Source organism: Mytilus galloprovincialis, chromosome 4 (assembly GCF_965363235.1).
Source record: "Mytilus galloprovincialis chromosome 4, xbMytGall1.hap1.1, whole genome shotgun sequence".
Taxonomy (NCBI): Eukaryota; Metazoa; Mollusca; class Bivalvia; order Mytilida; family Mytilidae; genus Mytilus; species Mytilus galloprovincialis.
This window is the reverse complement of record NC_134841.1, coordinates 58075216-58219394: the sequence shown is the minus strand read 5'-3', so window position 1 is coordinate 58219394 and position 144179 is coordinate 58075216. Positions and strand designations below refer to the sequence as shown.

Sequence of the window (144179 nt, the reverse complement as noted above, 5' to 3'; positions counted from 1 at the left end):
GGTTGCCATCCATTTCTAAATACTATAACTTGTATGTTCCACTTAGGACAGTATTTCAATAATTTATCTAAAAGTTCTTGCAATAATTCTGGTGATTTTCCAAACAACTCAGTGTCATCCGCAAAAAGAATAAGATATATAAGAATATTATTCACAGTAACGGTATCATCCCGCATATCAATATGAATGTCCTCAATCAAGTCAATGATGAAGAATAAAAACAAAAGAGGCGACAAGGGTTACCCTTGTTTGGGAGAAATCCTTTTGCGCCAAAAATGCGTCCTTTTGCGCCACAACTTTTTTCTTCCAATGCTACGTTTGCGCCACCTGCTTTAAAATTACATGGTATCATTTGCGCCAAAAATAAAACATACGATTGCGCCAATTAGAAGAAAAAAAACTTCCCACCACCTTTATTCTGACTTAGAACTGGTAGTTTACACCTCAAATGTTTCCTTTTCTGAAACATATCTTCTTCTTACTGTTGCTGATTGGGTATACTTCCCAAATTATTGCATGTATGTAGTTAGTAGCTTGTAACTGCACTTTATTGTCCAAAAAACAAAAAAATAGAAGGATGAAATGCATAAAACAGTTCAATGTAATTCTTGTGGAATGCTTCTGCTCCATTACTGATACGTCTTGCGGTAGATACATGTAGTTTCAGCCTATACGCATGGTGTCATCAACATATGTGACTAAAACATAATCATCAAATGCTTCTATGTTCGTCTCTTTTGGCATATCTTGTATTTAATATTCAGCAAAGCAATAAGTGTTCTTCTCCCTCTGTATATGGACTGTCTAATGCATTTTAAGTCATTTCTCTCCAGATGCTCATCTACATGGTGAAATATCTCCGAACATATGATACTTTTTAAGCCAAAAGTAAGAATAAATATATATTTATGATAGATATGTGCATGATGTGTACAGGTAAATTGGTGAAAATGAACTCCGAATATTGGCGCAATTGATACATTTGGAAAACAAAATTTGGCGCAAATGATACCATTGAAAAACAGTAATTGACGCAAAGGGACTGCTGCCATAACTGCCCCTTTCTTTACCACCATTAAATTTTCGAACGATTTGAATAAAATACCACCTGATCTAACACACATTTTAACAGAAGAATAGACAGATTTCACAATAGTAACAAATTTGGAGCTAATTCCACTTTTAAGGAGTTCATACATAAGTATTCTTCGGTCCAGCTTGTCAAACGCGTTACGGAAATCTACGAATGAACAGCACATATTTTGCTTTTGTTGAAGAGTATTAGTAATAATTCCATGTAACACAAATATTGCATCTATAGTAGATCGTCTGGGTCTGAAGCCAAATTGATTGTTGATGAGTTTTTCTTCTTCCTCTGACCACGACAATAAACGATTGGTTAAAATAGAAGTGTATAGTTTGGATAAAACACTAACTAAAACAATTGGTCTATATATAGTAAAGAAGATGTGGTATGATTGCCAATGAGACAACTATCCACAAAAGACCAAAATGACACAGACATTAACAACTATAGGTCACCGTACGGCCTTCAACAATGAGCAAAGCCCATACTGCATAGTCAGCTGTAATAGGCCCCGATAAGACAATGTAAAACAATTCAAACGAGAAAACTAACGGCCTTATTTATGTAAAAAAATGAACGAAAAACAAATATGTAACACATAAACAAACGACAACCACTGAATTACAGGCTCCTGATTTGGGACAGGCACATACATAAATAATGTGGCGGGGTTAAACATGTTTGCGGGATCCCAACCCTCCCCCTAACCTGGGACAGTGTTATAACAGTACAACATAAGAACGAACTATAAAAATCAGTTGAAAAGGCTTAACTCATCAGATGGACAAAAATACAAGTAGACGTGGCCGGGTACTTATACATCCCGACACAAAAAGACGCAATGAACAGATCTGAGAGTACTCGCAGTTATCTGACAGCTAGTTCAAAGCCACTAACAACTAATAAAAAAATCACATGCATCTAAGACTAAACTATCAATCCGTACACATCCAACATACAATGGATTTAGTGTAAAGACGTCATAAACAGCCAGAGAAAAACATGACCTTGTGCAATGCCAAGTTACAGATATCGACAGATTGTAGATCCATGAATATGTATATGTATATAACATGCTAGTAATATTTAGTTAGCTTTTAATTTACTGATAACAAAATCAATATGTATACCAGAGACATATAATACATTGTATTATATGTCTCTGTTTATGCCAATAAAACAATATTCAATGATCTTATTACAGTGTTAAATAGGTAACCTTTTAGAATAAGTTTATTTAAAGGAGCGACAAGTTTACATGGATCATTTATAAATTTCCGGGGAAGGTTAACAACATTTCCGTAAAAATGAGGATGTGCTATCCCGTTTGAAATAAGTTTTCTACAGGTACAACCAAACTTCAAAACCAAATCTTTATATCTATGGAAAAATTTAGTAAAGGTTTTAAGTAATTTATGGTAACGATATCCCTGGTTTAATAATTTACCAGTAATACATAGGTTGCGTTCGTTAAAATCAAAAACGTCACAACAGACACGGGCATAGCGAACAAGTTGTGAAATATAAACACCGTAAGATGGTGCCAAAGGAACATCACCATCTAAAAATGGAAAATCTGGTCACTAAGTAAATGAAATAGAGAGGGTCTATATAATATATCAATGACCGCCGTGGATTAATTAGTTTACTGAGAATTGATAGTAAAAAACAAACCCACTTCATTTATAGTAATTTATGTTCATAATATACTAAACGTATGTTCATATTGAAATAAATAGAAAACAAAAAATTGGAAATTTTGGGAAAAAACGAGAAGGGGTTGAAAAACAATTGCCCTGTCCCCAAGTACTTATACTTTTTATTACCTTACCTGAAATTCTCCAGTCATTAATCTTTTTACAAAAATTCATCCTACATCACTTTACATTCTTTCAACCACGCTATTGAAGCACGGGATTTCGCGGGTGTGTTCTAGCATCTATCCTCCTTACTTAAAGTATTTCAGTTTGGGTTATTTTGGAAGGAAAACGAAAATATAGGCGGCCATATATTGTTTCCTTCATCGGACTGACTTTTTGAGAAATATAAAAGACTTCCACTGCCCTTTAGACCTGTTTTGAAATCAAACATAATTTGCATAAGTATTTGAGACAGAACAATTATTTTTTGCGTTTTTCTGTATACTATGATCAAAAATATACTATAGATAAAGTGTATTTGCTATCTATATATATTATCAATTCCAATAGTTTTCTATCAACGGCGTTCACTGAAATATTTCTGTATACTACATACATATATACTATGAATAAATTGTATAAATTTGCTATAATTTACTATAATTTCCAATAGTTTACTGGGGTGACTTTTAATATATCAGTGACCGTTTTATATAATAATTATAGTATATGTATGTTCACAGTATACAGAAAAACAGAAAGAATAAAAATCGGTATTTGGAAAAAAGGGGGAGGGAAAATAAATGTGCCCAGTCCCAAAGTACCTTTGACTTTTGATACATCTCCTGGAATTCTCCAGTTGTATTTTTTTTACAGTTTACATACACTCTATTTCCCCGCGATTTCGCGGGTGTGTTCTAGTTTATATAAATTAAGTTAGGTAGCAATTAACAGTTAGGAAAAAATACTAAAATTTGCCCTTATGAATTTTACCATGCTTTCTTGCAATATCAAGCTTACTGTTTGTGTCATATATCGGCATATGTATGTATCAGAATCTTCCATAGATTTTATATCCAGTATATAAAATGGTAAAATATAATTTCTTTTTGGTGTATCCATGGCAACAATCTGCATTTATTTGTTATAAAATTTGGCTAAAAGTAGAATTTCAATCGCTTGAAGTAATACCTTTTCTGAAACTGTGTACATATATCATTCAGGAAATCCAATGAAAATCATATGTCTTTCATCTAATTTTTTTGTAAAATTGCGTCAAAAACTTCGTGTAGAAAAAGAGTGTTGGTAAACAGTACATTAACTTCTGGATCGATGGCCGGTCTAGCTATGAAAATACGGATTGTCAAACAGAAAACAGCCCATAAAACATGTAATAGTAATAAATCATCTTGATGCACTTATAAACCATCTTTGACGGCTAAATTAGCACTCATCTGTCTAAAAAAGAATTTTATTACACAATGACTTTCCTATTTAAAAAATCCAAAGGGCCAAAATGCGAAACTAAACTCCTAACTGTGTATTGCTACCTTATGCCTTTTTCCATCTTGAAAACAACTTAATTGAGAACGGAAATGGGGAATGTGTCAAAGAGACAACCATCCAATAAAGAGCAGAAAACAGCCCAAGGTCACAAATGAGTCTTCAACACAAGGAGAAAATCCCGCACCCGGAGTCGGGCTGTAGCTGGCCCTAAATTTGCAATTTTCAGACCTGTGTTTCACAACACAAAGTTAAAGATCGGGTACACAAACATAAATGAGCACGAAGACTGACTTTGTCACTTACGGGCACCTACGATGTGAAAACAAAAATTATATATTTGATAAAATTATAAATTACAAATTGAGAACAAATTAGTTGTGCATCTTGCAGTACCTGAAAAATACCCACCAAGAAAATCGTTGCATACATTTCAGTGTGAAAAATCATGCTAATTAAAAGAAAGTAAAAGACGCATTTTCCCTGGGTTTGGAGTTCGGTGCAAACAAAGGGTGGTGTGGTGAAGGGTATTGATATGGAGAATACACACAGTGAATTTTCAGTTCAAAAGAATGCATGAAACTGTTAGCAAATTGATGAGTTGGACGATCAGACAAATCAACACAACACATTTCAATTACAAACGTTTAAGCATGTAGACAGACTTGTGAACTTGTTGACAGACTGATGGACATGTAGACAGTCACACAGCTTGGTAAACAAATAGATCGACTGATAGCCGTGTCGACAGACTGTTGGACATGAAGACACAGCTTGTTAGACATAGACCGACTGATAGCCATGTAGACACAGCTTGGTAGACATATATACCGACTGATAGTCATGCCGACGGACTGTTAGACATGTAGACACAGCTTGGTAGACATATAAACCGAATGATAGTCATGTCGACGGACTGTTAGACATATATACACAGCTTGGTAGACATAGACCGACTGATAGCCGTGTCGACAGACTGTTGGACATGAAGACACAGCTTTTTAGATATATATAGACCGACTGATAGCCATGTCGACAGACTGTTGGACATGTATACACAGCTTGGTAGACATATAGACCGACTGATAGCTATGTCGATAGACCGTTGGACATGTAGACATAGCTTGGTAGACATATATAAACCGATTGATAGCCATGTCGACAGACTGTTAGACATGACGACACAGCTTGGTAGACATATAGACCGACTGATAGCCATGTCAACGGACTGTTGGACATGTATACACAGCTTGGTAGACATATAGAGTCAACACAAAGTTAAAGATCGGGTGCACAAACATAAATGAGCACGAAGACTGACTTTGTCACTTACGGGCACCTACGATGTGAAAATAAAAATTATATATTTCATAAAATTATAAATTACAAATTGAGAACAAATTAGTTGTGCATCTTGTAGTACCCGAAAAATACCCACCAAGAAAAGCGTTGCATACATTTCAGTGTGAAAAATCATGCTAATTAAAAGAAAGTAAAAGAGGATTTTCCCTGGGTTTGGAGTTCGGTGCAAACAAAGGGTGGTGTGGTGAAGGGTATTGGTATGGAGAATACACACAGTGAATTTTCAGTTCAAAAGAATGCATGAAGCTGTTAGCAAATTGATGAGTTGGACGATCAGTCAATCAATGTACAACAAAATGCAATTACAAACGTTTAAGCATTTAGACAGACTTGTGAACATGTTGACAGACTGATGGACATGTAGACAGTCACACAGCTTGGTAAACAAATAGATCGACTGATAGCCGTGTCGACAGACTGTTGGACCTGAAGACACAGCTTGTTAGACATATAGACCGACTGATAGCCATGTCGACAGACTGTTGGACATGTAGACACAGCTTGGTAGACATATAAACCGACTGATAGTAATGTCGACGGACTGTTGGACATGTAGACACAGCTCGGTAGACATATAGATCAACTGACAGTCGATTCGACAGACTGTTGGACATGAAGACACAGCTTGTTAGATATATAGACCGATATAGCCATGTCGACAGACTGTTGGGCATGAAGACAGACTAGTGGACACATAGACAGACCGATGGATCATGCAAATGTAGACGGACTAGTGAACAAAGACAGACTTGCGGAAACATATCCAGACTGTTGAGAATGTAGTCAGACTATTATAAAGGACTGGTGAAAATAAAGACAAACTTGTAGACACATAGACAGAATGATGAACATGTATAGACAAAAATGTGTTAATGTAAATTGACAAACAAATTATAGGGATGTCAAAATATCTGAATTTTAATACTCGGATACTCTGTCATGATACTCGAGTACTCGGATGAATCTTAAACGTCTATTGAAAAGTTGAGACTTTAGGTGGAATGCAGTGTTTTTGTTATTACCTTTTAAGACAAATTTATTACAAACCGCATGATAGCTTAATTGCTCTTATGTTTTTTTGTGTCAATTAAACAATGAATTATTATCGACCGCTGTTTCTACAAATAACCTATCATAATATCAGTTATTGTTTGTTTACGTGTTCATGAACCCAAAGACATATATTACAATAATATGAATGAACAAAATTCCAATAAAATTAAAATTATTTGCATACAAAGTCCGACAAAGAAGACTACATTTTTATCATCTGTTACTGAGGAGTCGGTATTTTTTATATAACGACTTGTCCATTAATTTGTAAACAAAAGTATTGAACTTCAAATTATTTGTGTTTTTCGTGTCGCTCAGTCTTACTTTTTTCTGTGTTTTTTTTTTACACAGAGTAATTAAATTATACATCTCATACCAATCACGTTTATATAGAAGTCTTGATTAACGAACAACGGTAAGTTTTACACTCGTGATGAGTTAATTATTAATCCATGAAAGTGTTGATCCGTGTATAACCACCGTTTAAATGTCTCTAATCAGTTGCGTAGGGTTCACCGTTTCTTATTAAGAAATATGATCTGGTCAACAGTTTCAGACGAAAGACTGTTTGACTTTCTAGTTTTTGTTTCAAGTAGTGCACATGAAAACATTCACTCGGAAAAGAACGTTGATGGTACTTCTATAACAAATAGTAACCTAAGGAAAACATATTTATGTTGTTAAGTATGTACTTAGGTGAGGTTTTGGAATAAATGTCAAATGTTCGGACTCCTCGGTGTTTTTCATACGATACAATGTAAAATATTTTGCCCCATAACACCTATTTATCTTTTAACATAAGACTTAATAATTCATAAAATGTCATTTAACGAAATTTAAGCAGATTCTTGATTTTCTTTCTTTTGATTTGAGACCCAAATAATACCAATGCAAAATTTAGGTAAAAGTCCGAGTCAGCCTTTTCCCGCCATATTTTATAAATCAAATATCTCCAAAAGAAGCTCCATGACCTATCAATATTTTTAGCTTAGTTTGATCCTTTTCCAATACTCTTCCAGCTTAAAGTATCAATTTTGAATTCTTGATTTATTTAATTTTATCTTAGATCACCTAAGTACACCCTTAATTGTGTTTTTAGGTATAACGAAGGGGATATTTCATCTGAACTAAAGTGAGTGGAAATGTGAAGAGAAATATTCCTCGGCGGAAAGATTGGCAATGGGGGGGGGGGGGGTATATAACACGGGTAGTTCAGTGGTTGTCGTTGGTTTGTGCCTGTCATGTTTGTTTTGCGGAATTGTTTTGTTATAAATAAGTCCGTTTGTTTGCAAGTATGAATTATTTACATTTTACATGTAGTTGCCTTTCATAGCCGATTGTACAGAAGGCTTTGAATATTTCCAAAAACTATATAGAATTATGTATGATAAAACGTAGATTTTGGTATCATTTCAAAATAGAAAGTAAGTTTCCTGGATGCAATTTTTCTAGAATGAAGGAATAGCCCATTAAGACTCTTTCCTATATTTCTTGTTCAAATTAAGAACTATATAGCCAGTGAATAGTTTTAAAACTTTAAAAAAAATGTTTTATTAAATTATGAACTTAGTCCCACTTTAAAGCTGAAATCAAATTCTCCTGCTGCATGTACGTACTTTTTGTCACTGGCATATCTGTTCGTGTTTCGGCCTTAGCCAATAGTTCAAGGATTATTTTATTTAAGAATTGAATGCTTCTTTCTGTAAATTTATAGGGTTGACCGAAATACATCTTGTATGAAGTGCGATCAACGCTTATACATGTACAACCCTAAGAAATTACTTAAAAAGCATTCAAAACTATACTTAAACCTATTGATCTGAACATTTACTAAATGATACTGAAGGGACGTCCATGTGAATATTTGTTAGCGAGAAGTCTCTGCTAGGTACATAATTAATATATCACCCGAGACAGAGATGATATAAGAAAATTATTGTTCATGTGTGACACGTTTCCAGTCAACTTGTTTTAAAATTACCCGATGCCAGTGTGATAAAATCCACTAATATACCAGGCATAACATATGAATATATAAACTGTAATAATATTAAAAAATGATTGTTTTTCAATCAACTCAAACTTGATCATTAAAAACTGTTTTTTTTTTTCAAATGATCGCATTATACATTTCATTTCTATAAGTACTAATAAAAAAGGGTGGAGACTTTAGTGATGACAATGCAATTCATTTGCAGGTATGTTTTCTGTTAAGGCCTTTGAGTATGTCTAATGTCACCTTTTCTTTTTTTTTCCAGCAGGGCGCGACGCAGATTGAGGATTCCCATGTATGTTTTCTGTTAAGACCTTTGTGTATGTCTAATTGCGCCTTTTCTTTTTTTTCTAGCAGGGCGCGACGCAGATTGAGGATTCCCAGGTATGTTTTCTGTTAAGACCTTTGTGTATTTCTAATTGCGCCTTTTCTTTTTTTCTAGCAGGGCGCAACGCAGATTCAGGATTCCCAGGTATGTTTTCTGTTAAGACCTTTGTGTATGTCTAATGGTTTCTTTTTTTTTCCTTTAGGTCGTGTGGCCTCTTTTTTTTTTGCAGGGCGCGACGCAGATTGAGGATTCCCAGGTATGTTTTCTGTTAAGACCTTTGTGTATGTCTAATTGCGCCTTTTCATTTTTTCTAGCAGGGCGCGACGCAGATTGAGGATTCCCAGGTATGTTTTCTGTTAAGACCTTTGTGTATGTCTAATTGCGCCTTTTCTTTTTTTCTAGCAGGGCGCGACGCAGATTGAGGATTCTCAGGTATGTTTTCTGTTAAGACCTTTGTGTATGTCTAATTGCGCCTTTTCTTTTTTTCTAGCAGGGCGCGATGCAGATTGAGGATTCCCAGGTATGTTTTCTGTTAAGACCTTTGTGTATGTCTAATTGCACCTTTTCATTTTTTCTAGCAGGGCGCGACGCAGATTGAGGATTCCCAGGTATGTTTTCTGTTAAGACCTTTGTGTATGTCTAAAGGTTTCTTTTTTTTTCCTTTAGGTCGTGTGGGGTTTTTTTTTTTTTTGCAGGGCGCGACGCAGATTGAGGATTCCCAGGTATGTTTTCTGTTAAGACCTTTGTGTATGTCTAATTGCGCCTTTTCTTTTTTTCTAGCAGGGCGCGACGCAGATTGAGGATTCCCAGGTATGTTTTCTGTTAAGACCTTTGTGTATGTCTAATGGTTTCTTTTTTTTTCCTTTAGGTCGTGTGGCCTTTTTTTTTTTTGCAGGGCGCGACGCAGATTGAGGATTCCCAGGTATGTTTTCTGTTAAGACCTTTGTGTATGTCTAATTGCGCTTTTTCATTTTTTCTAGCAGGGCGCGACGCAGATTGAGGATTCCCAGGTATGTTTTCTGTTAAGACCTTTGTGTATGTCTAAATGCGCCTTTTCTTTTTTTCTAGCAGGGCGCGACGCAGATTGAGGATTCCCAGGTATGTTTTCTGTTAAGACCTTTGTGTATGTCTAATTGCGCCTTTTCTTTTTTTCTAGCAGGGCGCGACACAGATTGAGGATTCCCAGGTATGTTTTCTGTTAAGACCTTTGTGTATGTCTAATTGCGCCTTTTCATTTTTTCTAGCAGGGCGCGACGCAGATTGAGGATTCCCAGGTATGTTTTCTGTTAAGACCTTTGTGTATGTCTAATTGCGCCTTTTCTTTTTTTCTAGCAGGGCGCGACGCAGATTGAGGATTCCCAGGTATGTTTTCTGTTAAGACCTTTGTGTATGTCTAATTGCGCCTTTTCATTTTTTCTAGCAGGGCGCGACGCAGATTGAGGATTCCCAGGTATGTTTTCTGTTAAGACCTTTGTGTATGTCTAATTGCGCCTTTTCTTTTTTTCTAGCAGGGCACGACGCAGATTGAGGATTCCCAGGTATGTTTTCTGTTAAGACCTTTGTGTATGTCTAATTGCGCCTTTTCATTTTTTCTAGCAGGGCGCGACGCAGATTCAGGATTCCCAGGTATGTTTTCTGTTAAGACCTTTGTGTATGTCTAATTGCGCTTTTTCTTTTTTTCTAGCAGGGCGCGACGCAGATTGAGGATTCCCAGGTATGTTTTCTGTTAAGACCTTTGTGTATGTCTAATGGTTTCTTTTTTTTTCCTTTAGGTCGTGTGGCCTTTTTTTTTTTGCAGGGCGCGATGCAGATTGAGGATTCCCAGGTATGTTTTCTGTTAAGACCTTTGTGTATGTCTAATTGCGCCTTTTCTTTTTTTCTAGCAGGGCGCGACGCAGATTGAGGATTCCCAGGTATGTTTTCTGTTAAGACCTTTGTGTATGTCTAATTGCGCCTTTTCTTTTTTTCTAGCAGGGCGCGACGCAGATTGAGGATTCCCAGGTATGTTTTCTGTTAAGACCTTTGTGTATGTCTAAATGCGCCTTTTCTTTTTTTCTAGCAGGGCGCGACGCAGATTGAGGATTCCCAGGTATGTTTTCTGTTAAGACCTTTGTGTATGTCTAATTGCGCCTTTTCTTTTTTTCTAGCAGGGCGCGACACAGATTGAGGATTCCCAGGTATGTTTTCTGTTAAGACCTTTGTGTATGTCTAATTGCGCCTTTTCATTTTTTCTAGCAGGGCGCGACGCAGATTGAGGATTCCCAGGTATGTTTTCTGTTAAGACCTTTGTGTATGTCTAATTGCGCCTTTTCTTTTTTTCTAGCAGGGCGCGACGCAGATTGAGGATTCCCAGGTATGTTTTCTGTTAAGACCTTTGTGTATATCTAATTGCGCCTTTTCATTTTTTCTAGCAGGGCGCGACGCAGATTGAGGATTCCCAGGTATGTTTTCTGTTAAGACCTTTGTGTATGTCTAATTGCGCCTTTTCTTTTTATCTAGCAGGGCGCGACGCAGATTGAGGATTCCCAGGTATGTTTTCTGTTAAGACCTTTGTGTATGTCTAATTGCGCCTTTTCATTTTTTCTAGCAGGGCGCGACGCAGATTCAGGATTCCCAGGTATGTTTTCTGTTAAGACCTTTGTGTATGTCTAATTGCGCTTTTTCTTTTTTTCTAGCAGGGCGCGACGCAGATTGAGGATTCCCAGGTATGTTTTCTGTTAAGACCTTTGTGTATGTGTAATGGTTTCTTTTTTTTTCCTTTAGGTCGTGTGGCATTTTTTTTTTTTGCAGGGCGCGATGCAGATTGAGGATTCCCAGGTATGTTTTCTGTTAAGACCTTTGTGTATGTCTAATTGCGCCTTTTCTTTTTTTCTAGCAGGGCGCGACGCAGATTGAGGATTCCCAGGTATGTTTTCTGTTAAGACCTTTGTGTATGTCTAATGGTTTCTTTTTTTTTCCTTTAGGTCGTGTAGCCTTTTTTTTTTTTGCAGGGCGTGATGCAGATTGAGGATTCCCAGGTATGTTTTCTGTTAAGACCTTTGTGTATGTCTAATTGCGCCTTTTTCTTTTTTTCTAGCAGGGCGCGATGCAGATTGAGGATTCCCAGGTATGTTTTCTGTTAAGACCTTTGTGTATGTCTAATTGCGCCTTTTCTTTTTTTCTAGCAGGGCGCGGCGCAGATTGAGGATTCCCAGGTATGTTTTCTGTTAAGACCTTTGTGTATGACTAATTGCGCATTTTCTTTTTTTCTAGCAGGGCGCGACGCAGATTGAGGATTCCCAGGTATGTTTTCTGTTAAGACCTTTGTGTATGTCTAATTGCACCTTTTCATTTTTTCTAGCAGGGCGCGACGCAGATTCAGGATTCCCAGGTATGTTTTCTGTTAAGACCTTTGTGTATGTCTAATGGTTTCTTTTTTTTTTCCTTTAGGTCGTGTGGCCTTTTTTTTTTTGCAGGGCGCAACGCAGATTGAGGATTCCCAGGTATGTTTTCTGTTAAGACCTTTGTGTATGTCTAATTGCGCCTTTTCTTTTTTTCTAGCAGGGCGCAACGCAGATTGAGGATTCCCAGGTATGTTTTCTGTTAAGACCTTTGTGTATGTCTAATGGTTTCTTTTTTTTTCCTTTAGGTCGTGTGGCCTTTTTTTTTTTGCAGGGCGCGACGCAGATTGAGGATTCCCAGGTATGTTTTCTGTTAAAATCTTTGTGTATGTCTAATTGCGCCTTTTCTTTTTTTCTAGCAGGGCTCGACGCAGATTGAGGATTCCCAGGTATGTTTTCTTTTAAGACCTTTGTGTATGTCTAATTGCGCTTTTTTTTTTTTCTAGCAGGGCGCGACGCAGATTGAGGATTCCCAGGTATGTTTTCTGTTAAGACCTTTGTGTATGTCTAATTGTGCCTTTTCTTTTTTTCTAGCAGGGCGCGACGCAGATTGAGGATTCCCAGGTATGTTTTCTGTTAAGACCTTTGTGTATGTCTAATTGCGCCTTTTCTTTTTTTCTAGCAGGGCGCGACGCAGATTGAGGATTCCCAGGTATGTTTTCTGTTAAGACCTTTGTGTATGTCTAATGGTTTCTTTTTTTTTCCTTTAGGTCGTGTGGCCTTTTTTTTTTTTGCAGGGCGCGATGCAGATTGAGGATTCCCAGGTATGATTTCTGTTAAGACCTTTGTGTATGTCTAATTGCGCCTTTTCTTTTTTTCTAGCAGGGCGCGACGCAGATTGAGGATTCCCAGGTATGTTTTCTGTTAAGACCTTTGTGTATGTCTAATGGTTTCTTTTTTTTTCCTTTAGGTCGTGTAGCCTTTTTTTTTTTTGCAGGGCGTGATGCAGATTGAGGATTCCCAGGTATGTTTTCTGTTAAGACCTTTGTGTATGTCTAATTGCGCCTTTTTCTTTTTTTCTAGCAGGGCGCGATGCAGATTGAGGATTCCCAGGTATGTTTTCTGTTAAGACCTTTGTGTATGTCTAATTGCGCCTTTTCTTTTTTTCTAGCAGGGCGCAGCGCAGATTGAGGATTCCCAGGTATGTTTTCTGTTAAGACCTTTGTGTATGACTAATTGCGCATTTTCTTTTTTTCTAGCAGGGCGCGACGCAGATTGAGGATTCCCAGGTATGTTTTCTGTTAAGACCTTTGTGTATGTCTAATTGCACCTTTTCATTTTTTCTAGCAGGGCGCGACGCAGATTGAGGATTCCCAGGTATGTTTTCTGTTAAGACCTTTGTGTATGTCTAATGGTTTCTTTTTTTTTTCCTTTAGGTCGTGTGGCCTTTTTTTTTTTGCAGGGCGCAACGCAGATTGAGGATTCCCAGGTATGTTTTCTGTTAAGACCTTTGTGTATGTCTAATTGCGCCTTTTCTTTTTTTCTAGCAGGGCGCAACGCAGATTGAGGATTCCCAGGTATGTTTTCTGTTAAGACCTTTGTGTATGTCTAATGGTTTCTTTTTTTTTCCTTTAGGTCGTGTGGCCTTTTTTTTTTGCAGGGCGCGACGCAGATTGAGGATTCCCAGGTATGTTTTCTGTTAAAATCTTTGTGTATGTCTAATTGCGCCTTTTCTTTTTTTCTAGCAGGGCTCGACGCAGATTGAGGATTCCCAGGTATGTTTTCTTTTAAGACCTTTGTGTATGTCTAATTGCGCTTTTTTTTTTTTTCTAGCAGGGCGCGACGCAGATTGAGGATTCCCAGGTATGTTTTCTGTTAAGACCTTTGTGTATGTCTAATTGCGCCTTTTGTTTTTTTCTAGCAGGGCGCGATGCAGATTGAGGATTCCCAGGTATGTTTTCTGTTAAGACCTTTGTGTATGTCTAATTGCGCCTTTTCTTTTTTTCTAGCAGGGCGCGACGCAGATTGAGGATTCCCAGGTATGTTTTCTGTTAAGACCTTTGTGTATGTCTAATTGCGCCTTTTCTTTTTTTCTAGCAGGGCGCGACGCAGATTGAGGATTCCCAGGTATGTTTTCTGTTAAGACCTTTGTGTATGTCTAATGGTTTCTTTTTTTTTCCTTTAGGTCGTGTGGCCTTTTTTTTTTTTGCAGGGCGCGATGCAGATTGAGGATTCCCAGGTATGTTTTCTGTTAAGACCTTTGTGTATGTCTAATTGCGCCTTTTCTTTTTTTCTAGCAGGGCGCGACGCAGATTGAGGATTCCCAGGTATGTTTTCTGTTAAGACCTTTGTGTATGTCTAATTGCGCTTTTTCATTTTTTCTAGCAGGGCGCAACGCAGATTGAGGATTCCCAGGTATGTTTTCTGTTAAGACCTTTGTGTATGTCTAATTGCGCTTTTTCATTTTTTCTAGTAGGGCGCGACGCAGATTGAGGATTCCCAGGTATTTTTTCTGTTAAGACCTTTGTGTATGTCTAATTGCGCCTTTTCTTTTTTTCTAGCAGGGCGCGACGCAGATTGAGGATTCCCAGGTATGTTTTCTGTTAAGACCTTTGTGTATGTCTAATTGCGCCTTTTCTTTTTTTCTAGCAGGGCACGACGCAGATTGAGGATTCCCAGGTATGTTTTCTGTTAAGACCTTTGTGTATGTCTAATTGCGCCTTTTCTTTTTTTCTAGCAGGGCGCGACGCAGATTGAGGATTCCCAGGTATGTTTTCTGTTAAGACCTTTGTGTATGTCTAATTGCGCCTTTTCATTTTTTCTAGCAGGGCGCGACGCAGATTGAGGATTCCCAGGTATGTTTTCTGTTAAGACCTTTGTGTATGTCTAATGGTTTCTTTTTTTTTTTTCCTTTCGGTCGTGTGGCCTTTTTTTTTTTGCAGGGCGCGACGCAGATTGAGGATTCCCAGGTATGTTTTCTGTGAAGACCTTTGTGTATGTCTAATTGCGCCTTTTCTTTTTTTCTAGCAGGGCGCGACGCAGATTGAGGATTCCCAGGTATGTTTTCTGTTAAGACCTTTGTGTATGTCTAATTGCGCCTTTTCATTTTTTCTAGCAGGGCGCGATGCAGATTAAGGATTCCCAGGTATGTTTTCTGTTAAGACCTTTGTGTATGTCTAATTGCGCCTTTTCATTTTTTCTAGCAGGGCGCGACGCAGATTGAGGATTCCCAGGTATGTTTTCTTTTAAGACCTTTGTGTATGTCTAATTGCGCTTTTTCTTTTTTTCTAGCAGGGCGCGACGCAGATTGAGGATTCCCAGGTATGTTTTCTGTTAAGACCTTTGTGTATGTCTAATTGCGCCTTTTCATTTTTTCTAGCAGGGCGCGACGCAGATTGAGGATTCCCAGGTATGTTTTCTGTTAAGACCTTTGTGTATGTCTAATTGCGCCTTTTCTTTTTTTCTAGCAGGGCACGACGCAGATTGAGGATTCCCAGGTATGTTTTCTGTTAAGACCTTTGTGTATGTCTAATTGCGCCTTTTCATTTTTTCTAGCAGGGCGCGACGCAGATTGAGGATTCCCAGGTATGTTTTCTGTTAAGACCTTTGTGTATGTCTAATTGCGCCTTTTCTTTTTTTCTAGCAGGGCACGACGCAGATTGAGGATTCCCAGGTATGTTTTCTGTTAAGACCTTTGTGTATGTCTAATTGCGCCTTTTCTTTTTTTCTAGCAGGGCGCGACGCAGATTGAGGATTCCCAGGTATGTTTTCTGTTAAGACCTTTGAGTATGTCTAATTGCGCCTTTTCATTTTTTCTAGCAGGGCGCGACGCAGCTTAAGGATTCCCAGGTATGTTTTCTGTTAAGACCTTTGTGTATGTCTAATTGCGCCTTTTCATTTTTTCTAGCAGGGCGCGAGCAGATTGAGGATTCCCAGGTATGTTTTCTGTTAAGACCTTTGTGTATGTCTAATGGTTTCTTTTTTTTTTTCCTTTCGGTCGTGTGGCCTTTTTTTTTTTGCAGGGCGCGACGCAGATTGAGGATTCCCAGGTATGTTTTCTGTGAAGACCTTTGTGTATGTCTAATTGCGCCTTTTCTTTTTTTCTAGCAGGGCGCGACGCAGATTGAGGATTCCCAGGTATGTTTTCTGTTAAGACCTTTGTGTATGTCTAATTGCGCCTTTTCATTTTTTCTAGCAGGGCGCGATGCAGATTAAGGATTCCCAGGTATGTTTTCTGTTAAGACCTTTGTGTATGTCTAATTGCGCCTTTTCATTTTTTCTAGCAGGGCGCGACGCAGATTGAGGATTCCCAGGTATGTTTTCTTTTAAGACCTTTGTGTATGTCTAATTGCGCTTTTTCTTTTTTTCTAGCAGGGCGCGACGCAGATTGAGGATTCCCAGGTATGTTTTCTGTTAAGACCTTTGTGTATGTCTAATTGCGCCTTTTCATTTTTTCTAGCAGGGCGCGACGCAGATTGAGGATTCCCAGGTATGTTTTCTGTTAAGACCTTTGTGTATGTCTAATTGCGCCTTTTCTTTTTTTCTAGCAGGGCACGACGCAGATTGAGGATTCCCAGGTATGTTTTCTGTTAAGACCTTTGTGTATGTCTAATTGCGCCTTTTCATTTTTTCTAGCAGGGCGCGACGCAGATTGAGGATTCCCAGGTATGTTTTCTGTTAAGACCTTTGTGTATGTCTAATTGCGCCTTTTCTTTTTTTCTAGCAGGGCACGACGCAGATTGAGGATTCCCAGGTATGTTTTCTGTTAAGACCTTTGTGTATGTCTAATTGCGCCTTTTCTTTTTTTCTAGCAGGGCGCGACGCAGATTGAGGATTCCCAGGTATGTTTTCTGTTAAGACCTTTGAGTATGTCTAATTGCGCCTTTTCATTTTTTCTAGCAGGGCGCGACGCAGCTTAAGGATTCCCAGGTATGTTTTCTGTTAAGACCTTTGTGTATGTCTAATTGCGCCTTTTCATTTTTTCTAGCAGGGCGCGACGCAGATTGAGGATTCCCAGGTATGTTTTCTGTTAACACCTTTGTGTATGTCTAATGGTTTCTTTTTTTTTCCTTTAGGTCGTGTGGCCTTTTTTTTTTTGCAGGGTGCGACGCAGATTGAGGATTCCCAGGTATGTTTTCTGTTAAGACCTTTGTGTATGTCTAATTGCGCCTTTTCTTTTTTTCTAGCAGGGCGCGACGCAGATTGAGGATTCCCAGGTATGTTTTCTGTTAAGACCTTTGTGTATGTCTAATTGCGCCTTTTCTTTTTTTCTAGCAGGGCACGACGCAGATTGAGGATTCCCAGGTATGTTTTCTGTTAAGACCTTTGTGTATGTCTAATTGCGCCTTTTCTTTTTTTCTAGCAGGGCGCGACGCAGATTGAGGATTCCCAGGTATGTTTTCTGTTAAGACCTTTGTGTATGTCTAAATGTGCCTTTTCTTTTTTTCTAGCAGGGCGCGACGCAGATTGAGGATTCCCAGGTATGTTTTCTGTTAAGACCTTTGTGTATGTCTAATTGCGCCTTTTCTTTTTTTCTAGCAGGGCGCGACGCAGATTAAGGATTCCCAGGTATGTTTTCTGTTAAGACCTTTGTGTATGTCTAATTGCGCCTTTTCATTTTTTCTAGCAGGGCGCGACGCAGATTGAGGATTCCCAGGTATGTTTTCTGTTAAGACCTTTGTGTATGTCTAATTGCGCCTTTTCTTTTTTTCTAGCAGGGCGCGACGCAGATTGAGGATTCCCAGGTATGTTTTCTGTTAAGACCTTTGTGTATGTCTAATTGCGCCTTTTCTTTTTTTCTAGCAGGGCGCGACGCAGATTGAGGATTCCCAGGTATGTTTTCTGTTAAGACCTTTGTGTATGTCTAATTGCGCCTTTTTCTTTTTTTCTAGCAGGGCGCGACGCAGATTGAGGATTCCCAGGTATGTTTTCTGTTAAGACCTTTGTGTATGTCTAATGGTTTCTTTTTTTTTCCTTTAGGTCGTGTGGCCTTTTTTTTTTTTGCAGGGCGTGATGCAGATTGAGGATTCCCAGGTATGTTTTCTGTTAAGACCTTTGTGTATGTCTAATTGCGCCTTTTTCTTTTTTTCTAGCAGGGCGCGACGCAGATTTAGGATTCCCAGGTATGTTTTCTGTTAAGACCTTTGTGTATGTCTAATTGCGCCTTTTCTTTTTTTCTAGCAGGGCGTGGCGCAGATTGAGGATTCCCAGGTATGTTTTCTGTTAAGACCTTTGTGTATGACTAATTGCGCATTTTCTTTTTTTCTAGCAGGGCGCGACGCAGATTGAGGATTCCCAGGTATGTTTTCTGTTAAGACCTTTGTGTATGTCTAATTGCACCTTTTCATTTTTTCTAGCAGGGCGCGACGCAGATTGAGGATTCCCAGGTATGTTTTCTGTTAAGACCTTTGTGTATGTCTAATGGTTTCTTTTTTTTTCCTTTAGGTCGTGTGGCCTTTTTTTTTTTGCAGGGCGCAACGCAGATTGAGGATTCCCAGGTATGTTTTCTGTTAAGACCTTTGTGTATGTCTAATTGCGCCTTTTCTTTTTTTCTAGCAGGGCGCAACGCAGATTGAGGATTCCCAGGTATGTTTTCTGTTAAGACCTTTGTGTATGTCTAATTGCGCCTTTTCATTTTTTCTAGCAGGGCGCGACGCAGATTGAGGATTCCCAGGTATGTTTTCTGTTAAGACCTTTGTGTATGTCTAATTGCGCCTTTTCATTTTTTCTAGCAGGGCGCGACGCAGATTGAGGATTCCCAGGTATGTTTTCTTTTAAGACCTTTGTGTATGTCTAATTGCGCCTTTTGTTTTTTTCTAGCAGGGCGCGATGCAGATTGAGGATTCCCAGGTATGTTTTCTGTTAAGACCTTTGTGTATGTCTAATTGCGCCTTTTCTTTTTTTCTAGCAGGGCGCGACGCAGATTGAGGATTCCCAGGTATGTTTTCTGTTAAGACCTTTGTGTATGTCTAATTGCGCCTTTTCTTTTTTTCTAGCAGGGCGCGACGCAGATTGAGGATTCCCAGGTATGTTTTCTGTTAAGACCTTTGTGTATGTCTAATGGTTTCTTTTTTTTTCCTTTAGGTCGTGTGGCCTTTTTTTTTTTGCAGGGCGCGATGCAGATTGAGGATTCCCAGGTATGTTTTCTGTTAAGACCTTTGTGTATGTCTAATTGCGCCTTTTCTTTTTTTCTAGCAGGGCGCGACGCAGATTGAGGATTCCCAGGTATGTTTTCTGTTAAGACCTTTGTGTATGTCTAATTGCGCCTTTTCATTTTTTCTAGCAGGGCGCGACGCAGATTGAGGATTCCCAGGTATGTTTTCTGTTAAGACCTTTGTGTATGTCTAATGGTTTCTTTTTTTTTTTTCCTTTAGGTCGTGTGGCCTTTTTTTTTTTGCAGGGCGCGACGCAGATTGAGGATTCCCAGGTATGTTTTCTGTGAAGACCTTTGTGTATGTCTAATTGCGCCTTTTCTTTTTTTCTAGCAGGGCGCGATGCAGATTGAGGATTCCCAGGTATGTTTTCTGTTAAGACCTTTGTGTATGTCTAATTGCGCCTTTTCATTTTTTCTAGCAGGGCGCGATGCAGATTAAGGATTCCCAGGTATGTTTTCTGTTAAGACCTTTGTGTATGTCTAATTGCGCCTTTTCATTTTTTCTAGCAGGGCGCGACGCAGATTGAGGATTCCCAGGTATGTTTTCTTTTAAGACCTTTGTGTATGTCTAATTGCGCTTTTTCTTTTTTTCTAGCAGGGCGCGACGCAGATTGAGGATTCCCAGGTATGTTTTCTGTTAAGACCTTTGTGTATGTCTAATTGCGCCTTTTCATTTTTTCTAGCAGGGCGCGACGCAGATTGAGGATTCCCAGGTATGTTTTCTGTTAAGACCTTTGTGTATGTCTAATTGCGCCTTTTCTTTTTTTCTAGCAGGGCACGACGCAGATTGAGGATTCCCAGGTATGTTTTCTGTTAAGACCTTTGTGTATGTGTAATTGCGCCTTTTCTTTTTTTCTAGCAGGGCGCGACGCAGATTGAGGATTCCCAGGTATGTTTTCTGTTAAGACCTTTGAGTATGTCTAATTGCGCCTTTTCATTTTTTCTAGCAGGGCGCGACGCAGATTAAGGATTCCCAGGTATGTTTTCTGTTAAGACCTTTGTGTATGTCTAATTGCGCCTTTTCATTTTTTCTAGCAGGGCGCGACGCAGATTGAGGATTCCCAGGTATGTTTTCTGTTAACACCTTTGTGTATGTCTAATGGTTTCTTTTTTTTTCCTTTAGGTCGTGTGGCCTTTTTTTTTTTGCAGGGCGCGACGCAGATTGAGGATTCCCAGGTATGTTTTCTGTTAAGACCTTTGTGTATGTCTAATTGCGCCTTTTCTTTTTTTCTAGGAGGGCGCGGCGCAGATTGAGGATTCCCAGGTATGTTTTCTGTTAAGACCTTTGTGTATGACTAATTGCGCATTTGCTTTTTTTCTAGCAGGGCGCGACGCAGATTGCGGATTCCCAGGTATGTTTTCTGTTAAGACCTTTGTGTATGTCTAATTGCACCTTTTCATTTATTCTAGCAGGGCGCGACGCAGATTGCGGATTCCCAGGTATGTTTTCTGTTAAGACCTTTGTGTATGTCTAATGGTTTCTTTTTTTTTCCTTTAGGTCGTGTGGCCTTTTTTTTTTTGCAGGGCGCAACGCAGATTGAGGATTCCCAGGTATGTTTTCTGTTAAGACCTTTGTGTATGTCTAATTGCGCCTTTTCATTTTTTCTAGCAGGGCGCGACGCAGATTGAGGATTCCCAGGTATGTTTTCTGTTAAGACCTTTGTGTATGTCTAATGGTTTCTTTTTTTTTCCTTTAGGTCGTGTGGCCTTTTTTTTTTGCAGGGCGCGACGCAGATTGAGGATTCCCAGGTATGTTTTCTGTTAAGACCTTTGTGTATGTCTAATTGCGCCTTTTCTTTTTTCTAGCAGGGCGCGACGCAGATTGAGGATTCCCAGGTATGTTTTCTGTTAAGACCTTTGTGTATGTCTAATTGCGCCTTTTCTTTTTTTCTAGGAGGGCGCGGCGCAGATTGAGGATTCCCAGGTATGTTTTCTGTTAAGACCTTTGTGTATGACTAATTGCGCCTTTTCTTTTTTTCTAGCAGGGCGCGACGCAGATTGCGGATTCCCAGGTATGTTTTCTGTTAAGACCTTTGTGTATGTCTAATTGCACCTTTTCATTTTTTCTAGCAGGGCGCGACGCAGATTGAGGATTCCCAGGTATGTTTTCTGTTAAGACCTTTGTGTATGTCTAATGGTTTCTTTTTTTTTCCTTTAGGTCGTGTGGCCTTTTTTTTTTTGCAGGGCGCAACGCAGATTGAGGATTCCCAGGTATGTTTTCTGTTAAGACCTTTGTGTATGTCTAATTGCGCCTTTTCTTTTTTTCTAGCAGGCCGCGACGCAGATTGAGGATTCCCAGGTATGTTTTCTGTTAAGACCTTTGTGTATGTCTAATGGTTTCTTTTTTTTTCCTTTAGGTCGTGTGGCCTTTTTTTTTTTGCAGGGCGCGACGCAGATTGAGGATTCCCAGGTATGTTTTCTGTTAAGACATTTGTGTAGGTCTAATTGCGCTTTTTCATTTTTTCTACCAGGGCGCGACACAGATTGAGGATTCCCAGGTATGTTTTCTGTTAAGACCTTTGTGTATGTCTAATTGCGCTTTTTCATTTTTTCTAGCAGGGCACGACGCAGATTGAGGATTCCCAGGTATGTTTTCTGTTAAGACCTTTGTGTATGTCTAATTGCGCCTTTTCTTTTTTTCTAGCAGGGCGCGACGCAGATTGAGGATTCCAAGGTATGTTTTCTGTTAAGACCTTTGTGTATGTCTAATTGCTCCTTTTCATTTTTTCTAGCAAGGCGCGACGCAGATTGAGGATTCCCAGGTATGTTTTCTGTTAAGACCTTTGTGTATGTCTAATTGCACCTTTTCATTTTTTCTAGCAGGGCGCGACGCAGATTGAGGATTCCCAGGTATGTTTTCTGTTAAGACCTTTGTGTATGTCTAATGGTTTCTTTTTTTTTCCTTTAGGTCGTGTGGCCTTTTTTTTTTTGCAGGGCGCGATGCAGATTGAGGATTCCCAGGTATGTTTTCTGTTAAGACCTTTGTGTATGTCTAATTGCGCCTTTTCTTTTTTTCTAGCAGGGCGCGACGCAGATTGAGGATTCCCAGGTATGTTTTCTTTTAAGACCTTTGTGTATGTCTAATTGAGCTTTTTCTTTTTTTCTAGCAGGGCGCGACGCAGATTGAGGATTCCCAGGTATGTTTTCTGTTAAGACCTTTGTGTATGTCTAATTGCACCTTTTCTTTTTTTCTAGCAGGGCGCGACGCAGATTGAGGATTCTTAGGTATGTTTTCTGTTAAGACCTTTGTGTATGTCTAATTGCGCCTTTTCATTTTTTCTAGCAGGGCGCGACGCAGATTGAGGATTCCCAGGTATGTTTTCTGTTAAGACCTTTGTGTATGTCTAATTGCGCCTTTTCTGTTTTTCTAGCAGGGCGCGACGCAGATTGAGGATTCCCAGGTATGTTTTCTGTTAAGACCTTTGTGTATGTCTAATTGCGCCTTTTCATTTTTTCTAGCAGGGCGCGACGCAGATTGAGGATTCCCAGGTATGTTTTCTGTTAAGACCTTTGTGTATGTCTAATTGCGCCTTTTCTTTTTTTCTAGCAGGGCGCGACGCAGATTGAGGATTCCCAGGTATGTTTTCTGTTAAGACCTTTGTGTATGTCTAATTGCGCCTTTTCTTTTTTTCTAGCAGGGCGCGACGCAGATTGAGGATTCCCAGGTATGTTTTCTGTTAAGACCTTTGTGTATGTCTAATTGCGCCTTTTCATTTTTTCTAGCAGGGCGCGACGCAGATTGAGGATTCCCAGGTATGTTTTCTGTTAAGACCTTTGTGTATGTCTAATGGTTTCTTTTTTTTTCCTTTAGGTCGTGTGGCCTTTTTTTTTTTTGCAGGGCGTGACGCAGATTGAGGATTCCCAGGTATGTTTTCTGTTAAGACCTTTGTGTATGTCTAATTGCGCCTTTTCTTTTTTTCTAGCAGGGCGCGACGCAGATTGAGGATTCCCAGGTATGTTTTCTGTTAAGACCTTTGTGTATGTCTAATTGCGCCTTTTCTTTTTTCTAGCAGGGCGCGACGCAGATTGAGGATTCCCAGGTATGTTTTCTGTTAAGACCTTTGTGTATGTCTAATTGCGCCTTTTTTTTTTTCTAGCAGGGCGCGACGCAGATTGAGGATTCCCAGGTATGTTTTCTGTTAAGACTTATGTGTATGTCTAATTGCGCCTTTTCATTTTTTCTAGCAGGGCGCGACGCAGATTAAGGATTCCCAGGTATGTTTTCTGTTAAGACCTTTGTGTATGTCTAATTGCGCCTTTTCTTTTTTTCTAGCAGGGCGCGACGCAGATTGAGGATTCTCAGGTATGTTTTCTTTTAAGACCTTTGTGTATGTCTAATTGCGCCTTTTCATTTTTTCTAGCAGGGCGCGACGCAGATTGAGGATTCCCAGGTATGTTTTCTGTTAAGACCTTTGTGTATGTCTAATTGCACCTTTTCATTTTTTCTAGCAGGGCGCGACGCAGATTGAGGATTCCCAGGTATGTTTTCTGTTAAGACCTTTGTGTATGTCTAATGGTTTCTTTTTTTTTCCTTTAGGTCGTGTGGCCTTTTTTTTTTACAGGGCGCGACGCAGATTGAGGATTCCCAGGTATGTTTTCTGTTAAGACCTTTGTGTATGTCTAATTGCGCCTTTTCTTTTTTTCTAGCAGGGCGCGACGCAGATTGAGGATTCCCAGGTATGTTTTCTGTTAAGACCTTTGTGTATGTCTAATTGCGCCTTTTCTTTTTTTCTAGGAGGGCGCGGCGCAGATTGAGGATTCCCAGGTATGTTTTCTGTTAAGACCTTTGTGTATGACTAATTGCGCATTTGCTTTTTTTCTAGCAGGGCGCGACGCAGATTGCGGATTCCCAGGTATGTTTTCTGTTAAGACCTTTGTGTATGTCTAATTGCACCTTTTCATTTATTCTAGCAGGGCGCGACGCAGATTGAGGATTCCCAGGTATGTTTTCTGTTAAGACCTTTGTGTATGTCTAATGGTTTCTTTTTTTTTCCTTTAGGTCGTGTGGCCTTTTTTTTTTTGCAGGGCGCAACGCAGATTGAGGATTCCCAGGTATGTTTTCTGTTAAGACCTTTGTGTATGTCTAATTGCGCCTTTTCATTTTTTCTAGCAGGGCGCGACGCAGATTGAGGATTCCCAGGTATGTTTTCTGTTAAGACCTTTGTGTATGTCTAATGGTTTCTTTTTTTTTCCTTTAGGTCGTGTGGCCTTTTTTTTTTTGCAGGGCGCAACGCAGATTGAGGATTCCCAGGTATGTTTTCTGTTAAGACCTTTGTGTATGTCTAATTGCGCCTTTTCATTTTTTCTAGCAGGGCGCGACGCAGATTGAGGATTCCCAGGTATGTTTTCTGTTAAGACCTTTGTGTATGTCTAATGGTTTCTTTTTTTTTCCTTTAGGTCGTGTGGCCTTTTTTTTTTTGCAGGGCGCAACGCAGATTGAGGATTCCCAGGTATGTTTTCTGTTAAGACCTTTGTGTATGTCTAATTGCGCCTTTTCTTTTTTTCTAGCAGGGCGCGACGCAGATTGAGGATTCCCAGGTATGTTTTCTGTTAAGACCTTTGTGTATGTCTAATTGCGCCTTTTCTTTTTTTCTAGGAGGGCGCGGCGCAGATTGAGGATTCCCAGGTATGTTTTCTGTTAAGACCTTTGTGTATGACTAATTGCGCATTTTCTTTTTTTCTAGCAGGGCGCGACGCAGATTGCGGATTCCCAGGTATGTTTTCTGTTAAGACCTTTGTGTATGTCTAATTGCACCTTTTCATTTTTTCTAGCAGGGCGCGACACAGATTGAGGATTCCCAGGTATGTTTTCTGTTAAGACCTTTGTGTATGTCTAATGGTTTCTTTTTTTTTCCTTTAGGTCGTGTGGCCTTTTTTTTTTTGCAGGGCGCAACGCAGATTGAGGATTCCCAGGTATGTTTTCTGTTAAGACCTTTGTGTATGTCTAATTGCGCCTTTTCTTTTTTTCTAGCAGGGCGCGACGCAGATTGAGGATTCCCAGGTATGTTTTCTGTTAAGACCTTTGTGTATGTCTAATGGTTTCTTTTTTTTTCCTTTAGGTCGTGTGGCCTTTTTTTTTTTTGCAGGGCGCGACGCAGATTGAGGATTCCCAGGTATGTTTTCTGTTAAGACCTTTGTGTATGTCTAATTGCGCTTTTTCATTTTTTCTAGCAGGGCGCGACGCAGATTGAGGATTCCCAGGTATGTTTTCTGTTAAGACCTTTGTGTAGGTCTAATTGCGCTTTTTCATTTTTTCTACCAGGGCGCGACACAGATTGAGGATTCCCAGGTATGTTTTCTGTTAAGACCTTTGTTTATGTCTAATTGCGCTTTTTCATTTTTTCTAGCAGGGCACGACGCAGATTGAGGATTCCCAGGTATGTTTTCTGTTAAGACCTTTGTGTATGTCTAATTGCGCCTTTTCTTTTTTTCTAGGAGGGCGCGGCGCAGATTGAGGATTCCCAGGTATGTTTTCTGTTAAGACCTTTGTGTATGACTAATTGCGCATTTGCTTTTTTTCTAGCAGGGCGCGACGCAGATTGCGGATTCCCAGGTATGTTTTCTGTTAAGACCTTTGTGTATGTCTAATTGCACCTTTTCATTTATTCTAGCAGGGCGCGACGCAGATTGAGGATTCCCAGGTATGTTTTCTGTTAAGACCTTTGTGTATGTCTAATGGTTTCTTTTTTTTTCCTTTAGGTCGTGTGGCCTTTTTTTTTTTGCAGGGCGCAACGCAGATTGAGGATTCCCAGGTATGTTTTCTGTTAAGACCTTTGTGTATGTCTAATTGCGCCTTTTCATTTTTTCTAGCAGGGCGCGACGCAGATTGAGGATTCCCAGGTATGTTTTCTGTTAAGACCTTTGTGTATGTCTAATGGTTTCTTTTTTTTTCCTTTAGGTCGTGTGGCCTTTTTTTTTTTGCAGGGCGCAACGCAGATTGAGGATTCCCAGGTATGTTTTCTGTTAAGACCTTTGTGTATGTCTAATTGCGCCTTTTCATTTTTTCTAGCAGGGCGCGACGCAGATTGAGGATTCCCAGGTATGTTTTCTGTTAAGACCTTTGTGTATGTCTAATGGTTTCTTTTTTTTTCCTTTAGGTCGTGTGGCCTTTTTTTTTTTGCAGGGCGCGACGCAGATTGAGGATTCCCAGGTATGTTTTCTGTTAAGACCTTTGTGTATGTCTAATTGCGCCTTTTCTTTTTTTCTAGCAGGGCGCGACGCAGATTGAGGATTCCCAGGTATGTTTTCTGTTAAGACCTTTGTGTATGTCTTATTGCGCCTTTTCTTTTTTTCTAGGAGGGCGCGGCGCAGATTGAGGATTCCCAGGTATGTTTTCTGTTAAGACCTTTGTGTATGACTAATTGCGCATTTTCTTTTTTTCTAGCAGGGCGCGACGCAGATTGCGGATTCCCAGGTATGTTTTCTGTTAAGACCTTTGTGTATGTCTAATTGCACCTTTTCATTTTTTCTAGCAGGGCGCGACACAGATTGAGGATTCCCAGGTATGTTTTCTGTTAAGACCTTTGTGTATGTCTAATGGTTTCTTTTTTTTTCCTTTAGGTCGTGTGGCCTTTTTTTTTTTGCAGGGCGCAACGCAGATTGAGGATTCCCAGGTATGTTTTCTGTTAAGACCTTTGTGTATGTCTAATTGCGCCTTTTCTTTTTTTCTAGCAGGGCGCGACGCAGATTGAGGATTCCCAGGTATGTTTTCTGTTAAGACCTTTGTGTATGTCTAATGGTTTCTTTTTTTTTCCTTTAGGTCGTGTGGCCTTTTTTTTTTTTGCAGGGCGCGACGCAGATTGAGGATTCCCAGGTATGTTTTCTGTTAAGACCTTTGTGTATGTCTAATTGCGCTTTTTCATTTTTTCTAGCAGGGCGCGACGCAGATTGAGGATTCCCAGGTATGTTTTCTGTTAAGACCTTTGTGTAGGTCTAATTGCGCTTTTTCATTTTTTCTACCAGGGCGCGACACAGATTGAGGATTCCCAGGTATGTTTTCTGTTAAGACCTTTGTTTATGTCTAATTGCGCTTTTTCATTTTTTCTAGCAGGGCACGACGCAGATTGAGGATTCCCAGGTATGTTTTCTGTTAAGACCTTTGTGTATGTCTAATTGCGCCTTTTCTTTTTTTCTAGCAGGGCGCGACGCAGATTGAGGATTCCAAGGTATGTTTTCTGTTAAGACCTTTGTGTATGTCTAATTGCGCCTTTTCATTTTTTCTAGCAGGGCGCGACGCAGATTGAGGATTCCCAGGTATGTTTTCTGTTAAGACCTTTGTGTATGTCTAATTGCACCTTTTCATTTTTTCTAGCAGGGCGCGACGCAGATTGAGGATTCCCAGGTATGTTTTCTGTTAAGACCTTTGTGTATGTCTAATGGTTTCTTTTTTTTTCCTTTAGGTCGTGTGGCCTTTTTTTTTTTGCAGGGCGCGACGCAGATTGAGGATTCCCAGGTATGTTTTCTGTTAAGACCTTTGTGTATGTCTAATTGCGCCTTTTCTTTTTTTCTAGCAGGGCGCGAGCAGATTGAGGATTCCCAGGTATGTTTTCTGTTAAGACCTTTGTGTATGTCTAATGGTTTCTTTTTTTTTCCTTTAGGTCGTGTGGCCTTTTTTTTTTTGCAGGGCGCGACACAGATTGAGGATTCCCAGGTATGTTTTCTGTTAAGACCTTTGTGTATGTCTAATTGCGCCTTTTCTTTTTTTCTAGCAGGGCGCGAGCAGATTGAGGATTCCCAGGTATGTTTTCTTTTAAGACCTTTGTGTATGTCTAATTGAGATTTTTCTTTTTTTCTAGCAGGGCGCGACGCAGATTGAGGATTCCCAGGTATGTTTTCTGTTAAGACCTTTGTGTATGTCTAATTGCGCCTTTTCTTTTTTTCTAGCAGGGCGCGACGCAGATTGAGGATTCCCAGGTATGTTTTCTGTTAAGACCTTTGTGTATGTCTAATTGCGCCTTTTCATTTTTTCTAGCAGGGCGCGACGCAGATTGAGGATTCCCAGGTATGTTTTCTGTTAAGACCTTTGTGTATGTCTAATTGCGCCTTTTCTGTTTTTCTAGCAGGGCGCGACGCAGATTGAGGATTCCCAGATATGTTTTCTGTTAAGACCTTTGTGTAGGTCTAATTGCGCTTTTTCATTTTTTCTACCAGGGCGCGACACAGATTGAGGATTCCCAGGTATGTTTTCTGTTAAGACCTTTGTTTATGTCTAATTGCGCTTTTTCATTTTTTCTAGCAGGGCACGACGCAGATTGAGGATTCCCAGGTATGTTTTCTGTTAAGACCTTTGTGTATGTCTAATTGCGCCTTTTCTTTTTTTCTAGCAGGGCGCGACGCAGATTGAGGATTCCAAGGTATGTTTTCTGTTAAGACCTTTGTGTATGTCTAATTGCGCCTTTTCATTTTTTCTAGCAGGGCGCGACGCAGATTGAGGATTCCCAGGTATGTTTTCTGTTAAGACCTTTGTGTATGTCTAATTGCACCTTTTCATTTTTTCTAGCAGGGCGCGACGCAGATTGAGGATTCCCAGGTATGTTTTCTGTTAAGACCTTTGTGTATGTCTAATGGTTTCTTTTTTTTTCCTTTAGGTCGTGTGGCCTTTTTTTTTTTGCAGGGCGCGACGCAGATTGAGGATTCCCAGGTATGTTTTCTGTTAAGACCTTTGTGTATGTCTAATTGCGCCTTTTCTTTTTTTCTAGCAGGGCGCGAGCAGATTGAGGATTCCCAGGTATGTTTTCTGTTAAGACCTTTGTGTATGTCTAATGGTTTCTTTTTTTTTCCTTTAGGTCGTGTGGCCTTTTTTTTTTTGCAGGGCGCGACACAGATTGAGGATTCCCAGGTATGTTTTCTGTTAAGACCTTTGTGTATGTCTAATTGCGCCTTTTCTTTTTTTCTAGCAGGGCGCGAGCAGATTGAGGATTCCCAGGTATGTTTTCTTTTAAGACCTTTGTGTATGTCTAATTGAGATTTTTCTTTTTTTCTAGCAGGGCGCGACGCAGATTGAGGATTCCCAGGTATGTTTTCTGTTAAGACCTTTGTGTATGTCTAATTGCGCCTTTTCTTTTTTTCTAGCAGGGCGCGACGCAGATTGAGGATTCCCAGGTATGTTTTCTGTTAAGACCTTTGTGTATGTCTAATTGCGCCTTTTCATTTTTTCTAGCAGGGCGTGACGCAGATTGAGGATTCCCAGGTATGTTTTCTGTTAAGACCTTTGTGTATGTCTAATTGCGCCTTTTCTGTTTTTCTAGCAGGGCGCGACGCAGATTGAGGATTCCCAGGTATGTTTTCTGTTAAGACCTTTGTGTATGTCTAATTGCGCCTTTTCATTTTTTCTAGCAGGGCGCGACGCAGATTGAGGATTCCCAGGTATGTTTTCTGTTAAGACCTTTATGTATGTCTAATTGCGCCTTTTCTTTTTTTCAAGCAGGGCGCGACGCAGATTGAGGATTCCCAGGTATGTTTTCTGTTAAGACCTTTGTGTATGTCTAATTGCGCCTTTTCTTTTTTCTAGCAGGGCGCGACGCAGATTGAGGATTCCCAGGTATGTTTTCTGTTAAGACCTTTGTGTATGTCTAATTGCGCCTTTTTTTTTTTCTAGCAGGGCGCGACGCAGATTGAGGATTCCCAGGTATGTTTTCTGTTAAGACTTATGTGTATGTCTAATTGCGCCTTTTCATTTTTTCTAGCAGGGCGCGACGCAGATTAAGGATTCCCAGGTATGTTTTCTGTTAAGACCTTTGTGTATGTCTAATTGCGCCTTTTCTTTTTTTCTAGCAGGGCGCGACGCAGATTGCGGATTCTCAGGTATGTTTTCTTTTAAGACCTTTGTGTATGTCTAATTGCGCCTTTTCATTTTTTCTAGCAGGGCGCGACGCAGATTGAGGATTCCCAGGTATGTTTTCTGTTAAGACCTTTGTGTATGTCTAATTGCACCTTTTCATTTTTTCTAGCAGGGCGCGACGCAGATTGAAGATTCCCAGGTATGTTTTCTGTTAAGACCTTTGTGTATGTCTAATGGTTTCTTTTTTTTTCCTTTAGGTCGTGTGGCCTTTTTTTTTTACAGGGCGCGACGCAGATTGAGGATTCCCAGGTATGTTTTCTGTTAAGACCTTTGTGTATGTCTAATTGCGCCTTTTCTTTTTTTCTAGCAGGGCGCGACGCAGATTGAGGATTCCCAGGTATGTTTTCTGTTAAGACCTTTGTGTATGTGTAATTGCGCCTTTTCTTTTTTTCTAGCAGGGCGCGACGCAGATTGAGGATTCCCAGGTATGTTTTCTGTTAAGACCTTTGAGTATGTCTAATTGCGCCTTTTCATTTTTTCTAGCAGGGCGCGACGCAGATTAAGGATTCCCAGGTATGTTTTCTGTTAAGACCTTTGTGTATGTCTAATTGCGCCTTTTCATTTTTTCTAGCAGGGCGCGACGCAGATTGAGGATTCCCAGGTATGTTTTCTGTTAACACCTTTGTGTATGTCTAATGGTTTCTTTTTTTTTCCTTTAGGTCGTGTGGCCTTTTTTTTTTGCAGGGCGCGACGCAGATTGAGGATTCCCAGGTATGTTTTCTGTTAAGACCTTTGTGTATGTCTAATTGCGCCTTTTCTTTTTTTCTAGGAGGGCGCGGCGCAGATTGAGGATTCCCAGGTATGTTTTCTGTTAAGACCTTTGTGTATGACTAATTGCGCATTTGCTTTTTTTCTAGCAGGGCGCGACGCAGATTGCGGATTCCCAGGTATGTTTTCTGTTAAGACCTTTGTGTATGTCTAATTGCACCTTTTCATTTATTCTAGCAGGGCGCGACGCAGATTGCGGATTCCCAGGTATGTTTTCTGTTAAGACCTTTGTGTATGTCTAATGGTTTCTTTTTTTTTCCTTTAGGTCGTGTGGCCTTTTTTTTTTTGCAGGGCGCAACGCAGATTGAGGATTCCCAGGTATGTTTTCTGTTAAGACCTTTGTGTATGTCTAATTGCGCCTTTTCATTTTTTCTAGCAGGGCGCGACGCAGATTGAGGATTCCCAGGTATGTTTTCTGTTAAGACCTTTGTGTATGTCTAATGGTTTCTTTTTTTTTCCTTTAGGTCGTGTGGCCTTTTTTTTTTGCAGGGCGCGACGCAGATTGAGGATTCCCAGGTATGTTTTCTGTTAAGACCTTTGTGTATGTCTAATTGCGCCTTTTCTTTTTTCTAGCAGGGCGCGACGCAGATTGAGGATTCCCAGGTATGTTTTCTGTTAAGACCTTTGTGTATGTCTAATTGCGCCTTTTCTTTTTTTCTAGGAGGGCGCGGCGCAGATTGAGGATTCCCAGGTATGTTTTCTGTTAAGACCTTTGTGTATGACTAATTGCGCCTTTTCTTTTTTTCTAGCAGGGCGCGACGCAGATTGCGGATTCCCAGGTATGTTTTCTGTTAAGACCTTTGTGTATGTCTAATTGCACCTTTTCATTTTTTCTAGCAGGGCGCGACGCAGATTGAGGATTCCCAGGTATGTTTTCTGTTAAGACCTTTGTGTATGTCTAATGGTTTCTTTTTTTTTCCTTTAGGTCGTGTGGCCTTTTTTTTTTTGCAGGGCGCAACGCAGATTGAGGATTCCCAGGTATGTTTTCTGTTAAGACCTTTGTGTATGTCTAATTGCGCCTTTTCTTTTTTTCTAGCAGGGCGCGACGCAGATTGAGGATTCCCAGGTATGTTTTCTGTTAAGACTTTTGTGTATGTCTAATGGTTTCTTTTTTTTTCCTTTAGGTCGTGTGGCCTTTTTTTTTTTGCAGGGCGCGACGCAGATTGAGGATTCCCAGGTATGTTTTCTGTTAAGACATTTGTGTAGGTCTAATTGCGCTTTTTCATTTTTTCTACCAGGGCGCGACACAGATTGAGGATTCCCAGGTATGTTTTCTGTTAAGACCTTTGTGTATGTCTAATTGCGCTTTTTCATTTTTTCTAGCAGGGCACGACGCAGATTGAGGATTCCCAGGTATGTTTTCTGTTAAGACCTTTGTGTATGTCTAATTGCGCCTTTTCTTTTTTTCTAGCAGGGCGCGACGCAGATTGAGGATTCCAAGGTATGTTTTCTGTTAAGACCTTTGTGTATGTCTAATTGCTCCTTTTCATTTTTTCTAGCAAGGCGCGACGCAGATTGAGGATTCCCAGGTATGTTTTCTGTTAAGACCTTTGTGTATGTCTAATTGCACCTTTTCATTTTTTCTAGCAGGGCGCGACGCAGATTGAGGATTCCCAGGTATGTTTTCTGTTAAGACCTTTGTGTATGTCTAATGGTTTCTTTTTTTTTCCTTTAGGTCGTGTGGCCTTTTTTTTTTTGCAGGGCGCGATGCAGATTGAGGATTCCCAGGTATGTTTTCTGTTAAGACCTTTGTGTATGTCTAATTGCGCCTTTTCTTTTTTTCTAGCAGGGCGCGACGCAGATTGAGGATTCCCAGGTATGTTTTCTTTTAAGACCTTTGTGTATGTCTAATTGAGCTTTTTCTTTTTTTCTAGCAGGGCGCGACGCAGATTGAGGATTCCCAGGTATGTTTTCTGTTAAGACCTTTGTGTATGTCTAATTGCACCTTTTCTTTTTTTCTAGCAGGGCGCGACGCAGATTGAGGATTCTTAGGTATGTTTTCTGTTAAGACCTTTGTGTATGTCTAATTGCGCCTTTTCATTTTTTCTAGCAGGGCGCGACGCAGATTGAGGATTCCCAGGTATGTTTTCTGTTAAGACCTTTGTGTATGTCTAATTGCGCCTTTTCTGTTTTTCTAGCAGGGCGCGACGCAGATTGAGGATTCCCAGGTATGTTTTCTGTTAAGACCTTTGTGTATGTCTAATTGCGCCTTTTCATTTTTTCTAGCAGGGCGCGACGCAGATTGAGGATTCCCAGGTATGTTTTCTGTTAAGACCTTTGTGTATGTCTAATTGCGCCTTTTCTTTTTTTCTAGCAGGGCGCGACGCAGATTGAGGATTCCCAGGTATGTTTTCTGTTAAGACCTTTGTGTATGTCTAATTGCGCCTTTTCTTTTTTTCTAGCAGGGCGCGACGCAGATTGAGGATTCCCAGGTATGTTTTCTGTTAAGACCTTTGTGTATGTCTAATTGCGCCTTTTCATTTTTTCTAGCAGGGCGCGACGCAGATTGAGGATTCCCAGGTATGTTTTCTGTTAAGACCTTTGTGTATGTCTAATGGTTTCTTTTTTTTTCCTTTAGGTCGTGTGGCCTTTTTTTTTTTTGCAGGGCGTGACGCAGATTGAGGATTCCCAGGTATGTTTTCTGTTAAGACCTTTGTGTATGTCTAATTGCGCCTTTTCTTTTTTTCTAGCAGGGCGCGACGCAGATTGAGGATTCCCAGGTATGTTTTCTGTTAAGACCTTTGTGTATGTCTAATTGCGCCTTTTCTTTTTTCTAGCAGGGCGCGACGCAGATTGAGGATTCCCAGGTATGTTTTCTGTTAAGACCTTTGTGTATGTCTAATTGCGCCTTTTTTTTTTCTAGCAGGGCGCGACGCAGATTGAGGATTCCCAGGTATGTTTTCTGTTAAGACTTATGTGTATGTCTAATTGCGCCTTTTCATTTTTTCTAGCAGGGCGCGACGCAGATTAAGGATTCCCAGGTATGTTTTCTGTTAAGACCTTTGTGTATGTCTAATTGCGCCTTTTCTTTTTTTCTAGCAGGGCGCGACGCAGATTGAGGATTCTCAGGTATGTTTTCTTTTAAGACCTTTGTGTATGTCTAATTGCGCCTTTTCATTTTTTCTAGCAGGGCGCGACGCAGATTGAGGATTCCCAGGTATGTTTTCTGTTAAGACCTTTGTGTATGTCTAATTGCACCTTTTCATTTTTTCTAGCAGGGCGCGACGCAGATTGAGGATTCCCAGGTATGTTTTCTGTTAAGACCTTTGTGTATGTCTAATGGTTTCTTTTTTTTTCCTTTAGGTCGTGTGGCCTTTTTTTTTTACAGGGCGCGACGCAGATTGAGGATTCCCAGGTATGTTTTCTGTTAAGACCTTTGTGTATGTCTAATTGCGCCTTTTCTTTTTTTCTAGCAGGGCGCGACGCAGATTGAGGATTCCCAGGTATGTTTTCTGTTAAGACCTTTGTGTATGTCTAATTGCGCCTTTTCTTTTTTTCTAGGAGGGCGCGGCGCAGATTGAGGATTCCCAGGTATGTTTTCTGTTAAGACCTTTGTGTATGACTAATTGCGCATTTGCTTTTTTTCTAGCAGGGCGCGACGCAGATTGCGGATTCCCAGGTATGTTTTCTGTTAAGACCTTTGTGTATGTCTAATTGCACCTTTTCATTTATTCTAGCAGGGCGCGACGCAGATTGAGGATTCCCAGGTATGTTTTCTGTTAAGACCTTTGTGTATGTCTAATGGTTTCTTTTTTTTTCCTTTAGGTCGTGTGGCCTTTTTTTTTTTGCAGGGCGCAACGCAGATTGAGGATTCCCAGGTATGTTTTCTGTTAAGACCTTTGTGTATGTCTAATTGCGCCTTTTCATTTTTTCTAGCAGGGCGCGACGCAGATTGAGGATTCCCAGGTATGTTTTCTGTTAAGACCTTTGTGTATGTCTAATGGTTTCTTTTTTTTTCCTTTAGGTCGTGTGGCCTTTTTTTTTTTGCAGGGCGCAACGCAGATTGAGGATTCCCAGGTATGTTTTCTGTTAAGACCTTTGTGTATGTCTAATTGCGCCTTTTCATTTTTTCTAGCAGGGCGCGACGCAGATTGAGGATTCCCAGGTATGTTTTCTGTTAAGACCTTTGTGTATGTCTAATGGTTTCTTTTTTTTTCCTTTAGGTCGTGTGGCCTTTTTTTTTTTGCAGGGCGCGACGCAGATTGAGGATTCCCAGGTATGTTTTCTGTTAAGACCTTTGTGTATGTCTAATTGCGCCTTTTCTTTTTTTCTAGGAGGGCGCGGCGCAGATTGAGGATTCCCAGGTATGTTTTCTGTTAAGACCTTTGTGTATGACTAATTGCGCATTTTCTTTTTTTCTAGCAGGGCGCGACGCAGATTGCGGATTCCCAGGTATGTTTTCTGTTAAGACCTTTGTGTATGTCTAATTGCACCTTTTCATTTTTTCTAGCAGGGCGCGACACAGATTGAGGATTCCCAGGTATGTTTTCTGTTAAGACCTTTGTGTATGTCTAATGGTTTCTTTTTTTTTCCTTTAGGTCGTGTGGCCTTTTTTTTTTTGCAGGGCGCAACGCAGATTGAGGATTCCCAGGTATGTTTTCTGTTAAGACCTTTGTGTATGTCTAATTGCGCCTTTTCTTTTTTTCTAGCAGGGCGCGACGCAGATTGAGGATTCCCAGGTATGTTTTCTGTTAAGACCTTTGTGTATGTCTAATGGTTTCTTTTTTTTTCCTTTAGGTCGTGTGGCCTTTTTTTTTTTTGCAGGGCGCGACGCAGATTGAGGATTCCCAGGTATGTTTTCTGTTAAGACCTTTGTGTATGTCTAATTGCGCTTTTTCATTTTTTCTAGCAGGGCGCGACGCAGATTGAGGATTCCCAGGTATGTTTTCTGTTAAGACCTTTGTGTAGGTCTAATTGCGCTTTTTCATTTTTTCTACCAGGGCGCGACACAGATTGAGGATTCCCAGGTATGTTTTCTGTTAAGACCTTTGTTTATGTCTAATTGCGCTTTTTCATTTTTTCTAGCAGGGCACGACGCAGATTGAGGATTCCCAGGTATGTTTTCTGTTAAGACCTTTGTGTATGTCTAATTGCGCCTTTTCTTTTTTTCTAGCAGGGCGCGACGCAGATTGAGGATTCCAAGGTATGTTTTCTGTTAAGACCTTTGTGTATGTCTAATTGCGCCTTTTCATTTTTTCTAGCAGGGCGCGACGCAGATTGAGGATTCCCAGGTATGTTTTCTGTTAAGACCTTTGTGTATGTCTAATTGCACCTTTTCATTTTTTCTAGCAGGGCGCGACGCAGATTGAGGATTCCCAGGTATGTTTTCTGTTAAGACCTTTGTGTATGTCTAATGGTTTCTTTTTTTTTCCTTTAGGTCGTGTGGCCTTTTTTTTTTTGCAGGGCGCGACGCAGATTGAGGATTCCCAGGTATGTTTTCTGTTAAGACCTTTGTGTATGTCTAATTGCGCCTTTTCTTTTTTTCTAGCAGGGCGCGAGCAGATTGAGGATTCCCAGGTATGTTTTCTGTTAAGACCTTTGTGTATGTCTAATGGTTTCTTTTTTTTTCCTTTAGGTCGTGTGGCCTTTTTTTTTTTGCAGGGCGCGACGCAGATTGAGGATTCCCAGGTATGTTTTCTGTTAAGACCTTTGTGTATGTCTAATTGCGCCTTTTCTTTTTTTCTAGCAGGGCGCGAGCAGATTGAGGATTCCCAGGTATGTTTTCTTTTAAGACCTTTGTGTATGTCTAATTGAGATTTTTCTTTTTTTCTAGCAGGGCGCGACGCAGATTGAGGATTCCCAGGTATGTTTTCTGTTAAGACCTTTGTGTATGTCTAATTGCGCCTTTTCTTTTTTTCTAGCAGGGCGCGACGCAGATTGAGGATTCCCAGGTATGTTTTCTGTTAAGACCTTTGTGTATGTCTAATTGCGCCTTTTCTTTTTTTCTAGGAGGGCGCGGCGCAGATTGAGGATTCCCAGGTATGTTTTCTGTTAAGACCTTTGTGTATGACTAATTGCGCATTTGCTTTTTTTCTAGCAGGGCGCGACGCAGATTGCGGATTCCCAGGTATGTTTTCTGTTAAGACCTTTGTGTATGTCTAATTGCACCTTTTCATTTTTTCTAGCAGGGCGCGACACAGATTGAGGATTCCCAGGTATGTTTTCTGTTAAGACCTTTGTGTATGTCTAATGGTTTCTTTTTTTTTCCTTTAGGTCGTGTGGCCTTTTTTTTTTTGCAGGGCGCAATGCAGATTGAGGATTCCCAGGTATGTTTTCTGTTAAGACCTTTGTGTATGTCTAATTGCGCCTTTTCTTTTTTTCTAGCAGGGCGCGACGCAGATTGAGGATTCCCAGGTATGTTTTCTGTTAAGACCTTTGTGTATGTCTAATGGTTTCTTTTTTTTTCCTTTAGGTCGTGTGGCCTTTTTTTTTTTTGCAGGGCGCGACGCAGATTGAGGATTCCCAGGTATGTTTTCTGTTAAGACCTTTGTGTATGTCTAATTGCGCCTTTTCTTTTTTTCTAGCAGGGCGCGACGCAGATTGAGGATTCCCAGGTATGTTTTCTGTTAAGACCTTTGTGTATGTCTAATTGCGCCTTTTCTTTTTTCTAGCAGGGCGCGACGCAGATTGAGGATTCCCAGGTATGTTTTCTGTTAAGACCTTTGTGTATGTCTAATTGCGCCTTTTTTTTTTTCTAGCAGGGCGCGACGCAGATTGAGGATTCCCAGGTATGTTTTCTGTTAAGACTTATGTGTATGTCTAATTGCGCCTTTTCATTTTTTCTAGCAGGGCGCGACGCAGATTAAGGATTCCCAGGTATGTTTTCTGTTAAGACCTTTGTGTATGTCTAATTGCGCCTTTTCTTTTTTTCTAGCAGGGCGCGACGCAGATTGAGGATTCTCAGGTATGTTTTCTTTTAAGACCTTTGTGTATGTCTAATTGCGCCTTTTCATTTTTTCTAGCAGGGCGCGACGCAGATTGAGGATTCCCAGGTATGTTTTCTGTTAAGACCTTTGTGTATGTCTAATTGCACCTTTTCATTTTTTCTAGCAGGGCGCGACGCAGATTGAGGATTCCCAGGTATGTTTTCTGTTAAGACCTTTGTGTATGTCTAATGGTTTCTTTTTTTTTCCTTTAGGTCGTGTGGCCTTTTTTTTTTACAGGGCGCGACGCAGATTGAGGATTCCCAGGTATGTTTTCTGTTAAGACCTTTGTGTATGTCTAATTGCGCCTTTTCTTTTTTTCTAGCAGGGCGCGACGCAGATTGAGGATTCCCAGGTATGTTTTCTGTTAAGACCTTTGTGTATGTCTAATTGCGCCTTTTCTTTTTTTCTAGGAGGGCGCGGCGCAGATTGAGGATTCCCAGGTATGTTTTCTGTTAAGACCTTTGTGTATGACTAATTGCGCATTTGCTTTTTTTCTAGCAGGGCGCGACGCAGATTGCGGATTCCCAGGTATGTTTTCTGTTAAGACCTTTGTGTATGTCTAATTGCACCTTTTCATTTATTCTAGCAGGGCGCGACGCAGATTGAGGATTCCCAGGTATGTTTTCTGTTAAGACCTTTGTGTATGTCTAATGGTTTCTTTTTTTTTCCTTTAGGTCGTGTGGCCTTTTTTTTTTTGCAGGGCGCAACGCAGATTGAGGATTCCCAGGTATGTTTTCTGTTAAGACCTTTGTGTATGTCTAATTGCGCCTTTTCATTTTTTCTAGCAGGGCGCGACGCAGATTGAGGATTCCCAGGTATGTTTTCTGTTAAGACCTTTGTGTATGTCTAATGGTTTCTTTTTTTTTCCTTTAGGTCGTGTGGCCTTTTTTTTTTTGCAGGGCGCAACGCAGATTGAGGATTCCCAGGTATGTTTTCTGTTAAGACCTTTGTGTATGTCTAATTGCGCCTTTTCATTTTTTCTAGCAGGGCGCGACGCAGATTGAGGATTCCCAGGTATGTTTTCTGTTAAGACCTTTGTGTATGTCTAATGGTTTCTTTTTTTTTCCTTTAGGTCGTGTGGCCTTTTTTTTTTTGCAGGGCGCGACGCAGATTGAGGATTCCCAGGTATGTTTTCTGTTAAGACCTTTGTGTATGTCTAATTGCGCCTTATCTTTTTTTCTAGCAGGGCGCGACGCAGATTGAGGATTCCCAGGTATGTTTTCTGTTAAGACCTTTGTGTATGTCTAATTGCGCCTTTTCTTTTTTTCTAGGAGGGCGCGGCGCAGATTGAGGATTCCCAGGTATGTTTTCTGTTAAGACCTTTGTGTATGACTAATTGCGCATTTTCTTTTTTTCTAGCAGGGCGCGACGCAGATTGCGGATTCCCAGGTATGTTTTCTGTTAAGACCTTTGTGTATGTCTAATTGCACCTTTTCATTTTTTCTAGCAGGGCGCGACACAGATTGAGGATTCCCAGGTATGTTTTCTGTTAAGACCTTTGTGTATGTCTAATGGTTTCTTTTTTTTTCCTTTAGGTCGTGTGGCCTTTTTTTTTTTGCAGGGCGCAACGCAGATTGAGGATTCCCAGGTATGTTTTCTGTTAAGACCTTTGTGTATGTCTAATTGCGCCTTTTCTTTTTTTCTAGCAGGGCGCGACGCAGATTGAGGATTCCCAGGTATGTTTTCTGTTAAGACCTTTGTGTATGTCTAATGGTTTCTTTTTTTTTCCTTTAGGTCGTGTGGCCTTTTTTTTTTTTGCAGGGCGCGACGCAGATTGAGGATTCCCAGGTATGTTTTCTGTTAAGACCTTTGTGTATGTCTAATTGCGCTTTTTCATTTTTTCTAGCAGGGCGCGACGCAGATTGAGGATTCCCAGGTATGTTTTCTGTTAAGACCTTTGTGTAGGTCTAATTGCGCTTTTTCATTTTTTCTACCAGGGCGCGACACAGATTGAGGATTCCCAGGTATGTTTTCTGTTAAGACCTTTGTTTATGTCTAATTGCGCTTTTTCATTTTTTCTAGCAGGGCACGACGCAGATTGAGGATTCCCAGGTATGTTTTCTGTTAAGACCTTTGTGTATGTCTAATTGCGCCTTTTCTTTTTTTCTAGCAGGGCGCGACGCAGATTGAGGATTCCAAGGTATGTTTTCTGTTAAGACCTTTGTGTATGTCTAATTGCGCCTTTTCATTTTTTCTAGCAGGGCGCGACGCAGATTGAGGATTCCCAGGTATGTTTTCTGTTAAGACCTTTGTGTATGTCTAATTGCACCTTTTCATTTTTTCTAGCAGGGCGCGACGCAGATTGAGGATTCCCAGGTATGTTTTCTGTTAAGACCTTTGTGTATGTCTAATGGTTTCTTTTTTTTTCCTTTAGGTCGTGTGGCCTTTTTTTTTTTGCAGGGCGCGACGCAGATTGAGGATTCCCAGGTATGTTTTCTGTTAAGACCTTTGTGTATGTCTAATTGCGCCTTTTCTTTTTTTCTAGCAGGGCGCGAGCAGATTGAGGATTCCCAGGTATGTTTTCTGTTAAGACCTTTGTGTATGTCTAATGGTTTCTTTTTTTTTCCTTTAGGTCGTGTGGCCTTTTTTTTTTTGCAGGGCGCGACGCAGATTGAGGATTCCCAGGTATGTTTTCTGTTAAGACCTTTGTGTATGTCTAATTGCGCCTTTTCTTTTTTTCTAGCAGGGCGCGAGCAGGATGAGGATTCCCAGGTATGTTTTCTTTTAAGACCTTTGTGTATGTCTAATTGAGATTTTTCTTTTTTTCTAGCAGGGCGCGACGCAGATTGAGGATTCCCAGGTATGTTTTCTGTTAAGACCTTTGTGTATGTCTAATTGCGCCTTTTCTTTTTTTCTAGCAGGGCGCGACGCAGATTGAGGATTCCCAGGTATGTTTTCTGTTAAGACCTTTGTGTATGTCTAATTGCGCCTTTTCTTTTTTTCTAGGAGGGCGCGGCGCAGATTGAGGATTCCCAGGTATGTTTTCTGTTAAGACCTTTGTGTATGACTAATTGCGCATTTGCTTTTTTTCTAGCAGGGCGCGACGCAGATTGCGGATTCCCAGGTATGTTTTCTGTTAAGACCTTTGTGTATGTCTAATTGCACCTTTTCATTTATTCTAGCAGGGCGCGACGCAGATTGAGGATTCCCAGGTATGTTTTCTGTTAAGACCTTTGTGTATGTCTAATGGTTTCTTTTTTTTTCCTTTAGGTCGTGTGGCCTTTTTTTTTTTGCAGGGCGCAACGCAGATTGAGGATTCCCAGGTATGTTTTCTGTTAAGACCTTTGTGTATGTCTAATTGCGCCTTTTCATTTTTTCTAGCAGGGCGCGACGCAGATTGAGGATTCCCAGGTATGTTTTCTGTTAAGACCTTTGTGTATGTCTAATGGTTTCTTTTTTTTTCCTTTAGGTCGTGTGGCCTTTTTTTTTTTGCAGGGCGCAACGCAGATTGAGGATTCCCAGGTATGTTTTCTGTTAAGACCTTTGTGTATGTCTAATTGCGCCTTTTCATTTTTTCTAGCAGGGCGCGACGCAGATTGAGGATTCCCAGGTATGTTTTCTGTTAAGACCTTTGTGTATGTCTAATGGTTTCTTTTTTTTTCCTTTAGGTCGTGTGGCCTTTTTTTTTTTGCAGGGCGCGACGCAGATTGAGGATTCCCAGGTATGTTTTCTGTTAAGACCTTTGTGTATGTCTAATTGCGCCTTTTCTTTTTTTCTAGCAGGGCGCGACGCAGATTGAGGATTCCCAGGTATGTTTTCTGTTAAGACCTTTGTGTATGTCTTATTGCGCCTTTTCTTTTTTTCTAGGAGGGCGCGGCGCAGATTGAGGATTCCCAGGTATGTTTTCTGTTAAGACCTTTGTGTATGACTAATTGCGCATTTTCTTTTTTTCTAGCAGGGCGCGACGCAGATTGCGGATTCCCAGGTATGTTTTCTGTTAAGACCTTTGTGTATGTCTAATTGCACCTTTTCATTTTTTCTAGCAGGGCGCGACACAGATTGAGGATTCCCAGGTATGTTTTCTGTTAAGACCTTTGTGTATGTCTAATGGTTTCTTTTTTTTTCCTTTAGGTCGTGTGGCCTTTTTTTTTTTGCAGGGCGCAATGCAGATTGAGGATTCCCAGGTATGTTTTCTGTTAAGACCTTTGTGTATGTCTAATTGCGCCTTTTCTTTTTTTCTAGCAGGGCGCGACGCAGATTGAGGATTCCCAGGTATGTTTTCTGTTAAGACCTTTGTGTATGTCTAATTGCACCTTTTCATTTTTTCTAGCAGGGCGCGACACAGATTGAGGATTCCCAGGTATGTTTTCTGTTAAGACCTTTGTGTATGTCTAATGGTTTCTTTTTTTTTCCTTTAGGTCGTGTGGCCTTTTTTTTTTTGCAGGGCGCAATGCAGATTGAGGATTCCCAGGTATGTTTTCTGTTAAGACCTTTGTGTATGTCTAATTGCGCCTTTTCTTTTTTTCTAGCAGGGCGCGACGCAGATTGAGGATTCCCAGGTATGTTTTCTGTTAAGACCTTTGTGTATGTCTAATGGTTTCTTTTTTTTTCCTTTAGGTCGTGTGGCCTTTTTTTTTTTTGCAGGGCGCGACGCAGATTGAGGATTCCCAGGTATGTTTTCTGTTAAGACCTTTGTGTATGTCTAATTGCGCTTTTTCATTTTTTCTAGCAGGGCGCGACGCAGATTGAGGATTCCCAGGTATGTTTTCTGTTAAGACCTTTGTGTAGGTCTAATTGCGCTTTTTCATTTTTTCTACCAGGGCGCGACACAGATTGAGGATTCCCAGGTATGTTTTCTGTTAAGACCTTTGTTTATGTCTAATTGCGCTTTTTCATTTTTTCTAGCAGGGCACGACGCAGATTGAGGATTCCCAGGTATGTTTTCTGTTAAGACCTTTGTGTATGTCTAATTGCGCCTTTTCTTTTTTTCTAGCAGGGCGCGACGCAGATTGAGGATTCCAAGGTATGTTTTCTGTTAAGACCTTTGTGTATGTCTAATTGCGCCTTTTCATTTTTTCTAGCAGGGCGCGACGCAGATTGAGGATTCCCAGGTATGTTTTCTGTTAAGACCTTTGTGTATGTCTAATTGCACCTTTTCATTTTTTCTAGCAGGGCGCGACGCAGATTGAGGATTCCCAGGTATGTTTTCTGTTAAGACCTTTGTGTATGTCTAATGGTTTCTTTTTTTTTCCTTTAGGTCGTGTGGCCTTTTTTTTTTTGCAGGGCGCGACGCAGATTGAGGATTCCCAGGTATGTTTTCTGTTAAGACCTTTGTGTATGTCTAATTGCGCCTTTTCTTTTTTTCTAGCAGGGCGCGAGCAGATTGAGGATTCCCAGGTATGTTTTCTGTTAAGACCTTTGTGTATGTCTAATTGCACCTTTTCATTTTTTCTAGCAGGGCGCGACGCAGATTGAGGATTCCCAGGTATGTTTTCTGTTAAGACCTTTGTGTATGTCTAATGGTTTCTTTTTTTTTCCTTTAGGTCGTGTGGCCTTTTTTTTTTTGCAGGGCGCGACGCAGATTGAGGATTCCCAGGTATGTTTTCTGTTAAGACCTTTGTGTATGTCTAATTGCGCCTTTTCTTTTTTTCTAGCAGGGCGCGAGCAGATTGAGGATTCCCAGGTATGTTTTCTTTTAAGACCTTTGTGTATGTCTAATTGAGATTTTTCTTTTTTTCTAGCAGGGCGCGACGCAGATTGAGGATTCCCAGGTATGTTTTCTGTTAAGACCTTTGTGTATGTCTAATTGCGCCTTTTCTTTTTTTCTAGCAGGGCGCGACGCAGATTGAGGATTCCCAGGTATGTTTTCTGTTAAGACCTTTGTGTATGTCTAATTGCGCCTTTTCTTTTTTTCTAGGAGGGCGCGGCGCAGATTGAGGATTCCCAGGTATGTTTTCTGTTAAGACCTTTGTGTATGACTAATTGCGCATTTGCTTTTTTTCTAGCAGGGCGCGACGCAGATTGCGGATTCCCAGGTATGTTTTCTGTTAAGACCTTTGTGTATGTCTAATTGCACCTTTTCATTTATTCTAGCAGGGCGCGACGCAGATTGAGGATTCCCAGGTATGTTTTCTGTTAAGACCTTTGTGTATGTCTAATGGTTTCTTTTTTTTTCCTTTAGGTCGTGTGGCCTTTTTTTTTTTGCAGGGCGCAACGCAGATTGAGGATTCCCAGGTATGTTTTCTGTTAAGACCTTTGTGTATGTCTAATTGCGCCTTTTCATTTTTTCTAGCAGGGCGCGACGCAGATTGAGGATTCCCAGGTATGTTTTCTGTTAAGACCTTTGTGTATGTCTAATGGTTTCTTTTTTTTTCCTTTAGGTCGTGTGGCCTTTTTTTTTTTGCAGGGCGCAACGCAGATTGAGGATTCCCAGGTATGTTTTCTGTTAAGACCTTTGTGTATGTCTAATTGCGCCTTTTCATTTTTTCTAGCAGGGCGCGACGCAGATTGAGGATTCCCAGGTATGTTTTCTGTTAAGACCTTTGTGTATGTCTAATGGTTTCTTTTTTTTTCCTTTAGGTCGTGTGGCCTTTTTTTTTTTGCAGGGCGCGACGCAGATTGAGGATTCCCAGGTATGTTTTCTGTTAAGACCTTTGTGTATGTCTAATTGCGCCTTTTCTTTTTTTCTAGCAGGGCGCGACGCAGATTGAGGATTCCCAGGTATGTTTTCTGTTAAGACCTTTGTGTATGTCTTATTGCGCCTTTTCTTTTTTTCTAGGAGGGCGCGGCGCAGATTGAGGATTCCCAGGTATGTTTTCTGTTAAGACCTTTGTGTATGACTAATTGCGCATTTTCTTTTTTTCTAGCAGGGCGCGACGCAGATTGCGGATTCCCAGGTATGTTTTCTGTTAAGACCTTTGTGTATGTCTAATTGCACCTTTTCATTTTTTCTAGCAGGGCGCGACACAGATTGAGGATTCCCAGGTATGTTTTCTGTTAAGACCTTTGTGTATGTCTAATGGTTTCTTTTTTTTTCCTTTAGGTCGTGTGGCCTTTTTTTTTTTTGCAGGGCGCAATGCAGATTGAGGATTCCCAGGTATGTTTTCTGTTAAGACCTTTGTGTATGTCTAATTGCGCCTTTTCTTTTTTTCTAGCAGGGCGCGACGCAGATTGAGGATTCCCAGGTATGTTTTCTGTTAAGACCTTTGTGTATGTCTAATGGTTTCTTTTTTTTTCCTTTAGGTCGTGTGGCCTTTTTTTTTTTTGCAGGGCGCGACGCAGATTGAGGATTCCCAGGTATGTTTTCTGTTAAGACCTTTGTGTATGTCTAATTGCGCTTTTTCATTTTTTCTAGCAGGGCGCGACGCAGATTGAGGATTCCCAGGTATGTTTTCTGTTAAGACCTTTGTGTAGGTCTAATTGCGCTTTTTCATTTTTTCTACCAGGGCGCGACACAGATTGAGGATTCCCAGGTATGTTTTCTGTTAAGACCTTTGTTTATGTCTAATTGCGCTTTTTCATTTTTTCTAGCAGGGCACGACGCAGATTGAGGATTCCCAGGTATGTTTTCTGTTAAGACCTTTGTGTATGTCTAATTGCGCCTTTTCTTTTTTTCTAGCAGGGCGCGACGCAGATTGAGGATTCCAAGGTATGTTTTCTGTTAAGACCTTTGTGTATGTCTAATTGCGCCTTTTCATTTTTTCTAGCAGGGCGCGACGCAGATTGAGGATTCCCAGGTATGTTTTCTGTTAAGACCTTTGTGTATGTCTAATTGCACCTTTTCATTTTTTCTAGCAGGGCGCGACGCAGATTGAGGATTCCCAGGTATGTTTTCTGTTAAGACCTTTGTGTATGTCTAATGGTTTCTTTTTTTTTCCTTTAGGTCGTGTGGCCTTTTTTTTTTTGCAGGGCGCGACGCAGATTGAGGATTCCCAGGTATGTTTTCTGTTAAGACCTTTGTGTATGTCTAATTGCGCCTTTTCTTTTTTTCTAGCAGGGCGCGAGCAGATTGAGGATTCCCAGGTATGTTTTCTGTTAAGACCTTTGTGTATGTCTAATGGTTTCTTTTTTTTTCCTTTAGGTCGTGTGGCCTTTTTTTTTTTGCAGGGCGCGACACAGATTGAGGATTCCCAGGTATGTTTTCTGTTAAGACCTTTGTGTATGTCTAATTGCGCCTTTTCTTTTTTTCTAGCAGGGCGCGAGCAGATTGAGGATTCCCAGGTATGTTTTCTTTTAAGACCTTTGTGTATGTCTAATTGAGATTTTTCTTTTTTTCTAGCAGGGCGCGACGCAGATTGAGGATTCCCAGGTATGTTTTCTGTTAAGACCTTTGTGTATGTCTAATTGCGCCTTTTCTTTTTTTCTAGCAGGGCGCGACGCAGATTGAGGATTCCCAGGTATGTTTTCTGTTAAGACCTTTGTGTATGTCTAATTGCGCCTTTTCATTTTTTCTAGCAGGGCGCGACGCAGATTGAGGATTCCCAGGTATGTTTTCTGTTAAGACCTTTGTGTATGTCTAATTGCGCCTTTTCTGTTTTTCTAGCAGGGCGCGACGCAGATTGAGGATTCCCAGGTATGTTTTCTGTTAAGACCTTTGTGTAGGTCTAATTGCGCTTTTTCATTTTTTCTACCAGGGCGCGACACAGATTGAGGATTCCCAGGTATGTTTTCTGTTAAGACCTTTGTTTATGTCTAATTGCGCTTTTTCATTTTTTCTAGCAGGGCACGACGCAGATTGAGGATTCCCAGGTATGTTTTCTGTTAAGACCTTTGTGTATGTCTAATTGCGCCTTTTCTTTTTTTCTAGCAGGGCGCGACGCAGATTGAGGATTCCAAGGTATGTTTTCTGTTAAGACCTTTGTGTATGTCTAATTGCGCCTTTTCATTTTTTCTAGCAGGGCGCGACGCAGATTGAGGATTCCCAGGTATGTTTTCTGTTAAGACCTTTGTGTATGTCTAATTGCACCTTTTCATTTTTTCTAGCAGGGCGCGACGCAGATTGAGGATTCCCAGGTATGTTTTCTGTTAAGACCTTTGTGTATGTCTAATGGTTTCTTTTTTTTTCCTTTAGGTCGTGTGGCCTTTTTTTTTTTGCAGGGCGCGACGCAGATTGAGGATTCCCAGGTATGTTTTCTGTTAAGACCTTTGTGTATGTCTAATTGCGCTTTTTCTTTTTTTCTAGCAGGGCGCGAGCAGATTGAGGATTCCCAGGTATGTTTTCTGTTAAGACCTTTGTGTATGTCTAATGGTTTCTTTTTTTTTCCTTTAGGTCGTGTGGCCTTTTTTTTTTTGCAGGGCGCGACACAGATTGAGGATTCCCAGGTATGTTTTCTGTTAAGACCTTTGTGTATGTCTAATTGCGCCTTTTCTTTTTTTCTAGCAGGGCGCGAGCAGATTGAGGATTCCCAGGTATGTTTTCTTTTAAGACCTTTGTGTATGTCTAATTGAGATTTTTCTTTTTTTCTAGCAGGGCGCGACGCAGATTGAGGATTCCCAGGTATGTTTTCTGTTAAGACCTTTGTGTATGTCTAATTGCGCCTTTTCTTTTTTTCTAGCAGGGCGCGACGCAGATTGAGGATTCCCAGGTATGTTTTCTGTTAAGACCTTTGTGTATGTCTAATTGCGCCTTTTCATTTTTTCTAGCAGGGCGCGACGCAGATTGAGGATTCCCAGGTATGTTTTCTGTTAAGACCTTTGTGTATGTCTAATTGCGCCTTTTCTGTTTTTCTAGCAGGGCGCGACGCAGATTGAGGATTCCCAGGTATGTTTTCTGTTAAGACCTTTGTGTATGTCTAATTGCGCCTTTTCATTTTTTCTAGCAGGGCGCGACGCAGATTGAGGATTCCCAGGTATGTTTTCTGTTAAGACCTTTATGTATGTCTAATTGCGCCTTTTCTTTTTTTCAAGCAGGGCGCGACGCAGATTGAGGATTCCCAGGTATGTTTTCTGTTAAGACCTTTGTGTATGTCTAATTGCGCCTTTTCTTTTTTCTAGCAGGGCGCGACGCAGATTGAGGATTCCCAGGTATGTTTTCTGTTAAGACCTTTGTGTATGTCTAATTGCGCCTTTTTTTTTTTCTAGCAGGGCGCGACGCAGATTGAGGATTCCCAGGTATGTTTTCTGTTAAGACTTATGTGTATGTCTAATTGCGCCTTTTCATTTTTTCTAGCAGGGCGCGACGCAGATTAAGGATTCCCAGGTATGTTTTCTGTTAAGACCTTTGTGTATGTCTAATTGCGCCTTTTCTTTTTTTCTAGCAGGGCGCGACGCAGATTGAGGATTCTCAGGTATGTTTTCTTTTAAGACCTTTGTGTATGTCTAATTGCGCCTTTTCATTTTTTCTAGCAGGGCGCGACGCAGATTGAGGATTCCCAGGTATGTTTTCTGTTAAGACCTTTGTGTATGTCTAATTGCACCTTTTCATTTTTTCTAGCAGGGCGCGACGCAGATTGAAGATTCCCAGGTATGTTTTCTGTTAAGACCTTTGTGTATGTCTAATGGTTTCTTTTTTTTTCCTTTAGGTCGTGTGGCCTTTTTTTTTTACAGGGCGCGACGCAGATTGAGGATTCCCAGGTATGTTTTCTGTTAAGACCTTTGTGTATGTCTAATTGTGCCTTTTCTTTTTTTCTAGCAGGGCGCGACGCAGATTGAGGATTCCCAGGTATGTTTTCTGTTAAGACCTTTGTGTATGTCTAATTGCGCCTTTTCTTTTTTTCTAGGAGGGCGCGGCGCAGATTGAGGATTCCCAGGTATGTTTTCTGTTAAGACCTTTGTGTATGACTAATTGCGCATTTGCTTTTTTTCTAGCAGGGCGCGACGCAGATTGCGGATTCCCAGGTATGTTTTCTGTTAAGACCTTTGTGTATGTCTAATTGCACCTTTTCATTTATTCTAGCAGGGCGCGACGCAGATTGAGGATTCCCAGGTATGTTTTCTGTTAAGACCTTTGTGTATGTCTAATGGTTTCTTTTTTTTTCCTTTAGGTCGTGTGGCCTTTTTTTATTTGCAGGGCGCAACGCAGATTGAGGATTCCCAGGTATGTTTTCTGTTAAGACCTTTGAGTATGTCTAATTGCGAATTTTCATTTTTTCTAGCAGGGCGCGACGCAGATTGAGGATTCCCAGGTATGTTTTCTGTTAAGACCTTTGTGTATGTCTAATGGTTTCTTTTTTTTTCCTTTAGGTCGTGTGGCCTTTTTTTTTTTGCAGGGCGCGACGCAGATTGAGGATTCCCAGGTATGTTTTCTGTTAAGACCTTTGTGTATGTCTAATTGCGCCTTTTCTTTTTTTCTAGCAGGGCGCGACGCAGATTGAGGATTCCTAGGTATGTTTTCTGTTAAGACCTTTGTGTATGTCTAATTGCGCCTTTTCTTTTTTTCTAGGAGGGCGCGGCGCAGATTGAGGATTCCCAGGTATGTTTTCTGTTAAGACCTTTGTGTATGACTAATTGCGCATTTTCTTTTTTTCTAGCAGGGCGCGACGCAGATTGCGGATTCCCAGGTATGTTTTCTGTTAAGACCTTTGTGTATGTCTAATTGCACCTTTTCATTTTTTCTAGCAGGGCGCGACACAGATTGAGGATTCCCAGGTATGTTTTCTGTTAAGACCTTTGTGTATGTCTAATGGTTTCTTTTTTTTTCCTTTAGGTCGTGTGGCCTTTTTTTTTTTTGCAGGGCGCAACGCAGATTGAGGATTCCCAGGTATGTTTTCTGTTAAGACCTTTGTGTATGTCTAATTGCGCCTTTTCTTTTTTTCTAGCAGGGCGCGACGCAGATTGAGGATTCCCAGGTATGTTTTCTGTTAAGACCTTTGTGTATGTCTAATGGTTTCTTTTTTTTTCCTTTAGGTCGTGTGGCCTTTTTTTTTTTTGCAGGGCGCGACGCAGATTGAGGATTCCCAGGTATGTTTTCTGTTAAGACCTTTGTGTATGTCTAATTGCGCTTTTTCATTTTTTCTAGCAGGGCGCGACGCAGATTGAGGATTCCCAGGTATGTTTTCTGTTAAGACCTTTGTGTAGGTCTAATTGCGCTTTTTCATTTTTTCTACCAGGGCGCGACACAGATTGAGGATTCCCAGGTATGTTTTCTGTTAAGACCTTTGTTTATGTCTAATTGCGCTTTTTCATTTTTTCTAGCAGGGCACGACGCAGATTGAGGATTCCCAGGTATGTTTTCTGTTAAGACCTTTGTGTATGTCTAATTGCGCCTTTTCTTTTTTTCTAGCAGGGCGCGACGCAGATTGAGGATTCCAAGGTATGTTTTCTGTTAAGACCTTTGTGTATGTCTAATTGCGCCTTTTCATTTTTTCTAGCAGGGCGCGACGCAGATTGAGGATTCCCAGGTATGTTTTCTGTTAAGACCTTTGTGTATGTCTAATTGCACCTTTTCATTTTTTCTAGCAGGGCGCGACGCAGATTGAGGATTCCCAGGTATGTTTTCTGTTAAGACCTTTGTGTATGTCTAATGGTTTCTTTTTTTTTCCTTTAGGTCGTGTGGCCTTTTTTTTTTTGCAGGGCACGACGCAGATTGAGGATTCTAAGGTATGTTTTCTGTTAAGACCTTTGTGTATGTCTAATTGCGCCTTTTCTTTTTTTCTAGCAGGGCGCGAGCAGATTGAGGATTCCCAGGTATGTTTCCTGTTAAGACCTTTGTGTATGTCTAATGGTTTCTTTTTTTTTCCTTTAGGTCGTGTGGCCTTTTTTTTTTTGCAGGGCACGACGCAGATTGAGGATTCTAAGGTATGTTTTCTGTTAAGACCTTTGTGTATGTCTAATTGCGCCTTTTCTTTTTTTCTAGCAGGGCGCGAGCAGATTGAGGATTCCCAGGTATGTTTCCTGTTAAGACCTTTGTGTATGTCTAATGGTTTCTTTTTTTTTCCTTTAGGTCGTGTGGCCTTTTTTTTTTTGCAGGGCGCGACGCAGATTGAGGATTCCCAGGTATGTTTTCTGTTAAGACCTTTGTGTATGTCTAATTGCGCCTTTTCTTTTTTTCTAGCAGGGCGCGAGCAGATTGAGGATTCCCAGGTATGTTTTCTTTTAAGACCTTTGTGTATGTCTAATTGAGCTTTTTCTTTTTTTCTAGCAGGGCGCGACGCAGATTGAGGATTCCCAGGTATGTTTTCTGTTAAGACCTTTGTGTATGTCTAATTGCGCCTTTTCTTTTTTTCTAGCAGGGCGCGACGCAGATTGAGGATTCCCAGGTATGTTTTCTGTTAAGACCTTTGTGTATGTCTAATTGCGCCTTTTCATTTTTTCTAGCAGGGCGCGACGCAGATTGAGGATTCCCAGGTATGTTTTCTGTTAAGACCTTTGTGTATGTCTAATTGCGCATTTTCTTTTTTTCTAGCAGGGCGCGACGCAGATTGAGGATTCCCAGGTATGTTTTCTGTTAAGACCTTTGTGTATGTCTAATTGCGCCTTTTCATTTTTTCTAGCAGGGCGCGACGCAGATTGAGGATTCACAGGTATGTTTTCTGTTAAGACCTTTGTGTATGTCTAATGGTTTCTTTTTTTTTCCTTTAGGTCGTGTGGCCTTTTTTTTTTTGCAGGGGGCGACGCAGATTGAGGATTCCCAGGTATGTTTTCTGTTAAGACCTTTGTGTATGTCTAATTGCGCCTTTTCTTTTTTTCTAGCAGGGCGCGACGCAGATTGAGGATTCCCAGGTATGTTTTCTTTTAAGACCTTTGTGTATGTCTAATTGCGCTTTTTCTTTTTTTCTAGCAGGGCGCGACGCAGATTGAGGATTCCCAGGTATGTTTTCTGTTAAGACCTTTGTGTATGTCTAATTGCGCCTTTTCTTTTTTTCTAGCAGGGCGCGACGCAGATTGAGGATTCCCAGGTATGTTTTCTGTTAAGACCTTTGTGTATGTCTAATTTTGCTTTTTCATTTTTTCTAGCAGGGCGCGACACAGATTGAGGATTCCCAGGTATGTTTTCTGTTAAGACCTTTGTGTATGTCTAATTGCGCTTTTACATTTTTTTCTAGCAGGGCGCGACGCAGATTGAGGATTCCCAGGTATGTTTTCTGTTAAGACCTTTGTGTATGTCTAATTGCGCCTTTTCATTTTTTCTAGCAGGGCGCGATGCAGATTGAGGATTCCCAGGTATGTTTTCTGTTAAGACCTTTGTGTATGTCTAATTGCGCCTTTTCATTTTTTCTAGCAGGGCGCGACGCAGATTCAGGATTCCCAGGTATGTTTTCTGTTAAGACCTTTGTGTATGTCTAATTGCGCCTTTTCTTTTTTTCTAGGAGGGCGCGGCGCAGATTGAGGATTCCCAGGTATGTTTTCTGTTAAGACCTTTGTGTATGACTAATTGCGCATTTGCTTTTTTTCTAGCAGGGCGCGACGCAGATTGCGGATTCCCAGGTATGTTTTCTGTTAAGACCTTTGTGTATGTCTAATGGTTTCTTTTTTTTTCCTTTAGGTCGTGTGGCCTTTTTTTTTTTGCAGGGCGCGACGCAGATTGAGGATTCCCAGGTATGTTTTCTGTTAAGACCTTTGTGTATGTCTAATTGCGCCTTTTCTTTTTTTCTAGCAGGGCGCGACGCAGATTGAGGATTCCCAGGTATGTTTTCTGTTAAGACCTTTGTGTATGTCTAATTGCGCCTTTTCTTTTTTTCTAGGAGGGCGCGGCGCAGATTGAGGATTCCCAGGTATGTTTTCTGTTAAGACCTTTGTGTATGACTAATTGCGCATTTGCTTTTTTTCTAGCAGGGCGCAACGCAGATTGCGGATTCCCAGGTATGTTTTCTGTTAAGACCTTTGTGTATGTCTAATTGCACCTTTTCATTTTTTCTAGCAGGGCGCGACGCAGATTGAGGATTCCCAGGTATGTTTTCTGTTAAGACCTTTGTGTATGTCTAATGGTTTCTTTTTTTTTCCTTTAGGTCGTGTGGCCTTTTTTTTTTGCAGGGCGCGACGCAGATTGAGGATTCCCAGGTATGTTTTCTGTTAAGACCTTTGTGTATGTCTAATTGCGCCTTTTTTTTTTTCTAGCAGGGCGCGACGCAGATTGAGGATTCCCAGGTATGTTTTCTGTTAAGACTTTTGTGTATGTCTAATTGCGCCTTTTCTTTTTTTCTAGCAGGGCGCGACGCAGATTGAGGATTCCCAGGTATGTTTTCTGTTAAGACCTTTGTGTATGTCTAATTGCACCTTTTCTTTTTTTCTAGCAGGGCCCGACGCAGATTGAGGATTCCGAGGTATGTTTTCTGTTAAGACCTTTGTGCATGTCTTATGGTTTCTTTTTTTTTCCTTTAGGTTGTGTGGCCTCTTTTTTTTTTTGCAGGGCGCAACGCAGATTGAGGATTCCCAGGTATGTTTTCTGTTAAGACCTTTGTGTATGTCTAATTTCGCCTTTTCTTTTTTTCTAGCAGGGCGCGACGCAGATTGAGGATTCCCAGGTATGTTTTCTGTTAAGACCTTTGTGTATGTCTAATTTCGCCTTTTCTTATTTTCTAGCAGGGCGCGACGCAGATTGAGGATTTTCAGGTATGTTTTTTGTTAAGACCTTTGTGTATGTCTAATTTCGCCTTTTCTTTTTTTCTAGCAGGGCGCGACGCAGATTGAGGATTCCCAGGTATGTTTTCTGTTAAGACCTTTGTGTATGTCTAATTTCGCCTTTTCTTTTTTTCTAGCAGGGCGCGACGCAGATTGAGGATTCCCAGGTATGTTTTCTGTTAAGACCTTTGTGTATGTCTAATTTCGCCTTTTGTTTTTTTCTAGCAGGGCGCGACGCAGATTGAGGATTCCCAGGTATGTTTTCTGTTAAGACCTTTGTGTATGTTTAATTTCGCCTTTTCTTTTTTTCTAGCAGGGCGCGATGCAGATTGAGGATTTTCAGGTATGTTTTCTGTTAAAAAATTTATGCTGTCACCTGCTTGAAAAAAAATTTTGCACTGCTGAATTTGAGAATAGTGAAAATAACAACAGTTGAGACAGTGAAACAGCAGATTATAAACATCTGTCCAGTCTACAGATTAAGCTAAAATTTATATTTATACCTTATTACTTTTTGTATTTTCCTGTAAGTGTTTGATCCAGAAATATTTAAAAGCATTCCAAATATCCCGCATGTACATGTATGCTACTAGATTAAGACGTACTTAAAACTGCAACTATTATAAACATGATATGCAGGCGCGGATACAGAGGGGGGGTTCCAGGGTTGGAACCCCCCCTTTTTTTTGGCCGATCAATGCATTTGAATGGGAGCATATAGCTGGAACCCCCCCCCCCTTACTCTGGGTTGGGAACCCCCCTTTTTAAAATGGCTGGATCCGCCCCTGATATGGTCATTTTATAACAGGGGTAGATATGGTATCATATTAAAGCAGTCTTTTAAAGTAGCCCTGATTGTGTATTTTCCTTTGTATCATTCTGTATCATTTTTTATACCTCTTTTTTCAATGGAATATCAATTATCATAGTTGGAAACAGTGGATGTTTATAATTTGGAGCTACTCACTCTTACATATGGCAATGGTGGCCACTTCAATTGCAGTATTAAAATTCAAGGACTGTGGTACCTGTATGACGGACTCAGAGAATATCATTATGTAGAAAGTGGGCTAAAAAAACAACAGAGACAACAGCCAATGCCAGGATATAGACAGAGCCATGCAGTTTACATTTTACATCAATTAAAAAATTAAAATGAATTAATTTGTAAATTTTATGGTTTTGAGAAAAATAAATGTATTTCTGTTCCACATTATAGGAAAAAAAAATTTGCTTTCCTTCTCATAGAAAAAAAAAAATTATCGGCGGAAGCTAGGTTCCGAAAAAAAAATTTATGACCATAATAAAAATCCCAGCCCCCCCCCCCCCCCCCCCCCCGATAAGAAAATGGTTGTTGCCTTAAATGAAAGATAAGACTTCAATATTTGTAATTCGTTGTGTCCATGTGTCCAGACACATGCATGTCAACTTTTTGCACCGGAACCTTGCCCTAATCGAAAATAAAGGTGGAATTTCCCCTTCTCGGAAGCTCTCTGGCTTTATCAATACCGGTGTCCTAAAATTTTGAAAATGAGCAGCTAGAGTTTTCTGAATTTTTGGTATGTTTTGGGATAAAAGTCAAACTTTATGCACACCAAACCTTATCGGAAAAGAGCAGGTGGATTTTTTTTTAATTGTCATTATGTTTTGATAGACAATTAAGGGAAAATAACTGTGTTCTTCGGCCTTTATAGGACAAATTTATGGACGTTTTGGTCCCCTAATTTTCACAGGCACATGTTTCTGTCAATGTGGGGTTTACTATCCATACCAATACACAAAAAAAAACACATTTTTGATGCCTAATTTACCATATTTTGGGGTTGTTAAGTTTATATGATGAAACTTTTGCGGAAAATCTCAAATCAGGGGCTCATAATTTTTCTGTTTTGGGCAAATTCCTCCTCATTCTGATAAGAAATATTTCATTTAAAGGACTTATTCCAAAATATTGAGCAAAATTACAAGAAAAAACTACCCCTAAGTAATATTAGATTAAATGTTTACTTTATTTAATTGGTGTAAACACCAATTTCACATATCTTTTTGAAGGATTTGGATGGGTGGTCCTTAAAAGGACCTTTGGTTGCATGAGTTGCTGGGTTACTGTCTCATCTATGGTGCTGGTAATAGTTTTCTCTTGCAGTTAGTACTATGGCTAAGAAAGGCAGGTACTGGGTCCAACTGTCCTTTTCTGTAAACATCTTGCTCTTTACTTTTTAGCTTGGCCTCTCTATGTTCCACTATTTTTTCCCCACTCTGTGTAACAATGTGTAAGACATCTATGTTTAACTTCAGGTTTTTTTTCATAGTCTTGCTTGTAGGTAAACTGTTTGTCCATGCTTTGCTGAGTTTCTGTCATGTTGTTTCTGTGAATTCCAGATGCCAATCTGGCCTCCATGCCTCTTGAGAAGATTACATACATTCTTAGGTAAATTCACACTCAAAGACCTGTGTTGTTGGTGGTGTTGTAAAGCTTCATACTACTAATTGCATCTTCGCTAAGCTTCATTCTCAAGATCTCTTGTAGTAACAACTTTTCTTTTTCGTCCATTTGTATGATAGTAATGTTATGACAGCCAAGGATGCAATTCTGAAAACTGTAGGTTGAGTTTTGAACTTTTCATTGATTTTTCTCAAATAATCTGGGTAGGAATTTATGTGATTTGAAATGAATTTAGAAAAGTAACCTTAATTACACAATGATGTGTTCTTCTTTTGGAATTTTATTATTGATTTAATTTCATCAATGTTTTTACTTTAACAAACACTTTAGTTTTTCCAAAAACTTGCACTAATAAAAAAGTTATGAGCATTTAAATATAGAAGGTATTTTGAGGGAAATGAAAATTCCATTCCAGAAAAATGATAAAATTTTGGTGTGAAGGTTGTGCTAATTGTCTGCATTGGTCAAAGGGATTTTTTTTTTAAAGTTTTACAAAACTGGAACGAAAACCTGTTGCGACTAATATTTATAACCTTTCCATCATTATTTAAAGCAAATTTGTAATATAATAAATACATGTACATAAAAATTGTAAACACATATATCATGTTATGGGGGTATTTGCGAAAAAATATTAATTATAACTTGATGGACTGTTAAATTTTCCGAGCCCCTAGACAAGGGTATTTGGTCTCGAGGTATTTTTAAGGTGTCATTAATAACTGTTAACAAAACTTGGAACTTTTGAAAAACTAAGGCTTTTCTTCCTCAGGAATAGATTACCTTAGCTGTATTTGGCAAAACTTGAAGGAATTTTTGGTTCTCAATGCTCTTAAACTTTGTCCTCTATTTGGCCTTATAAACATTGTTTGATTCGAGCGTAACTGATGAATCTTTTTTAGACGAAACATGCTCTTGTATAAATATAATATTTTGAACCTGGTATCTATGATGAGTTTATTATATTTTAAATACCATTTAGCAATACATCAAATTGCTGGCCAATCCAACAGAAATCTGATTGCCATACTTTTAATAGGGATCATACTTTAGTTGAAGTAGTTTCTCATGAGTCCATAAGAGTCCAAAATAATTTGAATGCTTTCATTATAACAGGGATTCCCTTTAAGACTTCCAACAGTTTTCAAGAATTGCAAACAATTAGAATTATTAAACCAAGTAGTTTTAAATTTAAGTTTAAATTTTGTTTAGTTTTGACTGTTATCCTTTTAAGGAACCTGGGGATTTCAAGAGTTAGTTGATGATGATCTTACACTAAATAACTTAAAATGTGGTGATTAAGTTGAAAGCATCTATCCCATTGAACTAGAGATAAAGGATACAACAGATACAATTACGTCTGCCTCATATCTTGACTTACATCTAGAAATTGACAAAGAGGGTTGGTTGAAAACAAAACTTTACGACAAAAGCATGAAAAGAGATGATTTCAGCTTCCCAATTGTGAACTTTCCATTTCTATGTAGCAACATTCCAGCAGTGCCTGCATACAGAGTACATCTTCCAATTGATGCCATATTCCCTGGCTTGTATTTCCTATCATGATTGCCTTGATAGAGGGCTGGTGCTCACAAGGAAGCTATCAAATAAGAGTTCCAAATAATGAAGTTGAGATCATCCCTTCATAAATTTTCTGGATGCCATCACAATTTGGTTCACCTTTTTTTATGGAATAACCGTTTTACAGATGATATCGGAAATGTTCCTTATGTCATTACTACAATCCCCTTCCCTTTTTACATATGTGACCTATCGAATTAAACTATTACCAGGTTTAAATGAACAACACGACCTTCTGCTTATCCTTTCAGAGCACCGTTATTACTGCTGGTTTTTGACTGTCCCACTGGTATCTTTCGCCCCTCTTTTGAGACTTCTGAAGGATCACGTTAAGAATATTTTAAAGACGAAACGCACGTCTGGCGTACTAAATTATAATCCTAGTACCTTTGATAACTATTTAAAGAATCATGGTTAAATGCTTTCCAATTTTACCCTTATGCTAGCCGAAAAGGACCATTTGACGTCTAACGGCAAAAGGCATTACTACCCTCATTACTAGACTGAACTTGTCGACCTGGAACTTAATTCATAACACTCAAGTAATATTAATCATTTCAAAATGAAAGGGTCCAGAATTGAGTATTTTTTAATCAACGGCATTGTCCTATGTTAGTTATAAATAAAGCTGAATTCTTTGATTCACAGTTTTTACGAAATATTTTAAAAGCTAAGAAAACTGTATCTTATAATCAGCATGACTTTATCAGATGACAATACCAAAAAAATACTAAAAGTTCAGGCTAAAATAAGGCTATACATAGTTATATACTGAAATTCAGTCACAAACCCATGATATCGCAGGGGTGTTCTAGTACATCTTAATAAAAGTGTAAGGGGTGGTAGAAATTGTGGGGTACTACACTTTTTGTTAAATTTTGAAAGTTTAAAATCATATATGGTATTTTTGTCTGAATTAAATAAATTATTTGTATTTTACTACTCCAGTTGCCATGGTTGGATAAAAAAGATATTGGGAGATAGTTTGGGATATTCTGGTGACTGAAAAACAGTAATTGGCGCAAAAGGACTGCTGCCCTGGTTTTGTACCAACAAAGACTGGTAGTTTAAAAGATATGTTCACATGTCAACTTAAAGCAAAGTAAAGAAATGTTATATACTGTACATCATTATTGTAATGCTCAGTTAATTATTCTTTTGCATTAAATATTGTTTCAATTATTTTTCTCAAATAGTTTTTCCATATCGCAGCAGGCAGAGCATTATTCCATGGAAGATGGTTAAAGAAATCTTCAACCAAGTCAGAAATTCTGCAGCTTTACCAAGAAAATAAGAAAGGCAAGTTTATTTAAGCCTAACAATTTCTATACATTTTCTAGTAATATTTGATAAAAATTAAAAAACTTCTTATTCTTCTTCCAAATACAGGAGCAGTGGTGGATCCAGAACTTTTCCTAAGGGGGGCCAGCTGACTGACCTAAGGGGTGGGGGGCCGCTCCAGTCGTGCTTCAATGATTCCCTATATAATCAACCAAATTTTTCCCACGAAAGGGGGGGCCCGGGCCCCCCAGGGCCCCACTGGATCCGCCTATGGGGAGAAGACTCCTAGTTAGGAGTGTAAAACTTACCGGGAAACAAGAAACAAAACTTTATTTTCTACATGCAAAACACTGAATTATTTTACCTGTTAAATATTTAAAGATATGTGTACCAGGTATATCAACAAGATTTACTATTAAAATTATAAAAAGTAAGCCTACAGATTGAAATATTACTTCCAAGGGGAGACAATTTCAACCAAGATTTGTTTATTCAATAAGAGATAACTCAGTAAATTATTGAGATTTTTGTGCAGTTGAAATCAAGTCATTATTCTTTTACTTCTTTTTTGTATTACATCTTTATAGGAATTTTACAAACTTAAGTGTTGATATAATACTAATCTGATTTATGTAGTAAGAAATCAAAACAATATTTAGTAAATGTTATCTTGACAAGTGAAATGGATTTGTAAAATATTTAATGTATCCATTTTATTTTATTTTTAGGTTCTTTCAGTGAGATGTATTCATGGTGTTGGCAATAAACTTGGTTGTCTTATACAGCTTATACAAAGGTATGTACCAGTCTGTTATTTTGTTAAAAAAAATATATCAATTTTTTTATAAAATTTCTTTATTGCTCTAGGAATATAAGAGTTGGTCAGAAGTCTACTCTCATTTATCAGTACCATTATATGAGTAAATTAAAGGATATTTGTTAATTGCATAAGTAATTGCTGTGTTGCTGGATAGCTGTCTAATCCATATATTCTCAACATGTATTACCTTTATATACTATAAACCAATTTTTGATGATGAAGCATTTTATATTTTAGGTTAGCATCACAGCTTGTCCATAAGGATAGAGGCTGGCAATAGCCACTGGAGCTGACCTTTATGGTGAGAATCAGGAGACAGATTTATGAACTAATTATCTAATAGCATGTCAATGTTGATTTTTACCACTATAATGATAAAATTAAGAGATGCAGTGTGATTGCCAATGCAATGAGTCAATTGACACATATGACAAAGATTTTAGCAACTCATATCACTTTACCACCTTCAACAATGAGAAAAAACCTATACTGTATTGTTAACTATAAAAGTCCACAACATGAAAAAATGATAAATCAATTATAAAGAAAAAACATTATATTTAATGTCAGACATCAAATAACTTGTTGTTCATCCTATTTTGCTAATAAAGACTGGTGTTTTAACAGTTAATAATGCCACCAAACCATTTAAAAAAAAAGTAAAAGAAAAGTTATGTGTATATATATTATTCCAGATAATTATTCTCTTGCATTAAATAGTGTTTCAATTGTATAGTTTTGACTGAGACATGTTTAAGAATCTATATTTCTTTTTCAGGTAACTTCTACTGTGGCTGCATAAACGGTTTGTGTTGGATAACTATAACAAAAATACAATGTAATTCAGACAATTTTTGTGTATGCACAACAACAACAGACTTCATGGAGAAAATGGTAACTGTGACCTAAAGCCACAGCAGAACCAATAGCCAAATGGATTCCACCGGTAGAAGCTAGCACTAAACAGGAAATAACTCCAAAATTTAGAATTGTAGCAGCACCATCTAAATACCCAGCCTAAACTCTGGTTAACACATAAAAGACACCAGAAAAATCAACCATAGATGTACTGACAGAGAATACTTACACCTCAGCAGTCCTGAAGATTAAGATGACGATGTAATATGTGTTGAAACGGCAGGATCACAGAAATACAGTACAAACCACTACTGCTATTAGTGGAAGAAGAACATACATACCAGACTACCAGTAGTTATAAAAAAATACCAGTAATAATTGAAGGATAATTGAATGACACAAGTAACAGTATGAGGAATATATAACATCTTCACCAGTGGAAAACAGTGGACAATAATATTTTAATTTCTAAATTGTATTATTTTGAAAACTTTGCAACTTTATTAACATATTCTTTTAACTCAATACATTCAACACATAAGTAACGCATACTAAGAGAGACAATAGATAGAACATTATGATGTAAAAAACTTTAACCAGATTAGTGACATACAAAGAGTTGAATAAAACTGAAGTTGATTACTATATTAAGGTGGTACCTAACACTACAGGGAGATAACTCTGTAAAATCAGCTAAACATTTAAATTATGTTGTGTTTGTTAAGGGAATATTAAGCTGCTCGATTATCAAAATAAGTGCTTGTCAAACTGCAGTTTGATATTTTTATCTGTGCTATATATATCCCACCAATAAATTCCACACACTATGACAATGACTATGAATTTCTACAGTCTCAATTTAGTTAATTTTCTAATTTTGGAAAAACTGAACTTATTGGAGATTTTAATTCAAGGATTGCAAAATCTGCAGACTTTTTGAAAACGATTCTCTAGATTTAAATGATTTAAGTATGAATAATTTACTCCCAGAAGTTTATCATGTAGATCAAGTTATTCCTAGAAATAATGAGGACCCAGTTCTAAATATTTAGGGTACAAATTTACTGGATATATGTAAGCTGCAAGACTTACAATATTAAATACAGATATCTAATCATACAAGTGGAACAAGAAATCTTATGATTTACTTTTATAGAGTCGTAGAAACTAATGAGATAAGGAATAATATTATTGATTTTGAATTTAAACCATTTTCTCTCTGCCAAGAAGGAATAACTGAAGCTTGTATATCTTATCTAAAATTACAGAAAAATCTTGTAAATTAAAGAAATTAATGAAAAATTTAAAAAATAAAACATATAAGAGTGATGGTTCAGTGAAAGAACATTAAAGTATTATAAATAGGGTAGGGCAAGATTTAAGATGAAACCCATTTAATCTTAACCACAAACAAAAATATTTTCAGTTTCTTTTAGTCATTTAGAAAATTGATAAAAAAAAGAAAAAATATGAGTAAAAACTGTATACAAAAAATCTCTTTGATAAATTATCAAATGTTTCAGAAAATAATCCTCATGAATTATGGAAAATTTTAAACTCCTTCAATCCAAGAAAATATAAAGTTGAGGAGAGTGGAGAACCTTTATTAAATTACCATGATACCATGATCCATTTTCAGAACCAGGGCATGTGCATTGACGGTGATATAAACTTTAAAAATAAGATACAGGAAGAATTTAAATTTATAGAAAGAGACATGTCTGTAACTTTAGAAACTGATAAACCAATCACATGCGCTGAAATTAAAGAAATCTTTATCAAAACTTAAGTAAGGCAAAGCCAATGGTCCTGATAAAATAGTATATGAAGTCATTAAATACAGTAGTCCAGTTACATTAAAATGTTATGTTAAACTTTTTAATCTTATTTTAAAAACTGGTCATTATCCCAAACACTGGAATTCATCTTTTATTATATTAATATTAAAATCTGGAGATAAATGCCATCCTGGCAACTACAGAGGTATTTCTTTAATCAACTGTCTGTATAAAATATTTAGTAGTGTTCTGAATAATAGACTAAAAATATTTATGATAAATAAATTTTCTGCCTCTCAGTTTAATTTCAGGGAAAACCATAGGATATCCGACAGTTTGTTTATATTGAAAATAATGATCAATGAATATCTGCATAAAAATAATAAAAATATATATGCATGTTTTGTGGACTTAAAAGGAGCATTTGACTCTGTTTGGAGAGATTGTCTTGTGTTCAAATTGGCTAAATAAGGGGTTGGCAAAAATTTATACCAAGTAATAAAAACCCATTTTTCAGGCACAGAATCTTCACTTAAATTTGATAATGCCTCAACTCCATTTTTTAATACGACTGCACATTTTTTTTTCGTAGGATAATACAATCATGTCGTCTGCGTCGTCGTCCAAAGACGCATATAGTGTCAGGACAATAACTTTAGTTTTAGTGAATGGATCTCTATAAATTTTTACAAGAAGGTTCAATACCACTAAAGGAGGGGTTGGGATTGATTTTGGGGGTTATGGTCCCAATAGTTTAGGAATTAGGGGCCAAAAATAAGCATTTTTGTAGTTTTTAAACAATAACTTATGTTTAAGTGTATGAATCTCTCTAAAATTATACCACAAGTGTTCATACCGTGAAGGGATGATTAGTATTGACTTTGGGGGGTTATGGGTTGAAATGTTTTGGAATTAGGGGCCAAAAAAAGGGGAAAAACTAGGTTTTATCTGGTCAATGGACATTTAAGACAATTTAAAAGCAGTGAAAGAGAGGTAATTCAAAAACATTTATCATACAATGTTTGGTAGGATTGGATTCACCTCCCTTACACTTCTTGTAAATTATATATAAAAAAATATCAGGATTTGGACTAATTGCAAAAAAGGGGTAGTAGTTTTCACTTCAATTTTTTTTAAATTTTATTGTTTGAAGAAGTAACCTTTAATTGCACAATATTACACAATATATTTATAAGATCTTGACATTTGTTTTGTGTCAGAAACACATATTATGTCAAAAATTTTATCAGAATCAAAATTCAGAGCTGTATCAAGCTTCAATGTTGTTTCCATACTTACCCCCACCTCTGCGGTCGTATAAAGCTGCATGCACCTTGCGGAGCACCTGGTTTAAAAACAGAGAGAACGCCAAGGCGACACAATCAGTCCTACGTTGTTTAACATTGTTTAACATTTTCATTAATGATATAAATAATATATTTTTAAATGAAGAATGCAGACCACTGAAACTAGTAGATTCAGATTTAAATAGTCTTCTCTTTGCAGATGACATAATTTTACTCTTAGAAACTAAAGATGGACTTCAAAATAGTATGAATAAATTATCCCAATACTGTGATAAATGGCACTTAACAGTAAACATAAAGAAGACAAAATACATGTTATTTCAGAAACAAAAACTGTAAATTAGAAAAACCAATTATTAAATATAAAACTCAAATGATTGACAATGTTTAAGAATATAAATTTCTTGGGTCTGTTCTTAGAAGAAATGGTAACCTTAACTACCGTATACTTTAATGATCTAGCCAAGAAAGCTAGGAAGATTATATTTTCTTTATATTCCTGATTTTCAGCTATTGGTAATGTGCCAATCAAAGTAGCATTTAGCTTTTTGATTCATTAGTCAGACCCGTATTAAAGTATGTATGATGGACTCATACCTACCATTCATAACAGCAAAAACTCGTGCAAACTATAGTAACAAAATTGTTGATCCATTTTCTTTTATAGACAGATCACCTTTTGAAAAGGTTCATTTATCATTCTGTAAATATATATTGGGTGTTAGAAAATGCTCAACAAATTTGGCAACTCATCTTGAAGTTGGAAGGTTACCAATAGAAAATTTTATTTAAGTCCAGTCTCTACTTTATTTGGCTAGGCTACACACTAAAGATACTAATCCTCTTTTTAAAGAATCATTTGAAATTTGTAAGATGTTAGATTCTTAAAATGTGTACTCCTGGTATACATATGCCAAAGATATTATCCATAAAGAGATAGAGGATCCCAAAAAGTTGTTTTCATGTAAAACTATAAAGGAAGTCAAATCTCTAAAAAAAAAAAGTTATCAAAGGAGGAATTTCAAATAAATATAAAAGCCTCTATAAAACTAATATTGAAAATGTATGTGAACTTAATAAACTTTTTCTCTACAAAGATCTCAAAACAGATACTGAGACAGAATTTTACTTGTTACATTCAAACTTTGAATTTCGTAAACTTATTACGATCCTAGTCTGTAACTTGAATTAGGTAGACATAAAAAAGTACCACGAAATCTTAGATAATGTAATTTTTGCCCTATTAAAGATAATTGATGATAAATTTCACTTCTTCTTTCATTGCGTAATAAATAAAAATTTAAGAAATAATTACTTCACTGAAAATGCTTCTCAAAATCCCAACTTTATGAGTTGCACTAATAAAAAAAGCTACAATATATACTTAATCCATCAAATTTTCAACATGTACAAAGTTTAGGTTCCTTTTTAAAACAGTCAATGGAACTGAGGTCAGGGGACTCTTAATATACCAGGGTTAAAAGTTTGTGTTATATCATTATGTTGTAATTGGTATTTTGACTTGTCACTATATTTTATACTTGCAACAATTGATATATATATACTAGTATATATACATATGCATGAGTGTATGTTAGTTTTTTTTGTTTTAGTTTGTCACAAACATGTTTCATTTGTTTATATGACAATAAAGATTGTTTATTATATTGTTTGATTTGTTTAAGTCTAAATATTTTAGGGGTAGAAGATAGTAACTAGATATAAGAAGATGTGGTACGAGTGCCAATGAGACAACTCTCCATCCAAGTCACAATTTGTAAAAGTAAACCATTATTATAGCTCAAAGTACAGCCTTCAACATAGAGCCTTGGCTGCTGAAATACCATTCAAACAGGAAAACCAACTGTCTAATTTATATAAAAAACGAGAAATGAGAAACACTTATGAACGACATCAACAAACAATGAACATCAGGTTCCTGACTATGGACAGGTGCAAACAAATGCAGCAATGCTATAATAGGCGCTTAAAAATACTGGTCAAGTCAGATTTTTTTACAGTAATTGTTCAAGAGTTGTGTCTTGCCTTTGAAAATGGTATTTCATATATTTCTGGGCGATAGTTTTAGTCCCACTTGCGGTTTTTGTGATTTTACTTTTGACCCAATCCTTTGAAATTGTATACACTAATGTGGATCATCGAATGCAGTTTAAGGTCTATTTTTTATGGTTTTTGTAGACTTCTGTCGCAGAAAGCTCGACATAGGGGTTGTGATCTGGGTAGCGTTAGTTAAATTATTAATAGCTTTATATTTTAGAAGGTAGACCTAGATGCTTCATACTTTGTATATAGATGTCTTATGTTCCCTCTTTTACATGTCCATTGTCCTTGACCTCTTTTTCATGGTTCAGTGACTACTTTAAAAAAAAGTTGAGTTTTTGTAATGTTAGTTTGTCTTTTATTATGAGATATAGAATAACAATATTTGGTATGTGTGTACCTCATCATGGTCATCATGTCTGTCAAACTTTTTTCACTTGACCCTGACCTAAGTTCATGGGTCAGTGAAATAGGTTTAGTTTTGGTGGTCAAGTCCATATCTCAGATACTATAACCAATAGGTCTAGTATATTTGGTGTATGAATGGATTGTAAGGTGTACATGTCCAACTGGCAGGTGTCATCTGAACTTGACTTCATTTTCTTGGTTCAGTGGTTATAGTTAAATTTTTGTGTTTTGGTCTGTTTTTCTTATACTTTATGCATTTATTATAGTGACTAAGTTCTATCATATTTGGTGCATGGAATGATTGCAAGGTGTATATGTTTTTTTACATAAATAAGGCCGTTAGTTTTCTCGTTTGAATTGTTTTACATTATCTTATCGGGGCCTATTATAGCTGACTATGCGGTATGGGCTTTGCTCATTGTTGAAGGCCGTACGGTGACCTATAATTGTTAATGTCTGTGTCATTTTTGGTCTTTTGTGGATAGTTGTCTCATTGGCAATCATACCACATCTTCTTTTTTTATAGCATCCGTGTTCATCCTCAACCTTTATACATGTTATGTATTATCATCAAATACAACTTACATTTCAATATTAAGAATGAACACAAATGTGGCCACTATCATTTAAGACAGAACATGACTCAATGATGCTAGTACACAAGAAATGTGCATTGAATTGTCAAAAATAGCCCATATTTATGTAGCAGAAGCATTCTACTTTCCAATAAATAACTAACGAGTTTCATTTTAATAATGTTGTAAAACTGCTATAATTTTGGACCTACTCCTTTAAGTTTTTGAGTTTTTTCTTATACTACTACTGTATATGCAATAGGTCAACTATATTTGGTCACTTTGGTGTATGGAAATATTTTATGATGTACATGTCAGTATCATAGGTTTTATTTGACCTTGACCTCATTTTCCTGGCTCATTGCTCAGTGTTAGGTTTTTGTGGTTTGGTCTGTTTTTCTTAGACTTTAAGCAATAGGTCTGATATATTTGTTGCAGAGAAGGAATGTAAGCTGTACATGTCTGCCTGGCATGGTTCATCTGACCTTGACCTCATTTTCTGACGTCAGACACTCAATAAATGTGTTCGTAGATAGATGTTTTTGTGTTCTGTTAAATTGTTCCTTTTAAAATTGTTAAACGATGATGACTGATGTACCCATATTTTGACTATTATATTTATTGTGTCTGTTTATTTAACGCATCAATGTAAAAATATCGGAAATTGATGAGACTGTCATTAAAGTGAGAGGGTTAGCGCTATAGAACCAGGTTTAATCCACCATTTTCTACATTTGAAAATGCCTGTACCAAGTCAGGAATATGACAGTTTTTGTCCATTCGTTTTTGATGCGTTTTGTTATTTTATTTTGCCATGTGATTATGGACTTTCCCAATTGATCTTCCTCTAAGTTCAGTATTTTTGTGATTTTACTTTTTTTTCATGGTTCATTGGTCAATTTTCTTGGTTAAGCTTGTTTTTTAGAAACTATAGGTTGCAATTCTGTAAATATAGACAATGCAAATTGCCATAGGAACTTGGACCTTTGCAGCTAAAACTGTAACACTTTTACTAGGAAGTTTCTTGAAAAATAACATCCCAGAAAGGAAAGTGTATATGCACTTCTACAGACATGTGACAGAGTTGTCAAGCCACAACAGTTTGGGTCTCATAACTGGGGATTTTTTATCAATTTTTTTTGGCGTACCCAATGTTTTTTGTGTGTTGAAACTGCATATCTTCCTTTTTTTGTAAAAAGAACTGATTCCATACCTTCAGACACCTGCATAGCCATTTTTACTTCATAATAATAGAAGATAAGGGGTTTTCAAATTTTTATTCATCATATATATTTTAAGATATGTAATAACAAGTTACAATAACAGAACAATATAAAATTTCAAACAATAGTCCCTATGTTGAATGTTTCTTATAATGTTTATACTAAAGCACTAAATCAATAAGTTATTTTACACAACAGTTAAAGCACACTTGTTTAAATGTCACAAGAGAACATGATTTTAAATAAACATATAAAGCACAGTTTTTACAAGAGCAAGAGCACTAATCATTGTTAAACATTAGTTCAACCACAATTTAAGAAAGTGACTGTTTGTATAAGGCACAAGGTGACTTTGCGGCTTTGACTAGTTCTAGTAGTACTATTTTATCAAAGGTCAAAATATAGCGGTGTGTGGCATATTTTCAACATTAATACGTCCTGAACATCTAAAATTTTAAACTGACACTAAAATTCTATCTTTACCTTCATTTTTGGACCTTATTCGGTGAAATATTTTGATGAACAATATGAAAAGAAATTAAATTCCAAAAATTAATATATACTTAACTTAAAAGATCTTAATCTTTTAGTGGTTTTTTTTTTTTCGTTTTCAAAAGAGAACTTACTTCAGCTGGTCGAAATGGGCGACCAAAGTTTGAAATTTTGCCATTCACAGTTTCCATAGATCTGTTTTATTGAATTTTAAAATTTTTGTCTTTTCATTTCTTAATCTTGATTATTAGTATTCAAGAACCAAAAAAAAATCTTGAATCTTTGCAGAATATAAATTTGAAACAGGAAAAACAAAGGTCATATACACAATAATGTATCGTGTGTTTTCTTAAAATATTGTCGAGAGCTTTGATTACGAATACACTCATGATAAAATCTGAAGAGTTCCTAGTAAGGTCATTTGACCTTTGCCCATTGGTGTTTGTTGGCAATTGATATATCTTAAAAAACAGAATTTAAACAATTTTTCAAGATACTTTAGATGTCATAGTTTCCAAAGGTAACGTATAATCACATATATTTAATTCTTCCAGTAATTTACAAATACAAATCGTCATTAGTAAATAAAATAGAAACTAAGACGCCAGAATAAAACTTTCTATGACTATAAATAATATGCAGTAAATAATTGGAAGAAATATGACTTTAGAAACATTTGGAACATGACTTTGGAAACATTTGTCCACTTAAATATTTAACTCTGATGGAGGTTCATGGTTTTCTGAATTGTGGAGAGTTGTCATGGTAGCAATGTAGTAAAAATGATCATCACAATTTTCAAAAATAGGTCCATCACTCTCGGTGAATAAATACTGAAAGACATTGGTGTATCACTGTCACAGGATAATTGAAAGACTGGTTTATTAAAGCTTCTGTTTGCTTGTCTTGGTAGCTGCACAGGTGACACTAAAGTTTTGCCATGTACCCGATTTTGAGTTTTTGGATATGTATCACTTGGTGTTGCATTACTATCAGTCGATGAGTTATCTCCCTTTCTGTTATTTTGTTCATTTTCCATGATGCTCAATTGAGGATAATTTGTTGCATCAAAGCTTGTATCCAGGTCCGGTCTATTATCTACAAATATATAGACGTAAAGTACATATTGTATGCCTTAACAAGAAAATCTTCTAGTTTGCTATTGACTAAAATTCACATAGTAAAAGAAAATTTTTAAGACTGAAAGACTATAGCACATGATATAAACTATTATTTTGGAAAAGGGAATTCTAGCAATCATATCTGCTTAAGAAAAGTTTACAATAACGAAAATATAATGTCTATAGATTATTCACTAAATATTTTTAAAAAAAAAGGTTGTTTACATCAAGGTTTTCATGTTTCCTGAAATTAATATCTTATAATTACAGTAAATACAAACTTTTATGACTATATGGAATGTCATAAAATAAGCTGATTCTTATCTCAACTTAAAGCAAGAGCTTGATATATTGTAGAGATATCTGTCTATTCTTGAAACAATAGCTTTCATAGAAGCATACGCATTTTTCCCTGTTTTTACATTTAAAAGTAGATCATTTTAACTTATCACAGTTTATACATTTAAGACCTTGGTGGTCATTTATACATGTATATGCCTTGGTGGCAATAGACCTAGGTGGTCATTTATATATGCCTTGGTGGCAATAAATCTAGGTGGTCATTTTTATATGCCTTGGTGGCAAAAGACCTAGGTGGTCATTTTTATGATTTTTTACATTTGCCTTGATGGCAACAATGAATTAAAAATACTAGCCTTGGGGGCGTCAAGACCTTGGTGGTCATTTATATTCGCCTTGGAGGCTTCTTGATAGAACTAGATGGTAATGTTTGACCTTGGTGGCAAAATGTTTTGGGATTTAGACCTTTGGTAGTTATTTACAATATCAACCCAGGTGGTCAGATATTTGTTATGCTGTGCGCCGGTTAAACGCAGGGCAAAGTGCTATCGCTATATAAAATATATCTGGCCATTTTGGAAAACTGTAGTTGAAAAGAGAATAATAAATTGTTTATAGGGTAAATAGTTTCTTTTGTTACTTTTGAGTGTTGTGGACTTTTCATTTATTATTACATCGTACATACTGATAGAAATGCTCTTTAAAGACTTTGTTAGAAAAGAATAGAATTATTGAGAAAGTGGAATAATTTAGTGTGACATGTCACTTGATATTCATGTTTTTTTATCGGAGTGATGTGTATTGAATTATAAGGTGTCTTCGTCGAGGTCCCCGTTCAGCGGTCTGTTTGATTGTACATATAATTGAATAGAATGTTTTTGTTTTCAGATGGTGTTACCTACAGCTTTGACAGGCTGATGAATGAAGGAAAAGTAATATGACATTGCACGATGATTCATGTCAATGAGTTCGAATAACCTTTTAAAGAGAAAAGGATTTTTTCTAATCAGAATATGGTGAGAACAAATTGCAATTGAAGTAATGTTTTGATTTCTGAAAATAGGAAAATAATGAATGGGGAAAATATTGATACTACACTAAATTATGTATGTCTGTGTTGAGAAAGTCACTAAAAAAAAAAAATCTGTGATGGAAGCAGCTTTATGTTCAAAGTAATGCTAATAATTTTTCCGTTATTTCATGATGTTTTCTGTTGGATGTGTATTTAATTTTATTGATGTGTTGAAATATGTCACAAAAATCTTTTTGTCAAGGGAGATTAAATAATGCATGGTTGCAATATTTTTGTTTTGTTTTGTTTTATCTAATGAATATAATGTTGAATGATTTTGTATTTGTATACTTAAATTTTATGTATGGTTAAATTTTTTAACTTAAATTTCTTTGTCTACAGTTCGAGGGACACTGATTCCCTAGTGGTTTTCCACATGGATTGTAGGCAAAGGGATTTTTCCTTTTCAAAGTGTGACTAATGTTGTCTTTAATACAAATAAACAATTTGTTATTTGCTAATATATTTTCAGCAGACATGTGAAGAATCGAGTGGAAATACAATTGTTAATGTTCCTGATTATGAAGTAAAGAGTGTGTTTGTTTCAACAACAGTAAAGAAAGAGACAAGCCAGCATAGTTTACACTTGGAGGTTAAGTCCCTTTGTTTACAAGCTTTCCACATGCTGAAGATGTTATTAAAATAATGACAATGTTCATTTTGATATGAGTTTATTGCCTTAACTCAACTTTTAAAAGTCTGTATGTGGTCAAATTCATGAGAATTAATTGAATTATGAACATTTATAAAGAACTGTGTACATGTATCTTTAAATGTTTAGAAGTGTTTTAAAGTAATTTAAAAGGAATAATATTTAATAAAAGTGTTGAATTTGTTTTGAGTATTGGGAATACTATTCCTTAAGGGAAAGCCTTGCTAGTGGTGTATTTTGAGATTGGCCTGTGAATATGCTGTATGGACTATAGAGTTTTCTATGCCCATAACTTAACATGAACTGGATGCAAGATTATATCAATCACTGAGGATATGTGTATAACCTCATTGGTTGATATCTTTGGCTGAAGTACATGTGATACATCCTCATTCTTTCAATATCCAAGTGGTGGTTGGTTTAAGGGCTATGTTTGGTCAGGCAATACATATTGCCTGTTATTGCCTGTTTGTGTTGATGAGGTTCTTGATAAGTCCCCCCCTCTCCCACCCATAAGTACCAAAATGTGGATTTGTTTTTATATTCATATTTTAATATTGGTATTACATGTATGCATTTTGGGTTGATGAGCACGAGACAACATTAGAAAAACATAAGCATTACCATGGGATCATGTTGACAAAACAAACCTTCGCTTTATCGATTTTCAAGGGAAAGGTCAATTAGGGCAAGTGCTGTATTGGTATGTTTGTGTTTGCTTTTTCATTACAATGGTAAAAATAAGATTATATATCTTGGAAGACAATAATGTTGATTATAATGCTTCATTTTATGAGCTCCAGAGTAGTTTTATAACTGAAAAACAACTGTGCACTATATCCAGTGAGCTCTTCTGCATTGTATTGTGCATAGTAGTCCACATTTTGGTTTCTGAAACGTTAAGATATTATTTTGTATTCGGTTATTTCCTCTAGAGTTTTCCATGCCCATAACTTAAGATGAACTGGATGCAAGATTATATCAATCACTGAGGATATGTGTAATTCCACATACAATTTACATGTATTTTCTTCTAAGTATATAATACTGTATATTTTTTTTTTCCTCGCTTTACTCCTGGCATCTAAAGAAACGCCAAAATTTGATTCCACATATATTTCCTTGCATATCCCATCATTTATGGTTGTTTAAAAGACTTTTAATTATTGTGTCTTTTGTGTTGTTTGAGAGATCACAAGAGTATATATACTTCATAAAAACATCTGATTTTATAATGTCAACACAGCAATCATTGACTGGTTAAAAATGTTTTTAATGGCGTTCCATTGATTATTGTCATCACCCTAACGTTTTGCATGTAATGTAAAAAAAAAAAGGACATTTACACAGATATTAGTATACCTTGTGTCTGTAATGGTCAAAACCATCAACTTTTATTATACTCCAATGTGAAAATTTGAATTTCCTTGAAAGTGTTTTTTCATTTGTGGTACTCATTTATTTGATATTGATTAACTGTTAGTTCAAGTCATATGAAATGAGTGACTGGTGAAAAATAATGTTTATCCAATTCTTGAACCAATGCATGTAAATGTCGTGTACAAGTTGCGATTTTGTACAGGTTATAACATGTACAAAAATATTGTACTTGTTATAACTTGTATAATGCAAAAATACAAGTTATAACATGTACAAAAGTACCTCATACATGTTATAACCTGTACAAAATATTGCTTAAAAATGGTTTTAACTTGTACAAAATTAAAAATAAATCTCAATGAGGTAAAATATACATTTAAATTCACCAATGCATAAAGAACAACAATAAATAGGCCAGAACGTGTCTTTTTCTGTAGAGGACAATGATCAAAGTTTCAGAAATATATGTTTCATGACTTATGTTGGCAAATGTGTTTTCATGTAATTGTATGTTATATGCAGTCCATCATGGCTTAAATAAGTGTGAAACTATTTACTAAAAGCTTGCATTTCCTCAATGACAATTACATTACATACGAGTAACTAAATTCTTTTAAAAAATTTAAGAACGATGCCTAATAATTTTGGGTAATACTCCACCCTCTCCTTTTATAGCATGCAAAGACTAAAACAATGTCTTATATGCTTACTCTGTCCCCTGGACATTAACTGTAACAAAAAAGGACAAAACACACTAACATGAAGGAATAATAAAAAAAAGTTATGAACATGTTATTGAGGTCAATATCATCTTATTTTTCGATTTTGTACAAGTTAAAATCATTTTTAAGCAATATTTTGTACAGGTTATAACATGTATGAGGTACTTTTGTACATGTTATAACTTGTATTTTTGCATTATACAAGTTATAACATGTACAATATTTTTGTACATGTTATAACCTGTACAAAATTGCAACTTGTACACGACATATATATCATAAATTTAGTATTCTGTGCATGATTTTATCATTTTTTAAGGATGCATAAAGTATAAATGTCAAAAAACAATTCTCACGATCTGTTATGATTTGAAAATATGGCATCTACCGTAATTAGTTGTCGTGTTTTGAGGCTGTAGTGTACAGATTGTCACCTTTTAGTAAACTATCAACAAAGTAGCATGGATATTGAGTGCAGATTTTTCAGTGTACACCACATTTTTGAAGTTATTTCTTCATAGAGTGGGGTGCTCATTTTCGCCATATCTTTCCATGTTTTCTGCAGTTTATGTTCAGGTCTATATGATTTTGAAGTATACTGATATTTCTATATGAAGATAACTTCAAATGCAAAACATTCCTAAGCTTAAAAACATGTTTGTTTGAAAATAATCACCTGTAAAGTTAGATTAAAGGGTGTTTGAAATTTCCTGATGTTTTGTCGATGGGGGACACATATTCGCCGTTTTTACACATCTATTTAAAACCAAATAACTGCAGCTTTATATAATATTTATCAAATAAATTTCATTATAGATGAACAGCAGATATTTCAAAGATATAAAAAACAGCAATTTAGGCCAATCAGTATAAAAATTACTACGAAAAACTTCTTTGAAAATCGTGCTTTTCATTCAGGAAATTGACCGAAAATCGTTGTCTGTTTTTCTGTCCTTTGCAGTAAGTGCCACAATTTTGTTTAATTTTAGAAAATAATCATATTTGTTATAAAATTATAATTTATCGGCATATTTCTTCCATTTCAGTCATTCTTTCAAGTGTTTACACCTCAAAATCATAAAACGGTGAAATTGTGTCCCGGCGAATATGTGCCCCCCACTCTAGACAGAAAAAATATGATAGATATTCCTTAAATTAAAACCTATGCATCATTTTTTTCTATTTGAAGTTTCATTTGATTAAAAGTAAGTTTATTTTTGCGCCTGCCCCAAGTAAGGAGCCTCTGGCCTTTGTTAGTCTTGTATTATTTTTAATTTTAGTTTCTTGTGTACAATTTGGAGTTTAGTATGGCATTCATTATCACTGAACTAGTATATATATTTGTTTAGGGGCCAGCTGAAGGAAGCCTCTGGGTGCAGGAATTTCCCTCAACATTGAAGACCTGTTGGTGACCTTCTGCTGTTGTCTTTTGATGGTCGGGTTGTTGTCTCTTTGACACATTCCCCATTTCCATTGTCAATTTTATTATGGTGATTACAACTTTAACAATTCAATACAGTTATTTTTTCTCATGTATTTTCCCATTCAGTGAAATTCGTCTACATAAGACTCATCAGTGACGCTCATATCAAAATATTTATAAAGCCAAACAAGTACAAAGAAAATCTGAGATCACTGTTTGACTTACCTAATTGTGAACTCAGCGATTTAATTAAGTTATGGTTCTCCATTATCCACTTGACAAACTCTGATCCACTGAAACATTTTCTATACTTTAGTAAATCTTCTCTCAGCTTGTGAAGTATCAAGTGTACTGTAAAATCTGTGCAATCGTCATAGTTGAACTGATGAAAATTGGGAAGAAAAAAATCATCTGATGAATGATAATCATCAATATTGTTATACCATAAAAACTAGTGTTGTCAACAGTTAACCAGTTAATGAGTTGATTGTCAGAAGGACCCAATATTGTTATACCATAAAAACTAGTGTTGTCAACAGTTAACCAGTTAATGAGTTGATTGTCAGAAGGACCCAATATTGTTATACCATAAAAACTAGTGTTGTCAACAGTTAACCAGTTAATGGGTTGATTGTCAGAAGGACCCAATATTGTTATACCATAAAAACTAGTGTTGTCAACAGTTAACCAGTTAATGGGTTGATTGTCAGAAGGACCCAATATTGTTATACCATAAAAACTAGTGTTGTCAACAGTTAACCAGTTAATGAGTTGATTGTCAGAAGGACCCAATATTGTTATACCATAAAAACTAGTGTTGTCAACAGTTAACCAGTTAATGAGTTGATTGTCAGAAGGACCCAATATTGTTATACCATAAAAACTAGTGTTGTCAACAGTTAACCAGTTAATGAGTTGATTGTCAGAAGGACCCAATATTGTTATACCATAAAAACTAGTGTTGCCAACAGTTAACCAGTTAATGGGTTGATTGTCAGAAGGACCCAATATTGTTATACCATAAAAACTAGTGTTGTCAACAGTTAACCAGTTAATGAGTTGATTGTCAGAAGGACCCAATATTGTTATACCATAAAAACTAGTGTTGTCAACAGTTAACCAGTTAATGGGTTGATTGTCAGAAGGACCCAATATTGAATACCAAAAACGCTAACCACTTAACCAGACTTTTTATTTCAATTTTAGAAGATTTGATATAAATGTGTATTGAAATCATTAAATAATTTTGTTCTATTTTAAAAATGTTGTCGTGGTAATTAATTTGAAAGATCAATTTTCCAGTATATTGATTGCTATTGTTATTCCAAAAAACATAAAATTAATTAGAACTTAGACAACTTGTCTATGAGCTCAGCTCGGGCAAGATCTTAAGACAAGTTATATAATAGTTTATTTCAAACCAAAAGCAATACAGCTTATAGGTATAACATAATTAGTATATATGTTTTTTTACATCAGTAAACTAGATTAATTTTTACAATTTATGTTTGATAAAATATTGCTGAGACCTACATGTACGTCTGAATGTGTAACCTCCATCCTTTAAACGAAATGCAACTTAAAAATTGTGAAATGCAAATCAATGTGGATGTAATTAATGAATACTTGATGGTACGGGTTTTAATCATGTAAAATTGAAACACTCCACATTATTTTGTTCTATTTTAGCCATAGTAGCTATGTTTCTTGACATGCAAGGAAATAAAATATAAAATTTATACTAGATACTCTGAAACTCATTTAGCCTAAGTTTGGCTGAAATTGATACAGCAGTTTCAAAGGAGAAGATTTTTTAAAGTAAGTCAACATGATGAACAAATTGTGAAAAAAAGTCTTTAAAGGGCTATAACTCCTTAAGGGGTCAATTGACAATTTTGGTCAAATTGACTTAATTGAAGATCTTACTTTGCTGAACATTATTGCTGTTTACAGTTTATTTCTATCTATAATTATATTCAAGATAATAAACAAAAACAGCAAAATTTCCTTAAAATTATCAATTCAGGGGCAGCAACCCAACAACAGGTTGTCTGATTCATCTGAAAATTTCAGGGCAGATAGATTTTGACCTGATAAACAATATAACACATGTCAGATTTGCTCTAAATGCTTTGGTTTTTGAGTTATAAGCCAAAAACTGCATTTGACCCCTATGTTCTATTTTTAGCAATGGCGACCATGTTTGTTGATAGATCATAACTTCGGATACAATTTACAAACTAGATACCCTAAGGAACATTCAGTTAAAGTTTGGAAGTATTTGGCCCAGTAGTTTCATAGGAGAAGAATTTTGTAAAAGATTTCTAAGATTTACGAAAAATGGTTAAAAATTGACTATAAAGGGCAATAACTCCGAAAAGGGGTCAACTGACCATTTCCGTCATGTTGACTTATTTGTAAATCTTACTTTGCTGAACATTATTGCTTTTTACAGTTTATCTCTATCTATAATAATATTCAAGATAATAACCAAAAACAGCAAAATTTCCTTAAAATTATCAATTCAGGGGCAGCAACCCAACAACAGGTTGTCTGATTCATCTGAAAATTTCAGGGCAGATAGATCTTGACCTGATAAACAATATAACCCCGGTCAGATTTGCTCTAAATGCTTTGGTTTTTGAGTTATAAGCCAAAAACTGCATTTGACCCCTATGTTCTATTTTTAGCAATGGCGACCATGTTTGTTGATAGATCATAACTTCGGATACAATTTACAAATTAGATACCTTAAGGAACATTCAGTTAAAGTTTGGAAGTATTTTGCCCAGTAGTTTCAGAGGAGAAGATTTTTGTAAAAGATTACTAAGATTTACGAAAAATGGTTAAAAATTGACTATAAAGGGCAATAACTCCTAAAGGGGTCAACTGACCATTTCCGTCATGTTGACTTATTTGTAAATCTTACTTTGCTGAACATTATTCCTGTTTACAGTTTATCTCTATCTATAATAATATTCAAGATAATAACCAAAAACAGCAAAATTTCCTTAAAATGACCAATTCAGGGGCAGCAACCCAACAACGGGTTGTCTGATTCATCTGAAAATTTCAGGGCAGATAGATCTTGACCTGATAAACAATATTACCCTTGTCAGATTTGCTCTAAATGCTTTGGTTTTTGAGTTATAAGCCAAAAACTGCATTTGACCCCTATGTTCTATTTTTAGCAATGGCGACCATGTTTGTTGATAGATCAAAACTTCGGATACAATTTATAAATTAGATACCCTAAGGAACATTCAGTTAAAGTTTGAAAGTATTTGGCCCAGTAGTTTCAGAGGAGAAGATTCTTGAAATAGTTTACAACGACAGACGATGACAGACGACGGACGACGACGGACGCCAAGTGATGGCATAAGCTCACTGTCCCTTCGGGACAGGTGAGCTCAAAATGAAAGTATCATTGGTTTCAGACATTTTCAATTGACAAGATCAAGAAGGTTTTTTTTTTTCAATCTGAAGTAATTACAAGCGCCATAGTAGATTAGATAATTAAAAGTCAAACTTTGTCAGGAATCTTTGGCCTGGTAATGTCAAAGGACAAACTTCAAAAAGGTATCAAAATTCATAGGTACTTGGAAACAGTTTAAGCCCTCTCTCTTGTTTCCAAAATTTGTTATTATTTTTTTTTTCTGTTAAATTCTATCATTTTCGTGTTTATTATTAGTTAGTGGCTTTGAACTAGCTGTCAGATAACTGCAAGTACTCTCAGATCTGTTCCTAGTTTCTTTTTGTTGTTGGGATGTACAAGTACACGGCCACATCCACTTGAATTTTTGTCCATCTGATGAGTTAAGCCTTTTTCAACAGATTTTTATAATTCGTTCTTATGTTGTACTGTTATACCAATGTCCCAGGTTAGGGGGAGGTTGGGATCCCACTAACATGTTTAACCCCCGCTGCATTATGTATGTATGTGCCTGTCCCAAGTCAGGAGCCAGTAATTAAGTGGTTGTCATTTGTTAATGTGTTACATTTTTGTTTTTTGTTCATTTTTTGTACATAAATAAGGCCATTAGTTTTCTCGTTTGAATTGTTTTACATTGTCATTTTAGGGCCTTTTATAGCTAACTATGCTGTATGGGCTTTGCTTATTGTTGAAGGCCGTATGATGACCTATAGTTGTTAATTTCTGTGTCATTTTGGTCTCTTGTGGACAGTTGTCTCATTGTCAATCATACCATATCTTCTTTTTTTTTATATTATATCAGTAGATAAAAGTAAGAACCCAAGTTTTTATTGATTATTTATAACAGAAAAAGTGTCATACTTAAATTGGATTTTTAATAAGGAAAACTTTTGAACAATTTATCTAAACAAGACCTTTGGTTTTCCCAGTTTGAATGGTTTTACACCAATAATTTTGGGTCCCTTTATAGCTTGTTGTTCATTGTGAATCAAAGCTCCGTGTTGAAGGCCGTACATTGACCTATTATGGTTCACTTTTATAAATTGTTATTTGGATGGAGAGTTGTCTCATTAGCACTCACACCACATCTTCCTATATCTAAGAATTCATAATCTAAAATTGACAAAGTTTCAAGAAAACTCGTAATGTTTAGGAACTATTATGTTTTGACAAGGTGTTGCTAAGCAATCGGATAAAATCAAGCTTAATGTGAGCTTAAAATGGTACCCTTTGCAAGGTCCATGAGTTTGCTTATGAATACCCCCAAAATAATTTGGATAAAAAAAAGAAAAAAAATAGCAATGCAATGCAAAATGTTTATGGTGAACATTCTGAGAAATTTTCAATGTAGGGGAAGTTGCTGATATTCAAAAGTTGAACAGACAAGTGAATAGACAGACGAAAAAAATAACTCACAGATGGACTCCCCATTACTAAATACTGCATGATTTTTGTACATTGTATAGAAAAAAAATCTTCTCTTTCCCATTTCTAAAGACAAACCAAGAGAAAATGATTTAATACTTTCTTATTCATTTCAACATTGTCCTCTTTTTGAGAAAGGCTAATACATAAAAGAATAGCAAATAGAAAAGGTGGTTGTGTCAAAGAGACAACTACCCAACAAAAGAGCAGAAACAGCCAGATCTGTGCTTTAGCTGGTGTCTAAACAATAATGTATATTATTATGCCATTGAGTGAACTAAATGTCTGTGGTTTTTTATGTTTGACTTACCCGGACTATAAAAATCCAGAGAAATTCCATGACTCTTCTGTAACAGCTTCTGTATAACCACTCTTGTAATGAGTTAATGTAAGACTGTAGGAACTGTGTTAATGGTAATAGACATACTTCTACTGGTACCAATAGTCTCTTCAGGGATAGTAATACAGTCACTGCATCATTCACAAATAAATTGATCTATAATAAACAAATAATACCAGGATAATTTGTTGACTTTCCAAGAAAAATGATATATTTTTCATTCTTAGAGGATTTGATTAAATATGGAAAAAAAATGGTATGATTTCCTATGAAACAACTCACCAACAGATACCAAATGATATAAATACATAATTATTTACCTTGTTTTAACCAGCCTTTTGAATAAAGGAACACATTAATTCTTTAATGACCTTGCTTTTGTCTGTCAATGATATGTTTACAATGTTTAAACCTTTCTAAGATAATTACCCTGTATGCCATAAATCGACACAATACACTAACAACATGTGATATATGACAGCAAATCTGCTGGATTTTGGGACGTCTGCTCCTTCCAATCATCACTATCTGTATAAATATTGGAAAGTAGAAAAAATTTCATAATTCATTAAATAACTTTAAGATATACATGTAGTTGTAAATCTTAATCTGCTGAGATTTCAATGAATAGTTTTGTGATCTATCTCCAGTCTCATTTAGATTTTCAAAAAGTCTTTAATTAGGTTTTCCTAACAAGTAATTTTTCTCCTGGAAAATTAATATTTCCCCCTTATTGGATAACGCAGTGAAAAATTGATCTATATTTTTGAATTGAAATCTCCCCTAATTCTATAAGATTATAGTCCTTCATTATAAAACCTTATCCTTCAGATTGTTTCCAACACAAAGATTGGAACGTACATGTATACAATGGAAAAATTGAAGTATTAGCTGTTGATAGTTATCAAAATAAGTTTAAACAGTTATCTTACATGTAAGACCTGCTGTGAAACAGCAGGGTTATACAAAGGCTAAAATTATAATATACCTGTGCTTTTCTGTTGCTGTGAAACAGGGTTATACAAAGCCTAAATTACAATATACCTGTGCTTTTCTGTTGCTGTGAAACAGGGTTATACAAAGCCTTAAATTACAATATACCTGTACTTTTCTGTTGCTGTGAAACAGGGTTATACAAAGCCTTAAATTACAATATACCTGTGCTTTTCTGTTGCTGTGAAACAGGGTTATACAAAGCCTTAAATTACAATATACCTGTACTTTTCTGTTGCTGTGAAACAGGTTATACAGAGCCTTAAATTACAATATACCTGTGCTTTTCTGTTGATGTGAACCATGGTTATACAAAGCCTTCAATTACAATATACCTGTGCTTTTCTGTTGCTGTGAAACAGGGTTATACAAAGCCTTAAATTACAATATACCTGTACTTTTCTGTTGCTGTGAAACAGGGTTATACAAAGCCTTAAATTACAATATACCTATGCTTTTCTGTTGCTGTGAAACAGGGTTATACAAAGCCTTAAATTACAATATACCTATGCTTTTCTGTTGCTGTGAAACAGGGTTATACAAAGCCTTAAATTACAATTTACCTGTGCTTTTCTGTTGTTGTGAAACAGGGTTATACAAAGCCTTAAATTACAATATACCTGTACTTTTCTGTTGACACTTTAAAAATGTTTCCTAATCTTTTATAATAGACATCTATACATTCCAACAGCATGAACACATTATTAATCCTAGTACACATCTACAAAGTAAACATTCAATTAAAAAAATATACAAATATTCCTGTATTCAATTTGTCCTAAAACGCTTAAGTTCTGAATTACAGAAATCCAAGCAAAAAATAGTTTTCATTTTTAAACTTGTGAGTGAAAAGAGTAAAAATATTAATGTTAAGCAATATATTGTATCATACTCAATTCCACTATATTTCCTTTTGTTTTATTTACTCTTTAGATCTTTTCAGAAACTTATTTCAGAAATAAAGAATTTTACTCTATAACAATAAACAAGAATGCACACTAAGCATCCCCTACTCATAATTTAAAGTTTGGTATGGGCAAATAGACAAACAAGATGGATGCCATATAGCCCCACTTTTGGTATATAAAAAATATTAATAAATCACTGGATCCGGCTTTGTTGACAATCACTGAATTGAGCCAATTTATTAGAATCATAAATGACAAACTGGATTCTCTCTGATGGTAACCTGTCGGCTGTACTGCTTCTGATAAGGTTGTAATATAGTAATAACTCATGTGTGTGCTTCCTCAAAAAATGTACAATGTATGTTTTTCTGTATACCTTTGTTCAACTTAGGTGATACCAGAATAATATGATATACTACATCAAAAGACTCTAGAATACTGTCATAGCTCAAATAGGTTTAATAGCGACTTTAGTCAAAGCTTGATATTATAAACTTTAGAGCTAACAAAATGCAAGATGGAAAAAAAAATGTTGAGGTTATGAATGTTTAATGATAGTTTGTAATGACATGCTTTACAAGTATTTTTCCCTCCTTATTTCTATTGGCTTTTAATAAACTGGTAGATGAAGAGTAAAGATACTCACCAAGGAACCAGTCAACTTCCTTGTCTCACTATTTGTAGTTCGTTCCACACAAGTCAAAACATAAAATGTTATTTGCATACAAGTGAAGAATGTTATTCATCATCTACAAAATAAATATTAATCCATACATGTTTTAAAGCAAAAGTATTTGATGGAAAATAATGTTATCGATTTCAAAAAAAAAAGAGAAGAAAAATGATTGTTAAAAGTATCTAATCAACCTATTTTAGGACAACAATTTGCTATCAATAAATATAATTGAAAATTGAAAATAAATAACTAGCGAAGTTCATATTATTTAAGATAAAAAAAAATCTTCATCAAATACCAAACATTTATCTTTTAATATATCTTGTGTTTTAAGACACTATTTATCTTTTGCACAGGGACAGTTTTTTTTATTGAACAAACAAATCTTCATACTCAAAGTCAATTTTTTTTTTATTGTTATACAGGAATAAGACCTAACCTTTTATTCAATTTCCTTCTGGAATAAATATCTTTTTACTAGAAATTTTGAACCAAACAATTTTTTATTTTAAAGAAAATTTGACCATCCCTCCCTCCCTATCCCAACAAAAAAAGATGAATGGTTGGCATCTAAACTATTCATAGATATCTATATGAATCACTGTACCTTTATATTTGTTTCATGTAATTTCCTCTTCATTTCATAAGAAGAAATTGAAGCCATCTGGTATGTCCCAACTGTCCACACACTCTGCACAAATGACTGACATAATGGTTGACTGAATTCCACTAGTTTTTGTAAAATAACAACTATATCCAGAACTTGACGTGATACAGGTAGTACAGCTGTTTTCTTCACCTTTGAACTTGTATTGCTACACGAGGAGATTAACCTTACAGACGGTTCTGCTTTAAGTTTATGGGCAATTGGCTTAATAAGTTTTGGACTGGCAGTTTTTATGTTCCCAACATTTTCACTTTGATCTGAATCTGAATATGGTACAAGTGGTACAGTTTTAATATGTCATGGTTGGCCAGGTTCCTCATGTACAACATTTTTTATCACAGTTTTTACAGGATCTAGGTTGGTCATTAGTTTGAGCAATTTCAGACAATGGACGGAAGCTGAATTCATCTGAATAATCCGAATGATCTGAATCTGTATGATCCATTTCAACGTCATCTTCATTGATGTCATTTTCAACGTCATCTGCTTTCTCTCTCTTTTTATCATTGTGTGTTTTTATCATTTACATCACTTTCATTGTCATTTTATCATTGTGTGTTTTTATCATTTACAACACTTTCATTGTCATTAATTTTAACCTCATCTATTCCATAATCCTTTTCGACACATTCTATTTTTGTAACATCATCTATTTTGACGGTTGTTTCAAAGTTGTCTATTTTATTGTCATGTTCAATACTCGCTTTTCTACCATCACCTCTTTTGAAATCATTTTCAAAATTGTCTGGGTTATATCTATGATTAAAAGAGCTGGTTGTCTTTATTGATTCAGAAGTTTTTGGTTTGAAAGCTGAGGTTTGTACATTTGATTGGGATACGTCACCAGGATGGCTCCACTGAAGTAAAACATATAACACAGGTAACATAGAACACTTATATATGAGGAAAAAGTAATATTAAAGAGTATAAAACCATGTATTACTATTATCAAAAATTATAGGTCATACAATTAATATTAATTTTTTTTTTAAACTGTGTCTTTCTAAAATTAAAGAAAAAGCAAATAAAAAAACAATTTTCTGACAAATTCCAGATGGATTTGGTGTTTCGAGTTTTGTACTCTGGTACTGGCACTGAGAGCATGCTCTACATATACCTTAAGTCTAAAATAGAATTAGCGAATTAGAAATGTGAAATATCATATCATTACACTATATGTATTTAGAAAGGTTGATGCTTGTAAGACAACTGCATGTGTTTATACCGTAATATAGAAGTTTATATCTTGACATCATTTATTCTCAAAATAACATTTAATCTAATTTCCCATACTTCAATTTTTTTTCTCATAAATCATGATGTAGTATTCATTTAATTTTATTTTCGGGGTATTAGTAATCCAAACTTAATTAATTTGCCTTGTTTGCTAAGATTTGCATAAAAATATATTAATAATAATGATATTAGAATTCAAATGTACTGTTAACCCATAATCTCTTTGTAAAATGGTGGAAAAGCTATGATAACTTTAAGTATACCTACAATATTACTGTAAACAGGTGTGGAATTAGACGATACTAGTCCACTGAACGCACTGTTGATGGATGGTGTTATTGATTTCAAAGACATTGTTCTATCTCTGGGACTGGATACAGAACTTAATGATACTTGGTATGTTGATCCAATATCATCAAAGCACTGGGTAGTAAACTGAAAAATAGACCAACTATTGTCACAGAATTAAGGGATAGAAGGAGGTCTCAATCAAAATTCAATAGAAATAAAGCACCTATCAACATTTTCTTTAAAAATTATCCAGTCTTAAATTGCTGTGACATCAGATCAAAATGTCATTTTTAAGCAGATACACAGTTTTTAAATATATTTATGCAGTGACGGATCCAGGGGGGGGGGGGGGGGGTTTCCGGGGGTGCGCACCCCCCCCCTTTATTTTTGCCGATCAATGCATTTGTATCGGGACATATGTTTTGCACCCCCCCTGCACCCCCCCTTTGCCCTGGGTTAGCACCCCCCCTTTCGAAAATTCCTGCATCCGCCCCTGTTATGTGCTGTTCGCGTATGATTTTTGAAGTATGTAATTTATTCTATTGTGTTTTCAAAATGGTTGTAAACCATTTTTGGGAGTCGTTATATAATAATTAGATGTATATTTCATTATAATACCTTATTCTGATTGGCTAACTACCGATCTCGTGATATTCCTTAATCAATTGCATTACACAATGCAACTTTTCATTCATGATGACACGAGGTCCCACAATAAAGTGCACAGGTAAATGAAATAAAAACTTGATAAAAGGCGTGTTTTCATGATCCTATAGGTAAATATGTAATTATAAGTATTGAATGCTTTTTTTTGTAACTTTATAGGGTTGTAAAAGCGTTGACCGTGCGCACATTTTTAGTATGAAGCGCTGCGCTTCATACACAATGTACTTCGGTCAACGCTTTTGAGATTTAACTATCAAGGTTTGGGTAGTGATCATTGTCGTACGTTTCTTTTGTATTGAAGTTTAATTTCGTTATGTCTGATATCGAGCCTGATAACCTACCTGATATGGAAAGTGTAGAGCTGCCGTGTCAAGCTGATTCTGATGAAATTACAAATGCTGATTTGTTGTCATTGATGAAAACCTATTTTACCAGAAAGTTGACACGAATGGAGAGAAATTTTGCAGATACCACACATGATCTTGCACGAAAGGTACAGAAATCTGAGAGTTCCTTCAAGTTCAAGGGTAACAAAGTTCAGTTTGACTTAAATTCTGATATGTTGGACAATATTGATATTGCTGTAGACTGTATAGAGCACCGGAGATATGAGAAGGCCGTCAAAGTGCTGAAAGAATCAGGGAATCTTTGAAGAAAAGGAATAAGCTGATTCGTAGAGCGGATAAATCTGAAGGTGGGTGGAAAACTGTCGACAAGTATTTGAATGATGAAGTTGCTAGTGACTCTGAGGATGAGAAGCGTATTCAGGCAGCTGATTGCAGAGCAGTAAAGAATCTGTGATGGTCAAAAACGATTTGACATTGTCAGGTTTTGTTCCTAACAAGGACAAGTGTTTTATGGACACTTGTTCAAACTTTAGTTAGGCTTGGTTTCACTTGAAATTTGAAAAGTTCTTTGATGGAGTTGCCGTTTTTGTGGACAGTTGTCTCATTGGCAATCATACCACATCTTCTTTTTTATACTTGCAAGTGTGGTATTTCACTGTCAAATTGCATCAATTATATTATTATTTGTAAAAAAGCTACTGACTGTAAAAACTCTCTGCTAAGACAAAATGTTTCCATAGAGTTTTATTTATAACATAAATAATGAAAACATGTTTGTGTAATGGTACATTATCCGCTTCAAGCTTTGCACTGTTGTTTTCTTTTACTTATTTATTATCAGAGGCAAGTTAGAGAGGGGGGGGGGGGGGCCTTACCTGGAAAAAATTTGGACCGAAGCTAGCTTGGCCCCCTTTTAGGCAGTCAGCAGGCCTATACCATGGAAAACCTTAATACAGTATTACATCACTTACTTTATCATTTGCCCATTTCTTGTACAAGAATTTTGATTTTCCATCATCTCCAAGGACACATTTAAAAGTGTGTAGTTGGGAATGGTCACTGATTGGATTGATAAAATCCTGAAATAGAAGAAAACAGTGTTAAATATTACTGTGTTATTAAGCTGTTTCTGCATTGGCCCTGTTTTAGATTCAAGGTTAGCTGTATTGGACCTGAGACTAATGTGCATTACTAAATCACAGATTTCCAAAACACTGAACATCATTTAAACTTTCTTTATATGATATTAAGTTAAAAAAAAAGGTTGCCACTTATTTAAGCGACATTTTGATTCAAACAATGTTCCATTCGTGTTAATAATGCATAGCTGTGATTTTCTAATGCATGACTTCAGCTAATTTTTCATTTATAATGACCAGTTGTCGAAATTTTCCTTTTATAAAACATGGGCATTTCTATACATAATGTAGTTAGTTGGTTAATAATTATCAATAATAGGCTGTTTTACAAGGTAAGTATGTTGGCAGTATTGACTATATATCTCCTATCATTGCTGCCTAAGTTATATGACTAGGACGTACAGACTTCCTACGTGTCACTTCCTGATTTTTTTCAATTTTATAGTTAGGGGTCTGACATCATTCCAGTTATAACTAAGAGTGTGCAATAACATGTATATTGACACCTGCTGAATAATGCCTTTCTCAAAGGGCAATAAGTATTATGGCACTTCTCAGTACGTAAACAAACAAATTATAAGATATAAATAAATAAAAGAAAGGGAATTGTAGCAAGTTCTTTTAAAAAGAACTACATTGACATCATTATTCATTGTGTGTCTTGCTATGCCCCATGGTTGCCTAAATTTTTGAATTGCTTTTGCAAGACGACTTAATCCTTTGAGTCCCAGGCACAGGCACTTGTCTCAGAAAAAAAATTTCCTATATACCTTAATATAACACAAGGTACTTAACTAAATTTTTTGAAAAATGACAACCAGTCCCGAATTCCCGTTATTTTTCGATTTCTCGGTTGTCAAACCTACTTAAACTTAATATGCCGTAAATCTAAATTGATTTATCTACACAATGGTATATGACACGACTATCATTGTTGTCGGGATCATTAGTAGCAGGTCAACGGGATTTTTTTTTGCATTCGTCTCAAATTTTGGCAACACCCAGTCCGCATGTAATTTTATACTGGTTTCTCATTGGTCAATCGTCTGGCTAAAAATAAATGTGGGAAATTTTGGTCAATTTATAACTCTACATTAGTGTCATTGTGTACACGTGTGTTTCATAACAAAATGAATGTCAAACAGCTTATAGCATTGAATGAGGTAAAAAAAATGGTCATAACCTTTTGCTTCTGGGGCAAAGTGGAACGGGGAAGAGCCATTTGGTCTGTACTATAGAACAAGAACTAAAAAAAGGGGGGGGAACGGTCGCAGTCACAGGAACAACGGGAGTGGCTTCCTTGAATATAGGTGGGATTACTGTCCATTCCTGCTCCGGTATAGCAGATGGTCATTTTTCAAATGACAAACTATTACAAAAATTGACTATTGATGAATATTTTCAAAAATACAAGGGGTTCTGCAAGTTTAGGATTTTAAAAATGTCAATTTACCATTCAAATAAGGATTGACATATGTTTTTGTTTTGTTTTCCCTACTCAAAATGATATCAAAATGTTATTAGAAATATACATACTATGAACAAATAGCATTATTAGCTAAATACATCTTTTCATTCAGTTCCATGATACTTCAAAATTTCTCGCTTTTCAAACCTTTTGGAGTTATCTCAATATCTTATGTAAAGTCCAGAGAGAGTCTGAATGATGTCAATAAAATGGGAAAATCTGAGTTCTAAAATTAGAAACTCCTGACACATTCGACAGACCTCAAAAAACACTTATTTGGGTTTGTTTCACATAATCTGCAAAGAATTTACAATAAAGATAATTATTTATAGTCAGAGGGAAGCTGACAGCTTTTATTTTAATAATTTTTATAATAATTCAATCACTGCGGGCTGGGTGTTGCCAAAATTTGAGACGAATGCAAAAAAAATCCCGTTGACCGACTTCTGAGACCTGCTACTAATGATCCCGACAACAATGATAGTCGTGTCATATACCATTGTGTAGATAAATCAATTTAGATTTACGGCATATTAAGTTTAAGTAGGTTTGACAACCGAGAAATCGAAAAATAACGGGAATTCGGGACTGGTTGTCATTTTTCAAAAAATTTAGTTAAGTACCTTGTGTTATATTAAGGTATATAGGAAAAAAAAATTCTGAGACAAGTGCCTGTGGTCCCAGGACACAAATTTAAGATATGTCCATTACATATACATGTAGTTATTATTTTAATTGACTAAAGCTTGTTAATAAACAGACTGAATCCATACATATGTACAATGTGTATATATATTATACTGATATAATAATGTAACATGTCACATGAATTTTATATAAGAAGATCTCATAGATTTAAACTATTTTTTTCTCACAAACTCACAAATTGAATAAAAGTCAAAAGGACTTTCATGTTAAGTTTGTGAGTATGTGATCCAGTTTACAAATCAAATATGATATTTTTGAATAAAATAGGATTTTAATTGAGGGTCTGATCCATCAATTTTGTTTTTGAGTAGCAAACTGTCACAATGATTTCTGTACCTTAATCAAATTTGTAACACCATAAACATTATTGGTTTCAATTGCATAGGGTTTAGGTTGGAAGCAGTTTTCAAACGCATGCATTAGTCTTGGTAGTGTAAAAGCTGCATGTTCAACCATACTGAAAATCTGAAAAAAATGTTTGTTAAAATTATGTATGACATAAATGAAGATATGTAATGTAAGAAAGCAGTTGTATTATAAAATGATGAATTCCATTTAATTGTATGATTACATGAAAGAATTAACTCATTCAAAGTAAACACAAGAGTGCACAGTACGCTGAATTGTCTCAGCTTCTTTACTAATCATTTATATTATGTTGATAGTCCTAAATATAAAGCTACAACTGTCACATAGACTTAACCAAGAAAACTAAACATAGACCAATGAACCATGAAAATAAAGACAATGTCAGATGAACCATGCCAGGCAGGCATGTATAGCTAACAATTCTTCCATACAACAAATATAGTTGACCTATTGCTTATAGTTTAAGAAAATAGACCAAAAATCAAAAACTTAACACTGAGCAATGAACCATGAAAATGAGGTCAAGGTAAAATAAAGCCTGCGTGACTGACAATAGATCATAAAATATTTCCATACACCAAATATAGTAGACCTATTGCATACAGTATAAGAACAAGAATGTGTCCTCAGTACACGAATGCCCCACTCACACTATCATTTTCTATGTTCAGTGGATCGTGAAATTGGGGTAAAATCTCTAATTTGGTATTAAAATTAGAAAGATCATATCATAGGGAACATGTGTACCAAGTTTGAAGTCGATTGGACTTCAACTTCATCAAAAACTACCTCGACCAAAAACTTTAACCTGAAGCGGGACAGACGGACGAACGAACGAACGGACGCACAGACCAGAAAACATAATGCCCCTCTACTATCGTAGGTGGGGCATAAAAACAGACCAAAACACAAAAACTTAACTGTAACCACTGAACCATCAAAATGAGGTCATGGTCAGATGACACCTTACAGTCCTTCCATACACCGAATATACTGCTATGATATCTTGTTCATTGATTCATGAAATGAGGTCAAGGTCAAGGGAGAACTATTTGACCGGCATGAGGACCTCGCAAGGTATGCACATACCACAGATAGTTATCCTATTACTTATTATACTAGTAAGAGAGAATTTAACATTACACAGAAATCTTTACTTTTTTTTCAAATAGTGACTGAACTATGAAAATGAGATCAAGGCCATTGGACATGTGACTGACGAAAAGTTTGTAACATGAGGCATCTATATACAAAGTATGAAGCATCCAGGTCTTCCACCTTCTAAAATATCTAGTGTTGTAGCTGCAGCAATATCACTTTCCCTATGTCGAGATTTCTGTTACAAAAGTTGCAGGCTCAACAATAAGCAGTTGCATTTCATTTTTTTTTTAGCATAATGCAAATAAAAGCATTATCCAAGTAGTTACTGTTCTAATACCTTAATATTGTGTAAAAGGCTGATTGAACCCATGACATACAATGTAATGAACTAAATGCAAAGATTTTGTCAATATCTTAATAGAGGGAATTATATTTACCTTGAAAAAACCTGATCAATGTCTTCATGAGTGTGGCCAACCATCAAAAATGAAACCTTGATTTTTTTTAACACTTTCAGTTCAACCAAGAGGCTGAGAAATCCAAATACAAATCTAGAACACACAAAGTTATGAATTACAAATAATCATATACTATTTAAATTGTGATCAACAGTCAATAATTACATTAGATGTATGTTTCATTATAATACGTTATTCTGATTGGCTAACTGCACATCATGTGTTATTCCTTCAGCAATTGCATTACACAATAAAACTTATCATTCATGATAACACGAAGACCGACAATAAAGTGCACAGGTGAATTAAATAAAAATTGATAAAATTCGTGTTTGTTTTCATGATCCTAGCTAAAAAAATGTAATTCTAAGTATTGAATGCTTCTTTTTGTAACTTCATAGAGTTGTTAAAGCGTTGACCGCGCTTCATACAAAATGTACTTCTGTCAATGCTTTTACACCCCTATGAAGTTACAAAAAGAAGCATTCAATTCTTAAATATTTTTTCAAGATTTACTATCTTGTTATGAACAAGTCCTATTTCTATTGATATCTAAAAAAAAATATTTTTAAATCATCTTCATAAATTTCACCTTTAAATAAAAGTTACCAAGGTTTACCAATGATTAGTTGTATACAACTACTAAAATTCAATTTGTTTCAAGCAGTCATCAATTACTGTATGATGTTCAGTTCGTGCCTGTCATGTTTTAAGGAGTAACATTTAATGTTTTCTGCATCACACATGAGAACAAAAATTGACTGTTGCATCCAAGTGTGAATGTTCTTTTACTTATTTTTAAAACATACAGTATCACCATACCTGTTTTTATTTTCCCTGACACAGTTGTCCATTTGAAGGTAAAGAACATCAGGAAGACTGTCTTTAGTCATAAGGAGAATACTTAGGATTACATGGATTGTCAAATTGGAGGAGTGTGCATACTGGTACTAATCAAAAAATCCATATAATCCTACACCATGCACCAGTGCTCCAACCAAATGCGTTCTCAATCTCCACATTCCTGATGTAAGGGAAGACAGGTATAGAAAATGAGGTATCTCAGTCTTTGATTGGTCCATGCCATCTATAATCATTGACATATATTTATCTGGGTGTTGTCTGGCTTTATGGGCATGTTTGTAGTATTTCCTCCTTTCAAGGCTAATAAAAAAATTGATAACATAATTATATGGTAATAATAATCTATCTAAGTGTGTCTTGCATAAATCATGAACATTTGCACTTACAAACTCAAATTGGTAATAGTTAAAATGATAACAGATTAAACAGAAGTAATCCTGACTGCTATACTCTAAAATATATTTCAAAACAATGTGTCCCCAGTACAAGGATGCCCCACACACACTATCATTTACTATGTTCACTGGACCGTGAAATTGGGGTAAAAACTGTAATTTGGCATTAGAAAAGAAGGATCTTATTGTACAGAATATGTGTACTAAGTTTCAAGTTGATTGGACTTCAACCTCATCAAAAACTTTAACCTGAAGCGTGATGGACAGACTGATGGATGGATTGTCGAATGAACGGACACACAGACCACAAAAAATAAGGCCCCTCTACTATCCTAGGTGGGAACTAAAAGAAATTTATTTCTGTTCTGTTAAGGAATAAAAATTTTAATTCAAAGAGGGGGAAATGAATTTTGAATCCAGATTTTCACCATACCTTCTAGTGTTAAGTTTTAAAAAGAATAAGTTGATTGGTAGCTTAAAAAGTAAAAAATCTGAATAAGACAAAAAAATCATAATCCCCTTAAAGTTAAATGGTTGCTGACATTATTTAACTTGATGTTGCTTGCTGCTGTATTTCATAAGTGTTTTGTAAAATTATAAATCATGCTGTTTCTAAAATTTGATATCCTTAAAATTGCAACCGCCCTCTTTGTTCATGCACCTTTTAATTAATATTATTTGATTACTTGATACAATAAAGCATCAAGTTTGAAATACTTGAAATTATTATTGCGAACCCTATCATAGTTTTCCATAGATTCACCTGCAAGTTACCTGTCCATTTAAACTTTTGGCAGTTCTATTGTCCCATCTAACAAATACAACAGGTATTGTTCTCTGTGTAGTTTATTCACTCAGACCTTTAAATTTCTTCTAGGAGAAATATATCACTCATTGATTAATCTACCTGAGTAAAAAATTGAACTGTCAATGAAGAAAAAATACTTATACCAATACTAAGTAAGGACTCACAAAACTGCATGTGGTGTTGTATTTATTCGATACCTGGAGTAACTCGTTTTTAATGTGTTCAATATTACATTTGTAATACTGATTCAAAAATTAAAAGTTGATTTCTGATCAAATATTCAATATTTTTGTGTGTTTGATAAATAAAAAATTGAATATTATTATTTTTAAATTAAGGTCTTCATAAACATAAGTCTATAAATGAACAACAACAAAAACATGTAAATTCATTGGAAAATACTAAAAAATGTGTCTGAAATAAACTTTTTAGTATTAAACCAGATTTTATATTGAACAGATTGAAAATATATTAATGATAATATTGAATAAATACAATATTGCATACAGTTTATGTGAGTTATTAGAAGTATTTCAATAAAAAAGAAGATAATTTTTTGGTCAGGTAAATTAATCAATGAGTGATATATTTCTCCTAGAAGAAATTGGAACAATTTGTTCCCAAGTTGAGATTTTTAATAATAGAGTTATACCTACCAGTGAAAATTGACATTTATTAAATTAGAATATAATTCGTGTTAACTAGTTCTCATCGCAAACATCTAGGTGATCTAGAAATAAAAACATCCCTAGGATGTCCGATCACCTTACCTGTGTAATACACCCCACTACAGGTAAATATACAGGTATTCTCATCAGTTTTGATTTTTGTCATGTTCCTTCAATCTACACTTACATGTATCTCGAAATTCATCTGGGGGATGGTGGTGGCCCCTTCACTGGTAGGTATAACTCTATTATTAAAAATCTCAACTTGGGAACAAATTGTTCCATTTTTAATAATATTCATTATACCTACCAGTGAAAATTGACATTTATTAAATTAGAATACTCACTGATTCCAAAGCAGTGTTGAATTCATTCAACGGTGGTGGATGAATTTCCTTTTCTTCAAGAAAAAATCCACAAACAAATATCTTTCCAACAGGATAAAATACTACCACCATAACAAAAAACCCACTATTTACATCTATATACAGCTACATGTTATACTGCAAATACAAATAAAATATCATACAAATAAATGAATTTGTATGCTTATATCCTATTCTAAAACTTTAGTGGCATCAAAATCTCGCAAATAAAACTTTGCGAATGTTGATTCAACTGCCCAGTCGGCAGAATCTAGAATTGATTTCAAAGAAGCTCCCTTGTACAAAGCCCAACTTGGAGCTATAGCACGTGTGGAATGTGCATTTACTTTCATATTGTCATCATTATATGCTATTCTAATAGCCTGTACAATCCAACTTGAAATAGTTGCTGTTGATACCGGTTTGTGCGGTTCATTTATTCCCAGAAAAAGCTTAATTCTTTCTGATTCACTCAACTTTCCTCGAAAATTCTTAGTTTTATCCAAATAAACTGAAAGAGCTCTTTTTGGATCTATTAAAGTTTTCTCCGGAAAACTGGGAACAAATAATTTTTCTCCAAAGTGTTTTTGTCTATCTTGCTTGGCTAAGCCATGTCTTACAAAAGTAATACCCTTACTTTGAACTCTCATTGACTTGTCATCAATACGGAGACTTTGCAAATCACTACATCTTCTGAATGTAGTTATGGCAACTAAAAACACTGTTTTTAAAGTTACATGCTTTAAATCAACTTCTTGCATAGGCTCAAAAGGTTTCTTCTCAAGAGCCAGTAACAATAATTCTAAGTTCCATTCAGGTAGAATTTTAACCTTAGGAGGTCTAGAATTAAAAACACCTTTGATAATTCTAACTATGTTAGGATGTTGGCCGACAGGAAAATTTTGCACTGGAGGTAACACTGCAGATAACATAGATCGATAACCTGCTATTGTCCTATATTGCAAACCAGAATGAAATAAATAAGCCAAAAAATCAGCAATCTGATTTAAATTTGCTGAATATGGATCAATTTGTCTCTCACCACACCAGCTATTAAATTTTTCGAATTTTGAGGAATAGTCCTTTTTTGTACCATCGCGCCATGAAGCTGAGAGCAATGTTCTTGCTGATTCAGAAAATCCCTCTGTTTTAAAACGTCTGTCGAAAGAAGCCATGCTGTCAGATTTAATATTTCTGGATTTGGATGAAACATTTTCATTTTGGACTGAGACAACAAATTGTCCATTACTGGTAGTCTTATTGGGCATGCTATCAGTAACTGTAAAATCTCTGTGTACCAGTGTCTCCTTGGCCACTGGGGTGCAATCAAGATAATCTGACAGTGGAACAGCCTCATATATTGCAATATCCTTGGAATCAGACAAATTGGGGGAAACACATACGCGTACATGTTCTCCCAAGGAATTGTCAGAGCATCCAAGGCCAAAGCATTGGGATGAGGAATCCAAGTGCAAAAGATTTCTGTCTGGCGATTTTCCCATGACGCAAACAAATCTATCAAAGGAGTTCCCCATATCTGAAAAATCTGCTGCACTATTGACTTGTTCAGAGACCATTCTGTGGGACAAACCTTTTCCCGACTCAAATGATCTGCCAAAACATTCTTCTTGCCCATTATATGGGCTGCTTTCAATACTATGTTGTTTTGAATTGCTATCTGCCATAGCTCCCAAGTCAAGTAACATAAATTTGGTGACTTCGTCCCCCCTTGACGATTTATGTATTGCACTACGCTTGTGTTGTCGCTCCTTATCAGAACACATTTTCCCTTCAAAATTTTCAGAAAATGCTGAACTGTCAAAGTTACAGCTTTCATTTCCAAACAATTTATGTGCCAAAGTTTCTGTTCTGAGTTCCAAACTCCCTGAAAAATCTGTTTTCCCATATGACCCCCATAACCTTTCATCGAAGCATCTGTCGTTATGGTCACATTGATTTTCGGCAATTGCAAATATCGGCCTTTCAGAGTGTTGGCTGAATTTTTCCACCATAAAAGATGGGATTTCAAATGTTGTGTCAATGGAACATGTGCCAACATATTTTTGCTGACTGGTCTCCAAAAACTTAACAAATGAAGTTGGATGGGTCTCATAAACAGACGAGCATTGGGAATCAATTCGATGCATGATGCCATCATCCCCAAAATTTTCAAAAAATCTAGAGCCAAATTCTGACCTGAAAGCATTTTTTCTAGTAAAATCTGTAATTTTTCTATCCTTTCCATTGTTGGATAAACTAGGCCCTTGTCTAAATGAAAAACTCCCCCTAAGTAAGTTATCACTTGACTTGGAACTAGGCTCGATTTGTCTATGTTTATCATAAAGCCTAGTGAAACCAACAGATTGAGACATTTCAGACGATCCTGAACTAATTGCTGTTGGTTTTGATTGACTATCAACCAATCGTCTAAATATACTGACATTCTGATATTTTGAGTTCTCAGATATGCAGCTACTACTGACACCAGTTTTGTAAAAATTCGAGGAGCACATGTTGGGCCAAAGCACATTGCTTTCCATTGATAACATTGATTTGCTATGCAAAACCTCATGTACGGACGATGTTTCTGAAAAATTGGTACATGGAAATATGCATCGCTCAGATCTATTGAAATTGCCCAATCTTTTGGTTTCATTAGATTTATGACTTTGCTCATTGTGTCCATCTTGAAATGGACTTTCTTTAGATGTGCATTTAATGGTTTTAAATTTGTCACAGGTCTCATTTTCCCGTTTTTCTTTGGCACCAGAAATAGTGTACTGTAAAAACCTGTGAGAGATTCCGGAAAAAATACTTTTTCTATAGCATCTTTTTCTAATAAAGAATTTATTTCTGCCAAAAATATATCTGCGTTTTTGTGAGATAGTTTTGTTTTCTTGATGCCTGTCCATGCAGGTCTTTGAAGAAATTCCAGTTTGTAACCTTCCTCTATTATAGAAAGTACCCACTGATCTGTTGTTATCATTTTCCAATTTTGAAGAAAATATTTTAGACGCCCCCCTACCGGAATCTCTGTACACATCATTAAACATGAGCCTACCTTTGAGTCAACTGTTGTTCTTTCTGGGGATCCGAAAAGACCCCCAGCTACTTTGACCAGCCTTGTTGGTCTTGTCCTTATTTGACTCTTTTGCAGGACCCTTATAGCCTTGATTGTCTCTTTGTGGCTGTCTCCCACTATTTGATGTCTTAGGCACATTGAACCTATTGTTATTTGAGCCTCTAGTCTTATTGGCATTAACAATATTATGCTCAACATTGAACTTGGGAGTTTTATTTTGCCAATCTCTGTCAAAATCTGCCCTTCTCTTCCTACCCTGACCTAGTTCAGGTAATAAATCATTCAATTGATCTTTTTGTTCCTTGCGCTTTTCAAGGCATGTCTTAAGACCATTCCCAAAAACACCTTCTCCTGATAGAGGCAAATATTGAGTTTTGTCTTTTATATCAGACAAATTCACAAGACCTGATTCATGTGATGCAGCCTTACGTCTGACTAAATGAAAGAATGCACCAGTCCTACCCGACTGGTCCAAAGACTTAGTTGACATTGAGAACAAATCTTTCACAATTTGACAACATGATTCTTTCTCCTCATGCACTAAAGACGGAGAATTTTCAAGCTTCCCAAGCAGAGTACCCATTGTCTGTTGCATATACATGCCTGAAATCACATTCATTCGAGACGCCATTTGCCCTTGATATGAAAGTTTTTCAATTTGTTTTAAAGGCTGTGTATATAATTGCCTATGGCCCGTATCCCATGACTTTACTGCCTTTGGCCCATGATTCTTTCTCATCATTGGCTCTAGCAAGTCGTCCAGACTAGGAACTTGCAAGAACTCTACAGCACTATCATGCACAGGAAAACAACTCCTGTATTCCTCTCTATACGCGGAAAGTTTCTCTGGGTGCTGACACCGCCAGGAGTTTTCCAAAATAGTGACTTGTGCCTGATCCATAATCAACCCAACACTACCTTTATCATTGTTTGAGGCAATATCCTCACTAAACAATTCTGACAAAACATTATGTCTAGTTATATTGTCTGAGCTTAACTCAACATCTTTGTTTACATCATTTGAAACAGATTTTAATTGTACATGTTTCATAAACCTTTCACCTTTTCTAGCAACACTACCTGTTGACTGCTCAAATCTAATTTCGCTCTCATTATCTGACTCATTGTCAGAGCGAATATCACCAAGTATATCCCTTTCTATCGGATTTACATGAATAGAAATTTCCGACCTTGCGTCGAAATCTATATTTCTAGAAATTCTAGGAGAACCCAAATCCTCGTCTAGATTTGAAACTAGTGGGATAATGGGTCTAAGGGTGTCAGATCTGAGCAAACCTTGTGTTTCTCTATTCTGACCCCTTGAATCTGGATTAGTTTCAGATCTGGGCATACCTTGCGTATCCCTATTCTGAACTATACTCTCGTTATTTGCCCCTCTAACATTGGCTAACGACTGCATCATGCTAAATAATGTATCAAATTTACTATCAAAATTGTCTTGCAAACCTTGGATTTTCTTGTCATATTCCTGCTGCAATGCAGTTGACTTTGACGGCTTTTTCTTAGCCTTACCAGTGGTTTTGGTTCTGGACATATCTTTACTTGCCGGTAAAAAAGATGGCGTATCTTTGTTTACCTCCTCCGAATTCTCGTGCACCTCGAGATCGGATTCCATGCTCAAAAATATATTTAAATTTTCAATTTAAACGATATATTATTAAAACTTTGTTATCTAAAGAAGTCTTCAATAGAAAAAAACTAAATTTCTAATTTTGTTGAAAACTTTGCAGCGACGAGAACATCTGTTCGCTAGCTCGCAAAAATTAAAACTGATGAGAATACCTGTATATTTACCTGTAGTGGGGTGTATTACACAGGTAAGGTGATCGGACATCCTAGGGATGTTTTTATTTCTAGATCACCTAGATGTTTGCGATGAGAACTAGTTAACACGAATTATATTCTAATTTAATAAATGTCAATTTTCACTGGTAGGTATAATGAATATTATTAAAAATTAAAGGTCTGAGTGAATAAACTACACAGAGAACAATACCTGTTGTATTTGTTAGATGGGACAATAGGACTTACAAAAGTTTAAATGGACAGGTAACTTGCAGGTTAATCTATGGAAAACTAAGATAGGGTTTGCAATAATAAAACTCCTTGAAAAATTTCTAATGCAATTTTTATGTAACATGTTTTTTTCATTGGTTAAAGGTTACCATCAGTTGACTAGGCATAACTAAGGAGGGAACTACAATTTTAAATTGATTGGATCAACAATTGTTGGATTACAACAATATTATCAAAAATAAAACAACACCTACCTTAAATTCCCCATTTTAATGTGATTTTATCCAAATTTGAAACGTAGCAGTTGAAAAGATCACCAGTTTGTAGGTTTTTATAATTAGCCATGACGTCTTTGCACCAAAGTTATTAATGAAGTTCTGCAATTTTTTTTCATTTGACAAATTTATACTTTTTTTCAAGCTCTAATGTATTATATTGTTTTGTAATGCATTAGAATCAGAATAACAGTACTGTAGTTGAAGAGAAATCACCGTACCTTTTGATTTGACGGTCACAAATTTCCATTTTACTTATTAACAGTCTCGTCATGCATCAACAGTAAATGTGCATTTGCAAAGTTCTGTCAAATCAACAATTGAAAGATTCAAATTTTTAACTACAGTATAGTTATTCCATAAATACCATAATTTGGCATTTAAAACAATTTGTTACCTTTGCTTTAATAAATGCTGTTCTCTGGTTCTATTTAATTCCATTCTGGCATTTTGGTCCTTAGTTTCAACCATATTGGTTTTTATCTGTGTACATATGTTACATTTTGATAGCCTTGAATTCTGTAAAAATATATTAAGAACATTGTTTTCTCCCGAGTTGACCACTTATATAGCTAAATTGTTATTTTTTTTTTAGTGTATTATTATTGTTGGCTTCTGCATTTTAGGTATTGAAAAAAAGAAGACCTTTATCATATACTTAATTAATAGATAAATGAAATAAAAACTAGAGGCTCTAAAGAGCCTGTGTTGCTCACCTTGGTCTATGTGAATAATAAACAAAGGACACAGATGGATTCAAGACAAAATTGTGGTTAGGTGATGGTGATGTGTTTGTAGATCTTACTTTACTGAACATTCTTGCTGCTTACAATTATCTCTATCTATAATGAACTTGGCCCAGTAGTTACAGTGGAAAATGTTAGTAAAATTTTACAAATTTTGTGAAAATTGTTAAAAATGGCAATAACTCCTTAGGGGGTCAATTGACCATTTTGGTCATGTTGACTTCTTTTCAGGTCTTACTTTGCTGAACATTATTGCTGTTTACAGTTTATCTCTATCTATAATAATGTTCAAGATAATAACCAAAAACAGCAATTCAGGGGCAGCAACCCAACAACAGGTTGTCCGATTCATCAGAAAATTTCAGGGCAGATAGATCTTCACCTGATAAACAATTTAACCCCAAGTCAGATTTGCTCTAAATGCTTTGGTTTTTGAGTTATAAGCCAAAAACTGCATTTTACCCCTATGTTCTATTTTTAGACGTGGCGGCCATCTTGGTTAGTTGGCTGGGTCACCGGACACATTTTTTAAACTAAATACCCCAATGATGATTGTGGCCAAGTTTGGATTAATTTGGCCCAGTAGTTTCAGAGAAGATTTTTGTAAAAGTTAACGACGCAGGACGACGCCGTACGCCGGACGCAAAGTGATGGGAAAAGCTCACTTGGCCCTTTGGGCCAGGTGAGCTAAAAATGTGGTAACCATTCATTTAAGCTCACAATCTGCCTCCGAAAGAAGCATACATTTTTGTTAAAGTCCTTTTTTTAATGTTGAACTAACAGGAGAAATAGAGGTTATATCGAAATAAAAAAAGAAAGAAATTACAGAAATCGCTTAAATTTTATATATATTTAGTTTATGTAAAGCTTATTTAAAACAATAATAAAAAAATATAGGTAACCGATGAGTAAAAAAATTATTTCAATCTTAATGCCAAAAAATGGCATTTTTGCACCAAAGGGAGATAATTTGGAGATTTTTCAATGATATAAACATTTTAAAAGTCATCTGGAGCCCAACCGAATCCATAATTTTGATAGATTTTTGTACCAGATCATGAAGCATTAACTAATAATGTAATAAATAATATGTGTAATGAAAAAACAAATGTTTAATTTTTTGCTGAAATTTTTGTGAGCCTCCTGAACTCTACTCTAATACTACAAAAATAGATGTGCTGGATTACATTGACTTCTTTTTTATATTTCAATCCACAATGTGACATTGTGGATTCGTTTATTCTTCGTGGCTATCAATTTTCACTGTTAAGGTAAAATTGTATTTTCATCGGTATATCATTTCTTGGTACAATGTATTACAAGTCTGTATATCCTCATATAAAAACAATGTACTTTGTTAAACATATAAACTTGTGGTTTTGTGTGCTAACCAAATTCCAATAAAGTTGCTATCCCACTAATATTATATCTGCAATAAAGTTATTTAGTTATCAATAATTTCTGAATTTTTTTGAACAGCTAATCTTAGTCACCTACCAGTTCATCTAAGTTGCTTTCTTTGGACTGGAGACCCATCTTTTGACTTTGTACTTCAACTGATAAAGCCATCACCTATCAAATAAAACGTTATCTAGTTACCATCGTGTCATAAATTATGCTGAGGAACAAATTTATAGAACCTTGCAAATAGCAAAATGTGGCAGTTGAATCTAAAACAGGATATGTGTTAAACTAAAAGTAAAACATGACATTGGGGACAATTTGGGGTTAATAATTATTATCAAACCACTATTTCTTCAACACATTAATTTGGATCAAGTTTATCTGCATTATCTCAAGTGTGACTGCAAAGATATATAGTTTCTACCACTGCATGATTTTCTAACATTATGCAGGCAAACTTATTCTTCTTTTCGAATGATCTGCAAAAAGATGTGTTCTTTCTATGTGACGTCATCAGACATGGTCGGCTTTTTTCATGCCATCACAATGGGAAATTGAGAGGAAAGCAAGAAAAATTGACGTCATAATTGGATTTTAACCAATGAAGTACTGAGATCAAACGAACCACACTTTGATTATTTTTTTTTTATAAAATGTGTGCAGAAAGGGATAAATTGATGAAGAATTAGAAAAATATAGATTCTACCACTGCACTGAGTGTAATACGATATTTATTCACTCTCGACATTTAAATTTTCAAATTTAAAACAATGGGAGGTTTGCCTGAGCGTTTTAAATATTTAAAATTTAACTGTCCAGAGTGAATAAATATCGTATAACATGAGATTTGGTGTTGGAATCTGTTTCTCTAATGATTTTCTAACATTATGCAGGCAAACATATTCCTTCTTTTCGAATGATCTGCAAAGATTCACAATACAAAGGGATCTTCCTCTGCTTAATTAAGTCCCTAAATAAACATGCATAGTTAAGTTTCATATGTGTTCTCTTAGGAATACTGAATAACAGATGGACGACCACACAAAAACACTAGAAGCTCTCAAGAGCCTGTGTCGCTCACCTTGGTCTATGTGCATATTAAACAATGGACACAGATAAATTCATGACAAAATTGTGTTTTGGTGATCATGATGTGTTTGAAGATCTTACTTTACTGAACATTCTTGTTGCTACAATTAACTCTATCTATAATGAAGTTTGTCCAGTAATTAAAGTGGAAAATATTTTCTAAAAATTTACAATTATTTACAAAAATTTATGAAAATTAATTGTTAAACAAGAATGAGTCCAAAGTACATGGATGCTCCACTCGCACTATCCTTTTCCATGTTCCATGGACCGTGAAATTGGGTAATAATCTAATTTGGTATTAAAATTAGAAAGATTATACTATAGGGAACATATGTACTAAGTTTCAAGTTGATTGGACTTCAATTTTATCAAAAACTACCCTGACCAAAAACTTTAACCTGAAACTTCCACTTTCATTTTCTATGTTTAGTGGACCGTGAAATTGGGGTCAAAAGTCTAATTTGGCTTCAAAATTAAAAAGATTATATCATAAGCAACAAGTCTACTAAGTTTCAAGTTGATTGGACTTCAGCTTCATCAAAAACTACCTTGACCAAAAAACTTTAATCTGAAATGACGGACGCACAGACGGACGCACGGACAAACGGAGCCACAGACCAGAAAACATAATGCCCCTCTACTATCGTAGGTGGGGCATAAAAATAACTATAAAGAGCAATAACTCCTTAAGGGGTAAACTAAAAACTTTGTAGATCTTTCTTTGCTTCACATTATTGCTGTTTACAGTTTATCTCTATCTATAATAATATTCAAGATAATAACCAAAAACTGCAAAATGTCCTTAAATTACTAATTCTGGGGCAGCAACCCAACAACAGGTTGTCTGTTTTGTCTGAAAATTTTAGAGCAGATAGAAATTGACCTGATAAACAAACTAACTCCCGTCAGATTTGCTCTAAATGCTTTGGTTTCAGAGATACAAGCCAAAATCTACATTTCGCCCCTATGTACTATTTTTAGCCAGGCGCCAATCTTGGTTTGTTCGCAGGGTCACGCCACATAATTTTAAAACTACATACCTGCATGATGATTGTAGCCAAGTTTGGTTTAATTTGGCCCAGTAGTTTCAGAGGAGAATATTTTTTAAAAGAATACTAAAATTTTAGAAAAAATGGTTAAAAATTGACTATAAAGGGCAATAACTCCTTAATGGGTCAACTGACAGTTTTGATCATGTTGACTTATTTGTAGATCTTACTTTGCTACACATTATTGCTGTTTACAGTTTATCTCTATCTATAATAATATTCAAGATAATAACAAAAAACGGCAAAATTTCCTTAAAATTACTAATTCAAGGGCAGCAACCCAACAATGAATTGTCCGATTTGTCTGAAAATTTCAGGGCAGATAAATCTTGACCTAATAGACAATTTTAAAAATGTCAGATTTGCTCTAAATGCTTTGGTTTCAGAGATACAAGCCAAAATCTACATTTTGCCCCTATGTACTATTTTTAGCCATGGTGGCCTTCTTGGTTGGTTCGCAGGGTCATGCCACATAATTTTAAAACTATATACCCCAATAATGATTATGGCCAATTTTGGTTAAATTTGGTCCAAATTTCAGAGGAGAAGTTTTTTGTAAAAGTTTACAGACGACAGACGACAGACAACGGACGCCAAGTGATAAGAAAAGCTCACTTGACCTTTCAGTTCAGGTGAGCTAAAAAATTAAACCAAATACTGAAACAGTTCACTACTATCAATAAAAAAATCTGGAAAATGACAGATATATCACGTATCATGATAACACTCTTAAAACTGTAAACTTGTGTTGTTTATAATATAAATTCAAATTCTTCGTGTACATATTGTCAATATTTCCATTTCATTACTTCAAAAACAAATTTGGTGTAGAAAATTCAGGGGAGGCAACTGCCTCCCCTGCCTCATAGGTAGTTACGGCCCTGCATCAAGTTAAATCTTATTATAACCAACTACATTTTCTATAGTTCTTACCTTATCATTCAGAGCAGAGTTTTCTGATTGAAGTTCAGCATTTTTTGTGGCAAGTTTCTCCATTAATTCTAATTTCTCAGATTCTCTCCTTTGACACCCTTCCATTTCTATGCTTAAATCTTTATTGCTAATTTTAAGTTTTGCATCCAATGAAGCTATTGTATTTTGTGCTCTGAATAAAAGAGAAATTTTGTTTAATATCATCTACAAAAGATTTTCTGGTTTCCAAAATAAAGATTATTATTTATTGCCTAAAAAATATTGTCTTGTTTAAAAACAAAACCTGGAAAACCTTTAAATTTTCTCAGTATATAAATTAAGTTTTGTGGAAAATTGTATGACTGGCATTGTATTTTAGAGATACCTTTTAAATATTTTTCCTGATTTTTTTTTATGATGTGATAATAGGTGCAGATCTACATTTAAAATGAGTGCATCAAAAGAAGCACCTGGTAGAAACTTAACTGATCTTTTCCCTACTTTTAACCAAAATAACCATATTTTGGTGTCATTTTGGTCTCTTGTGGACAGTTGTCTCATTGGCAATCATACCACATCTTCTTTTTATATATTATATATACCTTTTGAAATCTGATTGTAATTCATGTGTTCAGTTTTATCTTGAACTGTTTTATTTTCAATTTTCTGTTTCTGTAACATATGTTTATAAATTTATTCAAAGTTTCTTCATCTGTTTTGTGTTCCTCTTTCAAGCAAATGGTTTTATTTTGGTATGTATGAAGTTCTGAAAGTGTCTCACGATGTTTCATTCTTAACTGTTCAAGTTCCTTCATGGCTGTTGTATATGGAAGCAAGTCATTTTGAACCCTGTCATTTCGTACCCGAATCTGCCATTTTGTACCAAACATTTACCATTTCATATCCACGATAATATCCATTTCATACCCAATGGGCCAAATGCATTTACCATTTCGCACCTCATAGACTTAATACATGTAAGCTATTTTTGTATAGTTTTTCATGATTTTAATGGATTTTTTTATAAAAATAAAACATGTTAAATAAAATTGTGCATCTAGACGTAACAATTTTATAAAGACCGATGAATAGTTTGATTAAGCAGCATTTGGAAACTTCAATAGTTACAGTTACAATTTGTTTGTTTGCAGGATTCGCCCCAACCTTGTTTTTCTTGAAACAATCTTTACTTGTATACTTGTAAGTTTTCTGATGTATAAGTGCCATTGAGGATGAGTTCTAGTGGTTTTTTCTACCAGACAAAGCAGACTAGTAGCATTTCGTTAATTTGATTGTTGGGACAGACGAGACCAACCACTTGTATACAGATAAACAGAATTACCATATAAGCTTATGTTGTCAACACTATCAGAGAAGAGTTCCCATAGTCGAATGTGGTACAAGAAGGCTTCCAATAATGTACAAGTGACATATCTGACTCTAACAGTTAGTAAATAGACTTAACAGTGACCTATAGACATAGACCACTAATTGTTCTTGATATTTGAAACTGCATGCACATATACGTTTTTGAGAGAGATTATTTATCTTGTGTCCGACGAAAACTAAATGCCTGCATGGTTATATCTTGCCATACGTTCGTGTTGGTTTGGTGAGTGTTCTCTCAAAATAGTAATTCAAAAATTGTTTTAGTGAGATGTAGATTTACACCAATACCGAATTTCGTCTATATATTTCACAAGCATATACCACGGAGAAGCTCTGAAGGTATTTACTACTTCCATTTTGTTTGGGTGTTAAACATCAATGTTTGCAGCAATATTTAATGAATAAAATGATGATGGTAGAAACAAATATGAGCGTCATGTGGCAAATATTACATGATCTCAGACCATGAGTTGTCAATCTGTATTCCAATACAACCATATTGAGTTGCTAGTAATTTACAGGGTTCTTATGTCGTTTGACTCCGACACACATCTTTTACTTTAAGATGTATGAAAGGTTCTCTCTCTCTATATATATATGATATGTAACAATAATCAAACTGGTATGAAGATTTTTTTAAACAGTTTACACAATCATTAATAAAGAATCACAGCAACACTACGATATAACAAATGGAAAACTTAATTATTTTTAAGTTATAACCATGCTATGCAGACATCAAGTAAGTGCACGTGAACATCAATTAGGAACACAATGTGTGATTTTGTATAACTGAAAATATCAAAGCAAGCAATAACTTTGGCATGCAAACATTTGTTTCCCAATGTGCCTCTCTTTTTATCTCCCCTCCTTTGCAATAACTATTTCCCTTTTTCGTCGATCATTTATAATAGATAAAAAAAAATGAAGAAACTATACCAATTCAAGAAATCCACTTCAAGGATTATTTTTTTTAAGAATGATAAATAACGACATTTGTATTATTATATGTACATGTAATAGATGAATACATAATGAAGGTGTTAATGGGTGTACATTCATGACGAAAAATAATAAAAATTCTTGCCAATTTTTTTTCAAAAATGATGGTAACATTAGTAATTTGAGACCTCTGACAAATCACTGTAAAATTTTAATCGATTTGATGCTAACGGTAACTGAAAATGACCGCTTGTCGCCTGACAGTAAAGGATATTATTACCCTCAATAATGCTACATGTAATTGTTTTGTCTTTCTTTGTACCATGCATGCATGAAAAGGGTTTATTTTCACTTGTTCATAATTTTGTCATTTTTTTCAGCGTCAGCAACCAAATGGTTCAATATATTGGTGGTGCTCTGGACGTTCAAACAAATCTAGATGTCCAGCAACAGTTATCCAGTCCGGTTCAAATTTCAGACCAGGTTCTCATCAACACGACCATGACTTAGCTCCTGGAGCAATTATCAAACTGAAGATAGTTTCACAGGTATTTACCTATTAATTTTTATAACATACCTATGTAAATATCGAGAACATAATTTAAAATAACAGTTTACATTTCCATGTTATCAACATTTAGAATTATTTGAAAGATATACAAAAAAGGCGATGTGGTATGATTTCAAAGTAGACAACTATCAACCAGAGTTCAACTGACATAGATAGAAAGAAACTATTTATATAAATTAATATTTGTTCCAGTAAATTTTACTAAATTGATCTTGTGTCATATGAAATCAAACTTAACATATTTTTCCATTCACTGTCTAAGCAAGAAGCCACAACCAATGCCTTCAAGCCAGCAGTACACATAGTCAATGAAGCCATGGTTAGTCATTCCGACCATACAGCCCCAGCAGGTAGCAGACCTAATGTACACAACCTTCAGACGTCCACTAACCGTCTACGTGAGAAAAGCAGACCAAAAGATCCAACAGATTTAAACTTTGAGGTATGATTTAAACTAAGTGAATGGTTTCTTCCAGTATTATCAGATTATTTACAATAATTATATGATATGTAATTTATTATCCGAAAATATAAATAAAATTGATATAAGATGTGGTATGAGTGCCAATGAGACATAATTGAAGTGTAAAAACACAGCTCAGCAACATGAAGATTAGTGCGTCCTTCAACAATGTGCAATTATTTATCCGAAAAAATAATAAAATTGATATGAGAAGATGTGGTATGAGTGCCAATGAGACATAATTGAAGTGCAAAAACACAGCTCAGCAACATGAAGATTAGTGCGTCCTTCAACAATGTGCAATTATTTATCCGAAAATATAATAAAATTGATATAAGAAGATGTGGTATGAGTGCCAATGAGACATAATTGAAGTGTTAAAACAACATTGTGCAAAACCCAACCTCACAGCAAATGTAAAACATTTTATAGCATTATACATTGTACTAATTTGTTTATTACAATAAATATACATTGTACTAATTTGTTTATTACAATAAATATACATTGTACTAATTTGTTTATAACAATAAATATACATTGTAATATAATAGTATTTATTCCCTATTTCAGATCAACTATGACTTTCTACCAGAGAACTTTTTCAAGAAAGATGTTGTTGTTGACAGCAATCAACACTTCTTTTTTGCCACTGATAGCCAGTTAGACGCCTTATCCTCAGCCAAAGTGTGGTACATGGATGCAACTTTCAAGATCATCAGTAAACCATTCTACCAGATGTTTTCGATACACCCATTCATTCGTACTGGTGAAGATAACTCACAATTATGTCATAGGAAAGATTTTGAAGTTGAAGCAAAGGAAAAAAAAATATGAAACAAGTATAACATTTTAAACTTAATAAAAATAAATTAAATAGTCCTGAGTCTGAATCCGAGACAGGTTTTTTTTTAACACTTTCCTATTTTCTTGTGTTAAGATGACTAATTGGTAAATTTTAAAAAGCTCAAACAGGTGCAATATTCTAAGCACGTACACACTAAATTAATTACAATGCTTCATAGATAAGACATTTACATATGTAGTGCAGAAGATCTCATGTTTTTATCTCATGTTTTATCTCATGTTTTTGTGCTCGTTTGCCATTTTGGCATTATATGATTGTTTTTATTAGTGCTTTCTGTTTATATTGTTTTGTATATGCATACCAACAGTACAATAAAATATTTATTAAGTCTGTTTTTTTTTTTTAATTATTCATGATTGAGTAATTGTTTATTATGCACATGTGGACTATACGTCTTTGAAACAGTCTCACCAAGACACGCAACACATAAAAATGAAATGCCATACATAATAATCTTCCATGAGGTACAAAAAGCATACATAGCAGGTGTGTAGCTACGTTTACGTCAAAACGCCCGTGCGTACACTTGAATTTTGATTAAAAAAAAAAATGAATCTAAAGAAATAAAAAGAACTTGTTAGACACACATCAGTTTTATAATTCTTTCTTCATTTGCTTGTAATTGGGGATCAAATAGATGAAATTTACTTTTCAGCCAAATGGTATCATATATATTATCTATTTGTTCATTTTCTATCAAGTCTGAATCTATACTGTGAGCTCTATACTCACTTCTCATTTGTTTAAAGCAATTCATTATCTGCTGAGATTCGTTTTGTGGTTTACAGTTTTGTGGCCCCGGACGGTGACATATTATTGATGACTCAAAATCGAGACATGGCGATCCTAGATTTCGTTGGCGGCGTCAATATTTAGGTTCAGTATGTTGTTCAACTGGTTTTTCTTAAATAACAATAACTTTGCCAAACCTTTGTGAAATTTTACGATAGTTGAACAGAAACTGCTTATGGCCAAAAGAGTAAAGTGACTGAGAGCATAGTATTGAAATTATATGGAGTTAATTTTCCAGTGTTTTACAGACAAAAATTAACAGGTACTAATAGATAATAGTCTGCATGGGGCTTGCATTTTTTACACAATTTCTTTGTCAACATTTCATCGAATTAAATGAAACTTTAGCAGAATCCAAGCATTTTTTACATTTTTTGTCTGAAGCAAAGTTTTGAAAGTAAAATTTTGAATGCAAATAGGGAATTTGTTAAAGAGACAACAACCCGATCAAAGAGTAGACAACAGCCAAAGGCCACCAATGGCAATAGGTCTTCAATGCAGCGAGAAACTCTCACACCCGGAGGCGTGCTTCAGCTGGCCCCTAAACATGCTAAACAAAAATGTACTAGTTCAGTGATAATGGACGTTTAATGTTTATTCATTTTTCAGTATTATACTGAGAGACTGCATGGCTTTTAAAAAAATAATAAATGCATATTAACCTTCATAGTTTGTCATGAAACTTGGGCCGAAACTAATATTCCAGATCAAGAAAAATATTTAAAGAAAATGTTTTTTGTATAAATCCTGTAATGGAATGATAAATGGATACTCTTCGTGCAGAGAAAATCTCAGACGAGGAGTTTTTGTTGGTTCAGTGCCCCTACGGCTCTCTTTAAACATATTTTAAAGTTACTGGTTTTGACATTTTCTCTAAATCCAATGACCATTATATTTCAAATTAACAAAATGAATAATTTAACATAACAAATACACCATTTAGATTCTAAAGTATGTTGCAACTGGTGATTTTTTAAGACAGGAATGGTATCCATTCTTGATTAATCATTATCCTCCGGAGGCTTCGCTCCTTAGCTCTAACCCACTACCATCAAGTGTTTGACATGGACCCGTTTGGGGTCCTCTGACCCCTCGCCAAGGTTCGGGCGTACATATAAAAATGACCTAGCTACGCCACTGCATAGTTATCTTCCATGCGGTACGAAATGGTATTACATATAAATATTCAATGAGGTACGAAATGGCATACATATTAATCTTCCATGAAATTCTTCCATGAGGTACGAATTGTTATTACATGTTAATATTTGAAATGGTCAAGGTACGAAATGGTCAGGGTATGAAATGGTTTTTGCAAAGTACGAAATGTGGGGTACGAAATGACTATAATTCTTGTATATATCTGTAAACAAATAAAAATAAATATATTGGTTATTTAGAAGTTTTATTAAATTTCTACAAGCTGCATCAAATTTTAATGAATTGGTACAGCACGACTGATACCAATAAATAATTTTTCAACAGTCTAAATGTTTGGTTAATTGGTTATATTCTGAATGGCATATGCAATGGTAACCTTTAAAATTTATGTGCTCTTTTGTGGGTTTTTTATGTTTCATAATACATGTCAATTCCAATGCACTGACTCCTGAGCTGATGATACTCTCGGAGACTAGGAGTCCACAAGCAGTGGCAGTATCTCTTCAGGGCTAGAAAATGAAAATCATATTTTATAAATTTGGTGTATTAGAGGGGCTTCTGAGATTCACCTTTGTCAGGAATACTCAATGTAAATGAAGACAGACAATAAACATTTATCTACCTCTTCTTTGTCTTTATTTTCTGTCTTCTGAAGTAAAAGTTCAGTCTGTTTTTCTTCACTTCTTGATTCGGACTATTGGATTTTATCTCCTCAGATTCCTATAATAAAACACACAGTTATTTTGCAATTACAATAATGAATTTCAGCAACCTTATTTAAACTTTTTCTGAACACTTAAATATGTGAGTATTTACATTATCAAGGGCAAAATACATTACAGCTATTTTTATACAACCACAAAACAATTTTTGGAATCATATAATGGTATGATGTCGTAGTCCTCTGCGTCCTTTGAAGACACATTGGTTTCCGGACAATAACTTTAGTTTACGTGAATGGATATTTGAAATTTTATAACAATGTATAAGAAGCCTCAATACCACGAAAAGAAGGTTGGGATTGACTTTCAGGATGATGGTTCCAACTGTTTATAACTGGAATAAGGGCCCCAAAAGAGGTCCTAAACAAGCATTTTTCTACTTTCAGGGTAATAACTTGTGTATAAGTATTTCAATTGCTCTGAAATTATTCCACAATGTTTAATACCACAAGTAGAAGGTTTGGTTTCAATTTGGGGGTTATGGCGCCAACAGTTTTGGAATTAAGGGACAAAAACACATTTTTGTAGTTTCTGGACTATAGCTTGTATGTAAGAGTACAAAATGTATGGATCTATCTGACATTGTACCACAAGGTTTCATATCACAAAAGGAAGGCTTGGATTGAGTTTGGGGGTTGATACCCCATTCTTGCAGGAATTGGATCCAAAAAAAAGGGCCAAAATTGTGCACATATTTAGTTTCCAGATAATAACTTGTGTTTAAGGGTATGGATCTCTCTGAAATTGTACAAGGTTCCATACTACAAGGGAAAGGCAAAGATCAAGGGTGGGGTAATTGTTCCAATGGGGATTTCAAAAAGTTTTGGTAGGTTCCAATTTTTTTAAGGGGTTCAAATTTTTTTTCAATTTTTTTTAAAGTTTCAAGAAGAAATCTTTAATTGCACAGTATTGAGCAATAGATTTGTAAGATCTTGATATTTGTTTTGTGTCAGAAACCTATTTTATGACAAAGGAGTAGGGGCTATAATGGCCTATAATGGCCCAAGTTTATAAGATAAAAAAAATTCTTACAGACCAGTTTTTTCTCCATAAATTATTTGAAAACGATTCAATGATTAATAAAAACTGTTTTTATCTATAAAAAAAAAAAAGGTTCAATGACGTCACAATGGTAGTGGTAAATTTTAACAACCTTACTATACTTGCACCTATTAAAAATTTTAACATTTTGACAAGTTCATACATATCAAACTTAAGATAAAAAATCTTTTTGGTGCAAGGTTGGTGCGATAGTTTATTTTATATTTTTCATAGCCAAGCAGAGCAATAAAAAGCTGAAATTTGCCTTCCAAATTGGACCTATTCATCTGACAAAGTTTAGTTTATACATTCTTATGCCTATAGAAACTTTATTTTTTGGTTTATGAATGTAACGTGTATTCCTAATATTATTTCTGTTAGTATATGTCTAGTTACACTTCTTAAAAAAATCCGAAAGCAATGAACTACATGTGTAAGGGAGTCAATAACAACTTTGAGGATATTTTGTTTTAAATTATGAAATTTTAGATAGACATGCAATATAACAAAATCTGTACATTATTTATGTTTCTGCTAATTATCAATTCAAAATCTGGTGTTTGAATGTGACAATCTTCTCTCCCTGGTATTCTCTCTCTGGTATAAGGGTCAGATCCATGATTTTATGTTAGGAAAAAGGGGGGGGATGGGGGGGACAAAGTATACCGAATTTAAAAGATTGTTTTGCTTAAATTACATAATAAGTGAGAAACATGAAAGGAGTAGGTCCGGTAAGGGCTGATTTTGGCCTCAAATTTCAGGTTCATCTAACGAAAGATTTTGAACATTTTTAAACACTTAAGTGTCTATTTCAATTGATTCAATTAGTTTATGTGAAAGATTTTAACTGATTTAGGCATTAAAAACGCTCCCTTTCAAGCATTAATATGAAAAATCTATCAAATATGCCAAAAATCGTCACTTTTCATATGGTTTTTGTCAAAATTATAAAGTAGCCGAATCTGTGTTCATCCTCAACCTTTATATATGTTATGTAATATCATCAAATACAACTTACATTTCAATATAATGAATGAACACAAATGCGGCCACTTTCATTAAAGACGGAAAAACGCTAAAATTGTGAAGATTTCAGCAATTTAGCATGACTTAATGATGGTAGTACCCGATATATGTGCATTGTATTGTCAAAAACAGCCCATATTTATGTAGCATAAGCATTCTACTTTCCAGTAAATAGCTAAAAGATTACATTTTCACAATTTTGTAAAACTGCTATATTTTGGGGGCCAAAAAGGGGTCTTACTGAACCTACTCCTTTATTTTAACAATGAAAATACCTATATTCCAATTGGATGTGTCTTTGTTGGTAATGAACATAGAGAACAAGTTTTATCAAATTTGGTGGTAAGAGAACGGAAATGGCAAAAGGTAGACAAGATAAACCAGATGCTCCGCAGGGCGTAGCTTTATACGACCGCAGAGGTTGAACCCTGAACAGTTGGGGCAAGTATGGACACAACATTCAAGCTGGATTCAGCTCTAAATTTGGATTGTGATTAAATAGTTGACACAGCATAGGTTTCTGACACAGAATGAATGTGTTCTAATGAACTTAAAATTTTTGTTTTCTCTTAGAGCAATTCACTATGCTGTTGAATATTAATCCTCTCAAAAAAATGTTTGAAGAAATTTTCTTTTTTATTTATGAAATTTCAAATGAGAAAAATTGAACCCAATTTTTTTAATCACATTCCCCTTTCCCTTATTCCAAAACTAATCTCAATTAAAATTTCTAATGGAGTTTGCAACAATAACTACTCATTTAAATACATCATAAAATATTAAGATGTAAAAAAACTGCTTGTTATCACTGAATGGTAAAGATTATATTAATTTATCAGTTGGTAGTAAAAAGTGAATATACATTGTATATATTGTATATAACAAAGATTTAAGTTGATTCTGGACAAAGAAAGATAACTCCAATTAAAAAAAAATCTTGCTATTGCACAATATTTTGCAATTAGATATTTCTTGCTTACTATTCTGGACAAAGAAAGATAACTCTAATTAAAAAAAAATTTGCTATTTCACAATATTGTGCAATTAGATATTTCTTGCCATTGCGCAATACTGTGCAATTGAAAAGACTTGCTATTGCACAATACTTAATATAATAATTTTGGATCCTGATTTGGACCAACTTGAAAACTGGGCCCATAATAAAAAATCTAAGTACATTTTTGGATTCAGCATATCAAAGAACCCCAAGATTTCAATTTTTGTTAAAATCAGACTAAGTTTAATTTTGGACCCTTTGGACTTTAGTGTAGACCAATTTGAAAACAGGACCAAAAATGAAGAATCTACATACACAGTTAGATTTGGTATATCAAAGAACCCCATTTATTCAATTTTTGATGAAATCAAACAAAGTTTAATTTTGGACCCCGATTTGGACCAACTTGAAAACTGGGCCAATAATCAAGAATCTAAGTACATTTTCAGATTCAGCATATCAAAGAACCTAACTGATTCATTTTTTGTCAAAATCAAACTAAGTTTAATTTTGGACCCTTTGAACCTTAATGTAGACCAATTTGAAAACGGGACCAAAGGTTAAGAATCTACATACACAGTCATGACAGTTAGATTCGGCATATCAAAGAACCCCAATTATTCAATTTTGATGAAATCAAACAAAGTTTAATTTTGGACCCTTTGGGCCCCTTATTCTGTTGGGACCAAAACTCCCAAAATCAATACCAACCTTCCTTTTATGGTCATAAACCTTGTGTTTAAATTTCATAGATTTCTATTTACTTATACTAACGTTATGGTGCGAAAACCAAGAAAAATGCTTATTTGGGTCCCTTTTTGGCCCCTAATTCCTAAACTGTTGGGACCTCAACTCCCAAAATCAATACCAACCTTCCTTTTGTAGTCATTAACATTGTGTTTAAATTTCATTGATTTCTATTTACTTAAACTAAAGTTATTGTGCGAAAACCAAGAATAATGCTTATTTGGGCCCTTTTTTGGCCCCTAATTCCTAAACTGTTGAAACCAAAACTCCCAAAATCAATCCCAACCGTTCTTTTGTGGTCATAAACCTTGTGTCAAAATTTCATAGATTTCTATTAACTTAAACTAAAGTTATAGTGCGAAAACCAAGAAAATGCTTATTTGGGCCCTTTTTGGCCCCTAATTCCTAAAATGTTGGGACCAAAACTCCCAAAATCAATACCAACCTTCCTTTTGTGGTCATAAACCTTGTCTTAAAATTTCATAGATTTCCATTCACTTTTACTAAAGTTAGAGTGCGAAAACTAAAAGTATTCGGACGACGACGACGTGATAGCAATATATGACGAAAAATTTTTCAAATTTTGCAGTCGTATAAAAACCATAAAAAATTTGGCCCAACTGTTCAGGGTTCAACCTCTGCGGTTGTATCAGGCTGCGCTCAGCAAACATTTCATAATATGCAAGTATGTGTAGAAATTTTAAGACACAAACAATAAATCAAGATAGTTTTATTTGTATGAAAATCATACCATTACATGAAAAAATTACTTTCCCATTGATTCAAGGTATTCCTGATATTCTGTGATTGCAATTTTGGTAGAATGGACATCAAGTGATCAACGCTAAATTAGCCATTACATGAAATGCTGTATACAAATTATGCTATCAAAATTTTAAGTGTGTGTATTTGTATTTTCTATACCTATAGCAAGTAGGGGGTGTAGGATGTTCTCGCTGTGTTGAAGACTCATTGGTGGCCGTGGGCTGTTTTCTGCCTTTTGACAGGGTTGTTGTCTCTTTAACACATTCCTCATTTCCATTACTATTCTGTCACAGTTTTCTCAATAATAAAGACATCCTAAAAAATTCTTGTTTACATTGTTCTTTCAGGTCAATATCAGAATAGGTATTTAAACCATACCTGGTAAGTTTTGATAATTTCCTGACAATTCCTCCTGATTTGTTCTGTTTCTTCCTTCGCTTCCTTCAATCGCAGATTTATTTTCTCTAAATTTGCTTTTGTTTCCTTAAAAAAAAATTAAATATCAATAACATTTGTTCATTTCGCTAACATATATATTTCAATAGGTAATGAATGGGTTATAATATCTATTGTGCAAATATTAATGTATTAACATTTGAGGAGAGACCCACTTATAAGTATCATCTTACAAATATATTGATTAGCCGTATTTCCTACACTCTTTCATGTCATTCTAAAATGAAAATAAACAAAGTTATCTACCTTGAATTGATTTTTTTTAACCTCTTTGTTTATACTGATGAACTTCATTGTTTGTCTTAGGCCACAATTAAAAATATTTTGATTTGCCCAAACCCTACCAAAGGTTGAGACAGTGGGTAGGTAGGTAGGCATTTTCTTTTTTAAGAAATTTTTGTATTGGATGTTTATTAGTCTTCATGCCTATCTGATTAAAAAAAAAAATTCTTCAAATCAGGACAATAAAAGAATTTGAGTAGGCAGCTTTTTTTTGGGTAGGTAGGGTTTGGGCAAACAAACCTATTCTTTTTTATGGCCTTACTTTCTTTTTTTTTTTTTATTAAAATTGAATTTTGATGCTAGTTTTATACTATCCACAACATCAATAGAATTGTGAAATATTATCACTGGAGAAAAAGAATTATATTAACTCTTAAGAAAATTGCTTTAATTCCAAATTACCATTGAACCACTGAAAAGTAGGGTAACTCGATCCACACATATGTTTTTATTTGGCTTTATCTGCATTTTGCACGCCGACGTCATAGAGCACAGATTTAAAAAAAAAGAAGAAAATAGACATAAACAATGCAGTTCATCTGTATAAGCAAAGAGGTTAAAAAAAATTAAATTCAAGGTACAAATGTAGATAACTTTGTTTATTTTCATTTTAGAATGACATAAAAGAGTGTAGGAAATACATTTTTATTGGCGTAGGAAGCCGTATTGCCCGAAGAAAACCACTGACCTTCCATTGAAATGGAGTGCACTTGTAATCACTGGGTTTGAAATAACAAGCTCAGTGTTGACTGGCTAGTGATTACAGTAATAACTACTAAGACTAACTCAGCCACCTAGGCGCATGTAGGATTTCTTAAAGAATCATAAAGCTGTAAGGAAAATATAAATATCATTGCAACATTTTCAAATCAAAATTTAATTCATCTTTCAAACTTCTTTTTTTTTGGTCCTTAACTTACTTAGTGTGTGATTCCATTGTTGAAGGCTGCAGTCACCTATGGACCTTGTTCTGAATATATTTTAGTGTTCTGCGTTGACGGGATTAGTGTCTCATGAATTATAACATTATTGCATGTTTCTTTATCTATACTAAAAACAAACCTTATAATCAAGCTTTAAATAGTGTTTACAGTTGGATAATTGTTGGAATATACCATCTTCCCATTCTTTGCCCAATACATTTACAATTTTCTTCAGGTCATCAATATCTTTGGCTCCATCAGCTGCATAGTTATCTAGACCTTTCATACTTTTTCTGATATTAGGTTCAGTGGGCTGTAATATTCTCATATATGATCTGTCACTTGCCACATCACCAATTCCTGATTCCCTACAAAAAGTCTGGTACTACAACACGAGAGCAAACACTATTAAAAAATATTTGAGGTACTTGATAAAGTTCTCCATTTGATAGTTTTAATTTTGTTTCCAGAAATGGTGAATCAGTCATTACGCTTGGAGACATAACAAAATCAATAAAACATTTAGTTTGATGTTCAGACAACCCTTTGCGGGTATATGGTGAAATTTATACAGGCTGTCCTTATCCTTTTTCTTAAGCATGTTTTCTGGCTGCTGTATATCTATATTTTGTTAAATCTGAAATATAAGTACTCATTTCTTTAAAAGTAAAGTAATTTGCAAATACTGACAAAATCTGTCTCTGTGTCAGAGCTCCAGATAAGAATTCACAAATTGGGTTTTTAACCCACCATTTTCAAATATAATTGGGTGAAAAAGTTTTTTAATTGCATGATCAATTCCAATTCACCCCTCATGTTAATATCAAATTGGGTTTTTCACCACCAAGCTCCTTAATATATTGGGTTTCTCATCAACACAATATTGAATATTTAGGCAATAGCAACCCCAGATTTTTTCCATCTTAAATATGTTTCTTTCTTTGTTTAGCTGTTTTATTTGGTTTAGGGTTAGGGTTATTTGATAGCTGTTTCGTGGTTTATTCACTGAGGAACAATTGTAGGTTTAATTTGTGTTCCGTTTCAAACCTTCTGCCAATTTTGTATTTTCTCATATAAACTGTAAAAAAACGGATATGTGTATTCACAGGCACTCGTCTTATACCTTTATATAATAAATTCTGCATGTGTGTGTATTTATTAATTAACAGTAAAATGAAAAAAAATAGTATATAAACTCTAATTATACTTGAACGGTTTCGTTTTATTCCAATTTTTATAAATCTGGGTTTAGTTGTCTTTTATTAGAACTTTTGGTTTCTGATGCTTTATCATGTCATAATTGATTTGGCCTTTCACTTTTTCCATCTGATTTCGTTTTTGAGGAAACCCTGCCTGTTTTTATTAGCAATGTTCTCGTTAAGGTACGCACACACGCCCGTGTGTTCGATGGACACTTCCTAAAAACACTGGCGGAGTCTTGTTATCATCATAACTTTCCCTCAGCTTTTCAAAAGAAGCAGAAAACATGCTCCTATTCAATATTTTTACCGGACATTCACTTTCATTTTAATTCAATGTATGTTATGATAAATCCCGAGCAATGCGAAAAAAATATGACTACATGACACACGCTAATTGGATAAACGCCGAGCAGATCGAAATGTTTTCAAAAACACGTGTACCCTTTGAGCAACGGAAAACTCTAACAGGGACCCATTTCAGCTACTTGATGCAGGGATCTATTTTTAGAACGAAAGGAAATTTCCAATTATAAATATTATAAAAATAGTTTACGCGACGACTGTAAACAGATAAGGGTAAATAACGCAAATGGTAGCCAATAAAAGGGTTGAGAACTCATGGTTTCGGCATATTATTGGGTTTTCCTTTGAAATAATTGGGTTATTGAACCCTGCAATGGGCAATTGCATTGGGTTTTTTATTATTTGTATTGCGTGATCACGCAAATACGCAGCTTATCTGGAGCTCTGTCTGTGTTACCCAATCAGATGATAAATCATAAGCTGTAGATTTTCAAGCGTTTTGTCAGATGATGTTGAAGGAGATAAATTCATGACTGAATGTAGAAGATGACTTCCTTGTCCTGGTGCAAGAACATTAACCACCTGTACAAATATCTGTTCGATCTTCATTGTATAGTCATATTGGGTGTGTTAGGATGATTGATTCCAGTTGATTTTAAGTTGTTTCTTCACAGGGCTAAGACCACAGGATTGCAAAAAATAATCAAGTGCTTTACGTTTCACTGAAATATCATAATGAGGGATATCTGAGTTGTCTATATGTTCACTGGTGTCAGTGTACTGGCTATTGGTAACCACAAACTACCCTGAGAATCAGCATTTAACATCTGAAAAGATAAGAAATATTATGATAATCTAGATAAAATTGAGTCTTGAGGCTGCATAAATAAAATCATGAAGCTGAGTCAGTTTATATTTGATAACCAAAAGAAAGAGTCAGGACATAAGTGCCTCAACATGGTCATATTTATCAGAAAGTAATCATTATTTGCAACACATGGACACACCATTCAAGCTCGATACAGCTCAGAATTTGAAGTGTGATTAAATATTTGACACAGCATAGGTTTCTGAGAGAGAATGAAATTGGTCCAAGAGCTTAAAAAATTTATTTGGACACCTAAAGTTGAGAATGGAAATGTGGAATGTGTCAAAGAGACAACAACCCTGAAGGTCAGCGAGAAACTCCTGCACCCGGAGGTGTCCTTCAACTGGCCCCTAAACAAATATATATACTAGTTCAGTGATAATGGACGTCAAACTTAACTATAAATTATACACAAGAAACTTAAATTAAAAATCATACAAGACTAACAAAGGCCAGGGGCTCCTTATAATGTGACGGGTTAAACATTTTTTGGAGATCTCAACCCTCCCCTATACCTCTAGTCAATGTAGAAAAGTAACGCATAACAATTTACCTATTTAGGTCCAATATCCAAAATCTTAATTTGTGGTTAGATACAGCATTTCAAAAAACCTTAAGAATTCAATTTTTGATGAAATCAAACAAAGTTTAATTTTGGACCCTTTTGACCTCAATATGGACCAATTTGCTGATATGGCCCAAAAATCAAATATCTAAATACACGGTTAAATTCAGCATATCAAAAACCCCAATATATTCAATTTTTGTTGAAATCAACAAAGTTTAATTTTGGACCCCGATTTGGATCAACTTGAAAACTGGGCCCATAATCAAAAGAAATCTAACTACAGGTTTAGATTTAGCATATAAAAGAACCCAAAGATTTCAATTTTTGTTAAAATCAAATTCAGTTTATTTAAGACCCTTTGGACCTTAATGTAGACCAATTTGAAATTGGGATAAAAAAAAATAATCTAAATACACAGTTAGATTAGGCATACATGTATCAAAGAACGATCCATACACTTACACACAAGTTTATAATTGTCTGGAAAATCGTATTAAAGAACCTTAGTGAACACGCTCACATAGCCCATGTCCCCACATTGTCATTGGAGAAATGAAATAAGTGTAAGAAAAAAAACAAGAATGTGTCCCTAGTACACAGATGCCCCATCCACACTATCATTTTATATGTTCAGTGGACCGTGAGAATGGAGTAAAAACTCTAATTTGGCATTAAAATTAGAAAGATCATATCAGAGGGAAAATGTGTACTAAGTTTCACGTTGATTGGACTTCAACTTCATCAAAAACTACCTCGACTGAACACTTTAACCTGAAGCGGGACACACGGACGAACGAACGGACACAGACCAGAAAACATAATGCCCATAAATGGGACATAAAAATGAATCTTAATTTCCTGTCAATATGCACATCTACATAATATTTCCTTATTATCTACAAAGTTTCATGAAATTCTATTGTGTAGTTTCAGAGGAGTTGTAGTACATTAATGTAAATAAGTTCAAAGGGATGTAACTCCAAGTAAAAAAATTGAATCCTAATTTCCTGTCAATATGCACAACTACATTGTATGTCCTTATTATCTAAAAAGGTTTTGTGAAATCCTGTTGTGTGGTTTGAGAGGAGTTGTGATGACAAGAAACAGGATGGACGGACGGACAGGGCAAAAACCCTCCGCAACTTCAATGCATGGGGTTTAATAATGCTTCTTTGGGCCCTTTTTTATGCTCTTAATTCGTTAACTATTGGGACCATAATCCTCAACCTTCCTTTTATGGTTTCAAACTTTGCGTTGAAATTACAGGAAACTAAATATCTTCAGACGTCGCTGACGACAACAACAGGATACCAATATACCACCTCAAATTTTGTTTACGGTTGTATAAAAAGTAAATACATGTGTAGATTACACAAAGTATCACAAGAATTCAATTGTGGTTAAAATCAAACTAAGTCTGAGTTGGAATCCTTTAAACCTTTATGTGGACCAATTTAAAAAAACAGACGAAAAATCTTTAAAATTTAGATTAATTTTTTCAATTAAGCACATCTAGGTCCCCTAGAAGTAATTTTTTGTTGAGGTCAAATAAACTTTAATGTTGGACCTTTTAGACATAAACATTGACCCTATTTGAAAATTAGGCAGAAAAGGTATTGACAAGCTTATACAGAGATATTTCTTGCATTATGACATTTTGACATGGTTAAATGAATATTTTGAAATTAAAAGTGCAATATTTTGAACATGTTTACAACATAATAATAAATATCAAAGTCAAAATCTACAGTCATGACGAAAAAAATCTGGGAAACTGATCAAACTGATTATGCAAATGAATTTTTTGAAGTTCAATTATAATTCTGCACAAAATTATCAGATTAGAACAAAAATCAAAATTGATCTGTAACTTGTCATGATAAAACAATATACCAAATACCAAATCAATATCTTCAAGCATGCAGGAAAAAGTGTGAAAAACTGATTTGCCGGACTGACAGAATGGACATGCAGAGGGTCTGAGGAAACACAGTTATTTCGTGGTGCATTTCCTTAAGACAATAAATGAAAATAAAAAAATCCCACCTGCAGTTTCTCAATAAAATTCTTACAGTGTGTTGTTCTACTTTTGGGACAAATTATATCAATAATATATTGTCTCTAACTCACAATAAGGACACATGTACACAGGGGAACATAATTGTGGACAACAAATATTCAAGGGACAATAACTGTGTACTCAGCCCAGAGTGCAAACATTATGTTCACTTCGCCTTCAACAGTAGGGGACTAATAAATTGTTTGCAAACTAGAGAATCCTTGTATTTTGGCCATTAAAGTTAGGACAGTTAAGGTTTTCATTTTACCTGTGTGCTACAGCTTGCAGCATCTTCTTCCTGATATTCATCATTTTTGTTCTGTTGGAAATCACAGGAAATATTGTCTGGGCTTGCTCTCTGTATCATAATAAAAGAAATAGATTGTATACATCAAATGAACTTAGGGCAATACTAGGGATTCATTTATTTTCGTGGGTATCAATTTTCGTGGATTGACGAAAAATTGCATTTTCGTGGATATTTGATTTAGTGGCCATGGTTATGCCAATATCTGCATACAAAGCATATATAAAATGTACGTTACGTTGAACATTTAAATTTGTGGTTATCATGTACCCACGAAATCCACGAAAATTGGTATCCAACGAATATTAATGAATCCACAGTATTATATATATGAATTTACAATATTTCACATACATGTAATATTGACCTCATGTGGCTTATTTTGTAATTTACACAAAGCTTATTTATAGCTAAAACAAATATAAAGGGATGTAAAAATTGGTCAAATACTTGAAATTGGTTAACAGATACATGTATATCTTTTGCAAAATCCTGTTTATATTTTCATCAGAAAATATTACTTTCCTAATTATGCTAATGCGTGTTACAATTTTTTTTCTTCAATATTTTAAATCTTGCTATTTTTTTCTGGAGTTCAGAAGAAAAATGAAGAAGCTAAGTATTGGAGGCTTTTCTTAAATAGCTTTAAAGGAAGGATCATTTTCATCAACATCTTACATGCATGATGATGCATAATTATTGGCAGTTTAGTGTATTTGCATGATAGTCATTTACGAACCAATAATTTGTTGCAATGTTAGAAAAATATGCAATTTTGATGATGTCAGTACATACATGTAACTGCTCCATTCTACTGTTTTACATGGAGAAAAAAAAAAGTTGTTTAGATACTTTTTTTATAAATCAATAGCATCTTACAATTACAGTTTCTAAGAAATACCGTAGCTACTTTGTAATACTTATTTTAAAACACAATTTGTACTGACTTTCCCAAAAGTAAATTCTTACATTATATATCATATATATATATATCTCATGTGCTTCACATGTGAAACTTATGTGCTTTTGTTAGCAATTTCTGTACGGGTTGTCACCTCACCTCACCTATTCTCTTCATGCCGGTCGGCATTTAAGGCCCTTGAAAGATTTGTATGCCCCATTTATGAGCATTATGTTTTCTGGTCTGTGCGTCCGTCCATCGTATGTTCATTCGTCCAGAGCTCCAGATAAGAATTCACAAATTGGGTTTTTTTACCCACCATTTTCTTATACAATTGGGTGATAAAGTTTTTTAATTGCATTATCAATTCATATTCACCCCTCATGTAAATATCAAATTGGGTTTTTCACCACCAAGCTCCTTAATGTATTGGGTTTTTTCATCAACACAATATTGAATATTTAGGGAATATCAACCCCAGATTTTTTTCCATCTTAAATATGTTTCTTTCTTTGTTTAGCTGTTTTACTTGGTTTAAGGTTAGGGTTAGGGTTATTTGCTAGCTGTTTCATTTGGTTTTTTCACTGAGGAGCAACTTTATCATGCTCATATGAGCTTTTTCAAAATGACATGCCCAGTCATGTACTTCCTGTAAATTCAAATTCATGAAAAGCATGCAATAAATGGAGGTAGATGGATATGGAAAATGTTAAGTCCTATATTGTGCTATTTGAAGAAAGGCATTGTTGAAATCTGATAAAACCAGTGTGGCTGTGGTTAATTATTTGTAAGTTATCATTTCTATTTCATTATTTTCATTTTTGTGTCAGATTTTGAAATATATTACAATTTTAAGTCCTTTATGGGAATATATATACAGGTTGCTTCAAAATAAGTACTACATGTATAAAGATTTTTCCTTTTTAAACTTTTTGAAATACAGTATTTATTAATCAAAGACATTCATTGTGTACTAAACTTGCAAGTCCATCTATTAGTTTTATAATGTAATGTTATGTTTTTAGTCATGATCATGATTATTGTTTAAATAAAAAAGAAAAAAAAATGATATGAAAATCATAATTAACTGACAATAATTAATGAATAACTCTTTTAACATGATGTATCAGTTATTTTATTTTCAACTGAATTATTTAAGATTTTCATTTAAATTTGAAAAATATTCCTTTTTTAAAGCAGCCATTTTGTTTTGGTCAACTACAATATTCACGTGTGCAACATGTGAGCAACTGCTCCTATGAGCAATCTAATAAAATGCACATGTGAAACAAAAGCTCATATGAGCAGTTGCACGTGAGGTTTTTAACATGCAAATTAGGTTAGTTTCATATGTGTAATTTTTTTGCTCACAAAATGCTCACCTAATTTGCATGTTAAAAAACTCGTGTGCAATCATGTTAGTTTCTAACGTGAGCATCTTATGTGCAACTTATGTGCAACATGTTAGCACTTTTTGGTAAGGGAAATCTTTCATGACGGTTGAAAATAAAATAACAAGAGTGCACACGCTGAAATGTCTCTCCTTCTTTACTAATTATTGATATTATGTTGATACCGGTAGTCCTAAATATAAAGCTTAATTACAATTTAAACATAAACTTAACACTGAGCAATGAACCATGAAAATGAGGTCAAGGTCAAATTCAATCTGAGCGACTGACATATAGTCATCAAATAATTCCATACACCAAATATAGTTGACTTGTTGCATATAGTATTGGATAAACACCAAATATAGTTGACTTATTGCATATAGTATTGGATAAAAAGACCAAACTCAAAAACTTAACTATAACCACTGAACCATGAAAATGAGGTCAAGGTCAATTGACACCTGCCAGTTGGACATGTACACCTTACAGTCCTTCCATTCACTGATTACAGTAGACATATTGCTTATAGTAGATGTACATGTATCTGAGATATGGACTTGACCACCAAAACTTAACCTTGTTCACTGATCCATGAAATGAGGTTGAGGTCAAGTGAAAAATGTATGATCGGTATGAGGACCTTGCAAGGTATGCACATACCAAAATATATAGTATCCTGTAACTTACAATAAGAGAGTATTTCATATTACAAAAAATGTTAACTTTTTTCAAGTAGTCACTGAACCATGAAAATGAGGTCAAGGAAATTGGACATGTGACGGACAGAAACTTGGTAACATGAGGCATCTATATACAATTAAAGTATGAAGCATCCAGGTCTTCCACCTTCTAAAATATAAAGCTTTTAAGAAGTTAGCTAGCGCTGCCGGCGGAACACTATCCCTACATGTATGTCCAGCTTTCTGCAACAAAAGTTGCAGGCTCAACAAAAATGATAGTCTCATATTATACACTAGGACAAAACATGCTTATACATGTACATAACAAAAAAAAAGAAATAATTGTTTACAAAAGCTTACAAAACTGGTCTACATGTGAGTCACATGTACATTGTATATGTACGTTAGCATAACTTGTTGCATTCCTTAATACCAGTAAACTGAGATACATGCATGTTAAATAAGTAACACAAATGTCATGTATGTTGAGTTGATTTTTTTCTAAATCAAGAAGTGGGAGATACAAAGTTAAATAATCATGGCTTAAGTCAGGGTATCTGTGATTTACATGTAAAAAATGTTCAATGATCATATTAAGTTGAAGAATTTAATGTTATCTTATATATACATGTACATGTTGTATATTTACCTTAACTTTGAGACCAGGGCCAGGGGACTGATTCTGCGAGTCTGAGTGTGAGTTCTTGGAATGGGTGTAGAGACTTGCAGTCTCTTTCTGTTGCCATTAAGAATTAATCCTCTGGGTTGGCTGAATTTCTTTCCTTTTGGTGTTAGAAGGGGTTAAACAGTTAAACAGTCCCTGTTTCGCCTTACACTACGTACATATTCTAACTTGATGGTGAGATTCTTAAAGTTATTAGAAACTTTTTTTTTAGAGTGTCAGTCAACTCTTTGCATTGTTTCTGGCTGTTGTATATTATTGTTTTAAGAGATTTAAAACATGCATCACATACATACATGTAAGCTAGGGTCTTCATTTTCTTCAACATATACTTTCTCAACAGATTTTCCTCCAACTGGTATCAATTTTCAGTAGTTTCAATTAGATCAACATCACTATGTTTCATAAGTTGTTTACGCCTTCGCTCCGTTTTTAAATTGTTCACATCAAAAATTACAAAATAATGTTGACCAAGGATTTGTCAGACTAATTAATACAAATCCTTGTGTTGACAATGCAAACACGTGTTGTCAAATTCCATTGTTATTAAGGTGTTTACTTTTAATCATGCTCCGCCTTCTTTTCCAAGTATTTGCGAACAGGTAAATACTTAATAGGTAATATAACCTAAGGAGTTTACTGTAATCGTATCATCTGTTTATGCTCCGCCTTTTTCTCCCGCCAAATCTGTAATTGTAAACAATTGCCCATAAATCACCGCGTCAATCAATTTCCGCTTTGACGCGTTCTAATAATTGTGTTAGTCTGTTTCCCGGCCGTTATTGAAATTCTTGACAATATGGGTGTTCCATTTTAGGTCTGCTGAGTTGCCTGTCTGTCTGTCCGTCAACATGCTGGACATTAACTTTAAATATAAAAAAGAATATGTGGTATGATTGCCAATGAGACAACTATCCACAATTAAAAGACCAAAATGACACAGACATTAACAACTATAGGTCACCGTACGGCCTTCAACAATGAGCAAAGCCCATACCGCATAGTCAGCTATAAAAGGCCCCGATAAGACAATGTAAAACAATTCAAACGAGAAAACTAACGGCCTTATTTACAAATGTATGTAAAAAAATGAACGAAAAACAAATATGTAACACATAAACAAACGACAACCATTGAATATACAGGCTCCCATTTACCAATTTGCATAAAACTTTGTTTATTTCTATTGACGTGAGCTCCATTTTGTTTTATTTGATAAAGATTTTACGTTTCCGAGTTGAGTTTTTTTTCGAATTTTTGGTGAATTGTTTATATCTATTGACAAGAGCTCCCTTTTGATTTTTATAAATTTTAGATTTCACGTTTCTGAGTTACAGAGTCATATATTTGCCAGAAAAAGGAATTTCTATAGATTCTGAGAAAAACTAAAAAATGCTTTCAGCCGTTCTCGGAATCTTTGTAGTCCGAGATTACTCTGCAAGACGTGATCCCACAACCCAAGCTTGATCAAGCTTGTCTGGCCAAACAGCTGTTAGATGTCAGAGTAATCTCGGACTAGAAACTTTGGTGAAACGTTTATATGATCTTATATCTGTTGATGATTATAACTTTACAAATTTTAGATTTTACATTTCTGAGTTATGGAGCCTTATTAAATTTAAAAAAGGTGGGCTTTTCCAGTTTTCGGACAATAATTGAACAATGCGTCAGCAAATGTTATGAAATTTTGGTGAATAACAATTGTTTATATCTATTAATGTAATCTCCTGTTTGATTTTTATAAATTTCAAATATGACATTGAGAAGTAATTAAATTTATTCTGTGAAAATTTGACGGGCGTATCATGCGCTCGTGTCATTACTGTAAGTGTTTGTTCATTTATATATATAGCCTTGACAACTGATTCTTTCCTCATGCATTTGAATTATTATTTTATTATTTTATGTTTCTTTAATCACTCTGTAATGTTTATGTCATGTTGTAATTAATGTTATGCTCTTAATGGGCCCTTTAATTTGGAAAATAAAAATATTGTATTGTATTGTATATTGTATAGCATACAAAAAAAATAAAGCACTGTAAAAAAAAGGTTGGAAGTTGAAAGAATTTCATGTACTTTATGATTGTCCCGGTGGGATGCTTCAAAACAAGAATTGGCTTCATAATTAAAAAAAATTTGGAAAAAAAACCTTCAATACACCAGTTAAAAGGAGGACATAGATTTTTTTACTTATCTTATTACTAGGAACAGACATGGGTCTATTTTGACATTTCCCTTCTGTAAAAATATAAATTAAAAAAAAATAATCCCTAAAAGGCCATGGTCAGTGCATAATTATAGCAAAGCTGTTTTTATGTTTACCGGACAAGGATAGATAAAAGTGGGGATGTGGGATTAAAAAAATGGAAATGGAAGGGGGGCTTGGAATGTGTCGTTGCTTAAAGGGAGAGAGTTAAAAAAAATAACAGCGATTTAGCCCCCCACTCATGTATACATATCATTCAAACAACAGCCTGATAGTGTACCACCAATAAAGTTTTTTTTCAGCATTTATGAGATTTATGAGGAAGGGATAGGAGGCCTTATCGGGACTCCGGGATCGTATTTTTTAAGCTCAGAATTTCGGGATCCGGTTTTTCTTTCTCCGAATTTCGGGATGTCGGGATTTTAATTTATTTAAATTCGGGACCTCGGGATTTCGTGTTTTTAAGCCCGGGTTTCAGGATCAGGACCCTTCTACCCCCCTTTTTTTGTTGACCTATAAATTATATCGTCGCTCTATCGGCTATCTATGATAAGCTCGTACATTTCACGTGAATTATTGAATGAGGAAAGCAGTCGACATGTAATCTATATTTCTTTGTTGTAAAATAAAAGGCAGTTACTATATTGCCGGCACTGTGTGAAATATCTTAATTCAAACTGGCAAAATAGCCATTTCTATAGAAATGGATATTTTACCGGCACCATGGGCACCATTTATTTAGTGTCATTTTGCCGGCGCTGGAAAAATAGAATATAAGTTAGCAGATGGACATTTTATGTATACATGATAATAATAAAATTAATTAAAACTAATAGAGACAAGTCCCGTTAGAATAGCAAGTCCCTGGTAAGCGGAAGCCAAGTTGAAACCTATTTTATTTAAAGATATGGAATGCAATTCAAATAACTAGCTATTATTTCAAAAGCAATCCAGTTTTTTTTAGCTATGCGATCGTCTATGTCATATTGTATATATATTTTTTTTATCAAATTTATGATGATTCAATAGATTTCTATAGAAATAGCTGAATTATATTAATCAGAGCTCAGGCGCGGATCCAGAGGGGGGGGGGGGTTACGGGGGTTGGAACCCCCCCCCCCCCCGGTTTTTTTTTGGACGATCAATGCATTTGAATGGGGGCATGTAGTTGGAACCCCCCCCTTTTTTGTCCTGGGTAAGGACCCCCCCCCCCCCTTTTTAAAATGGCTGGATCCGCCCCTGGAGCTGGTCAAATAATCATATTTGCTATTTTGCCGATGCCCGATTAAAAGCCTTTACTTTAATGATCTTTAATATAATTATGTTTCCCCCTATTATAAAATCAAGAATTAATGAGTTTGGGATGTTTCCACGAAATGGTCAAGAAATTACTTCAATCTGACGTTTAACGCCATTTCAACTGGTACCGTATGTGGACGTCGTCAAACCGGGAACCGAAACGTTCAAGTTCAAGGCCATCATTAGCTCATACCGACCGTTAATATTTGTATATTCCGAAGGCATACTGAATGTTTTACGAAGGGGACCAAACTAACCAAAGATTTACCTTTAGCTACACACTCAATGAAATCGGCTGTAATCGATATTTAAATATGACAGTTGTGTGTAGCTTCAGTAGTAGTTGTAGTAGCAGTATTATTATAGTAGTAATAGTATTTTTGAGTAGTCCAGCCCTGGCCTCAGTGACTCATTTTTTTTTGTTGTCACTGGACAACAAATTTTTTTTTTTAAATGAGTCACTGAGGCCAGGGCTGGACTATATTTTTGGGGTCTTTTTCCGAACATATATTTTAATTTACCCTTTCAGACTACATTTAATAACCATTTATAATGAGATTTTATTTTTAAGGTTCGGTGATTTCAAAAAGGAGTGGGAAAATAATTGCAGTGAACCCCCTTCATTACGAGGAATTTCATCAATTTCAAATACCGGGTACGTAACACTAAACCTTAGTACACTCTAATCAACAATAACACTGAACAAGAATTTACAGCAAACTGACGCATTGAGTGTGTAGGTAAAGGTTTTATCTTTGGTTAGCTTGCTTGCTAGCTGAACTGGGATTGGGTATACTACCCTCCGTTAAGAGTAGACTAGTTCAACAAATAACAAATCTATCTGTCTGACAACAACTATCGGATACCTAACACTGATCGAGAGCTAGGATTCTAGAAAACACTTTTTGTATTACTCTCATATTGTACACATATACAGACACAGATAAATAAATAGCAGGTTAAAGATGTTAGAGATATACAGAAATTAGGTTGGTGACAACACCGGCGAAACTTTAAATCGCATTTGTTCGAATAATACACAAGAAACGTTGGTCAATTTCCCCAATATAATCTAACTTTTTGAACATTCTAGTCAATGAAATCCATAAAAGTTAAGATATAAACAAAAGATTGAGAGACGTAAGAATTTAGACAAATAAATGTACGCTGTACAATACAACGTGTGACTATAACATTCTTTCATTTCAGGAAACGATTCAGCCGAGTATATCACAAAAACTAAATGAACAGATCATTGGAAAAGGAGAGAGAATTCAAACCAAAAAAGAAACGTGATTGGGGAAGAAAAGGGTAAAGGAAGAAGAAATGATCTTTAAGAAGTACTTAAAGGTAGCCAATAGGAGGATGAAAAAATACAAAAAGGAAAGCAAGAGACAGCTGGAAAAAGAAAAGAAGGAAAACAAAAAGAAACTGAAAAAGGAACAAAAGGAACGAGCAAGACTCGGAAAGAAAGAAATGAAAGACAGAAAGAAATTAGAGAAAGGTATTTTCTGCAACCTACTGATTATCATACTTGGGTTGTTTCTTGATATGGTTAATCAAAATGTTAAATAGTTTTTTAGATAGATTTTTCTAGCTAGTCTTATCAAGTTCTATACAGCTATTTTATTCTTAAATTAGTACTATATAAGTACTATAATTTAAGAATACAATATCTGTTTTTATTACTGTATAGGTATAAAAAATTTACACACTCCCTTAAATTGAGGTCTTTTTTTAAATCTGTTTTCAACTTATTTAGAAATTATAAAGAAAGAAGAAACAGAAAAGAAAAACGATAATATTAACATGCCAGTAGTTATTGAAAACATGGACATTGCCATCAAGGATAATATTAACATGCCAGTAGTTATTGAAAACATGGACATTGCCATCAAGAAGAGTGATGAAGATTTTAAAGATGATTGAAAAGGAAATCTAAACAACGAAGAAAAAAAAAACACGATAGGCAAAAGAATACAGGATTTTTTCAGATCTTTGATATGTGCTTAGAAGTGATGTAGACATCAAGTTAAGAATTTGTTATTTTTAATTTTAGTTATATGTCAGTTTCATCTCAATACATTATTCAGTTCATTTGTTCTCTCCATATATAAACCTGGTTTAAGTTGCATTAACATTTTTCCTAGATTTGTACTTTTTTTACTTTAGTTGCACATAACAAATATCTGTCTTTCATCTCAATATTGATTTTTTTTATTTATGAAGTTATTAAAAAAAAAATGTTTATTAAATTTGTTGTTACTTAATACTTACCAAGTCGTGTACATTACACAAATTCAACAACACAATATTACAGCGCTGGTAAATTTAATCTGTACAAACAATATCAAATCACTCCGTAAGAGAAACGATCAACATGGAGATAGAGTTTTTTTTATGCAAGATATCAATACTTTCCTGAAATGTTATCTTCTCTGTTAAAGCATACCAACACTATCTGTCCTAATTTGAAATTTGATGGTCTCTTCCAATAAAGTTGAAAATATACCTTTTTTTTGTTGTGGTATTTTTCTTTCATGCTAGAATAAATGTTATTCGTCTCCAATTATATGTTTGACACACATGTTATATAAGCCCATACTCCTATCAGTATTGTTATATCTACCGAGTTCTGTTTTTATAAGAGAGGCGAAAGATACAAGAATGAAAATTCAAACGCGTAAGTAGAAAATAAACATGACAAAGCCATGGCAAAAAAAAAGACAAAGACAAACAACAGCCTATAAACACAACACAAAAAACTAAAGACTAAGCAACATGAACTCCATAAAACAAAACAGTGAGCGCATGTGCTCTGTAAGAGTAAGCAGGTCATCTCAAATGTGGCACCCATTTTATTGATCAAACCTTGTGATTCATCTTAATTGGTAAGTCACATTCGAGGAAAAGAGAACGGAACATATTCTTCTCGGATTAAAGCCAAAGGTATACAGAAAATCAGCATTGCTGCAATGGAAACACTAACAAAAATGACTGTCGTCTTAGTGCCACATAACCGTGGGCCTGTAAATGGGAATGCGCAAACAACAGCTCTCTGAATAGCAAGGAAAGTTGTCGAAAGGATGGATAAACCATGAAAGAGTAAGACTAATACAAATGATAGTGTATCTACGTAGCAAGCAGCAACATGGGGCCAATTTCCAAAAATGTAGGACGAAATCATTTGTACAAGCCCTGACATCATAGCAAGTGTGTCATAAATAACTATATTGGAGAGTAGAACGGATATTGGTGTTCTGATGTTTCTAGATAACCAAATAGTAACAACAGATACGTTTGTGATTAGAATTATCCCGAACAATCCTGTCGTGGCAGCGATGCTTTCTAGATTCTGAACATATAATTTGTAATACATGCTACCAGCTTTTTGTATGTTGGCTGATAGAAACAAAAACAAGTTCGGCTAAATATTCGTACTTACAAAGCAGAACAAAAAATATGCAAGTTGTTTTATTCTAGACCACGATATTAAAAAAAGTAAATTTGCCAATTGAACAATTAAGAATACAATGCATATATCACCTCTAAAATACAAGTAATTGATGGTAAAAACAAGGAATATTGTATATATATATTGAGTTTGAGTTTAACTAAGTAAACAAAATGCTTTATAGGTCTTTCTCTATGGTCCTCTAAAGTGAATAAGTATTTGACTACAACAACCATTCTATTGATATGTTCAGTACCATTTACTTTAGTACACTTTGAATTGAAAGTCCAAGATGATCTCTATTCATATTCAAATTATTTTTGTTTAGAATTATGAAGAGAATACACGACGAGTTGTTTTCACGGACATTTGTCTCACCACAGTATGCCATTATTTATTCTATAATTTTTTCTTAGAGTTCGTTGACTACATAAATAAATATACATTGAGCAAAATGTTTTATATGATGTTTAATAACTTTTTTTTGTTTATAGAACCCAAACTGATTTCACTTGTAAAATGCGTTTTACATGCATATTACGCGGCACTAAATATTTGTATTTTCTTTATTGTTCTAATTTTATCTACTTTTTAAGGATTTACCCCATAAATTTCTGTATTTCGAATTTTGAAATGACGTTTTACAATGAAATAATTACCATGGTAACCACATGTGCTAATTAAATGCTATATGAGTACACATGTTAATTGCAAATTGCAACTACAATATAGACAAATACTAAGAGGAATCTTGGTCGGTAAGAGAAACATTCTATCAAAATTTTCAAAACGATGAAAAATTATCAATAATGTCAAAAAAACATAAATGAAATAATGAACTTTGCGTTCAATCTTAAATATCAAACTTACCAATGAAAATTTCGTGTAAAATGTCTTGTGTTTCCTCTGTAATGGTCATATATTTTCCTGCGATGGCGCATATGTGCCGTTATATTACATTCAATAGTCGGGAAACAACACTATTGGTTGAGGATTAAAGCCAATCAATATTGCTTCCAAGCTTCCTTAAATTGAAAAGCATGTTATTCTATACTTAGCAAATCTCATTCCATTTTTGTTCGATTAATCTTTTTCCTGAAATAAAAGGGAAAACTTTGACTAGTATATAGTCTCTGAACATTTAAAATTGCAGAAACACAAGTAATGTGTTGAGTGGTTTTTTTTCACCCTTTTTGCCTTTTCATTACTCATTCACTTCATTAACAAGGGTGTGCTATTAATACATACACTCATCCAGTAGGTAGGATACTGTCACCTTTTAAATCTTGGATTATCCTTGACCAACCAAACATAAATTAGTTGTTGCAACTCCATTTGTGCAAGTTTACCTTAACAGGTTTAAGGTTTTCTCTATTATCAATCTTTTTTGTGTGTTCTTAAACTTTTTATTTTTGGTTTTAATTTTTTTATCATAAAGTTTTTTGGAGAAAGGAAAATGAAAAAAAACCGGTGCTAAGAACAAAAAAATGCGAATCAAACGTTTTGCAACTAGTATTGGTTCTACAACTATCATCGATTCTACAACTTTTGAAAATCTAATTTACGTGTACCAAACACGTGTCAGATAGGCTTGGTATTTTTATAGCAACTAAATTGATGTTTTAGGAAGGTATAGTACGATCTGTATACGAATTATAATTTTTATGTTTCATACTTTTTATAAGAAATTTAAAAAATATCAGAGCTCCAGATAAGAATTCACAAATTGGGTTTTTAACCCACCATTTTCAAATATAATTGGGTGAAAAAGTTTTTTAATTGCATGATCAATTCCAATTCACCCCTCATGTTAATATCAAATTGGGTTTTTCACCACCAAGCTCCTTAATATATTGGGTTTCTCATCAACACAATATTGAATATTTAGGCAATAGCAACCCCAGATTTTTTCCATCTTAAATATGTTTCTTTCTTTGTTTAGCTGTTTTATTTGGTTTAGGGTTAGGGTTATTTGATAGCTGTTTCGTGGTTTATTCACTGAGGAACAATTGTAGGTTTAATTTGTGTTCCGTTTCAAACCTTCTGCCAATTTTGTATTTTCTCATATAAACTGTAAAAAAACGGATATGTGTATTCACAGGCACTCGTCTTATACCTTTATATAATAAATTCTGCATGTGTGTGTATTTATTAATTAACAGTAAAATGAAAAAAAATAGTATATAAACTCTAATTATACTTGAACGGTTTCGTTTTATTCCAATTTTTATAAATCTGGGTTTAGTTGTCTTTTATTAGAACTTTTGGTTTCTGATGCTTTATCATGTCATAATTGATTTGGCCTTTCACTTTTTCCATCTGATTTCGTTTTTGAGGAAACCCTGCCTGTTTTTATTAGCAATGTTCTCGTTAAGGTACGCACACACGCCCGTGTGTTCGATGGACACTTCCTAAAAACACTGGCGGAGTCTTGTTATCATCATAACGTTCCCTCAGCTTTTCAAAAGAAGCAGAAAACATGCTCCTATTCAATATTTTTACCGGACATTCACTTTCATTTTAATTCAATGTATGTTATGATAAATCCCGAGCAATGCGAAAAAAATATGACTACATGACACACGCTAATTGGATAAACGCCGAGAAGATCGAAATGTTTTCAAAAACACGTGTACCCTTTGAGCAACGGAAAACTCTAACAGGGACCCATTTCAGCTACTTGATGCAGGGATCTATTTTTAGAACGAAAGGAAATTTCCAATTATAAATATTATAAAAATAGTTTACGCGACGACTGTAAACAGATAAGGGTAAATAACGCAAATGGTAGCCAATAAAAGGGTTGAGAACTCATGGTTTCGGCATATTATTGGGTTTTCCTTTGAAATAATTGGGTTATTGAACCCTGCAATGGGCAATTGCATTGGGTTTTTTATTATTTGTATTGCGTGATCACGCAAATACGCAGCTTATCTGGAGCTCTGAAATATATATATTAGTGAGAAGAGGAGACAATATCAGTTTTTTTATTATAAGTTCAATATTCTTCGCAAATCAATTAATTGTTTATATAAAAAATTAACATATGAGGTATATAGTGGAAGATATTAGCAAGCAAAATCGAGGGAATTGTGTAAACAAGCATGAAAATAAGCACAAAGCATCATTATTATATTCTTTTTAAGAATAAAAACTGCTGGCCATTAAAAGATATCCTGTTTTCAACATGGCCACGGCCTCTTCCTAAATGGCTGTGGGTTTTTTTTTCAGTTTCAAAATACTGATTTTTCTGGAAAACTTTTCTTTGACCTTCTTTAAGTTAAAACAATTATCAGGTTTGGTGGCTACCTTCCTTGCATGTGACGTATTTACTAAAAATGAATATTTGACATACCCAGGGTTTGCACATGCGCAAAATTGTGACACCATAAAATTCAGTGAAAAACATTGCCATTAAAGCGGGAGGTCTGGCATGCCACAAAACCAGGTTCAAACCACCATTTATTTCTTAAAATGCCCTGTACCAAGTCAGGAAAATGGCCATTGTTATATTTTAGTTCGTGTCTGTATGTGTAACATTTTAATGTTATGTTTCTGTTGTGTCGTAGTTCTCTTATATTTAATACGTTTCCCTCAGTTTTAGTTTGTAACCCGGATTGGTTTTTCTCTCTATCGATTTATGAATTTTGAATAGTGATATACTACTGTTGCCTATATTGAACTATTTAATTTTATATTTCAAATGTTTTTGGATTTTTAATCATATTATGAATTGGGTTTTCAAGATTATATTATGATACACATGCGTTAAACATTTTTGTGCATGCGCAAACTATTTATAGACTTAAAGAGCTATTTGCATGCACTACCAGGGTACACTGGTATAAATCGTAGTTCACCTCATAACTCTTAAAAGCGAGGCTCTTCAAGAGCTGTTCAAGTAAATGTAACTTCCATGATGCCACTATTTGAAAACGCGTCCTATCAGTTGCAATTATCAGGTATTCGTTGGATAAGTTGAAAAATGTGGTTAATCCAGGAGAAACATCAATTTTGACTGCAGATCAACCACTTTTGGTAATGGCTATGTAAATTCAGTGGGAATGGCCTGATTTAGTTTGTACGGAGAATATAAATTTATTGTAATGTTTGATTGGATTTCTACAATGCCTCCCCGTGACAGCGCATGATAACTTGGATCTGGCATCCCCGGCTTAACTGAAGAGGATCTTGGAGCAACAAGGACCCTAAAGATACAGAGTGTAGGCCCACCGGCGTGTGGACACACCCTTACTCGCATTAACCTTGCCCCAACTATGGGTAAATAGCCGGTTAGATGAAGATCGTTAACCCAGGAAGGTAGTTTATCTAGGAGAAAGAAACTCCAAAATGAAAACGGACAGATAATGGTTAGTCAGCCTTGGTTGGCAACTTATCTAACGTAGGAAAACCTCCACAAAAAAATCCCTAGCCCTCCAAACAGGGGGTTCGGCATAGGGCCAACAACCCTGTCCTGTAAAAAGATTGAAGTTACGGAAACCGCATCAAAGGAATCAAACACAACCTCTGTGCGAATAGGCCTTCAAGAAAATAGTATGATTGCCAGTGGTGAAAGTCGCAAGGAAGTTACTGGCAGAAATGAAGTGCTGAGCAATAAAGCAAAAACCAGAATAGGATTCTGGAGCGTACGTAATATGTATGAAATTGGGAAATTTGCACGGGTCACATCTGAAATGAGGCGATATAACTTGCACATTTTAGGAGTTAGTGAAAGTATATGGACAGGCTCTGGTGAAATGAAGACCGACACAGGAGAAACAGTTCTTTTCTGTTATATTTGTTATTCTCGTGGGATTTTGTCTGATGCTTGGTCCGTTTCTGTGTGTGTTACATTGTAGTGTTGTGTCGTTGTTCTCCTCTTATATTTAATGCGTTTCCCTCAGTTTTAGTTTGTTACCCCGATTTTGTTTTTTGTCCATGGATTTATGAGTTTGAACAGCGGTATACTACTGTTGCCTTTACTTTACTCAGGCAGAGAAGACAACCATGATTTTGAAGGACTAGCAATCATCCTCAAGAAAGGCACTGAGAAGGGACTTATTGAATGGAAACCTGTTAACAGTAGATTGATAACAGCAAAATTAAAAGGATTGCACACCAACATGACCCTTATACACTGCTATGCACCAACAAATGAGAGTGATGAAGCTGCAAAAGACACAGAAGAAGAAGTTAGCTTGGTACAACGTCATGATCTCCTAGTGGTGATGGGTGATTTAAATGCCAAAGTGGGAAACAACAACACTGATATGGACAGAATAATAGGTAAACATAGATGTGGTACTATAAATGATAATGGAGAAAGACTAGTAAAATTATGTGCAGCTTACAACCTGGTTGTAGGAGGAACACTCTTTCCACCGCAAGATATACATAAGTTAACATGGTGTTCTCCAAATGGAAGGGATAAGAACCAGATAGGCCGCCTTATGATAAATGGTACTTGGAGACGTTCTTTACTCGATGTCAAAGTTAAAAGGGGAGCAGATGTTGGTAATGACCATCACCTTGTTACTGCAAATATTAAGATGAAATTGAGAAGTGCAGGACGTAAAACACTTGTCCCTACACGCTATGATATTTAAAAATTACAAGATCATAAAGTAAAGACTGCATTCATCCTTCAATTGAAGAATAAGTTTCAATCCCTGACAGATAATTCTGACATGGTCCCAACAAAATCCTCAGAAGTCAACTCAAAATGGGATCAAATAAAAACAACTAGCGAGGACTGTCTGGGTTTTAAGCAGGGTAAAACGATGAAGAAATGGATAACACCAGGTACTTTGATGTTATAGAAGAAAGCCATCTTATGAAGAAGAAAATACTCGACACAAAATCAGAAAAGCTACAAGAAAGACACAAAGCAAGCTATAGAGTACTCGAAAAGAATGTTAAGCGAATGGCTAGAGCAGACAAAAAGCTTACATAGAAGGCCTTGATAAACAAGCAGAAGAATCAGTCGAGAAGGGTAAACAGGGAAAAATTTACAAGATAACAAGAGAAATCTGTGGTGAATTTCGAAGCAATAATGATGTCCATATAAAAGACAAAAATGGAAGGCTATTAACAACAGAAGACGAGCAGAAAGTCAGATGGGCAGAACACTTTAAAGAAAGAAGTACTGAACAGACCAGCTCCAGATGAAGACTGAAATATAATTGAGGCACTTCAAGATTTGGAAAAAAATACCAACTTACCAGACAGACAGGAAATAATAACAGCAATAAAATCGTTAAAAAAATAGAAAATCACCAGGGCAGGACAATCTAAATGCAGAACTTTTCAAAGACGACCCAGAACTTCTTCAATCACTATTTACGTAAATATGGGAAGGAAAATAATGTCTGACGATTGGACCAAAGGCATAATACTAAAGTTAGCAAAGAAAGGAGCTCTAAGTGATTGTAACAACTGGCGAGGTATAACCCTCTTGTCAATCCCAAGTAAAATCATTGCCAAAATTATTATCCAAAGAATAATAGATGCAGTTGATAAACAGCTAAGAGACGAGCAAGCAGGATTATGTAAAGGTAGAGGGTGCATCGATCAAATATTTTGCTTCTAACAATGTACATAATGGCAAAGGCAGCTCTACATCAACTTTATGGATTTTCAGAAGGCTTTTGACAGTATCAACAGAAAGACCTTGTGGCGAATACTCATATCAGATGGAATTCCAAAAGAAATAATTGAGCTTATCAAAAGTTTCTTCAACAATTTAACTTGCAGTGTAGGGCAAAGCAACATCTGGTTTGAGATAAAAACAGGAGTTAGACAAGGATGTATGATATCTGCTCTTCTTTTTAATGTCGTCATTGACTGAGTAATGAAAAAAACCAACAGAAGATGCTCCAAGAGGAATAAGATTGAACATTTCATCAACATTAGCAGATCTTGATTTTGCTGATGATCTAGCTCTTTTATCACATATCCACCAACATTTATAAGAGAAGAGTAGATGGAATCTCCCCATCACAGAAACATTTACATACCTAGGAAGTGCAATAAGAAATGATGGAGGTACAGGAAATGACATCATGAACAGATTAAACAAAGCCAGGAATATATTTAGATCACTTAACAATGTTTGAAATCATCACAGTACAGTAAGAAGACCAAACTAAAACTATACCAGAGTTGTATACTATCTACTCTAATACGGATCAGGGGCCGGTAACAAGAAGCATTCTTATGTCTTACGAACGTCTAAAGGGCGTCTTAAGATTTAAGAATGTAACAAGACCCAACCTCAGACCTATCTTAGAATAATTGACAGCCCTTAATGTTTTGAAAAAGTGCATGATTTAAGAACGATTCTTACGCCTACCTTAAAGCGATCTTACTAATTCCGGTAACACAAAATCATTCTTAAATTTTGGTCAGTTATTAAGTGTTCTTAAAACAAACTTAGCAACTTAGGGGTGTACCAAGAACAATTCGCAATAGCTTCACTTGATATTTTTTGTAAGAGTGGTCCCGACTACTCTTAGTTGTACATTCACTTGTTAATATTAGAACAAGTTGCTTAAAAAAGTTAATACGTGAACCTTAGAACTTTTTTATTCTAATTATTAATTCATCTGAATAGGAAATTATATATCAGTGTTTTCTTGGCCATGTGTGTGGAGGATGGTAGTTTCTCTTTATTGTAAATCATTACAATGTTGGCTTGTTGAGAAAAGTGTTAAATATAAAGCAAGGAGAAATTTGTGACCTTTTTCAATTTTAAACCAAGATTCCAAATGGGGAAGTTTAAATCACCACTTCTTAAATTTTACGGAAGCCATCATGAGTTTGTTCAGCACTTTAAACCAGGTTCAATCCATCATTTTTCACAGTTTGAAAATGTCTGTAACAAGTCAGGAATATGACAAGTGTCGCCAATTTATTTGATGTGTTTTATCATTTGATTTTGCTATTTGGTTAGGGACTTTCCGTTTTGAATTTTCCTCGTAGTTCAGTATTTTTGTGATTTTATTTTTTGTAAGAAGGCTTTCAAAGAAAGAAAAATATTGTTATAAAGTGAAAAAATATAGGAAGATGTGGTATGAGTGTCAATGAGCCAACTCTCCATCCAAATAACAATTTAAAAAAGGAAACCATTATAGTAGTGATTTGACCGAAATGAAAGTAGGATAGAAAGACAAGCCTACGTTATTTATACAAGATTTAAATCCTACCATTGGCCAGTGGTGAATAATAGGGCACTCAAAAGAAAAAGTACTGATGGATTGTCCTGAGACAAGCATATTTTTATTAAAATAATAATGGTCTATAAGCAGTTGAATTAATTTCATGTTTGAAGCGGTGCAAATTTTTTAATTCAGTTTGACTTTTATCAAAAAAGGGGAAGAATGAATAATGGTTGTCTGAGGCCAGAATTGTTTTCCTTAGGTTAAATGGGTAGTTGATTGTTATGCGCATTTTATCGTTCATTAAAACGTTTTTATGATTCATATAAGGTGATTCTAATTTCTATGCGAGGAACCAATACCGGAGATGCCAGAAAATAATTAAGAACTCGTAACTTGAAAACTATTACGATGCAACTTATGGGGGACATAAGACCGATCTACGAACAACCTGAGGGAGCTTTGATTTACACTCTTTGATTGATCTTAGAATGATCTTATCTTCCCCTTAATTCAATACTTACGACCTCTCTTAATAAAATTTCTTGTTACCGACCCCAGAATGCTGGAGGATGACAGAAGTCGATCTAAAAAAAAATGTCAGTTTTCCATACCAAAAGCTTAAGAAGAATCCTGCGCATTTTCTGGCCAAACAAAATATCTAACGAAGATCTTCTAAAACAGTTTCATCAAGATAGCATGGTTACAATATTATTGAGAAGGCGTTGGAAATGAATTGGGCATGTGTAATTCCATCACTAGAACAGCATTACATTGGACTCCAGAAGGGAGGCGTAAGCGAGGAAGACTAAAAAACACATGGAGACGTACTGTAGAATGAGAACTGAAGACCATGAATAAAACATGGGGAACAGTAGAAAAGATGGTCAAAGACAGACAGAATTGGAGAACCGATGGCATACTGGGCAGTAAGCAAGTAAGTAAGTTGGGAGCTTGCATATTGAAATGACTTGTATGATTGCATATTGAAATTCTGAGTAATATATTGCATGATAGTGGATGTACATGCATGTGCCCTCACTGAAGCCGATATTGCAATACTTAGGAATAGAGACGCGCATCAAATAACTGCATGTGTTTTGCTCGAATTTTAAATGTCGGCTTATGAAAGCTTAACGCAGAAAACATAGTTATGTCATGACTGTGACGTTCAATGATTTGATAGGCTGGTGTAAGGAAACAGAGTCATCTCGATCACAGTTTAATTCCTGGCGTTCAATTATAAATTAAGAACTTTTTGTGGTTTTGGTAGTATGCTCATTCTGCGATTTGCTGATCCAAATGGTGATGCATTTGTCGTTGGTGGGGCATCAAAGTTTAATTCCAGGCCACCAAGTTGGGCAAAAATATTTGATGATTATGCAAATGATGTCATACTGCCTTAAATACAATCTTGCATCGATAAGTATTCAAGAGTAGACATTGTACTTGATGTTTACAAAATGAATAGTTTAAAGGCTGTTACAAGACAAAGGCAATGTTCTTATGTTAGACGGAAAGGGTTTGGTTCTGGTAGAATACCAAGGGTTTGGAGTAGTTTTCTCTACGAAGATAAAACGAAACGACTTTTTTTCAATGTGCTTCTTTAGTGACTAATAAACATGTGTTTGCAACTCATGGTAAAAACATTCTTTGCAATTTCAATAAGGACACTTCCCATCTATCCCCTTGTAATCATGAAGAAGCATTTACACGAATGTTTTTAAATGTTCGGCATGATTATGAAAATTGTTGTAAAAAGTAATTTAAGGTAGTACTGACACAGATGTAGTTGTATTAAGAATTGCAGCACTCGCAAAATTATGTGGAACAAATTGTGGATAAGTTTCGGAAGGAGTAAAGAATTTTGATTGGTTACTGTACGTGTCATATCAAATGCGTTTAGTCCTCATGTAGCTGCTCTTCCTTTCTTCCATGCATTCAGTGGATGTGACACATTTGTCGTATTTTTATGGGAAAGAGAAAGGGTCAGCCTATTTCCAGATGAGTTGGGTTTTTTTTGCTTAAGTATGAAGACACAGACATGAACATCAAAGAAGCATTGTTAGCATCGTGTATGACAGAACAACATCAACATTTGCTGTTAACGAGACACGATG

General features: G+C 35.6%; 4 protein-coding genes and 2 long non-coding RNA genes across 7 annotated transcripts; 3 read left to right on the top strand and 3 right to left on the bottom strand.

Annotated features, from left to right (window-relative positions):
• The first annotated feature begins 59445 nt into the window (after positions 1 to 59445).
• On the top strand, positions 59446 to 61858 carry LOC143072528 (uncharacterized). The gene is made up of 3 exons (XR_012977222.1): positions 59446 to 59515; positions 59777 to 59840; positions 60318 to 61858. It is a non-coding gene; the product is annotated as an uncharacterized LOC143072528 (long non-coding RNA).
• An 18227-nt stretch (positions 61859 to 80085) lies between these two features.
• LOC143071053 (uncharacterized) lies at positions 80086 to 87685 on the bottom strand. The gene is made up of 8 exons (XM_076245131.1): positions 87668 to 87685; positions 86865 to 86972; positions 84857 to 85024; positions 83294 to 84210; positions 82657 to 82759; positions 81723 to 81823; positions 80539 to 80637; positions 80086 to 80265 (listed from the first exon to the last, which is right to left on the bottom strand). Exons 1-4 carry the CDS (start codon positions 87683 to 87685, stop codon positions 83902 to 83904), a joined length of 603 nt encoding a protein of 200 aa, XP_076101246.1. The 3' UTR covers positions 80086 to 80265; positions 80539 to 80637; positions 81723 to 81823; positions 82657 to 82759; positions 83294 to 83901.
• Positions 87686 to 89558: 1873 nt separating this feature from the next.
• On the bottom strand, positions 89559 to 107214 carry LOC143072525 (uncharacterized). Of its 2 annotated transcripts, XR_012977220.1 has the most exons (7): positions 105436 to 107214; positions 104855 to 105026; positions 101874 to 101948; positions 100028 to 100149; positions 91959 to 92300; positions 91116 to 91229; positions 89559 to 89673 (listed from the first exon to the last, which is right to left on the bottom strand). XR_012977220.1 is itself a non-coding variant. In XM_076247501.1 (6 exons), exons 2-6 carry the CDS (start codon positions 104957 to 104959, stop codon positions 89628 to 89630), a joined length of 462 nt encoding a protein of 153 aa, XP_076103616.1. In that variant the 5' UTR covers positions 104960 to 105026; positions 105436 to 107214; the 3' UTR covers positions 89559 to 89627. The 2 variants fall into 2 exon arrangements, 1 of the variants encoding a protein (XP_076103616.1); XM_076247501.1 differs by lacking the exon at positions 91959 to 92300.
• A 374-nt stretch (positions 107215 to 107588) lies between these two features.
• Positions 107589 to 109259, top strand: LOC143072527 (uncharacterized). Its single transcript, XR_012977221.1, has 3 exons — positions 107589 to 107712; positions 107998 to 108177; positions 108772 to 109259. It is a non-coding gene; the product is annotated as an uncharacterized LOC143072527 (long non-coding RNA).
• Positions 109260 to 110254: 995 nt separating this feature from the next.
• On the bottom strand, positions 110255 to 118679 carry LOC143072526 (uncharacterized). The gene is made up of 4 exons (XM_076247502.1): positions 118118 to 118679; positions 116696 to 116800; positions 111642 to 111739; positions 110255 to 111221 (listed from the first exon to the last, which is right to left on the bottom strand). The coding sequence occupies exons 1-4, from the start codon at positions 118304 to 118306 to the stop codon at positions 111203 to 111205; spliced, it is 411 nt and encodes a 136-aa protein (XP_076103617.1). The 5' UTR covers positions 118307 to 118679; the 3' UTR covers positions 110255 to 111202.
• Positions 118680 to 130916: 12237 nt separating this feature from the next.
• Positions 130917 to 132684, top strand: LOC143070667 (uncharacterized). Its single transcript, XM_076244874.1, has 3 exons — positions 130917 to 131104; positions 131659 to 131953; positions 132212 to 132684. The coding sequence occupies exons 2-3, from the start codon at positions 131776 to 131778 to the stop codon at positions 132376 to 132378; spliced, it is 345 nt and encodes a 114-aa protein (XP_076100989.1). The 5' UTR covers positions 130917 to 131104; positions 131659 to 131775; the 3' UTR covers positions 132379 to 132684.
• The last annotated feature ends 11495 nt before the right edge of the window (positions 132685 to 144179 follow it).

Bases quoted from the DNA above. Each gene is read 5' to 3' on its own strand.
- LOC143071053 (XM_076245131.1), bottom strand. The intron at 85,025-86,864 runs GTAAGTGATGTA...TCTATTTTTCAG, and splicing joins AGAAATGGGCAAATGATAAA to TTTACTACCCAGTGCTTTGA. The intron at 84,211-84,856 runs GTAGGTATACTT...GTTTTACTTCAG, and splicing joins CACCTGTTTACAGTAATATT to TGGAGCCATCCTGGTGACGT.
- LOC143072525 (XM_076247501.1), bottom strand. From the start codon at position 104,959: ATGGAAGGGTGTCAAAGGAGAGAATCTGAGAAATTAGAATTAATGGAG. The intron at 101,949-104,854 runs GTAAGAACTATA...TTTATTTGATAG, and splicing joins ACTCTGCTCTGAATGATAAG to GTGATGGCTTTATCAGTTGA. The intron at 100,150-101,873 runs GTAGGTGACTAA...ATATTTTTACAG, and splicing joins AAAGCAACTTAGATGAACTG to AATTCAAGGCTATCAAAATG.
- LOC143072526 (XM_076247502.1), bottom strand. From the start codon at position 118,306: ATGAGAATATTACAGCCCACTGAACCTAATATCAGAAAAAGTATGAAA. The intron at 116,801-118,117 runs GTTTGTTTTTAG...TTTTTTTTTAAG, and splicing joins ATTTAAAGCTTGATTATAAG to GAAACAAAAGCAAATTTAGA. The intron at 111,740-116,695 runs GTATGGTTTAAA...GTTTTATTATAG, and splicing joins AAATTATCAAAACTTACCAG to GAATCTGAGGAGATAAAATC.
- LOC143070667 (XM_076244874.1), top strand. From the start codon at position 131,776: ATGATCTTTAAGAAGTACTTAAAGGTAGCCAATAGGAGGATGAAAAAA. The intron at 131,954-132,211 runs GTATTTTCTGCA...CAACTTATTTAG, and splicing joins CAGAAAGAAATTAGAGAAAG to AAATTATAAAGAAAGAAGAA.